The 144,179-nt window shown below is 36.6% G+C and overlaps 1 protein-coding gene across 5 annotated transcripts; it reads left to right on the forward strand.

The window, feature by feature from the left end:
- The first annotated feature begins 13,983 nt into the window (after positions 1-13,983).
- LOC128862553 (uncharacterized) lies at positions 13,984-118,114 on the forward strand. 5 transcript variants are annotated; one of them, XM_054101255.1, is made up of 8 exons: positions 13,984-15,336; positions 54,394-54,430; positions 97,507-97,595; positions 110,588-110,796; positions 110,888-111,362; positions 111,424-112,064; positions 116,142-116,930; positions 117,003-118,114. In XM_054101255.1, exons 1-8 carry the CDS (start codon positions 15,219-15,221, stop codon positions 117,876-117,878), a joined length of 3,234 nt encoding a protein of 1,077 aa, XP_053957230.1. In that variant the 5' UTR covers positions 13,984-15,218; the 3' UTR covers positions 117,879-118,114. The 5 variants fall into 5 exon arrangements, with proteins under 5 accessions (XP_053957230.1, XP_053957262.1, XP_053957253.1 ...); XM_054101287.1 differs by lacking the exons at positions 13,984-15,336; positions 54,394-54,430 and adding exons at positions 38,644-40,402; positions 40,491-40,684; XM_054101278.1 differs by lacking the exons at positions 13,984-15,336; positions 54,394-54,430 and adding exons at positions 38,644-40,070; positions 40,145-40,684.
- The last annotated feature ends 26,065 nt before the right edge of the window (positions 118,115-144,179 follow it).

Below are 144,179 nucleotides of genomic sequence, written 5' to 3' on the forward strand. Positions count from 1 at the left end.
GAATTGAAGCGCTGCTCGGAAAGTGCGTGGCCCATCGATGCAAACAAATGATAAGTGGAAGGCGCCAAGTCTGGTGAGTAAGCCGCATGCACCCGCGGGTCCCCGTCGTACGTCTCCACCAATTCCCGGGTCGCTCTTGTTCGATGTGGCGGTGCATTGTCACATTGTCAGTTCATGCGGCACCCATCTTCAGACCTTTAAAATCATGCCCATGTCTTTGAAACGTTTGGAAGTGGTTTTTTGGGTCACTCTTAACTGCTCTGCCATCATTTCTTGCGTTTGCTCATCCTCTTCATCCAATAATGCTTGCAATTCGGCGTCCTCAAACTTTTTCGGTGGTCGACCACGATCCTCGTTCTCCACGCTAAAATTACCACTTCGGTTTTTTCAAACCACCTGAAGCACTGTGCTCTACTTAGAGCATGTCCACCGTAAGCTTCTATAAGCATTTGATGAGCTTGAGAAGCGTTTTTCTTCAATTGATAACAGAAAATCAACGTTGTCCGCAAATCGTAGTTTGAAGGCACGGAATTCGACATTTTTAAGAGCGACAAAAATGCATTGTTGTATGAAACGTAACAAACAATGAACTGAATATTGGTGACAGATGACAGACGAAAAAACAAGACATTTGGGAAGGTTTAAAAATACCCCTAGCAACATATATTTCATAGGTATATACCTGGTAAGCTTTTTTATTTATCAAAAGTCTACAAATTTTAGTCTTAAATATCAAAAATATAGTTCTTGCCTCATCGACTGTGCTCCAAATTCAGCTTCATTGGAGAAAAGTTAAAAATTCCATAATCATTGAAATGATTATATTTTTGGACTTATGGATTTTTTGCGGATAACCCATACCGAGAAATACGTCCTTGGTTGATCTACAGCATATTGCTCTTGGAAAATATCTGAAAAAAAATTGGCTAAACTTTGATTTTTGTACTATTTCTTCTATTCTGAGCATGGGAACGTATACCATTAAGGATCCCGTATACCCGCTGAGATCCTAATGAGTTCCGGACTCAGCGAAGGAGTGTTGTCGAGGGCTGATATGTTACGGTATCCTAATTGCCGAGTACCTGATGTTAGTGTGTTTGATGGCACTTACCGGAGACTAGTAGAAATTGATATATCCTCAAGTATTTAGGATTACTTTCCCAGTTACCTGCACTAACTTCGTAGTAAACCATGTTAAGTACAGCCCCTCAAGCCTTAAGTACGGGACTTCGAGAAAGCTCATTGCAGCTTCCTTACATGCACGATGGGGCGATTCGGTTCCGGGGATCTTCCTTTAGTTTTAGTTTCACTTTTAAATTTTAGAATTGAGTGACTTATCTTACAAGCAGCTTATTGTGATCCAAACTTTAGTAATGACAGGGTTAGGATGAGTCAGGTAGCCATTGGTGATGAAACCCGGCTATTGGCGTGCCACTCGATGCGTGTAAATAAAGTCAGCAGTGGGTGGGGCGATCAACGAAAGCAGGAATGTCCAAGTCACGACCGCCGGCAAAGGTGATAATATTTTCACTATTTGCTGTATCATTCAACGCAAATATAATTTAGCTTGTCAGACAATGGCTAGATTGTTCTGTGTAGGTAGCAGCTGCAAGTCCGCATTAGGATCTGCATCACGACAACGCGCCGACTCACTTCTCATTCATTAAAGATTTTGTTGGAAAAAGGTAATTTGATACTACCACACCTACTCTGAAGCCTGTAGAGTTAAAGGTAGACTATGAACTTGTGAAGTTGTAGAATAAATTTGCTTACTATATTTGGCTTGAGTTTTAAAAACGAATTTTCGGAACTTATTTGTCGCATCGCGTATTTGGTACACCATCTTCGTGAAAGCGGAGGGGGGTGAAACACTAAGGATACTATATAGGGGCCAACCTCTCAAAATAATCATGACAACTTAGGACCCATTTCAATATTGGACAGTTAATCCAAGTTATCTTAATAATTAAACAAAATATTGATGAAAAATCAGGAGCCATTTGAATATTGATACATTAACCAGATTGTAATATAGTTATAACTCACTTGTATGTTAGAACTATGAAGTTAACCTTCCAAAAAAGGTTGACAATAAAATCATAGGAAATGTACATATTTGCCTAACAGATTTTTATAGAAAGAGTTTTTGTTCTACTTCGTCACTGGTTTGTTTTTCGTGCTGCTATATACTTATAAATCGCTGGGAACCAAAAGGTGTATACGTCGCTTAATGCCAACCAGGCTAACCTAACCTATATACCTATAAAATTGTTTGCAACTACTAAGCCGATAAATCAACCCACCCTAATGTGCATTTGCTTGCAAAGAGCAGCCACATGAAAAAACAACAGTCGTAGGTGAGTGACTCGAAGAAACACGTAAAAAAGCATGAATCGAAATGAAAAATAAGCACACAGACAATTCTTTTCGACCAACCTACTGACTGACTGACAGGCCCACAAGCCGACAAGCAGACAGCCAGACGGTCAGGGCATGTCAGTCAAGTGGGCTGATGTGTATATTAGAGAAATATTGAAATTGATAAAGAAAAGACACAGTTCGCGCGGATCAACGGTGACAGGTGATCAGTGACGGATTAGCAAAAAGGCCGAAAGGGTAATGTGCCTGATAGGCGGATGGTTTGAAAATTGCTCAATACTCGTACTTAGCAAATGTAAGCTTAGATCAACGCTTATTTATCACTCACCTCGCGCGGCTCTAGATGCACTGCGTCCCATGCACCATTCGACTAAGAGTTTGCTGATGAGAAAAATTCAATGCAGTAAAAACCAAAAAATACTACAATAACAACAACACCAACAAACAGCCTGCATGGCAAACTTATTTCAGTGTCTAACTAGCACCCAACTCGCAAGTCATGGTTTCGACACACAGCCAGGGGGTCGTTTGGCGTTGCTGTGGCAGGCCCGTGGTGGCCCCCACCGTTCGTTGACTATACAGCTCTAGTTGAGCTCGTGCGCGTAATGCCTGTATAGACGATGCCGCGGCAGCAAACACTAGACTGCCATCAACACTGCCTGTTTTACGTTTTCTCCTCGCCACGTCTGATTTGCCGCCACCGCTGTCAATACAAATCGATACGAATTAACGAATTCGTTCGCAATTTTCAATTTTCCAAACAAAATAGAGAAATAGCAGCGCACACACACATGTGAGTATGCTTGAAAAGCAAAAGCAAAAGCAAAAGCAAAGAAAAGCGGCAAAAGAAGAAGCAGTAGAAAAAGAAGAGACGGCGCGGCAAGCGACACAAAAGACGGCGATGGGCGCAATGGCAACGCTGTGCGGCGCTGAAGTAACGAGCGCTTTGCGCACCACCTCTAAATGCAAACGCCATTCAACAACACAACGGAGAGACAGTGTACCCGTCAGCGAGTGTGTTTATTGATGGCGGAGCTACTAGTGGCTGCCAATATCAGTGGTATCAGCTAAATCGATGGCGGCAGCAAAGGCGTTTACAGTGTTGATGTAGAATTTGATGATGCCGTCACCAACGTGGTGACGATGACAACAACAACAACAATAATACTAATACAATAATACTAACAACAGCAACATAAACACCAACGCCTCGGCTAAGACTACGGCAACTGTAACAGCAACAGCGACGGAGCGTTGCGGATTTTAGCTTAGCAGCCAACCGGGCAGTGGTGCTCTAAATACGCGAGTGACACGCGATGCAAACTGGAAAAATGCATTGATTAATTGCGAAAATTGTGTAGAATTTTTTTAGTGAAATGGCAAAGAATTGTGTAATAAGTTGGTTACCGTTGAAAAGCTCAAGTGGCGGAATGAAAATTTTTTGAAATTAATTGAAAGTTTTAGCGAAGAATTATATTAAAATTTGAGCATCAAAGTAACCGCGGAAAAAGTGGAATGCCTTAATGAATGAAAGTTAATTTCGATGATGTGGATCAAAGAATGGCTGCATGAAATACCAGACATTTAAAATACTAAAAAGTGAAGTGAAAATAAGTGTAAAATGGAAATTGAGGTGTAAAATGTGTATTGGAAAATACATGAAATAATTTATTGAAAATCAATGGCATGACATAAATTGAACAGAAAAGTGTGATGAAAGATATTGAAACTATTTATGAAAAAATTTAAAAGTGTATGAAAAAGTTTGTTTCAATTAAAATTTACAATCATCGAAAAATAAAAATTGCAGGTGATAATAAAGTATGAAAAATTAAAATCTATGAATCTTTGAATCAATCGTCACTAAGTGGAGATACATGTTAATAAATATATGTACTTATATAGGTATATACATATATGTACGTAAATATGTTAACAAGGTGTTTAAGAAATTTTGGGTTTTCTGTGAATACAAAATTCGAAATACACACAGATGGTAGGATGGTGTGTATGTATGTATGTAATATATATACTGATATTTTATTGCGGAAGTGATGTAAATTTAGTGGTCAAAGTGAGGAGGCACGTGCATGCGTATTAAATAAGCAAACATGCCAGTAAAATATTTTAAACATTTTGCTTAGAAGAAACTATTGAATTGTTTTACAGAAAGTTTCAAGTGCATACGTTTGTGCTCATATAATTAAGTTTCTTCAACTTTTTGCCGTATACGCAAAATTTTTAAATTCTTCGCGTTATTTTATTATAAAACACAGTTCATTGCATAACAAAAATCTTATAAAATAAAGTTCCAAATTTGATATAAAGTTGAGGAAAATTAAATAAATTACAAAAATGTATCATACAAATTTTTACTCAAAAATTTCAGAACTCTTTTGAGTATGCAGTTTTATAGCTCGTTTAATTTTGGTATAAGAAAGTGCAGTTTGAAGTCGCTCGGAAATATCGTTGATTTTTGAGAATTTTTTGACTTATGAAAATTCTCAAAAAATTTGCAATTTTCAAAAAAGTATCATACAAATTTGTAATACAAAGTTTCAGAAAACCGCTGATTACACAATATTATAGCCCATTTAATTTTGGGATAATAAAGTGTAAGTTTTAAGGCTCAAAAAACGTGTTGGGTTAGGTTAGGTTAGCCTGGTTGGCAATAAGCCACTTTTTTGGTCTTGGTCCCTTGCGATACCAGATGGAGTCCGACCTCTATGAATACCTAAAGTAGACATCATGTAGGATGTAAGCGCTTTTGGGGAATCTAAGTAGAGTTGGGAGATCCGCTTTTGAGACGTCCTCCAGACCCTCAAACAGTGGGGTTTCCAGACATTTTAGTCGCTTTTTTAATAATGCCGGACAAACGCACAGAAGGTGTTTTAAAGTTTCCTCAACATCCTCTGTGCATTTCCTGCATTTGTCCGTGTTAACAATCCCTATCTTGTACGCATGTGCAGCCAATGGATTATGACCTGTTAGCATACCTATGATAGTTCTGCAGTCCTTTCGCGAGAGCGTAAGTACGAATTGAGTCAGTTTTTTGTCGTTACTTCTAAAGATGACTTTTGCTGTTTTGCATGTGGTCAGATTAGTCCACCTAGCTTCCACTCGCCTTTCATGTAGTCGTCCATTTCATTGTATATTGTATTTAGCGGTTTTGGTATGTCGTTCACTTGCTCAAAAGGTAGTCCAACAGCACTTTTTGCTATCTCATCTACTATTTCGTTCCCCATAATGCCTTTGTGACCAGGTACCCAGTAGATATGCAGCCTACTGTTTGCGGCTAGCCTTTCTATGACCTCCCTGCTCCGTCAAACATTTTTGGACTTAATACTTAATACAATATGAGCTTATTGCTTTTATTGCTGCTTGACTGTCCACGTAGGTATATATTAATTGTTGAGTTCTTTCTTGTTCTAGTGTAGGCAAGCTCTGCGGTTTGGCCCACAGCAAAAACTTCCGCTTGGAAAATATTGCTGTGGTCTGGCAGCTTGATAGGCTGCCTTATTCCTAGATTTGAGCAGTAAATAACCGCTCCCACTCCATCTAAAGTTGTAGAGCCGTCTGTATAGATGTAAAAAGTTCTATGGCCAGGCTTCATGCCTTTTTGCCATCCTTCCTCTTCAATTTTAGTGCGAAACCTTCTCTCCCAATTAATGTACGGAGTCATGTAGTCCGTGCAACCTGAGCTCCACTTTCCTATTGAGCTGTGATCGAAGGATCTGCAGGTGAATACCCCCGCAACCACTAACCTCCTCGCGGATTTCGCCGTAAGATTTTCCGCCTAAAGATCAATAGGTGGCATGCTGAGAATCATTTCCAACGTCGCTATTGGAGTGGTTTTCATCGCCCCTGTTGTGCATAGAGCAGCGAGTCGTTGAATCATTTCCAGTGGCATTAAGTATGTCAGTTTTCTTGTCGCAGTCCACCATACTAAAGGCCCCATACAGAAATATCGGTCTAACTACTGTCGTGTAGCACTAATGCATTCTTTTACCATTACTGGCCTTTTTCACCCGCTCCTCAACATTGTGCTTTCACAGCAATTTGCTGTCCAATATTACTCCGAGGTACCTCGCATGATCTTTGAGAAATAGTTCGTTGCTGCCCTCCGTCAAGTTTCTTGAGCATTTCACTTGCTTCACATAACCATAATAGCGGCGATAGTACCCCACCTTGCGGAGTACCTCTGCATGCATATTTGGTGACGCTCGCATCGTTCGCGTTGATTTTTGACAAATGTTTTTGCTTATGATGTTGGGCATTTTCTTCTAAATATATAAAAGACCTTCAAATATATTGTATTTTTAGTCTAAATTTTTGAAATTGGTTAAATTTTTAAGAATTTTAATGGGTTTGAAACTTTGATTTATAAGAAAATGAATGAAAAAAGTTTGCATGAAACATACTGCGTTAAGTGCAAAAAGATGAAGTGGCTTAATTATGTGAGCACAAGTGTAAGTATTAAGTGTTTAATTCAAATAATGCAAAACTGGCAAGTAGTAAAAACAAAGAATATGGGAAGAATGATTCTTAGAGGATGCAGGCTTGAAAATGGTTAAAAGTGAAGGGAATGCAAGAAGTGAAGCGGTTAATGAAGGTTTTTAAGTTTTATAAAACTTTCTGCCACTGTAGACTATGTTCTGCAATTATGGTATGGATGAGCTTCTCATAAAAATCACCTGCTGTTCGCATGCGACATATCATCTCACATGGAGGAGAAGCTCAGTGAAACAACTAACCGCCGCTCATAAGTGAGCAGAGTTGCCAACACAACTCCAATATTTCTGAGCAGGATTGCCAACTTTTTTTAAATATAAAAATAGCACATGCCAATAATTTCATAACTAAAAAAACCAACTCCACTACAATCTTAACAGGGTTGCCACCTATTTTTCTTTTTACAAAAAATGGCATATGTGATAGCTTTTAAATATAAAAAAATCAGCTTTCACATTTGGTTTCTTAATATTCAGGTTCAAACGCATTGATTGGTAACCCTGTAACTTTTTCTTTCACAAATACTCACCAATTAAATGCATTTCCACAATATGGGTATCACTAAGGATGTTTAAAAATAATTTATTGCATTATAATTCTGTAAAGGGTTGCCACACTTTAAGACACAAATAAATGTTGTAAATTAGTTAGATAGTTAAGTGAAATAAGCCAAGAGTATTTCGATTCCTTTCGTGATAACTTTTTAACTGTTGTGTAATGCAAAATTTCAATCTGGATTTCCAATAAAAGGTTTTTAAGTTAGTTTTAACCCTTTGACTATATATAGTATCATATATATGTCAGGTGTAATTGCCATCTCACCAAATGCACATTTTTCGCATTTCTTCTAATATTATATGTAATTTGTCATATAGATTGAAATGGTTCATTCCTATTATCCAATAACGAAGCCATCGCCACTTTTTCCTGAAAATAAAAAGCGTTTTTCATTCGGCGTGATATGATTTCTTTTGAAAAAAAAAAAAAAATGTACTCCAATGACAGAGAAAACTCACATGATTTTTATTCAATGTGTAGCACAATCGGCACAATTAAGTCGTTCATCATCTTAATCGTCTTTCAAATACCACACACGGCTCCTATTGCACGAACGATTTGGGTGAGCCCAAGTTTTGCGCACTTTTTCTAATTTCTAATTTCACTAATTCGGGACATATGTCATGAATAGTGCGTTGAGTACTGGCTTCTAAGGCATGAGAAGAGTCTGATTTATTCACATAAACGAATGATTTCACATATCCTCACTGGAAGTAGTCCAGTGGTGTTAAATCACATCTGCTTGGAGGTCATTCTGTGCCACAGTTTCTTGAAACAATCGACACCTCAAACTTTTCCCACATTAATTCGATTTCTTCACGTGCTAAAAGACGTATAGCTCCGCCTTGTTGGAACAAAATGTGATCAAGATTTACTTCTTCCAATTTCGATCATAAATAGTTGGCTTTCATCGTTCTATATCACTCTTCACTTTCCAGTTTAATTTTGGAAGATGAATACACCGATGATTCCATGTGACCAAATACCATACCGAACAGTCAGTTTAGTAGAATCAAATTATCTGAGCCGACAGAGTGCAAGGTTATTACGACCATAAATAAATAGACAAAAGTGCAGGAAAAGTGGCAACCGAGAGAACGATTAAGTATTTGTATACTATTGTAAAATTGAGTGATTTGTAAAAGTAGTTGAATAAGTTGTAAACATTACCGAATATATTAGAAAACCAATCACATGAAATAACATGAAATATCTCCGAAGCGTCATGGAGAAACCATATCACGCTTAATGGAAAACCGACATTTTCTCGTTTTTCTCTTCAACGAGATTTTTTCTTTATGTCGACGGCTTGAACATTTACTGTGAGCCCTAATTGCTCAATTGTTCTACAGTCAGAGCTCAATAAGCTTCATAACTGAATCGCCTTTTCCTCCACCATCATAGCAATTACAACTCCAGCAACTCCAACGATTACTGCTTCCAGTGCTTCCTTTACAATACAGCTTGGTTCATTGCGTCGCTTCTCTTAGAATTTCTTCTTCTTCTTAATTGGTTCGATAACCTCTTACGCGATTTTGGCCGAGTTTAACAAAGCGCGCCAGTCGTTTCTTTCTCGTGCTAACCGGCACCAGTTGGACACACCAAGTGAAGCCAAGCCCTTCTCCACCTGATCTTTCCAACGCCCACGCTTCTGCGCCATACGTTAGGACGGGCATAATGAGAGCCTTGTAGAGTGTTAGTTAAATAAATATACGAAGTCTTTTACAACCTCGAAATTATAACTGTCAACAGTGACGTGGGTGCCGATACGCGAGTGCGCCGACTGTTTGTTTGAAGACAAGAGGTACTTCGTTTTGTCCTCGTTCACCACCAGACCCATTCGCTTTGCCTCTTTATCCAGTTTGGAGAAGGCAGAACTAACAGCGCGGTTGTTAAGGCCGATGATGCCAATATCATCGGCATACGCCAGCAATTGTACGCTCTTATAAAAAATTGTGCCTGAGCGATTAAGTTCTGCGGCTCGTACGATGCTCTCCAACATCAGGTTAAAGAAGTCACACGACAGCGAGTCACCCTGTCTGAAACCTCGTTTGGTATCAAACGGCTCGAAGAGGTCCTTCCCAATTCTGACGGCGCTGCTGGTGTTGAGCAACGTCATCTTACATAGCCGTATTAGTTTTGCGGGGATACCAAATTCAGACATCGTGGCATACAGAAAACTCCTTTCCGTACTGTCGAATGCAGTTTTGAAATCGACGAAAAGATGGTGTGTGTCAATTCTCCTTTCATGGGCGTATTGTGAATATTTGTTAGATGGTATTTGGTCGACTTCCCAGGTCTAAAGCCACACTGATAAGGTCCAATCAGTTGGTTGACGATGGGCTTCAGCTTTCTCCTAGAATTTACAAGGCGTAAATCTGCAACAACATCTCTTCTTGGCGGTCTTCCACGCTTTTTACTGCCCATAATAAGAGAGTTGAAGGTCTTTTTCGTAATCGATACTTCTCATGCAGCTAAAAACCATTCGTTATTATAAAAACCACAAAATCCACAAGTATGCAAGTTTTAGATTTTGAGCAAAATTTTTAAACTCCTATAAAATTTCTATTATATTAATATTTTACACTTTTTATTCAAATTTTTAAAAAAATTTTATGTATGCAGTTTTATGGGAAATTTCATTCTAATCAATTTATTTAGTATATAACGAATGCACGATATTTTTTATTTATTCGGAAAAAATTTCATGATACCATCAAGAAAACAATTTGTCAAAAACAATGAATTTTGAACCACTCCAAACTTGCGCTTTGTTATACTAAAATTTAATGGGCTGTAAAGCTGCGCACCCAAACTTTTTTGCTAAATTCTGATTAAACAATTTTGCAATTTTGTTGGAAATTTGTCGAATTTTTATCTTTTTTTTCTCTTTTACAGAGTTTTAAATTTGCGTTTATATGAAATTTGCCATAGAATGTACTATATTTTTATAAAAAAGTATTGAAGAAAAAAATTACGAAATCGTCAAAATTTGCCATTATTTAGTGGCATTTATAATTTCCCAACAAAAGTTACATACCTTAATAATTACGATAATTTTAGGGCTGTGTAATTGTTTGTGGTTGTATTTAACGGTACTTTTATATTTAAAATTCCAAGCAAAATTTATAAAATTTGTTACAAAGGCACAAAAGTACATATAAGCATGAATACGAGTAGGCACATGAATAAGTTTACATACATACATACATACATACAAATAGCATACTTAGCACTCAAATCTAAAATTCCATAAACTAGGAAAATCATAGCTTACTGACTCAAACACACTCACAGAAGTATGATAGTTAACGTGTGTAAGTTCAAAATGTAACTTCGGAAAATGTGGTTTTCAAGCAAAATTAAAAAAGAAATAACAAAAACTAAAACTGAACGTTCTAAGTAATTAACAAATTGTACCTTTTGTTAAATAACAGATTTTACAGAGTGCATGAAGAGCAAGAAAGTAATTAATAAGTAATAATAAAAATATACGAGTGTGATTGTGTACGAAGAAAATAAAAATTTTTACTCCAAATTAAACCGAAAGCATATTGCTTTAAAACTATTACATATGTATGTATGTATATTAGGGTGGCTTAAATTGCTTACCTACTTTTTTTCGGAGACTTAAATATTCTACTGGCAAATCCGAACAAAAAAGGCCAGGGAAGCATAGCTCTAAAATGAATTTCGCGCCTTCTGAGCTTAAATTTTAGTTATAAACCCCAACATTTTTTTGTTAAATTATTTTTTGGAATAAAATGTGTGCATGTATGCACATATGTAATTTTTGTGCATGGGAAATCCATTTGTGAAGTTTGTTTTGCTCGAAATGCCCCACTAGAGAGCGTAGGATTGAGGGTCCATTCAAGAGTATGAATATGAAGTATCTGTACCGGACTAAGCCTTTACACGTGTAAGAGAATGTTGTATACAAAATGGAGTCTTCAGCCAAAGTTATCCAATTGGTCCCACACAGCTATAATAAGACCGATAGTAATATATGCGGCACTAGTCTGGTGGCCGGCTATAGAAAAAAAAATGCAACCAAACTAAGCTAAACAATACACATCAGCATGTATCTTAACAACCACAGGAGCCTTTAGCATCAGCCCTACTGAAGCGCCTAATTGGGGGAAACCAGTTTAGACTGATCAAAAAATCGAGTTTTTTTTATTGCATAAATTGTTAGTATATCTACTCAAGAAAATGTTGTAAAAATTTTAAAGCGAAATTAACATTATTCCCGATTCTATGTTCACTTAAATGACCGCCCGTTGGTGCGGCACCGTAGCGCTTACGATGCGATGCTTTATTTCAAACGCGTTTTTCTCGAAACGCCTTTTTTCAACTGGTGGGAACTCTAGCTCAAAAAGTTATCGCCCAATCGTTATGAAACTTTTTCGGAGTATTTTTTATTCAATTATCATTCATATGAACCTAATTCTGAGATTATACTATCTCTAAAAATATTTTTTTTAAGCAAAATAGATAAAAAATATGGTATGAAAAAATGACATTGTGTTCAAGCGCTATAAAAACATGCAATTTTCAATATTATTTTATTATAATTAGGTTCATATTCTTAGGAAACATGTTGTTAAAAAAATAACAATTGTTGTTGATTACAGAGAAAAAATGCAACTTCAGAAATGCCCACCAGCAAGATATTCGGATGGTGATCGCCCATGGCCAGCAAGCTCTAACGTCACTATTCCCGGCGAAAATAGCTTGAAAAAATTTAAAAGTCGATTTAATAACATGAATAAAATACCCTCCAAGTTTAAGCAATTTCTGATTATTCCTTCCTTGTTCAAAAAATTCACGACAAAACACCCAAATTTCGGCCTCCTAAACTGGTTTCCCCCCTTAACGTGCTAAGACATCTGTTACCATTAGTACGGTGAGACTCAGAGATATAGGAAGCTGGACAACAAAACCGTGTGGTCACAGCAAGCTCATCCTACAGGAGGAAAGGGAAGGTGATTGGTAGATTCCATGTCGAAACCTACACTGACGGTTCTAAGATGAACTGTGGTATGAGAGCTGGCCTCTATTCAAAACCGCTCAACTTATCGAAATCGACTTCCTCACTACGCCAGCGTGTTTCCGGCAAAATTATTCGCAATGTATGCAAATCACTAAAACACTATAAAGAAATTGGTGGAAGAGTAGCCATATTTTCAGACAGTCAGGCGGCTATCAAGACCTTGGATTCCAATTCCATTTCATTCAACTTAGTTTCCCAGTGTAGAGCGGAACTAGAATTGCTGTCTCAAATTACTCTGATATCGGTTCCCCGACATAGGAATATAGAGGGTAATGAGATAGCACATGAGCTAGCAAGAAAAGATTCGGCACAAGATTTAGCAGAGGCGGTGGCAGTTGCTATCCCATTTAATACAATAAAAACATCCATTTCTTCACACTACTATGCTTTAGCCGAAAGAAGTTTGAAGCAATTAACTAGATGTACTACGACAAGGAAAACATAGCCGTCGTGCAACATCCAGTCGTTGAATTACCTGTTAGGATGCTCACGTTCAAATATTCTACGTATCACTGCAACCTTTACAGGTCACTGGAAGGTAGGGGGTAATGTAGCCATGCTTAACCTTCCTTTCAATCCCATCTGCAGAAGCTGTCAGGCGGAGGGGTGGAAGAAAGCCTTTTCAACTATTTATGCGAATGTCCAGGTTTAGCTAGCACAAGACTTCCCACTCTTTCTGTATTTGTGGGACGTCTTGATGTTGTTCCACAAGTGGAGAAACCTACAGTTTTAAGTCGACTCCGTATGGTAAGTCGTTTTTATGAGGAGCCTTTTCGTAGCAAAAATACCCTCGGAGGTTTGCCATTGCTTCCCGAGAGGCGACCGCTATTAGAAAAAAAGAGGTTGTTTGTAAAGTCGGTTTACTGACGATAGCTTAACGTGACAACGTCATAAGAAAATACTGATATAATGGTTGCACTTTTCAAAACAAAATTTTAATTTTATTTGTTTGATAGATATTTTGTATAGATATAGAGAAGGAGGTAAATGGAATCGCAATGGAATAGGTCAAGTTACATTTACACAAACGTGAAAAATGGCGAAATATTTATCAAATTCATGCAAGATATGTTCAATTTCGATTGTGCATCAGACGTTAATAAGTCAACAACACTAAGAGGCAACATCATAGATTTGACTTTTTCAAGACACATTACACACCGAAACACTCATCGTCCTATCCTCCATAGAGAAATGGTTCATTACCATGCACACAGGAAGAAGGCATATGCAAACATACAAATATGTGAATTTATATAAAAATGCGCATATACATACATATATATACTCACTCAAGTAGGAGAGAGCCAGAGGTCGAACGTTGCCGAATGCGGGGGCCGATTGTGCTCTTTGTTGTTCGTTCCGCGCTATCGCTTGCAGTTCAAGCAAGGTAACGGCGATTTTTTCGTGCGTGCAGCCGGCTAAATCGAAATATAAGACGTTAAAAATGTTTCTACGTATAATTTTGCTGTTTCATTACGAAAATTCAAAAGTAAAGGGTTTTTCTATAACAGGTGTTATTTTGAATGGGATTGCGCTATCGAGAGATGATTAACGATTATTTATGGCTGAAATTGGATGGTATTGATTTGGACAACGTTTATTTTCAACAGGACGACGTTACGTACCACACAAGCAACGAAACCATTGATCTTTTACGGGAAAAGTTTGCGGACCGTGTTATTTCTCGAAGAGGTGATCACAATTGGCCACCGAGATCTTGTGATTTAACACCTTGTGACTTTTTTCTTTGGGGCCACGTGAAAGTGAATATCTACGCCAACAGCCCAGGGTCAATTCAACACGTCAAATATGGAATTCGTGAGGCTATCGAGGACACAGGGCAGCCACTTTGCAATTCGGTTATGGACAATTTTATGAAAAGAATATTGTCCTGTAAACGTGATCGTGGTTGCCATTTGCCTGATGTTATTTTCCACTATTAACGGCATACCTTCCTCTTTGTAATTTTTTAATGGTATTTTTTATTTATTTTCTTAATCATTTGATTTAAAATAATGGAATGAATAGTTTTTGGTTATTTAAAAGTAGTAAACATTGGGTTCCTTCCTTCAAAATTTAAAAATAAGTAGGATTGAAATCAATACTTCAGCCATGCTTCCTGAACATTTTTGCTCAAAATTGGTTATATTTTCTAAGGAGAAATTTCCCCGCACTAATATACATACAAGTGCACATAAATATAAAAAAAATTCTTCAAAAAAGTTTAAAAACATGTAAAAAGAATTAATGAAAATTGTCAATAGAGGAAATCTACAAAGGAGCTAACTAAACAAAAAGTGCTGCTGCGACAACGCCAAGTGCGATTGATGATTTGATGCAGACGTGATGATGTGACGTGATGTGATGTGACGCGATGTGATGTGATGCGATGATGTGATGGCATAGTGCTTATAGTCATTCGTTTCGCACATTGCAAGCGAAACTTAAAGCTATTTAATAAAATTAACAAATTATAAAAAAGAAAAAAAAGAAAAATCATTAAAGAAATAAATTCAAGGGGCAGTTGAAAGTGTAACAAACAAAAAACAACAACAAAAAACGGCATAACGCCACAAAAGTACTTAAATATCTACATACCCACACCTACTTGTATATGTAAATGCCCACCTGAGTGCTATAACTAGCGGAGATATACGCTGCTGTGACAAGCAGACGACGCAACGCAGCAGTCAGACAGTGGCGAAAACGTGTCATGCATTGGCTCGATGGCAGCATTTCCCTGGATGAAAATTTAATTAGTGGACGCGTCAGCGGCGGCAGTAACGGTGAAAATAGCGACAGCAATCAAAGTAAAACATCGTTGAAAGCAAGTAGGTTGCGTTGCTAGCAGGGGCGGAGGGGTGGTGTGACATATGTATTTGCATTTATGGTGGGGATATACCTATATTTGAATAGACACGCGTGTGTACATATGTACATGCATACATACACACATATGTCACCACCCGTTGTGGGTCTCGTATTTCAATTTCGATTTCATTCGATTACACATACAACACAAACACACACATATATATTGTTTACATTGAGTTTTAAAAAATACTTACATATCTACACTCTCTTCCTACACACATTCACATACATTTTAACATCGATATACATATTTAGCTATGCAACAACAATACAAATTTCCAACGAAGCGAACTCTCAATCATTTGGACGTTAATTGTGCAGTGCTTTTTTAACAGAGATTCCATATGCTTACATACATTTGTATATATGTATGTATGTACGCATATAGAATATGCTGAATTAATTTATAGCATCGATTTACATTTATTTGCTCTGCTTGATAAGCTCACCATTTTAATATATTTGAGGCTACTTTGCCACTTATTTATTTATATTCAGGTCAACTATGCCAGTTGACATCTGACCAAGCGACAGGCGCGGAAAGGTGTCGCAATTATGAGTGAATTGCAAGAGTTGTTGACTTTAGGGCATATTTAATTTATAAAAAGTATCCCGATTAAGGTAGCTAATAAAATTTAAGACTTGATGCACTAATTGAATTTTTGCACTAAGCGGTCAACTCAAATTCATGCACGCAATCATGCAGTTTTTTATTTGTTATTATTAATCAACTAACAGGATGCTTACAGACTAAAATATATAATAAGCAATAAATAAAGGTGCTGTAAGAGGTCTCATTTTCAGCCTGTGCTAGCCATCTTGAGCTACTTAAAACCTTCGCTTCATCTGGAACGGTGTTTCATGGGTGTTTCTTTAAAAGCGAGTGAAACGAAAATGAAAAAAGATTTTTTATTTTTGTTTTCAGTATTTTATTTTTTGAGCCATTCTTAAAAGACAATCCTTTGGCCTAACGACGTTCATTCAAAAAGTTGTCAGCCTTCAAAAAATGGTCTTCCAAAAACAGGTATGTCGCTGGCGACACGGATTCCCGGTCTCACAGGTGTCTGAAATCAAAAATACAAAAAGGCACTTATTCAGTATAAATGCCCTTATCGTGTGAACTAAGACCTTAAAAAAAATAAAATTTGACAACAATGACATGAAATAGGTAAGCGCATCCTTCTATCCAACATTGAACTCTTTTGTAAATAAGCCAATTGGATCTCGCTGAATGTTGATGGGTTGATGTAGTTGATATATGTTTGAGTTGTGAGTCGATGCATGCCTCCACTCATCCATTCTCATTGCGCTGAATTCAAAGTTTCTCTGAAGTTTTGAGTGCCCTTTAATCTGAGCTAAGGCTAAAACCCATGCGTTTTTTGCGACTTGAGACTCAAACTGCAATAGCTCTGAGATAAATGCAAGAGAGCTGATCTGGCGTGAGACGCTGATTCGAAAAAAGGTAGCTCTTCGCATCCTCCTTAGTTGTCTATTCAGCGTAACTATTTCTAGAGTCGAAAATAAAACTTGAGTTACACAATATTTTATTTTTCTACCCTTTTCTGTTTTTTTCCGCACTCGCTCTTTTCATAAGTTAATTCTACATAAATAAGTACATACATTCACATATTTATGCATATTCCTTTATAGTTTTACAAAATCCATTAGAACGAAACCAAATATTTTTAATCGACCGGAATATCCAATCAAACGAATACCAACATCGCCATATATAATTAGAAATTGCATTAGTAGAGCGAACAACTGTTGCAAATTCAACGATTCAAAATCGAAACAGAAAGTTAAATATTTTCTGTTTTACCTATTTTTGCTTGAGTAAATTATTTCTTTCATTTATAAAGCATTTCAGTTTGCCTGCGATATGCGCTCGAGTATGAAAGGCAATTGTTTGGTAATTTAAAAACATTTCAAGTGCATATGTAATTGGAAATATATTCAATTTTCAACGAAATAAAACGATTCAACGATTCGATTTTTAAAAAGGGAAGGAAAGGAAAGCAACAAAAGGAAAGGAAAAATGAGTGCGTGTGCATAGACTTTTGAAGTAAAATGAGCACGTGAAGAGGCAAAAGTATACATTAGGGTAAGTCGATGTCCATACAAACAAGCAAAGAGTATGAGAAAAGCACTTTCATTTCAAAACATACGAGTATGTGAAGAGTATGTTGAAAGTAAAAAATCTGGATCAACCTAAAAATCCCCAAAATATTTTTTTTTAATTAACTTGACATTTGAATCACAATTTTTATAAATAGCTTGCATCCAGTCATGAATTTACTCCTTCGTTGGTCTTTTTTGTGTCTGATCTATGTAAATCCCACAGACCTCTTAAGAGTATACCAAGGTGAAAAAAAAAATTATTTTGGATCACCCTAAAAACCCTCAGAGGACTTTTTTCATAAATTTGCAAAATGATTTTTTTCCATAAATAATTTTCTTACGTCCAGTCGTAAATTTAATCCTAACCTGGTATTTTCTGATCTACCCAAACTCAATGAGTCTATTAAGGGTACGCCAGAATGAAAACAAAAATGAATAACCCTAAACCTTTAATATGATTTTATTCTCAAAAAATTTGGTATTTGGATCCCGATTTCTTTGAGGGGTATTATTACATGGCGGATACCAAATCCAGCGCACAACCAGATATCCTGGGTTGCTTCGCTTTCTCATATTAGCTCGCTCCCAAGCAAATGTTCGGAAGCCACTCAGAGGATACTTGGGCGAATCCCGAAAGTTTTGATCAGTTTGGACCATATGCAGAAGAATCCTCCTGGCCACGCCCAAGTGAATGGCGATCAAGTACTTTCCCAACTTATGTGGACTTCTACATATGGAACCATTCCCAACCCAGTGCCACTTAAAAAAAAATAAATAAATAATTGGCGCGTACACTTCTGTTAGGTGTTTGGCCGAGCTCGTCCTCCTATTTGTGGTGTGCGTCTTGTTGTTGTTCCACAAATGGAGGGACCTACTGTTTCAAGCCGACTCCGAGGTTTGCCATTGCCTACCGAGGGGCGACCGCTATTAGAAAAATGTTTTTATTAATTATGCTTTCACCGAGATTCGAACCAACGACCTCTCTGTGAATTCCGAATGGTAATCACGCACCAACCCATTCGGCCACTTCGGCCGCCACTTAGCTGATGCAAATAAACTCGTGAACCTTATTAGGCCACATTGAACCACACGTGACCGCTGACCACAAAAATTGCATGCTAATCACAACAAATAAACTTTCATATGTATATGTTTATGGGGTGATCAGATAAGAACGATAGGAAAAAACATTTAACCCTACTCATTTTGATTTTATTTTGAAGCTCAAGTGGATCTCTCGACTTCGTTGGTATTCTTTCAATCAACCAATCTGCGAATTATTCCGCCAATAACGTCTCGAATGTTGACCTTGAGCTCATCCAAAATGTTCGGCTTGTTAGCTTAGACTAAACATATGATGCATAAGAAGATCCAGAGAAAATAATCCAGGTGTGTCGTGACGGCCAATTTATGAACGCCGTCGTAAGTTGACCCAGTAGCCAAATTTCTGTTTCACAACTTTGAAGGTAGTGTCGCTTATATAGCATATTGTGCCCTTTGCTTGGGACCACTGTTTGAATATAGCGATGTTGTCGCGTTCTGGCCACAGAAAGTTGGTTAATATTCCTTTACACCGAGGATCATTCACGGTAACGAAAGAAATAAGCGCCTATGTTGCAGCCATGCCATAGACTGTGACTCCCTGCAGCCAATTTTTGAGGAAGTTTTGATGCCTGGTTGAACACTTCTGGATTGTGTTCGAGTCACTTGAGCAGACTAAAGAGCACTTAAAAAACAGTTAGCCATGCACACACAAAGGCTCTCCCGACCGCAAAAAAAGTTCTCCCCCGCCTTTTTCGATTGCTAATTTTAGCAGGTACAAAATAGATAATGTGAGAAGTCGTTTCGTTATGCTTAACAACTTGCTGAGTCTAGGGAATTGCATTATTTACTCTCAGACGTGGATATTTAGAACGACATACTAGTTTTTAGAATAATTTTTAGAATAGTATCCATTGAACAATTCGTTTTATAGATGTGAAACCTTTAATGAAAAAATTTGGATCCCGATGGTAGATTCACGATTTTATAAAGCAGTAATTTTTAAACGAGCTTGGCTCATTGATGATATTTATTAACTAAAAAAAATTGGAAAAAATTAATATTATATTAAAAAATATTTAAACTAAAATTTAATTTTTGTATAAGGAAAATATACTTAAAAATAAAAATTTTTAGAAAAAGATAAAATAAAATTAAAAAAAAAATTGGAAAAAATTAATTTGAAATTTTTTTCCGAATTTTGTTCTTTTAATTTCTAAAATTTAATTTTATTGTCTTGCAAAAGTCAGTTTTAGGTGTATTTTTCTTAAACTATAAAAAAATGGAAGATAATCGGCTTTAAAAAACTCCGTATCATACCGAGCGTTGAACTAATATTTAAGAAAAAGTGGACCTGACAGCAAACAATTTTTTTTAATAAGCTTCAGTTTTGGACATCATGTCACAAATTAATCAAAAATTACCTAAATAATAATGCCTTAGATTAACCAGAACGACTACCCCTATAATTACAAAGGGCAGAGCCCTAGAAAATTAAATTTTAATTTTTTCGATTTGCTCACAAAAGCGAGCATTTTTGCCTTCATAATGTAAAAGCTTTCAGAATGCAAACCTTCCAGTGCTGTTCTCAAAAAATTTTGACTCACAGCAACGTATGCTGAGTCGGACGCGCGACTAATGTGTTTTAAGTCTTTAGACTTAAATTAAAACACTAAATTTAATTTTTATTTTTCACGGTTTTATTCTTTAAACAAATTCAACCTTCTTGGTTGCTGTGAATCTACAGACTGACTTTTTACAATTTCCTTAATTCTAATAACACCTGTTTTGCGCTCACTTTATGCAGTACCTTATGCTTATTGAGAGCATAACTGCATTGAGCGAAAAACGTGTCGGTGTAATATTGCATGCTAAGCAAATCTTTTGGTGGGAACCTTTATTTGTGAAATCTTAGTATCTTAGCATTTAAATAGTTTGGTGTATGATTCCAATTTCATTAAATGTAAGACAATACTGTCACAACTAAAAAAGAGAAATAAATAGATAGGGTGGTGGAGTGATGGTACGTAACTCCTCCCCCCTTTGTCAAAAGATTCTCCTGGATCTTATGGTTTGTTATTTTTTAAGCCATATTTCTCTTTAATGGCTTCCAGTTCCACATCCTCAGATTTTTTTTCAATTTTATTGACAATCTTAATTTTATTATTATTTTTTCTTAAATACAATATCACAATAATTATAAGAAAGCTTACAAAAAAGAAAGTGCTTATTGCATAAGAAACATTTCTGTGATATTTTAACTCTTTTATTTCTTTAATATTTTCACAATTTTCCAATACAATTTTTTTGAAGTTAATTTCTTTTTCAAACGTGTTATTTTCGTTGTTTACTGGAATGTAATATTTCTCTTTTACAATTTCTATTTTATTTTGAAGAACGTACTCTTTTATTGTTATTTTACAGTTGTATACAGATATTAAATAATTTTTGTTAAGTGTGATTTTTCGGTCGTCACAATTTTGTAAAACAGTTTCATTTATTGCATTCTTAACAATTAAAGTTTCATCGTCCATAGCTAGGATCTCGAATTTGTTATTATACTTTAACATACAGTTTTGATAATATACACAGTTTTGAGTTTTTTTCAAATTTTTCAAATCTGTCTCTTCTTCATAAGAATATACGTTATTTACTATTTCGACAACATGTTCAATATCAGTATTTATTTCCATGAACTCTTTGTTGGGTATTGGCACTATAGGTTTTACATAGGTTTTAATAAAATTTGTTGGTATTTTAATGGCAATAATTAACTTAGATTTATCGTATTTCATTATACCTAATTTTAGTAATTTTAGCTTATAAAAATCAATATTGTAACGTTCTATTTCATTGGCCGTCAATATACTAAGGTGCAAAGTCTTATGCCTAGCCGCTGATATGTTATCTTGAATTTGATTAAGCCTATTTTCCAAGTATCTGATTTTTTGCATTTGGTCTAAGTATAGCAAATATCTTACAATTTCGCTGTTCCTGGTTTTAATTTCGTTAAAAGCTTCCTGGATTCTTTTTCTGTCTTCTTCTATATTATTTTTTAGTAGGTTTAAGGTGTCATTAAAGTGTAGGTTTATCTGAATTTGTTTATTAACTGTTTCAATAACGTTGTGATTATTTTCGTCCGTAACTTTTAAATGCTGTAAAATTTCTTGACGGTCATCGTCGTCCATTGTGCCAAATAGCCATTTATGAGTTGTCCCGACAATATTTAAAAGTCCTCTTTTTTGTTTAAAATTCACTGGCGAAGGTGTAATTGATTTAACTTTGTCTTTAAGTATTTCTATTTCTTTGAGTAATAAATCCTTATGGAGAATATCTAAATTTTTAATATTGGATTCTATTCGTGAAATTATTATATTTATTTCGGTTAAATCTATTAAATGTATTACGGTAATTGTTTCATTTATTACTTCCACTTCTCTTAATTTAATTTGAGTGTAACCTGTTTCTTCCAATATTTTGTTGACTTGCAATGTCCCTTGAGTCCCTGTTACCAATATCGCCATCACCAGTACGAATGTTGCCACCTGAAAATTTGTTTGGCCTTTTAATATTGGATGTATGAATATTTTGCAATTTCCTTTTTATAAATTTGGGTTCTTCTTTATGCCTCAAACTTTTGTAATTTTTTATAAATCCTTCCAGTCGATTCTCTGAATAGTTTTCCCGTTTTTGGTTTTGTTTATAAATTGTGGTTAACTTTGATCTTTCAATTCGATTTTTTATTAATTTGTGATCAACTTTGTAATTTTGAACTTCTTGTGGAGTAGTTTTTATTGTACTATGGAAAGAATTGTTATAAAATTTTATGGCCTTCTGCATTTGAGTTATAACTGGGAGTTTTTCCTCCAGGTTTAATATTCGAATGCGTTCTGTTAGAGTGTTATTAAGTCTCTCAATATCAGCATTTCCTGTATGACTGTTTGGTTTAGTTACGTGAAACTCAATTCCTTCCCTAGTTAAAAAATCTCTAACATTTTTGGAATTAAACTCATTGTCAAACACAAACTTTTCAATGGAACCCTTAATTGATAAAAATTCGTTTATTTTGCCAATAATAGTTTGATTATTCCTATTGGGTAGGTAAATAGCCACAGCATGTTTTGAAAATTTGTCAAGAAAAATTATAAAAGAGTGTTTACTATTAACATAAGTATCGACATGTACAATTTTATTAGTAGAAGTAGGAGTCTCGGTTAAATGGAATTTATTTTTAATTGGATTTCTATCATATTTTCCTCCAGAGCATATGCCACAGTTATTTATAATTTCATGTATTTTTATTTTTAATTGAGGATGATAAACCTTGTGCTTCATGCCCTCGTAAGTTACTAATATTCCAGAATGGCCAGTTTCGTACTTATGAAACAGAGATATTTGCAGAATGCCCAGTTTCGTACTTATGAAACAGAGATATTTGCTTTCTTAACTCGCTTTCATCCTGGATGTCCTGTGCTAAAAAGCTACATCTTACAAATGATAACCGTTCACTACTTAAGAAATTGTTAATTAAAATTTGCTGTAATTTGTTGTATTCATGGTCATTAATTTGGGAAAATATCGCCACTTTTCCTTTATCAAAATTTCTTCGGACTATATTAGTTACATTATCAGAGTCAATATCTTGTTTATCGATAAAGATTCTTTTGTTTTTGAAAATTTCCATGACCTCAACTTCCTTGTTATTTACTAAAATCAGTTGGTTTTTGAACCTATTTACTATGGTATCTGAAATAGAAATATGATCATTGCAATTCTCTGCCTGAGAATGTACGGTTTCAAGGGAATGGTTGGAATGAACTTCTAGAGATATATCAGATTGATTTGCTGCTTCTTCAGCATTTAGATTTTTTATTATAAAAGTTTCGTTAAGAGTGATTCCTAAATCATCAGAATCTAACGCGTTTATCTCACACTTTTCGCAATTAATGCGGCTGAGAAAGTCTGCTAATTTATTCTCTTTGCCAGCAATGTAATCAATTTTTGCGTCGTATTCCCCTAATTGAACTAGCCATCTCTGTAATCTCGGGCTTATATCTTTACCCGAGTTTTTGACTTGCAACCACTTTAGTGGTTGATGATCGGTTTGGAGATCAAATTCTCTTCCAAAAAGATAAGGTCTACAGTATTTGACTCCCCACACTATTGCCAATAGCTCTTTTTCAATGGTGGAATAATTTTATTCGTGATTATTTAGTGTTCGCGATGCGAATGAAACAGGATGACCATCTTGGGTCAAAACCGCACCAATAGCAAAATTGCTGGCATCAGTGATAAGCTTAAAGCGCTTATTAAAATTTGGATATTTTAAAATAGGCGGATTTGTTATTACATCCTTTAGTTTTTCAAAAGCTATAATATAATTTGGGTCTCTTATGTTGATTTTAGCATTTTTCTTTAAATATGCGATCATGGGGTAAGCTACTTTAGAATAGTCTTTTATAAATTTTCGGTAGAAACCTGTTATTCCTAAAAATGATTTAATCTGCTTTTGTGTTGTCGGAAGCTTCAATTTTTGAATTACTTCGACCTTAGCTGGATTTGGCTTAACACCTTTAGGTGTAAGTATATGACCTAAAAATTCGGTTTCCTTCTTTAAGAAGCTACATTTATTAATTTGAATTTTAAGTCCTGCTGTTTTCAAAGTTTGAAATATTTTTGTAATATTTTGTATATGTTCTGATAAAGAAGTACTGAATATTAAGATGTCGTGTAAATAGACACCACAAATTTTATTTATATACTGACGAAGGACTGAATTCATAAGTCGCTGGAAAGTCGAAGGGGCATTTTTAAGCCCAAATGGCATTCTTATGAATTCGTAATGGCCAAAAGGTGTAGAAAAGGCAGTTTTTTTTCTGTCATTTTCATCTACAACAATTTGATGAAAACCTTTGGCAAGATCAATAGAAGAGAAGTATTGAGCTTTGCCCAATTTATCAAGAATTCCCTCCATATTGGGAATTGGAAATTTATCATTAACAGTAATTTCATTTAGCTTCCGATAATCTACAACAATTCGCCATTTTTGGATGCCAGAATTGTCGATCTTCTTTGGCACTACCCATAAAGGACTATTATAAGGTGAATTGCTTTCCTTAATTATGTTTTGCTCTAACATTTCTTTGATTTGTTTCTTTATTTCTTCTTCGTGAATTTGGGGGTACCTATAAATTTTTGAATATACAGCTCTATCAGTTGATGTAATTATTTCATGTTTAATTTCATGGGTTGCAGAAAGCTTATCACCCTCTTTATAAAATAAATCCTTGAAACAGTGCAATAACTTCGTTATCAATTGGGTTTCTTCCGAATTTAGATGTCTCAGATTCAATTTTTCTAGGTCGCTGTGTTCAAGTGAGCAAATTTCTACACTATTGTATGGATTGTAATTTCTAAACGGTATATGTTTATCTAGTATAGTAATAAATTTATTCTCTACATCAATCTTAGCTTTAAGAGCGATGCGAAAATTTTGACCTATTATTGCTGAATAAATTTTGCTATGGAAATCAATAACCTTCCAAGAGAAGGTACCTGAGATATTAAATTCTCTAGGTATTGGGTTAACTAATTTGTGTGTCACTTGATTTATTCCGTTTATGGTTCTGTAAAAAAGGGGTGAATTGAGTTGTTGAGTGTGAAAAGTATTCCCAAGGACATTAGGTTTAATTATGCTTGTTACTGATCCGGTGTCTATGAGACATCTAATTTTACAATTTCCAATTGTTACTAATATTATGGGTAATTTTGTGGAGAAGCCGTCATATAAAAATTTACGTCCTCCTCTTCTTTTAAATTACCAATATCCATTGGCTCTGGTTCTTGTTGATACGCATTAGTTTGACGTTGTTGCCTACTATGATAAGATTTTCTAGTTTGAGAAGAATTTGGTTGATTGTACTGAAATAATTTACTGGAATTTAATTGCTGTGTTGAATTTCTGCTGTAATTTTCAACTGGAAAATTATTGATTAATCTGTATTGTGACCTGTGGTAAGGGTCTGAATTCTGCCAGTTGAAATTCCGGGTTTGAATGCTACTATTCGGTTTAAAGTTGCCATTTTGGAAGTTATTATTTGGCTTAGATTTTTGCCAATTTGTGTTTTGAAAACAATTATTAGTATTCCAATTATTGCTATGAAAACTATTACTTGGCTTTAATGATTGCCAATTGTTGTTTGTTTTTCGTTCACTTTGTATATTAACTCTATGGCTAAATGCAATGGCCCTTGTGTCATCTAATAGTTTCAATTTGGTATATTTTGTAATTATCTCATTCAAAGTCGCATAAATGAGCCCTAATTGGTCCGTCACTTTTTTCTAATAATATGTCTACCAGGTCCCTGTCTACATTTTCTGGTCGGTAGATACAAGGTTTTAATGGGTCAGACAATTATATATCATTAATATGAAATTTGGAATTTTCAAAAATATTAAATAGTTCTCTTAAATTTCTTACTTTTATTGTCCGGCATAAGTTGAAGACTTCTCCGTAGGTCGTCTTTGGGCTGCATTCTTGTTGAATTTTCCCCTTCATTTCCTCCCACGAAGCGCCGCTTTCTAGTTCTCTTACACGCCGGCCAGCATTGCCATGAATCTTCTCATCGGCCACAATTCTCAAACAAAACTGAATAAGGCTCAGATTTGTTCCGCATAACGTAAGATTTGATTCTACAGCATTGATAAAGGCCCTTGCGTTTTGATTTTCTGAAAGGGGCTTCAAGCGTCGAAATTGGTCGATGACATCCTTGGCGGTCATATTAAAATTAAACTCCTGTTGTTGGTGTTGTGTTTGTTGTTGTTGCTGTTGTGTTTGCTGTATTAACCGTTGCTGCTGCAGCTGTAACTCCGCTTCTTGTCTGCGGATGATCTCCAATAGTTCTTCCACGTCGTGTTGGTTCGCCATTATTAGACCTCTGTTTTGGTCAAAAATTTCACTTCGTTGCATTCACTTTCTTGTTCTTTAAATATTCCTTCGGGAATATCTCCAATGACTGCGCCACTAATGTGTTTTAAGTCTTTAGACTTAAATGAAAACACTAAATTTAATTTTTATTTTTCATTCTTAATTTTTTATTCTTTAAACAAATTCAACCTTCTTGGTTGCTGTGAATCTACAGACTGACTTTTTACAATTTCCTTAATTCTAATAACACCTGTTTTGCGCTCACTTTATGCAGTACCTTATGCTTATTGAGAGCATAACTGCATTGAGCGAAAAACGTGTCGGTGTAATATTGCATGCTAAGCAAATCTTTTGGTGGGAACCTTTATTTGTGAAATCTTAGTATCTTAGCATTTAAATAGTTTGGTGTATGATTCCAATTTCATTAAATGTAAGACAATACTGTCACAACTCAAAAAAGAGAAATAAATAGATAAGGTGGTGGAGTGATGGTACGTAACTCGCGCGCCGCTGTAAGCACTTTTTTTCGATTAAATGCTTGCCTTGATTCCAGTTCCTCCAACCAACTCTTAATAATATTGAATTCCCTATTTTTATGCTTTGATTTTTATTGTTGTTCTGTTCGTTTGATTTCCTGTGCAATTTGATATGTGCACACACAACACACACACAAATATGTATGTATGTATATATGTGTAATGCAATAAGAAATGTTGCCATTGATGTTTCATTTTGATTGCCTATATACAATTATAGCTATTGCTTGTATTACTTCTCCTCGTACGAGTATATTGCGCTTTATATTTATTTATAAAAGCGCTTTTTAAAATTGCTGCAGGCAATAATGGGTTTCAAGAATTTTGAAATCTTGTTTTACTTTTAAGGCGATACAAAATTTGCACACTCTTTTTATTTATTCCACAAGACCATTTTTCACACGCGCTTATTTTCCATGTATGTATGTGTAATTCGAATGTTTAGTGCGAATTGATGGTTGTTATGAGTTGAGCTGAGTGATTGGGGAAATTGTGAAAATGTGCAAACTTCGAATGGTTTGAATGATATGGAATTTGCGATTTATTATTTATTTTACGATTCTCAATTTTGGAACTCGTAGAGCTGAAATATTCATTTAAATTTATCAAGAAGTAAGCTTGAACTATGTTTTTTTTAGTTAATATGTTTTTTCCAAAATTTCGTACATTATAATTATTTATTTTCCCATCAGCAACCATCAACCAGAATAAACAGAATATACTTTCGCTGAAAAACACACCATGTCAGAAATCTGACGGCGTATTAACCCTAGAAAGCCATGGGACAACATCGAAAAAAGAAAGCCGTCCATCTTAGAAGCGCTTGATTTTCAAACGAGTCAGTTTTACCCTAGTATTGAATATTTATGTAAAAAATCTAATAATTTTATAGTTTTAAAAACAAAATGCAAGCTTATTATAAATTTGTGTATTATAAATATTTTTAAACAAAAATCACTTGAATTCTTATGAAAAATTAACAGTTTATAAGTTTACAAGCTTTTCGGGCGGGCGTAAAGTGGGAATTTTCTGACACATTTATTCAAAAATGGCTACAGGATCCAGTTTTTGACCACTTTTAATCAAATTATTCTTCAAATGCTCGTAAAAGATTTTCATAGAGGTTGTCCAGACCTGAATTAATTTTTGAAGTGAAACTTCTTAGGCGTCGATGGATGAGCGAGAATGGAGAGTAAAATTTCAAGGCCATGCAACGTTTTGAGCATTTTCGTTCCGTGAGAGAGAAAAAAGATATAACGTAGAGGAAAGGGAGAGAGGTAGCTATACCTTAAATACATCTTAGATACACTTTAGGCTATTCACGTCTCCCTTTTGTGCGGTCCATTGTCTTTTTCCCACTCCTACGCTAAGGTTCTTGTCTAAGTCACACGACGTTACTCGTATTGTAGGAGCAAGAGAGAACTATGTATACAAGGCGTTAGAATATAACGGAGAAAGAAAGAGAGTGACGCGTAAACGTACAGCACTAACGCCATATTACTATAGTAGAGCGAAAGAGAGCAACATATTGTTAGAAAAGGATAATTAGTATTCCGCATGCGCGTGCCTTGTTTTTGTAAATTTTGTTTATTTGTATTCTCAGCAAATGTTGTGAATTTATCTAGATGTATATTCTTTCTCTCTCTCTCTCTCTCATTCTCTCTCGGGTCTCTCCCTCTTTCTTTGTCTGCCTTGAAAGTTTCACTTCTGTTATGTGTACTACGCTACACGCACTTTTTTGCTATCTGGCATATCGCCCCGTCTCGAGGAGGCTTTATATCGTCAATAATAGCCCACAATACATATACAAAAAAGGAAGGTTCTTGGCTATAGCAGTCCATTGACGGTAATAATAATTCCAACTGCATTTCCGAATATTTTTTTATACCGTTTGCCACGGTTTCTTGAGCTCCTGAAGGAACTAGTGCGGTTTTAAGTTGATCCTTAGAAATGCACAAATTTTTCTTTAAATTGCTCTTAGCAGATTCGGTTTCTGCATTAAATTTTTGGAAAAGTAGTCCGTTACAGCATAGTTCTAAAGCCAATTTTGAGTATCCCAAACTCAAAGAAGCAATTTTCAGCTTTTCTGATAGTTTCTTTCGAAAGAATATATTTAATGCATGAAATAAGTTGTACTCTATAGATTTTAATTTTATATGATGATATGTTGATGAGCTTGAACTGGACGCCAATATCATTCAAACTTTTCTTCCTTCCTCTTGAAGTAGCTAAACATTTCTCCTCAAAATAAACTTATATTTATTGAAAGAACGGGTAAACATTTGAAGTATAGAAATATCAGCAACCTTCATATTTAAGAACTTTTCGAACAGAGAAAAAAATATATTACTCAAATTAACTGCCATATTTTTGAATCTCACTAACAACTCGTGAATGCTTGCCAAAAATATTAGGGGTTTTCAGGCAGAGCGCGGTAAGGCAGTTAAAGCTTTGTCATAGGCAAAATAGTTTAGATATCAAATACCAAACTGGAAAAAATCGAGTAGTTTCTTATAAGTACAGGTGTCGAGGAAACACAAGTCACGCTGCGAGCTATTTCTGGGATGAAAAAGCTCTTTATAAAATTCATTTGTCAAACTCAGGCGTCATAGAACTGTAGATGTAGGACAACACCCACAAATTAAAGTTGAATCTTGGAGAGGGAGTACTATAATGAATACTGCAAAGTTTATATAGTCACATACCCATGTTCGGAATACCAACAACACACACTTCTTTACACATTCTCTCCCTATCTCTCCTACTCAAGAATAATAGAAACAAGATTGCGTCCATCAGAGAGTGTGTGAATCCTTAAGTTTGGTGTTTGATTCTTTTTTTAAATTTAAAGCTACCGAAAATGTAAGTTAAAAAGGAAACTCTATTATTAAACAAAAGAAGGTTAAAAAAATCACTCTGAGAAGATTTTAGTGTTAATGAAAATTTTGATAATATCAAAGTGCAAATTTAATTTTTTGTTCCTTTTAAGGTTATGCAAGAATATTAAATCTTCTTTTCTAAACTCTTTTTAACATTGAAAACCTTTTTATACAGAAGAAACCACAACAAAATTTTTACCAAAAGAGTGCCTTATCTTGTTATATAACCTCAAATATAGCAAATAAGTCGTTCTCTTAAAAAAAGAGTTTCTCTTAAAAAAAAACTTTTAAATTAAATTGTAGATAACCATAACACATTTAGTCAAAAAAACAACGCACATTTTAAAGACAATTGGTCACGCATACAAAGTTCTTTAAGTAATTCAATAAAAATTTGGTCTTCTATTTTCTTTAAATGGGCATTTTAGATCGTTTTTATATCCAAAGCTAGGCAACACTGCAGTAGCGAGTGAGATACTTGACTGGTGGAAGGAGAAGATCATCAACAGCAACCACAATCGCGGGCAAAGCGACCAGATGTTAAAAAAAGGGAAGCTAAATTAAACTCAGTGAATTATTGAATTAATTTTTATAAAACTGTATATTTTACAAAATTTTAATTAATCACTCATTGTTTAATTCTCTGAGAGCAAAGCAACGGCACCAATATAGGCGCCATCTCATTATTCTTTCCATTATGTCTCCTACTTATATTCTCACATCTCTTCTTCAAGTTTCTTAATTTGCTCCCTTACTAACTGATCTTTTTTTAAATGACATTTTCAAACCAACCTATTTCTTTTGTTACATAACAACAACAACGTTTTACATTTTGACTCTCATTAAATTCTTAAGCTTATTTTGTTGCAAGATTATTAAAGCTATCTTCGAAAAGAACGGATTATTATATCATTGAGATCCATCCAGTTGCCATGACTTACCTTGTAAAGTCACTAAATTGCGAATTTGCTATATATTTCCATGACTTGCAACTTTATTTATAACTTTTTATTGTGCTGAGTTCTTCCTTTAAAGTCTAATGAATTAAATTGCCACCCAAGTAAACATTTCAGCCAAAACATTATTATCTGCAGGTTTTAGCATCAACGCAATAATATCTAAATTTCTCGAGTAATTTCCAAAATTGGCACACCTCACTACTTCCAGTTTATGTTTAGTCTAAATTTATTTCCATTTTCAATCGTTTTCCGACTATAATAAAATTTCGCCAAAATATCGATCGTTTCGATGATTCATTGCTTTTGCTGTACATAAATATTTCGGTACATTTAATTGCATTTTGCGCGCGGTTTTTATAAATATTTATAATAGAATTTAATATGCTAGTGTGCAAAGTAAATTTTGTTAGGAAGGCCTGCCTTTATTTTTATTTATTTAAACAATAAAATAGCGCAAATAAATCCATAAGAAATCTAAGTCTAAGCTAAAGCACCTGACCAGCTAAATATTTCTAGGTTCGCTAAATATTTTTGCTAGTTTGGAATGCTTGGAATTTCTGTCTTGAAATTTTAGTGAAAGCAGAGAAATGTCTTGAACTGCTCAAGAGCGAATCGATTAATGAGCCTCTTAAAGCGATCACCATTCTCGCTGACTGCCTGTTGACGGCTCTTAATTTGTTTTACTTTATTTATTTATTTACATTAGAAGGTATACGTATATACATAGGGGGAGATATAATTAAAGTATTTACTATGTTTTTATTTTGAGCCTCTTTGCCTTGATTTATTTCAATTTTGTTGCACCACTGCGCTCTGGTGTGGTGGCTTTGCAGGCGTCGCGAGTGTCTGAGTTACTTTGTGTTTCGGTCTGGTCGTAACGAAAATCGATTTTGATTTTTGACACATTAAAAATGCGTTTAAATATAAACATGGCACGGAAAAACGCTAAATGCGCTGTGCTGAAGAGTCGCGCATCAGAGCAAAGAACCAATTAGTTTTCAATGATAGCCACACTGTACAAAAATAGGGGATATAGTGCGAAGACAAGAATGATGGAATACTCGCACAAGAATGAGGGGAATTTCGGTCTGATGTGCGTTGTGAGAGAGAACTGTGTGGAAAGTGTCAAAATTGCTTACTCTTGTAAATAAAAATGAAAAGTTAGGTTAGGATACGCTGAAAATGGAGGTAGATTAAAAAGAGAATAAATGGAAAAAATCTCTCTCTCTCGCTATTGCAGTGTTGCCTAACTTTGGATATAAAAACGCACTAAAATGCCCATTTAAAAAAATTAAATACCAAATTTTTATTGAATTACTTAAAGAGCTTTGTATGCGTGAAAAATTGTCTTTAAAATGTGCGTTTTTTTTAATAAATGTGCTATGGATATGTACCATTTAATTTTTTAGCTTTTTTGTTAAAAGAAACTCTTTTGTTAAGGTAACGATTTTTTTGCTATATTTGAGGTTATGTAACAACTCTTTTTATAAAAATGTCATATTAAATTTGGACTTTGAAATGGTTAAATTTGATAAGATTCAACAAATTTTCATTAACACTAAAATCTTCTCAGAGTGACCTTTTTTAACCTTCTTTTGTTTAATAATATAGTTTTTTTAACTTACAGTTTCGGTAGCTTCGAATTAAAATAAAAAAGAAACAAACTCGAAACTTAAAAATTTTCGCATTTAGGATATAAAAAAGCACTAAATTTATTGTGGAGAGCGAAGGGTTGGCAACACTGCACAACTCGGCAAACGTGACGTCACGCACTCTTGATGGGCGCAATCTTGCTGCTATCATTCTTAAATAAAACTCATAAATTACGTCACAGATTTTATCAAATTCATTGAGGTCCAAGTAGTGGTAGCACAATATCGTCTGATTGATTATACTGGCTTACAATTAACTAATACTTTTTTTATCCAGGTAAGGTTAGGCTAAAATGGTTGTCTAAGAAGTAGGCACATTTGTACGAATAAATCGAGTTCATCCTTTGTGATACTATCGTGAAGGAAGTACGGTGGAGAAAGACCGATAGGACGAAAGGGGAGGGTGGAGAGAGGCAAGGGTAGGGTGGTTAGGAAAATGAGTTTAAAATATGTGGATTATGAACGATGACTGAGTTGCGGTTGTGTTAACTGCTTTATGCTGCTGATGAAGCTCATAAAATTTCTAATGTCAAGGTCTGATATATCAGCAGGCGTAGCAAAGAGGTAAGAGCCAAGGTACCTAAATCTAAGCACCGTGAGAGCGGGGCAGTTAAGGAGAAGGTGCTGAGATGATTCCACCTCATTCTCCATACAGCTGACGCAAAAATAACTCGAGCTAATTCCAACACACACCACGCGGATAGTGTTCTGTGAGAGTACCCACAAAGTTTGAGAGCTGAGATTTTGTTAACCTCAGAAGGTCGCTCAATCGCCCGCGATCCCTACGGGGCCAGAACGATTTCGCGACCTTATAAATTTGTGTACTTGGCCAACGTTCGCTGAGTTGGCGCGGTTTGTGTGGCCAGCTTATCCGCCTCACAATTTCCGCAATGTCGCTGTGACCCGGAACCCAGATGAGCCTTATATCAAAGAATTCGGATGCAATCGAAAGTGAAGCCAGGCATTCCCTGACCAGTTTCGAATGCTCCATCATTAACTCGAGGGCCCTAATTGCCGCTTGGCTATCGTAGTAAATATTTACTTTTTTGACAGTTAGTACGCATGTGAGTAGCCAAGCAGCTGCTTCTTTGATTGCAGCTACTTCTTCTTGGAAAACACTGCAGTGGTCCGGTTATTGAATTTGTGTCGTATGTGGAGCTCCTCGCAGAATATTCCTTCAGCTACCTTTCCCTTCACCTTCGATCCATCCGCGAAAAGGTTTACCAGGCCTTCTTTTCAATTGTAGCCTTCCGTTCACTCCTTACTTGATAAAATATGAGTGGAAAATGTTCCGGACTAGGGTGTACAGTGATCTGTCGACAGGGGGATGAACCCAAAGTGAGGTCGAGCCAAGAGCCCGAACCCCTCAGTCTGATTGCGGTACATGCAATGGCAATTCTACCTGCGATTTCTACTGGTACCACATTTATCATTTGGTTACCTAAGCACCAGACCATCCAATTCTGAGTCCAAGAATCCACATCCTTTTTTTCTGTCATGAGGGTTTCGAGAAATTATTGAGCAGTGAAACATCAGTTCAAAGTATTGTTCTAGTAAAGCGCTAAAAAAATTTGAAGGGGGTGTTTTTGAAACAAGACAACAAATTTTTTTTTGAAAAATAATGATCACAAAATAAATGAAAAAAAAAAAATAAATTTTACCTACCAAAGACATTTCACTTTGAAAAACTTTATACCCCACATGCAAATTCGAACGGCGTCAAATCGCAGTTCCAAGATGGCCAATAGACATCCCGGAGGCGGGGTGTGCAAAAAGATCGATTGGTACATGGGCAGTGTTTCATGTTATGTAGCCATGTTTCTGCTGAAAGATAGACCAAGTCTAAGTCTTCAACTTCTCGCAATATAAATCATTTACCATACCTCTCGTTCCCGTAGTGTTGCCCGAAGTGCTCCTAGAAGAAAAGTCGCCCAAAGATGTCACCGTTCCGAAAGCCGCACCAAAGAGTCATTATCAGAGGCTTCCTGACGATCAGATGCTGGTTTTTTGATACCCAGATGAGGCATTTTTGCTTACTAACATAGCCGCCGAGATGAAAATGCACCTGGACAGAAAATATGATTTTCACTTGTTTCAATAAACGCACTGTTTGGACTATAAAGCCCTGATTTTGTAAATAATTTTCCTTCCGCGGAGATATAATACTGACTTTCAATCGATAATACTTGAATCTGAAAGCTTTTTCACTTCTCGATCTTAAATTTGCAGGGTGACATATTTTTAAAACTTTCACTGCATTAGTCGGTTTTACAGCATTTTTCTACCAGCTTGAGAAGCCCATTGCTTACATATGTGCTTATGAGATAAAGTAAAATGAGACAACTTTTTTAATTTCAATACTAAGCTATTTTTTCAGTGTATGTGCAACAGCGCAACAAGCCGCAAAGATAGCGAGCGATATATTTTTAGATCCTTCTAACGGCTAAAATTTCTCTGAACTAACCTAAAACTAAATTGTTCAATAAAAAAATTCTTAGACACATAAAAAACGCATAAATATCAAAAACAAGCAGCCGGAAAAGAAGCAAGAAAAGAGATACTACAGCAATGCACATAAATTCAAACAAACTCGTACACACACTTGCATATTCTTAGATATGTATACATGAATGCAGAAGCAGAAAGAATATAATTAAACCAATGAATGTATGCCTATATGTGCGCCCCACAATTGTCCACAAGCCAGTGGCGACACCAGCAACAGCGAAGTTAGTAATGTGCAATGAGCAGCAACCAGCAAACATGCAATGCAAAAACAACAAACAGCATTCGTTTAGGCAACAGCAAAAAAACGCAGCAAGGTAAAATGCAGCAATCACTAGGCATTCAATATGCAAACAAAGAAAAAAAAAACAATAATTATTTACACTAATACTTGCGCGCAGATTTAGATACCCGCTAAAGCTTTGACGTTCACTGCTGCGTGCTCAGCTGGCGCTCACTACTTTGTTTAGTCGACGTCGCTGCTGTTGTTGGCGTTGCTGTTGGATCTGGTGCTGATGGCTACTCACCTACTAATACTTTTATTTGTGACTGTTTACGCTTTGTTGCTATAGTTGTTTTTATTATGGTTGCTCGTTTTTTTATTGGCCATTAAGGTGGGTTTAAAATGTGGAAAGCTTTAAGTTCCAACTAGCCCCTACAATACGTACCACAACACGTGATTGGAGAAATTTTTGTTTTGATTTAGTTTGGGTAAGCATAGTATTGTGCATAGGTGACTTCAGCTTCGTGTGTAGCCTTTAATTATTATAATATATAATTAGTTTGTTCAAAATTTTCATGGCCTTTGATATTCCTTTAGCAACCACTGCCAATCGGGAAGTCTGAGACTAATCTCTGCCATTTATCGTTGGATCTCCTTATATAACATTTACTCACATACTCGCAAATACTTGGCTAGTGCTGCTCTGCAGTTAAAGAGAATTATATGCAAAAGAGTAGCGAGCAACACAATTACAGATCAACAGATATAGAAATTGGATATCATTCACGGACATTTTTTATAACTGCTTTAGGTGCTTACTCCCACTTAATGGAGCACACAGCACTCATACACATAACGAAAATAAAGAAACAAATAATGGCTTTAGATACGAAGAACCTGACATATCACTGAACCCGTATTCGTTACCTACCCAACAGAGAATAGAGGAGAGCGTATGCTGATGGATTCAAGCAAATTTAAGTCGTTAACTCACTAAGGAAAGGAACTCACGAGTAGCTTCAAAGCAGAAGTGCTGGGTACACATATCCGGGGACTGAGTTTTTGAACTGAGAGAGTTGAAAAGTAAAACTAGAAGTTAGTAAATCCAAACTAGTCAATGATAAATAGTGGGCTTATTATTATTACATATTATTATTATTAACTCTTGTGTTGGTCGACGCAATCGATATATTTATGAACGACCTGATCGCTTGTGTCATTTCCTTTGCTTCTTGCAGTTAGTACTTTTGCGGTTGCACGTCACTACCTGAAATGAATAATTTTAAAATATTTTGCGATTGATGTCCAGTACAACTTGCACTCGTTCATTTATTTTGCCTACTTAGCTAGCCTATTATACAACCACAATTTCCACATGAGCACAAAAAACGCGTGTAACCTCACTTTTGCGAGAATGTAAAGGATATTCGGAATCAGGTGCTGAGTGGTTGTAGCAACTCGCTTACAGGTATTTTTCCAACAAATGTTTTCGTTCTATTCTCTGTGTGTTATCTGCCACGGTTGCATCAATCTAACCTGACTTTTAAGTTTTATGTACAAACACACTCTCTTCTTAATCCTCCTCATCCACAAAAAAGGTAAAGCATAGTTTCGTTAATTTTTCCACATCACTTCCTTTGTGGAGTTACGACTGATTATTTGGTTGCGTAGAGTGAATTTCAAGGTTCTCTTTTAACCTCCTTCTGCTTTGAATGACGTAGCCGCATTGTGGAATAATTTTGTATATTAGTACGAAACATTTGTTAAACTCGGCCAAAATCGCGTAAGCGGTAATCGCGCTAACCAAGGCTATATAGCTCTTCCAGAGATGTATTATTTTTGACCGCAATATAAGCGCTTCCCCAGTAACTCTAGCAGCGCTTTGAAATGGAAGCCTATATAACAAATTTTCATGCAAAAATTTTGCGTCGAATTAGACCACAGGCGTAGAAAATTCGTTAAAAGTTTTCATGGTATTTGTGGGCTACAGTTGAGTCAACAGCTGGATTAGTTCTATTGAAGATTAATGAGCATCAGCAACCGGTGATTTCTTGCCTTTTATTTGGGAAAAAATTTCGCATGAACGCCATTCAATATTTTTTGAAATAAACATATACATACATATACGTACAGTGGCGAGCATAAGGCAAAAAATTTGCTTGAGAAAATTTTCGGGTACACAATAATATGGCTCATGTGTTCAGCGTCTTGGTGCACTACAGGGGTGATGGGAACTATTGCACCGGCAGTGCTTGAAATAATACTCAACCTGATCACCGATTATCTGTCTCTGAAATTCAATTGGGTGGGGGAATTCGGAATAATAATAGAAGAAGAGGGGTGGAAAAGACGAATGTAACCTAGTCTCAATACTGTTAATATATTTACTGACGGCTGGAAACTTTTGGATGGAGTAGGGGCAGAGAGCTATTGCGCAGAGCTAGGCATCAGGCAGACGTTCAAGAACGCAGTTAACCAAGAGCGCAATTTACATGCCATTTGAATAAGAAAACAACATATTAAAACCCCTAAAGACGATCTGCAATGGCATCGTGGCGCATATGAAAGGCCGAATAGACAGGAGGTGAAACATTTTAGCCACTTGCAAAACCACGAAAATGATGTGTAAAAAGACTGCAGAATAATATGCCAGATTTGTAGCCATGTCTAGAAAAGAGGGCAGAACTATCGTACGTATACTGACAGGCCGCAATTTGCCAGCGGCACACGCATGCGAGATAGGAATTAGAAACACTGATAGCTGCAGATTTTTCATTGATCTGGAGAGAGGGAAACTTTAGAACACCTTCTATGTTCTTGCACTGCATTAGCTAGAACTCGAATGAAATGCTTAGGAGCTTCACAATATGAGAAGTTGGAATAAGTCTTTGGTAAGAGCTTCAGCGTTTACGTAGATTCGCTAAAGACGCAGACTTATTGCAAGATGTCTACTATAGTGGCCTCCATCTGGTACCACTAAGGACCATTAACTCTATGTGACGGCTTTCAGAGAGCCAGGCCAACCTAACCTAATCTAATATGGCTCATGCAATTTTTTAATTTTAAGCGACTTATTTTTTTTTAATATTTTGGGTTCATAATAATACTTTTCTGAGGGCTATTTGTAATTTATTCCAAGTAAAAATTATTTGCTTGTGCAGAATGCTCAAGATTGCTTGGAATAAAAAAATCGCAAAAGATCAACTCCATTTTATATAAATTACATGAAATTTTTTTAAATCAACGCGTGAAACTCTCACTTTATTAATTATATTAAATTTGAATGCGATACAAAACTCCATAATACAATTTATTCTAAAATATCAGATTGAAAATTTTGACGAAAATTGTTTTGTTTTCATAATATGGTTTTGGTTAAAGAACAAACAGAAATTGTATCTCGAAAGCAGAGTTTACTCAATTGTGCACACAACTGTATGTCTATGTTTGTCACTTCTGCGATTTGCACCCAAAAGCTACTGGCGATTTAATATAAATGTAGGGTATTCAGTGCTTTTATCAAATCAAAGCCAAATTTTTCACGCTTTGATATAAATTTATGTTGATTTCTGTGCCGCCAGATAGTTCAATGGAAACCCCAAGGCGAAACTACACAAACTTGTGAGCAGGCGGCAAAAGTAGGATACAGCTGTGCGCACATGACTTGAGTATGGCGCGACTAACAACAAATATTAGAAAACTATCAAAAACAAACACAGGAAACAGAAATGCAAGTTTTGTATGTACGTACAAGGTGGTGCAAAATTAATCATCCAATAGTGCTTTTGAATAACTTTTGAACTTAATAAAAAAAAATAGTTTTGAGTGACGGAAATTTCTATTTCGACCTTTACGCGCTCCAGTGCCTGTCTGTTTGTGTACTGCAGCTGTTTAATTTACAAAAAAATACATGTTACATAAATTAAGTTTGCGCCACCTTGCATATACACACACATGCAAGCCTTTATCAATAGGTGAGACTCAAAATCTCTGCAGTGTTCGGTGCAAGCCTACTTAAATTCTTGTGGCCAAATGTGTGGCCGTAAATTTCAACCGCTCCATATGCAAGCTTTTAACACACCTTGGCAGCAGCAACAACAACAGCCACGAAATCACAGTGCAAGTAACGATGACAACAACAATAGGCAAGTGCAAAATTAAGCAACGGAATGCCCTACAGATCAACACATATCAAGGAAATTTATTACCATTATCGCCGTTGTAAGCAGTGCATTTGTTTGTGTTCCATCACACTTTATGTTATTGTTGTTATAGTAGTCGAACAATAGTTTTTGGCTACCAAATAGCAGCGTTTGTGTCTACGACCACGCCTCCGTCGCAACGTTAACGCACTGCCTGCACACAGCGCGGCTGCCGTTGGCCGCTGCTCTGAGCGTCGTACGCCAACACTTCCGCCGCGGCTGGTGTAGTGGATGCGTGCTCGCTAGCGGCTGCCCGGCTGCCTGGCTGCAGTTGATAGTGGCGCTCGTTGGCGCTTACAATGGCCGCACACGCGTCCAAATTGACGCAAGAAACGATCGCTCGTACTTTCGCACCACCACTTGCCACACTGGCACGCACGCTCGCAGCGTTGGAGACGTTCTTCATAATTCGAGCGCGCATTCGTCTGTTGGCCACGGCGCGCTACTTTTTGCGCGTGTTACACTCGCGCCTTCGCACCTACTTAATTGGAACAGTTTTTGTTTTTCGTTTTTTGTTTTCTGGTACTTAATTTTCGTGACGCTCACTTTTGCATTGATTCGATTTGTTTGCTGCTCGTTTCATTGTTTTCAAAATGAAGTCTTATTTATGCTTGTGAAATGTTTGCGGAATTTTAAGCGCTTTTCGGTGAGTTATTAAAAACTAATTGAAGTAAACAAAGTGAAAATAATCGTTTTAATTTCACTACTCACTCAACATAGCCACGCGCCGTATGCTAATGCTTACGGCTGAACGCCTCGTGGCTTGTCAGCATCCCGCAGTCAGCGCGCGTCCAGCGAGCGTCACACTCACGCGGTTGCCTGTTCGTCTGTCGTATCTGGCTCACAGTCATTTTCGGTAAAAAAAGAAAAAAAAAAAGAAAAAACAAATATAAAAAACAAGCGCTTTAGTGTCGCGGAAAGGCAGGCAGATCAAAGGCGGCAGGCAAATTGTCATTTCGCTGCGAAATACTTAAACAAGTAAATAGATGCACACATACAAATGCAAACACGCACACATACACACACGAATGTACACATGTATGTATTAATAAATATATATTTTCAGTTAAAAAGTCTGCAACAAAAAGTGAAAGTGCCGGCGTAAGTGAGTGTGCAAGTGTGTAAAGTCGCCAGGCCGCGTGTGGTACACAAACACACACATACAAATATGTATGTATGTATACGAAACGTACAAATATAGACGTGAACGAACGAGTGCTTAAGAAAACCACTCCTTATGAGCTATTTTTACGACACGGAGTAAGTTGATGAAAAATATAGATATTTTAAATTGCAATTAACCAGCTGAGGCTAAAAGGTGCTTGGCCGACTTAGGTTGCTTGCAATTGTTGCTCCCAAGTTTGTTGTCCCTAAGTGATTGTTGTTATTATCTGTTATTTTAGATAGAGCAAAAAAGTGGGGAGAATGCACACTCACATTCACAGCCACACTGAAATAGAAATTATTTAAATAATTTTTTAACAATCGAACTTCTTGATAAGCTTTTTTTTTAACAGGGCGGTTCATACACAGTTGTGTTTTTGACGTATTTATATACAAAGTGGCGCGAAATTAGTCACCATATCAGAAAATGTATAATGTTTGTGAACTAAACAGCTGCAGCATAGAAACATACAAACATACAAGCAATGGAGTGCGCAAAGGTTAACATAAAGATTTCAGTCACTCAAAATTATTATTTTATTTTTTTCATTTAATAAAAAAGTTATTCAAAAACAAAATTAATTTTGTGCCACCTTGTAGATTGCTCTGACACTGACAGTTTTCCTCTGCTCGTTATATTGACTGTCAGGAAGTATCGCACAACCACGGAATGACATGAGTCGGTTTACGCTGAATCTAAGCGCTCGGTTGCCTAGACTGAGTGTTTATGGAAAAGAAAATTTGCATAGACAAAAACACCAAAACAAATGTGCACGTGATTTTCAAAAAGTTAATACCGTGAGCCACTTCTTCTTAGAATAACAATAATAATAATAGTAATAGTAATGATACGAAAATAATAGTAAAAGTTAAAACAGTCCGTCTAAAAATTGTGAAAATTTACAAAAAAAAAAGAAAAAAACAATTTTTCAAAAATTAAATGCTGAACTTTGATAATTAAGTGCACATTTTATAAAAAAAGTAAAATCTGAAGTGACTCCGGCTGGTTTTTTTCTCTTTGCTAAACGCAAATTACAGAATTCTAGTCGATAGACAATTTGAAAGATGTTTGAGACGAGAACTTAAGTGAATTCCGAAAAATGTGCTTGTAATGGTTTTGTTTTTGTTTATTACTCAATGGCAAATTTCGGAAGGGGCCCATTTGGAGTGAGATGCAATAAATTTGAATCACTAAAAATATTTCGTGCTTTATACACTAATTCTAGGGACTTTTCTGGCTGAGGTTATCAGAAAAGGCATTTTTACTTACATACTTAGCTGGCAACTACAACCGATGGTCAATCTTGGCCGTTGGTACCAAACTGTTGCGCCAATCGCCTCTGCATTATGCGGATTGACGCCAGTTAGAAACACCAAGAGCGGTCATATCGTGTCGACTTGTTTTTTTTTAACATAGATAAGGACGCCCTTTTTGATGAGTTCCACCAGTACATTTCGAAAAGAGCGCCTTCTTAGCTAGAGCGTAATTGTAAATTTGCTCAACGTGACCTAGCTAGCGCAGCCGCTGAATTTTAATGCACTACACTACGACGATATTGGCGCACAGCTCCATCTTATCCGGTATGTATCATTTACGGAAATCGGGCCATAGATCTTTCAAAGAATTTTTCCCTTAAAAGCTTGATAGATCGTTTTTTTCGTGCGTCGAGAGAGGGCGCTGCTTTTCAATTCCAATTGCTTACCCAGTCCAAAGTAGCACGTTGTTGCAGGTGTTAATGCTGGTTCCAAGTCGCTGAATACGCCGAACTCGTAATTGTCAATCGTAACTGCTGTCCAATACGCGTAAACTTTTTGGTTGTTGACACAAGGTACTTTGTCTTGCCCTCTTTTACCGCAAGACCCACTTCATGGTATTCTTTTACAAGACTGGAGAAAGTGGCATTGACTGCCCGCTGACTAATGCTAATAACGTCCATATCATCGGCGTAAGCGAGCAGCATGACACTTTTATAGAAAATAGTGCCGGAGATGTCGATGTTGACGGCGCGAATAATTTTCGCCATCATCAAATTGAAAAAGTCGCACCTGGCTCGATTTCAACAAATCCAGAACTGACGAGTTGTTGAGAAAATCCACGAGCAGACATATTCAGAATTACGTCAACAATAACCGGTCACTGGCCTTTGGGAGACCATGCCAGGAAGATGGGGTGGAAGAATCCAAGGAGACAGTCTTTCCCTATCTGTGAGAGTGCGCAAGTTTGGATGCTCTACAACATAGAATGCCGGGGAATCCTGGATGGTTAACTTGAAAGAAATTGCAGAAAAGAGAATTGACGTCATAGGCTGATTTATAGTTAAATCAAGATGGTTCGACTAATAAAACAAACAGTGGCTCTGCAAGTGGTGTATAAAAATGGAATCTTTTGTGCTAATTGGGTCTGGACTGTGTCGCTCAGACAACATCTACACCACCACCACCCTCACCATCATCCTTGAAATAATTTCTTTAATTGGTAAATATTTTACCGAAACTTCATTAATGGGTCGTAAAGTGCGTTGATGATTGCGAGGCAACATTAAGGTTGAATTCATTGTTGGTTAAATCCAATAAATTCAGATTATTTTGCACTTCAATTGGAATTGAGCTAAAAGCATATAATAATTAATACAATATTTGCATAATTTAATGAAGTTTCTTCAATAACTGTTTTCGTATCTTCAAAACAGCTCCTTTCATGAAATTTAAATGTCCCATTGACTCTCTGAGTACGTCGCCCTGGCAGACATTGTGACAGATCTATAGCCAGCATTAACAGCAGAAGATATTGGACGTCAACATAGCTCCCACTCCTCCCATGTAAACGTGCACACATCCGAGGACAAACCTTCGTATGTGTGCACAAGGATTAGAGCAAATTCGCCTCTAAATCGATAAAGAAGGATGATGACAGGCAGCCAGATAGGCAACTCTGTAGACAATCTGGTTAATGTGCTGTTGTGTATGAATGTCTGTGGCAGCCTTCCAGTACTCACATGTTGCCTTTATGTACCCAATCATAATACAATGCTCACATTGGCAACACCGTTAACGCTAGCTATAGCGTTGACAACGGCAATGGGATAAACATTGTCAACGCTTCTCGCACAAATGTATTTGGAATATTAGCATGTGTGCAAGTGTATGCGTGTATGTGTGTATGTATGCATGCAAAGCATGCATTAGTGAAGGGAATCTTGTTGACAATGTGCACATGGAGGCGTTAGTTGATTATTTGCTGGTAGGTACTTGATGATTTAATCGATAATCAGTCGAATGTGAATGTGTAAGAGTTAGATATTGAACATTTGCGTGTATGCAGCTCTAATTATATAATACGAACGATTACATATACATATGCGAGTACGTTAGAGGCTGACTGCCGCCTTTGGCGTAGGTTGGAGATCAAGGAAATACTCGGCATTTGTGCGGATATGGCAAAGGATGCGCGGCGGTGTGCCTAATTTTGCTGCTATCAGAAATGTCATTGAACATCCGCAGCGAAGCAAACAAAGGGTACTACATAACTACAACTACATATGTGTGTTTATGGTTGCCCTGTAGGGAAAAGCTGAATTAAAGAAATTCATGACTGGTTATGAACTAGTCTGATTTTGCTATTGGCGTGCCACGTTTATAAAAAGTGCGAATAGCGGTCGCCGTTAGCGGTTTTTAACGACTAAATTGAAATTGTGTTAGTGATAGAAGAAAAAACTAACCTTACTTCGTTGTTGCCTGATCAACGACAAATTGGACGAGTGTGCGAATAAATATGAAATGAGCGGGCTGAGTTTCCGGGGACGTGGCAGCCGAAGTTACTCTCACAATATTTCCTCGGATGGCCAAAACTGGTAATTTGATATCCTTAAATTCGTTAATTAATAAAAAACATCCTCCTTGGAAAAACGGCTTAAACTTTGTGGGTAGACCTCGGCTTCTGATTCGTAAAATTACTAATTCGAGTCGTCAAGTAGCGATTATTTTTTTTCTCCCAAAGTCAGTAAATTAATGTCTTCCGTCTGATTTGTATCAAAATAAAATTTTCATAATGCAACAAAACACATTTTTTTTCAAAACAATAAGATTGCGCTAACGAAGTGTGGAGTACTTTTGGGTGTGGGTGTACTTTTTGTAGGTAAAAGGTGAATGTTTTCAGCAGTGTCAAAGTTTACACTTCCTCAGGATGAGGTATGCGGGGAGAATCCTAAATATGTTGCAAGAGGACCCAGTTCATAGAAGCAATAAATTATCCGGCTCGAAGGACCTCACTAATGATGAACACAAATTCCAATTGGTTATTGTAGCGATGATGTTGGGGCAAAATTCCCAATTTAAAACTAGTTGTTTCACATTCACTCAATTTATTACAAAATATTCCCAATATACACATTTATTTCAAACAAAACCTACTTATTTCTTCTTACTACACAGAAAATTATAACGAATAACAGGAGTTGGAAAACATTAAAGTATTTTAAACGAATACTAAATTGGACTCTTACACAAACACTGCATTAAAAATGTATATCAAAGGAACTTATTGGAAAATTTTGACAATTTTTTTGCTTCGTATTGAATTATAATAATTTTTTCTCCAAAACGACCATAGAAATTTAAACTTTCAAAAACTTGAACCAATTTTGATCAAAATTTTAATTTTTTTAATCAAAATTTTTAAGAAAATTTCGGATATACAGTTTTATTGTCAAATAAATTTGGAAATACAAAAGTACAAGTTCCAAGTTTCTCAAAAATTTCATTGATTTTTGACAATTGGGCAAATTTCGAGCATTCGTTTGTGGAACAGAGATCGGCGAAGTTTACTCGTGCGAGCAGCGCACTCAACCCACGCATTCTTACGCTCTTAAAATCGGTTGTTGTTCGAACCATAGATGACTAGATGCGAAACTCTTTTTCTCGTGAGAGCGCTGAATAATGTACATTTTTTATAACATTTGTCAGTAGTGCCATACCGGAAGAAACTTTGATTAGGTATTTTTTAAACAAAAATTGGGAATTTTTAGTTTCCACATCGCTATTGAGGTTAGTATGTAGTGCGCGGTTGCCCAGTAGCCTTATATCACCCGTATACACCTACATATAATAAAAATGACCACAATCAGCATAAAATAGAAAAATAAGCTGAAAAATCAAAAATATTTAAATGGAATTATTCAAAATTGATATACAAGTGCTATATTATAATAATAAAGTAATGAACTCGAAAAAGTATAAATAAATACATAAAATATTGCAATTTTTTAATATAAGAATAAAACTAAAACAGATAAGCTTAAGTTTTTATTAATAGGACTATGAATAAGTTCGTGCGGTTTTTTTTCGAAATTTGAAACTTTATTGACGTAAAATGGTTACAAATTTAATATTCAAAATATTGTCCATCGCTTACTACTACTTTTTCCCATCTTTCTGGCAATTCACGGATTCCCTTTGTGAAAAATTCGGTCGGTTTTGCCGCAATCCACGAATCGATCCATTTTTTGACTTCATCGTAATTACGGAAGTGCTGGTCAGCCAGGCCATGTTGCATCGATCGGAAGAGATAGTAATCGGATGGCGCAAGGTCTGGACTATACGGCGGGTGGGGTAGGACATCCCATTTGAGCGTTTCTAAGTATGTTTTGACCACTTGTGCAACATGTGGCCGAGCATTGTCATGTTGCAAAATAACTTTGTCGTGTCTATCGGCGTATTGCGGCCGTTTTTCTCGCAGTGCTCGGCTCAAACGCATCAATTGTCGTCGGTAGACATCCCCCGTAATCGTTTCATTCGGTTTCAGTAGCTCATAATACACAACACCCAGCTGGTCCCACCAGATACACAGCATAACCTTCAGGCCATGAATATTCTGCGCCGACGTCGATGTTGAAGCATGGCCAGGGTATCCATACGTTGCCCGACGTTTTGGATTGTCGTAATGGACCCACTTTTCATCGCCAGTCACAATTCGATGCAAAAAACCCTTTCTTTTGTGCCGTTGAAGCAGTTGTTCGCATGCCATAAAACGGCGTTCAACGTCTCTTGGCTTCAATTCATACGGCACCCAATGGCCTACCTTTCGGATCATTCCCATGGCTTTTAAACGTTTGGAAATGGTTGATTGATCAACTCCCAAAGTTTTTGCAACCTCTTCTTGCGTTTGAGCCGGATCTTGATCGAGCAATTCCTCCAATTCGGTATCCATGAACTTTGGCGGCGCACCCTCGCGTTCTTCGTCTTCCAAGCCAAAATCACCACTTTTAAAGCGTGCAAACCACTTCTGGCACGTTCGCTCAGATAGAGCATGCTCACCATAAACTTCCACCAAGATACGATGACTTTCGGCTGCTTTTTTCTTCATATTAAAATAATGAAGAAGAATTCCCCGCAAAAACACATTATTTGGCACGAAATTCGACATTTTCAAGTGTGGTAAAAATATTGTTGTTTACGCTTCAAATAAAAAACTTATACTGACGTTTGTGCCTTACGACAGTAGCTCTCCAATGAATGTTTGGAAATGTGGATCGATGGAATAATAATCAAGTTACGCCATCTGTTGTAAAACCGCACGAACTTATTCATAGTCCTATTACCTAAAAATATGTTTGTAAAATATTTCAAACTCAAATTAAATTCCCTTACCTACGTTTTTTAACCATAAAATACCTTCATGTATACAAATTTACAGACATAAACCAACACACAGTTTTCAATAAAATTGCAAGTATGTAAAATGTATTTAGATATGCACTCAAGACGAATTTAAAGTAGAAGCCGAAAAGGATATAAAAAGCTTTGGAAAATTCCACAAACACCCTTCAAATTAAATTATTATGTTTTAACTAAATTAATTTTAAGACAAATAATTATAAACATTTCAATCGCGTAATTTCTCCACTAAGCAAAAACGTCAAACGAAGCGCTGCGTTTTCTGTGGCAGCCCGCCATTTCGCCTATCAGCTGTTCAAAATCCCATAATGTGTGAGTGCTGCCAAGTTTTGAAACGTCCTCATGGGTGCGTTCTCTCTCAAAATGAAGAGTTTCCCATCTTATTATCTATGGTTCGAACTCCAACGAAGCAACATAGGCGTTGATTACGCTGGTAATTTTTTATGCTACAGTGGACAAACTTCTTTATATGTATGAATAAAATGATTGAAAAAAAAATTTTATGATTGCAAATGTGTTTGTTGTTTTGCGGTGCCTTTGTGCCACACATCTATTACAGAAACACGTGAATATAATTCCAGTAGATACAATATTACAATATTTTTATATGTATTGTAGATATTTAGACAATTTTCAGGGTTTATTGAAAATAAAAATAAACTAACTAATAAACTCTTTTCTTTAATTTCGGGTACAGTTTTGAAGACATTAAAGGAACTCAGAATTGGATTGATATCTTTAATCGCCCCTTTACTAGTCATGTGAGCAAGTATGATTTCGAAATTCATGTAGAAATAATAATCCTACGAAGCGAGATACATTTTTATAACAGAAGCGATATAACTGAATTCTGAAGAAATTTAGATAACAATTTGTATCCTTAACTCAAAGATTTTCTTTTAAGATAATATAATTTTTTCTTTCCACGCACTTTTGCGAAAAAATTATTTCTGAATTTATTATTTCTATTAAAAAAATATACTTCTGACCAGAAACTGTTCCAAAAGTATAAATAGTAATATTGAAAAAAAAATATACTTCTGACCAGAAACTGTTCCAAAAGTATAAATAGTAATATTGAATTAATAACGTTTTGAAGGATATTGTTTTTTTTTCGTCAATTTAATTCCTTTTCAATGCAACATAAATTATATGAAGGAGTTCAATTTCTTTATTTTTTACAGAATCGATGCTTTTTATTTAATTATGCAAATATATAAATTATAATTTTGGGCGTATTTATATCATAGTGGAGTACAACCGTTCCATTTTTCATTGTTGGTGATTTTGGTCTTTAACTTTTACTCTTTTCCCCACTGTGCAGTTCGATTACTCTGTCAAGTCAACTTGCCGACTTCTGATGAAGAGAAAATGCCAACGACCTCAGAAAAAAAAATTGTCAATTCTTAATATGATTTTTGTGTTACTTGGAACTTGCTCCGTTTGTATGGTAAAATAAGGGGAGCCGTAATTCGGCATGCCCAAAATTTTTCTACAAATACTGATTAAAATGTGTGAAATTCTGACCAAATTTGTGTAATTTTTTTTTTAATTTTCAGTAGGTTTGAAACTTGGATTTATAAGGTTTTTGTAAAATAATGAACATACGAGAATTTTTATAGAAAAATTATAAAAATTAAGTAAGAAACAAATAAATTGTCAAAAATTCTTACTGCTACAGTTATTTTACGTAGTGTAGACCTCCCTTTCTGGCCTTTTCAAGGAAAGTTAAAGCAAAAAAAAAACACCAAATAGGTGCACCCTGGCTTAAACAGAAGTCAACAAAATTGGTGATTTTTTTTGTAAATATAATGTAATATTTCTACTTAGATTATAAGGTTAATTTCACACTTTTTTGCCAGGTTAATTATTGTGTACTTTAAAATTTAAAGTTAGGGTTAATGTTAAGTAAAATGAAGGTGGTGTGAATGAAGATTAGCAGGGCTAACTCACTGGCTTGACCAGCCTTCACCATATCTGAACCAAATGGCGGACTTTCATTGCCGAAGTTTCGCAAGTTTTCTCTATCAGGCAGTTAAGTAAATGAAAAGAGTTAAAGGGTACTTTAAAATTAGAAATAGTTTATTGGCTCGATAAGTAAAGATGAGAATTTCATCTATAGGGTGGGCCATGTAAAATTTGGTTTTTGAATCGGCTATAAAAACAACTAATCACTATTTTTTCAAACTTTCTTTAATTTTGAAGATTGAACATTGCCATTTATGAATGAAAAATAATATCGTTCAAATGACTGTCATGACTGGCTTTACAGTAGGCCATTCGATCAACCCAATTTTTAAGCACATTTTCGATTGTTTGGGCTCCAATTTCTTGAATGGCAACTTCGATTTCGTGTTTTAAAGCATCAATCGTCTCTGGATGGTTCGCATAGCATTTGTCCTTAACGACTACCCACAAAAAAAAGCCCAAGTGGCTTAAATCACAGCTCCGAGGCGGCCAATTGATATCGGAATTTCGGCTGATTATTCGGTTTTCAAAAACGGTAGCCAAAACTTCGAGTGTAACTTTGGCAGTGTGACAAGTTGCACCGTCCTGTTGAAACCAAATGTCGTCCATGCCATTCTCTTAAATTTTTGGAAACAACTCGTTGAGCATGTCACGGTAACGATCGCCATTTACTGTAACCGCGGCTCCTCGCTCATTTTCGAAAAAAAATGGCCCGATGATGCCGCCAGACCAAAAACCGCACCAAACAGTGACTCGTTGAGGATGCATTTGCTTCCCTACAGTGACGTGTGGATTTTCTGAGCCCAAATCCGACAATTTGGTTATTGACGTAGCCACCGATGTGAAAATCAGAAAAGAAGAAGAATACTCACCACTTTGGAAATAGGTTTTCAATATTTCCCAATTTTGTTCAAGCGTATAGCATCCCATTTCGTAAATGTCAAACCTTTAAGTAAATTATAAACACATTTGACATGTCATTTGTGTTACCATTCTCAAAACAATAGGTGGTTCAAAAAGCAAACGCTATATGGCCCACCTTGTACATGTATTATTTATCAAGGAATACATAAAGAAAGAAAAAGTAGAAACACAAAAAAATAAAAATAAAAAAATTTAAATTAATCGAGCCTAGCAGCCGTCCACCTCTTCAACTTCCACGCAAAAAGGGAATTCGGCGACTATCGGATCTCCTCTGTCGAATTTAGTAGTAAACCTGAACTTTAAAACATATTAATTTTTTCTAGGGTGGCGGGGTTATTTCTAAACTCACTAGCAGCAAAACAATTTGGCTCTAGCGAATTTTCCAGCTGGGTATACGAAAATATGCGAACGAGTATGTCAATGTGTGTGTGAATTTTAATATAGATATTTTGTTGTAGCTGTAATACTTTTTTCTTTCTACATTATTTTATATTTTAAAGTGTAAGCATTTCAGTTGATTAAATAATATATAAAAAATCGTGAAAGTTGTGATCGGATCAAATGATTTTGGTATCTGACAAAAGGCCGTTTTCTCAATGCCTGGTTATCGTTGCCTATAACACAAGGCTCGTTAATCAGCTGAGAGCTTTAAATGACAATTTTACTGTTAGCAAATTATCAAATATTAATAAATCGTTTTTGTGCGACATTAAAGAGACACTCCTTTCTGTAGGCTGATTTTGGAAAAGCTTTCAACTTCTGCTCCAAATTTCTCTTTTATTGCCGAAAAGAATTAGAGCAGGAAAAGTTATAAGATAGCATGTCGGCTGATTAGCAAATAGTCGCACACATAACGAGAGTTCTTAGCCAATGCATTAGCGTAAAGAAGATACCTTTTGCAATGAATATTTTCTCTGAACCACCTCTCAACACTTGCATACTTTTTCAACAACAAGCAACATTTACTAAGGTACGAATTTGTGAAGAAGTGTTTCTAAATTAATATAATTCATACACAGCTTTTATAATTTTATTGTATTTGAACATTTAAATTTTGAAGTCTGTAAAATTTTTTTAAAATTTGTTTAAGTTAACGTTATTTTCACCCACTAACAAACGTCTGATTTGCTTTTAAGATTTTCTGTCTACCTTTTTATATGTAGTGGAAGTTCGGATAGTTGCCTAAACTGCTGTCGAAAAAAATATATCAAAACAATCTTCTTGTATTTTTCTTCTGACACTACCCAACAAAAAATGAAAAAATCGAGCTTATTTTTTGAAGGGAAACTTCTTTGGCGTCGATGGAGGAGCGAGAATGGAGTGTAAAATTCCAAGGCCATGCAACGTTTTGGGCATTTTCGTTTCGCGAGAGAGAAAAAAGATATACCGTAGAGGATAAGGAGAGAGAGAGCTATACCTTATATATATCTTAAATACACTTTAGGCTTTTTTCCTGAGTTTTTACTTTTGGTTGCTAATTTGCAGTGAGAAATAACACTGCCTACTTTTTGGCGCTTGTTTGTTGGTGCAAACTTGTAGGAAATATACATATTTTTGGTGCCTACTTTTTGGCGTTATATTTCCTTGGTGCCTAGTGTTTGGAGCGTTTTTTGGTCTCAATTTTTTGGCGTGTTTTTTTGGTGCCTACATTTTGGCGCTTATTTCCGTTTCCTGGCAAGTGCTTGTGCGTACTATAAAGTGCAAGTAAAGTACAAGTGCTTGTGCGGGTGATAAAAGCTCGGAGTAGTGCGCGTTGTTGCCACGGTTTGTGTCCGGCGTTTACCTACACCGGTCAACCCTTCTCCGTTTTTTGTAAATTTTGTCTATTTGTATTCTCTGCAAATGTTGTGAATTTATTTACACATATATTCTTTCTCTCTCTCTCTCTCTTTCTCTTCGGGTCTCTTCTTCTTTCTTTGTCTGCCTTGAAAGTTTGACTTCTGTTATGTGTACTACGCTACATACACTTTTTTCTTTAAGAAGTTGGATCTTCAAACTGTAAAATTCAAAGAAACAATATTTTCAAGAATTAAAAAAAAAAATGAATTTTTCAGAAGGCAGCCGGGTAAGTTTTTTCGATATCGTTCCCTGCACTGCCACTATATTTTCCTTCAGGAGTTCGATTTTTAATACTACGAAAGTAAAAAAAAACAATATTTTGAGGAATTAAACAAAATTAATTTTCTCAGGAAGCAGCCGGGTCAATTTTTTTCGACCTCGTTCCTACATAATTTGGAAAAACTCCACAAGAGCATAGCACTTAAATCAAGATTTAATTTTTCGAATATAATATTATAGTAGGAAAAGATGGTTCCTATGTGGAATATAGGGGAAAAAGAGAATAGATGTGAATATCAACACCATCGAACGACGACTGAAGGAGGCGAACATATCCTACCCTCACACATCATCAAAACCACTGCTCTCTGAAAAACACACTGAGAAACAATAAAACAAGAAAAGGGCGTCACAGTATTGGACTGGCCTACCCAGTCCTCAGACACCAACCCCATTGAAAATGTGTGGAGAACTATGAAAACGCATCTTGTCGGAAAGCCAGTCCATGATTTCAAGCAACTCGTTCGTCAAGTTCGCAAAATCTAGTCCTCTTTGTCGACGAGCTACCCAGAACAGCTGGTTCAAAGCATTCCGAGAAGATGCCAGCTATACTCGACAACGTTGAAGACTACACGCCTTATTGAGCAAATGCATCTAGTAGGTTTTTAAATACTTTTATGTTAAAAAATTTAAATATATATCTTTTATATTTCATGAATAATCGCGGTTTTTTTACTGACGCAGACTGTATATATTCTTGGCCTTCACCCAGGAAAATTTTATGAATTTACCCGAACTGCTTGAAAATTGCTGCTTGTTCTTTGAGGATTAATAGCTAAAATTAAAAATAAGTGGGCTAGAAATCTAATGGGAGTTTTGTGTCCCTGGTTATTTTGTTCAGAATTGCCAGTAGAATACTGCAGTTGCCGAAACAAAATAGAGAAAGAATTCAACCCGCTCTAATGTTCATGCATATGAAAAAATAATCTACAAAAATATTTTCCAGTATTAAATTGCGCTTATATTTTATAAGATCCATAATTTTTACTTGTTTTGCCATTTTTGGAGTTCTTTGCCGTTTTGAGATATATGGAAAATTTGTTTACACCAAAGATTTGTCAACTTCGGTTTTGTTACGCTGAATTAAAAATGCCTTAGGGGTAACAACTAAGTACTTGTATTATGAAAAGAAAAAGCATAGGGCATAAAGTGAATTTATTGAAAGACTCGCATTTTTCTCTAGCGACGAATTAATTTGTTCTTCTCATAGGGACGACTGTGAGCCGTCTCGTTATGACGAAAGTTGGTTTTAGTAGGCCTACTTTTGACTAAAATATGAAATCTGTTTTAGAGCTTAAGTTTAATTTTAATTAAAATATGTTTTAATTTACAACTATAATTACGTGTGAAAAAATTTTAATTACAAAAAAATTACTTTTTCGTACTATTATCAAAAAATACTGCATCACTCATACATACACATATTGCTGTAGTCGTGTAGAAAATTCTACATACTTTACAACTCAAGAATATGACCAAAAAATAAAAAATAGAAAATTCAAATACAAACTAAATATCCATTTTAAAATTCGATGACCGCTGCATCCTCGAACGCACAAGGCAAAGCTGCATGTCTCAATGAATGAGTAATAAATTGTAAAGTCGATGCTAAAAGTTCACAAGCGTAAATCAACAAAATGAAAACACACACACACACACATACATGCACAACTTAAAATAAATAAACAATTTAAGTATTTGTAAACAATTCTCTAAAAACAAAAAAAAAAACAACAAAAGAAAGGATTTTATAAAATTTGTGCTTATGTTCAATTTTTTTCTTCTAAATCTTTCTCTTTCATCCAAATGCTGCACCATTTGCCATACTCATTCTAATATTTATTTGGATTTACTATTCTTATTTATTTATGTCCCATCTCTTTCAAACCAATTCCAATCGTCCATTCTATATAAATGATATTTATACCGTTCGTTTGTTCGTTCGTTTGGTTATTTGTTTCCTTTTTGCGTACTGTTGTTCTTCGTTTCTGTTTTTGTTTTTGTTTTTTTTTCTCGTTTCTTTTCAATTTTCTTTTTCTTCTTTTGGTTGCCATTGGTTTCTTCCCATTTTGTTTTTATTCGCACTTTTTGTGGGGGAACCTAACGCAACAATATGCTACGAGAACGAAGACGCCTCGCCCATTACAAGCTCAGCAGCAGGTAACTTATCAATGTACAATACTATTTAATACAATATTTATTTTATATTTTTAGCCATAAATGTTTGCAATTTTTTATATTTTTTACAAATGTCTGTAAATATTTATTTAGCAGTTACATACACACATAAATAGATGGATACACTCGAACGTGCCACTGTGTAGATACAATAAAATCTAAGATATGGTAAGAATGGTAAACACAAATCGCCCACGCTTACAAATCGTAATGCACCTGCCCACAGGTATACAGGCATACATTTCTACGTTTTGTGTAGGAAATTTCAGCAATATTTGCCTCGTGAAATCTGTAAACATTCGAAATGCCACGAATACAAATCGACAGCATTGCCTATATACAGCGAACAGTGGCTCAAACGCTTAATCGTATATACTTCATTTTTTTTCAAAAACATTATGCTGTTAATTATATTTATGGTCTACTAAATTTAATCACTTTAAAAAAATGATATAATAATGAATGTTTGTACACTGGTAAATAAAAATAAACAAATTCGGGGAATTCATGCGACACCAGTTATTTCACCTTGATCAAAAGGTTCACAGAATATATTCAGGAAATTCAAAACACATGGAGGTTTATTCCTCAAAAGTGATTTTATCGCCTTCAAATTAATTCCTATCAACTGCGATGCATTAATGCCGGTGTTTGATCCAGCACTCGAAATATTTCTGGAACTCACTTCTCAGCATAGCCGTCAGAGCCTTCTTCGATTTTTCCACTACTTCCTTTCGGCTGTTAAAACGTGTTTCCCAAACAGAAAAAAATTACATCAAGCCATATCAGGTGAGTTCGATGGCTGTTTGATATTATTCGTTTCGAGTGGTTTTCCCAAAAATTCTTTTTTTTTTGCCGAATAGCTCACGTCAACGTCTTCAATTTGACCCTGCAACGATAAGTGCATGACGAATTCATACTTAGAAACCTCAAAAACGTATATAAAACTTTTTCGGTGAATTTTCTAGATTTGTCATTGAAAAAAAAAATTTTTTTTCAGTTTTTGCGTAGTTAGGGGACGTTTTTACCTTTTAAGGGGGCTGAAAATTCGCGTACTTTTCGGGATGTATTACCGTTGAGTACAACTATAATACAAAAGTGCCAAACCGAATTTAAGTACATAAAATTTTTAATTTTTAAAGAGTTTCTGAATTTTTCATAAAGATACCCCTTTTGAAGGATGTTTGATATAATTAAAAAAAGAATTCGGGCCTAAAAAATTTCTTTCCAAATCATTTATGAACATTTTAAGAAAAAAATATTAAAATTGGCTAAAAATTGGATCCTGCATCTATTTTCTCTATCTCTTCTCTTTCTATCTCCACAGTGCGCTTGCATGTAATTTGACACTGAATGCATAGCTAAGGATATATATATTTATAGACTTCTAAAATATGGTAAAATATAACTAAATCATTACTTCTTGTACTTATTCTACAAGTATTATTTTAAGGTATTATATACGGCCTCGGTAGTCTAGCGTAGTGCACTAGCCTGCCATCCCAGAGGTTGTGTGCTCGAACCCCACGTAAAGCACGGTCCTCGCACTTTTCCAAATTTACCTACTTTCCCTGTTTCTAAAACAAAAAACCTCATTCTTCAAACCCAAAAACTTATCCTTTCCATCCTTACTCCCGCGCAATAGTCAGCGCATTATTTGCATTGTGGCTGCTAAAACAAGCAAAAACAAAGAAAAGCATACAGTTACACAATGCATCAGTGGCGCCAGCAAGAGGAAGCGGGCAATCGGGGTTTTAGCGCAGACACACCACTTTAGCGAAGTCCTCAACCATCTGTGCGATCCTTCTGCCAGAAAAATGTGACACACAGATGACGCTCCAAGCAGTAAGAAGGCGTTGTTTCTAAGCACCGACAGGTGGGCATTCCCACTACTTAGGACTGATAGCGTCACGCTAATCACCTACCCTGTCAAAAATCAAATAGATTAACGAGACCAACGCAAGAAAAGTCTTGTCGAGGTGAGTGAGCAAGGAAACAAAAAAAAAATACTGATGAAAGCAGATACTCGTATAGCAGGAAAGTGTTATGCTGCAGAAAGCTCAATATATTGCATTTGAGTCGAATAATGAAAAGCTATTGTGGAGCATGGAGGTGTTTCTGCGTAGGCTCAACTACAATTGTCTGATCTCACTATAATCGAGCATATTTTGGAGAAATTGTGCAGAAATCTAAGTAATAAAGCTTTTCGAAAAAAACCCAACTCAAGGTAGCATTGAAAACTGAATGATACCATACTTCAACAGATATAGGTATGTATGTACGTAAAAGCTTGGTAGAATCTATGCCAAGATATTTGAATGTTGCAATAAAGGCCAAAGAATTAGCCACTGGACATTGATAAGGGAGATTTTGAAATTTTTTAAGGACATACAATTTTGTACGATTATTCGTTTGTAGCACAACTTCATGGTTTTCTTATTTCTATTTCCCAGCACAAAAATGTTGAATGCAAATATTAATTAGCTTACAGTTCTGAAATTCTGTTTTTATGTTGGGCAGAGAGTATTGTACGATTAAGTGTTTCAATCACTGTATACATAAGTATTTTTCCCTATATACTTACGTTATATTACAATACATATACTTACATTTCTTACTTAGTAAAACCCTTACTTTGTTTTAATGTTTAAAAATGCTTTTAAATCTTTTGATATCTGAATTGATATCAAAGTAGGCATATTTACGTAAGTATTTTCAAGTATGTGTTTAAATATAACTTCAAAAAGTATCCAAATATGTAAATAAAACGAGAATTGATAAATTTTTATTCTTTTCCAAGTAAAATGCACAGCATACAGCAACCAATGAATACATAAGTACATACACGCGTACAAGGTGTGTTTCAAAAGTAATTTGTAAAAAGTAAAGTAAACTCCTCCTCCTATTTGTGGTGTGCGTCTTGGTGTTGTTGCAAAAATGGAGGGATCTACAGTTTTAAGCCGACTTCGAACGGCAGATTTTTTTATGAGAAGCGTTTTCATGGCAGAAACACACTCGGACGGTTGCCATTGCCTGCCGAGAGGTGACCGCTATTAGAAAAAACTTTTTCTTCATTTTGTTGTTTTACCGAGATTCGAACCCACGTTCTCTCTGGATTCCGCATGGTACTCACGCACCAACCCATTCGGCTTCTGTGGCCGCCATGATCACCAAATTAACTGGAATTTTTATTGCTCCCAAAACATAAAATACCCAAAAAGAGTGAGATTTGTCATAATTGTGGGGCTAAGGTTCGCATCGTTTGAAGAGCTATTTCCATTATTACTTTACATATTAGTTTTTCCTTTACCTCCTAGTATATGGCGTCGGAACGGTTTTTGGCCAGAAGTGGTTCCAGAATTAGCCGATAATTGGCGTCAACACTTCTGTTAGGTGTTTGGCCGAGCTTCTTCTCTAATCCAAAAGCCCTTTTTCATTTTTTCCACTTGTCTGGATCTTTTCATTCTCCTTTCCTCTACTCAGGGGGCATAATAACGGACGAATTTTGATTATTTGTCCAAATGAACCCCTCGTAAGGGCAACCATTTATCCTAACCTAACCAGGTACACAGGACGTAGAATCCTTTTCGGTTTTTGAAAATTCTTAAAACACACGTTAATTTAAATTATAACGTTTCAATTTGATTTATTTTGAAACAAATAATTATAAATATTTAAATCGCGATATTTTTTCATTAACGAAAAAACGAACTGTTTTTGTCAATTATTTTTGGTGCCGTGCCTCTGGCAGTCCGGCATTTCGACTATTAGCTATTCATCAGCCCAGGGAGTGGCAATGCTGCCAAGTATTGAAGCGAGATACTGGTTGCGCTCTCATACAAACCGCTGCAATGACCCTGGTTACGTCAGCCAATCAGCTGTTTCTTTGAAATTCACTGAGAGCCGGGTGATAGTCTGCTAATGGCCACAACTTCTGAATTATTTGCACCATGTTTTGTTTCTTGTAAAAAATCGCAAGTTCCATTCAAGGCCACTCAACTTACTTACTTACTTACTTACGCATATATGTAGTATATATACACCGGCGAACAGAATAATAAAGATTCCCTATAATACAAAATGCCCCGCAAGTGGTATATAGACCTCTAGTTTTGCTCTTGTTACATTTAATATGAGAAAGTTGATGGTGCTGCTTTATATTGTTTTATCAGTTATGGAAAATTTTCAAAAATTCGAGCAGTAGAGCTACTCTTAAAGTTGTATTCAATCACTTATGAATAAAATATCCTAAAATTCGTCAAAAAAAGTGAAAAAGTTAAAATAAAGAAATATATATATAAGGATCATACAAAATGCGGCGTGCGCATTGCTATTATAAAGCTCTAAAAGCTGTTTCAAGAGCTTTGTATTCGAATTTTTAAAAAGTTTCTCGCGGATTAAACTTTACTCTAAAAGCTCCTTGCCTGAAAAGCATAGCAAGATCAGAGTCTCCTGATGTGTAAATTTGTACGATGGCGCTTTTAAAGCTTTCAGGCTATTTTTATAAACTGAAGCTAAATGTGTGTGATAAAAAGTCAGCACACGAGTAGCAGCGCCTAAAGGCAAACAATTGAAAATGAATAACGCACAGTTCGTTAGTTCCATGAATTTTGTATTGTAAAAAATAATTTTTAAGTGGCCATTCTGCTGCATGAATGTGTGTAATGATGGCAGCATGCCTTCGCAAAAGTTGCATCCATAAAGAAGAATTATAAAGAAAAATAAAAATGTATTTACAAAACAACAAATTATATATTTCCATTAGCCAAGAACTGACAGCTTGCAGGAGATTTATTTCCACATTGATGAGTGAGCGTGCCGAGTATTAATGCCACAATTCAAGCGTAAATAGCTTATAATCTCCTTTGTGACGCTTTTACTAGCGGCTATTATTACTTAAAATCCCTCAGAAAGTGGCCAGAATAAATAAAAAGAAGACATGGCAATTGAGCAAATAATAATTGAATTACACACACACACACACAGATATAAATGCGAATAAACAGTTGTAACTGTAAATATAAATACCTTGTATAAAAAAATATTTAGCTCTTTAATGCTGTTGGATTTGGCAACATTTCCTGTGGTAATTTATCACTTCTGTCACCGGCACGTCAAAAATTTAAACGGTTGGAAATTAACAAAAAAAGTAAGCGCATATATATAAGCTTGTATGTATATATCTCTGTATGTATTGCTATCATTTACATGAGTGCAACGTGTGGAAAAATGGATGTTTATGATTATTTGGCAATTTCCCTGTAAAAATTTAACAATTGCCAAATTTGCGCTATTTGGAGGACAAGTGAACAATTATGGTAATGGTTTCGGGTACAATTATAACTGCAGTTTTAGAAATGCGGTCATTCATGGCGAATGGCAGGGGGATTTGTTGCTAAAATGTTGATGGATACACTCGCTTTCATTGTTGCTGATTTGCTGTTATTGCCGAAATAATATGCAATCGATTATTTAGAATTCTTTCGGCGCGTATCAGTCACACCCGGGCGTATGAGTGATTTTATGGTACAAAAACGTTAGTTATTGGGAAGCGACAGAACATCACTTTTTCAGGCCGAATGCGAAGCGAACCGAATGTCGGACAATTTTTGCTAATGTTTGACTGCAATCGAAACGAGGGGAAAATTGCTAAGCATACCAAAGATATGTAAGGATGTAAAAAAACATCAGCTTTTTGATTAAAAAGGGAAGTTTTTCAAATTATTCCCAATTCTCATTATAAAATATTCAGAAATAAGAAAAGAAAGTTGAGACCTGTTTCGATTAATTTTTAGAAAATTTGCGTAAAACATTTCGAAGACTATGCAAGAATATCACTATTTTAAGAATATCACTGGTGAGAGATTAGCATGTGGGTTAAAAAATGTTCCATCTCTTTAGAATTTTGATTCGAAATGGCCAAATAATGCATTTTAGGTTAGAAATGAGCATACATAGTGTGTATAAATTTTCAAGAACATTTGATTTGAACTTTTTAGTCATTGTGACCGACTTATTTCATACCAATCAGTGTATGTACAATAGTTTTACAGCTTTAAGGTAAGACTTGCTCCTACTTTTGCTACTATAATCAGTTCATTCACATCAATGCCGAAAAATACCGAAATTGTGCTTTTGGTAGATATGATAACAAATAGGTATTTGTTGTTGGGTGCAAGTTTCATATACCAAAATCTGACGTTGCCTACTAACCCCTTGCTGGTGAAAAAACTTTGATGCGCAGTGTAATTATTTTAAATGAATAATTAGGTTTTGTAAAGCAAACACAATAACTTATAAGCAGTTATGCCGCGCAGATGGCAGCTGATATCCTGAGTAGGTGGCAGAACTGACCTGGAATCCGAAAAACTGCTCGCTAGTCACACCAGTTTTCGGAGCAAATAGGTACTTTGAAGCCGCTTTTTTAATAGATAATGTTGCCTTTACTGTGAGTATTCGAGAATGCTAGAAAAACTAAAAGTTTCAACAATTTTTGAACATAAATAAAAAATATAAAACTAAAAAATTCGGTCACTACAAAGAATGAACCGAACTTTTGCGGCCGCAGCTGAAATTCGGTCAATCTCTAGCAAATAAATTTTACTGCAATAGTATTCTTTTCGCAGGTAAGTCTATTTGCTCAAAATTTTTCTGAATTTCTAATTGCAAAATACTCAAGTTTTCTTATTGAATATTTTAAGTTAATTGCTTAGCAGGTGATTGCGTTTTGAGCTTAATTGCCTTATTTGTACTGGCTTCATTCTTTCTTTTCGAACATGCATATTTACGTAAAAAAAATTTAAATGCACAACCCAGATTTCAAGCATTTATAGTGCGTATTTTGGTCAGTAATGCAGAGGTAGGCTGATCAGATTTGAATAGAAAATACTTGTGGTTGTTGCTTACAAGTTTTATCACCGTCAGCTGAGTGTCATGACAAAAACCTGACCCATTGATATTTTGCTATTTTAAATGCTAATCGGACTTTCAATATTGAAACTGAAATTTCAGCTTAATTTAAAAATTTAGCATAGCTTCGTGTGCTTTCATCTTTGAAGAAGACTTTGCAAAAATTTTATATATTCATATCTTAGTGTATAATTATCTGCAGAGCCTTTTGGCTTGATTTTTTTCTGGAGAAGGGAACGGCGAACTCTTTAACGCAACTTACCTTCGGTGGCTTGCGTAACAAATATATAAATCCACAACCTCTGAGTTATTCACCGGAAGGAAGTTCATCACTATGCCCGTTCCAAGTTAAAGTTTAAAAATGGGAGGCTTACAGTTTTATGCCACCTCCGAACGGCAAATTTTTTAATTAAGATCCTATGAGAGCATCTTCATGATAGCAGTACACTCGGGGGGTTGCCATAGAACAAGAAATTTCTATCATTTCATATTTCACGTCCATGTGTCCATATTGGGATTCCAAGCTGAATACTACCGAATGTTAGTAATGCACCAGCCCTTTCGACTAAGGGGGTTTTATAGGGGCCCCAACGTTATATAGATAATTTATTTTTTAATGTAGTAGAGGACTTCTTCTACTGAAATCTACAATTAAAAATGCAGAACTTTTTACTCTACAATACCTATATTGGAATAAGAAAATGGCGCAGTAAAGTTTTCTTGGCAAACAAAGCCCATACTTTAAATTATCTCCATGAATTTTGTCATATTTTATGACGTAGAAGTATGGAAATAATAAAATCTGATGCTTTGCACGCTGGTCGGTTCTACGATACCGGAACGAGGCGGATTTATATCAGCCTGAGGACAGTTAAGTCAGCAGAATTTCCTAAATATTTATAGAAAAAGTTTACGATGTTACAATAGTAACAACAACATCTGATGCGGCTATCTTCTTTGGAGTATTTGAGCAAAAGATTCTGCTAAAGTTATTTTTGCGAAGTGGGCTTAAAATGGATTGCATATTTGCCTCGTACATTTGAGAATCCCGGAACATTCCATTTCATTCATATTTCGATATATTTAGTCAATGATATAACCGGTGTATTTTACAAACTATCGGAGATACGCTTCCCGGTATACGGACCTTTGAAATCCTTCGAATAGCGGCACAAAAATGCTTGATTACTGTAAATATTTATATGATTCTGGAACGTGAAATGAACGAACACAACTCCAAGATCAAAAAAATCGTTTAATGAAATAAGTTGATGATTAAAGCATAAATAAATTGATTATATAGCACGATTGCCGAGCCTCGATAGAACTAGAAATAGACAAGTGGCCACAATTCATGATATTAAACAATACTTTATTCGTGCGATTCAAATTGGCAAGATTAATTAAGTTTCGTTGCAAGAGATGAATACTGGCCTCACAAGTAATATTACAAAACTACCGCAAATAATCTGAATAGAGTAGAGAATTCAAGTTATTGAAACAGGAACGGATGCCATTAATAAAAAAAATAAATAAAATTCGAGCCAGAATACTGCTTCGCGGAACTACTAGGGCGCTAAAAAAGAGCACGACTTGCAATTTTCTATTTCACCAAATTGCAATTCGTGCAAAAGATAAGAGTTTAGCCAAATCAAAAACAAAAAAAAAAAGGAGTGCATTCGAGTTAATGCAATAATAGGAATGTGTCCGAAAGAAATTCCGAAAATTAGATTTAGTAGTAAGATACTACTACACCCCGGAATTTATTATTAAAGTATCGCTTGTTGGCAAGTTTTGACTTATTTAGTTCTTAGTTCCAAATATTTTTTGTACAAAAATATCGCAGATTCTATAAAAAAAACCACATTAATTCAAGTTTTAACACAAGTTTTGATTATTTATTTTTAAATTTGAAGAATTTTTTTTAATATATACAATAGCTCAGGTAGGTAGGTAGGCAAGAGTACCCCAGGTACACTTCAAGTAGCACGTACGTGCCGTTTTGGTATCATAATGTGGACCACTACCTATGAAAAGATTTAGGGAAGAGAAAAACCGTCTACAGCCATCCAGTGCTTTTGATGTAGTGGAGGAGAGAAAAGGGATCTAGGCTGGAGAATTTCATCAAGTCATCCCCAAAGGTCAAAAGTCTAAGGAATCTCAAGCGCCTAGCCGCCAGAGCCGGACATTTGCAGAGAAAGTGTTCCACAGTCTCTTTTTCTGCAGGATCCCCACAGCTCCTGCAATAGGGGTTTTACGGAATTCCAAGCTTCTTGGTATGAGTGCCGATCATCCAGTGACCAGTGATCACCCCAATGAGTTTGGAAATTGAATCGCAGGGGATTCCCATCACCTTAAGTGTTCTGTTTCTATCGTATTGAGGTCATAATGTTTTCGAAATAGCACACAATGAGATAGGCCTCCATCTGTCTTGCGCTTTTTTTAGAAAGAAATTGTGCAGTTTCCCTTTAACAACGGACAAAGGGACACTGATGTCTGCGAGGGGGACAGCTGAAACCGGTTCTGTCGACCCCTTCCTGGCAAGCTCGTCGCCAATTTCATTTCCCCCTATATTCCTTTGCCCAGGAACCCAGATAAGGGAGATGTTTCCCGCTCGATCGAGATGTTTGAGTTCCTCCTTACAGGAGTACACCAGAAGAGATCTGCAATACGGCGACGACAGGGCCTTGATCGCAGCTTGACTATCTGAAAAAATATTAATGTCTCCCTCCCAACGGCGATCCCAAAGCATTTTCCATGCCTGCAGGATCGTGAAAACCTCTGCTTGAAAAACGCTGCTTGTTTCCGGAAGTTTAAAGGAGACCGAAATACGGGCTGATTTAGAGTAAACCTCCGTTCCCACTCCAGATTCCATCTTGGATCCGTCAGTGAAAACAGAGGTACCTATATCGGTGCCGACTCTCGCCTCTTTCCAATCTTGCATGCTCGGAAAGATAGTCGTAGCACACCCCGTAAAACACAGTTTGTGGATGGAGAGTTCAGTGCGATGAACATAGAAGATGCTTCAAGATGCTACTATGTCCTACAGGAAGTTGTCTCCAAAGGCCAATCTCCTTCAACTTAATAGCACCTTGAGCAGCAATGGACTTAACCTGCAGATCCACAGGAAGTAAGTGCAGAATAACCTTGAGCGCAGCAGCGGGACATGTTCTACAAGAATCAGTGATGCCCACACCTGCAGTTCTCTGCACTCTCTCTAGTTTAGTGGTGTTGTAGCCCTTCTGAAGAGCTACCCACCAAACTAGGCAACCGTATGTCAAAATTGGCAGAACAACTAAGTTGTACATCCAAAGTACGACACGTGGCCTGAGACCTCATTTTTTGCCGAACATAGATTTACAGGCGCAGAAGCCTATAGTGGCCTTCCTATGTCGATTTTCTATGTGCAGCTTCCAGTGGAGCTTGGTGTCAAATATTACACCAAGATACTTGACTTCCGATGAGAGAGTAAGACACTGGTTGTTTAGTCTTGGAAGTCTAGAAGATGGAAGCTTCTATTTTCTGGTGAATAGCCTCAACTCCGTTTAGTCAGAGTTGACTCTGAGACGCAACTGGCAGCCCATCTACTGAGTGTAGCCAGTGCACCTTCCAAAATTTCAGCCATTACTGATGGGAAGGGTCCTGAGACCATTAGGACCAAGTCATCGGCAATATATAGCTCATTCTATAATAAAAACTTTAATGATTTATATTTAAAACTTTGTACGATATTTATAAGAATTTAGGAAAATTTTCAAAATTTCAAAATTTTATTCAGACAAAAAAAAATTGGTTATCAATTTTATAGTCCATTAGATTTTAATATAACAAAGAGCAACTTTAAAGTTGCTCAAAATTTTCGCTGGTTTGTAGTAATTTTCTTCGAAACGATGTTTTGTATTTTCTATGTATAAAAAACAATACCAAGCATTCGTTACAAAATGTGCTTGCATCCCAATTTTTTGTGCGAATAAGTACTTTTTCTAATTTCCTATTCCCACATAAAGCCACCAGCGTAATCCAGCGTAGGTGTAAGTGTTTTTCTATATTAACATAGCGCATCGATGCAATTTGAAATCGAATATATTTTTCATTTAACTGCATATTTGGAGAAAATAAAAACAGTTATATAATACTGCTTTTTTAAGTTGCAATTTGTCGCTTTTTAATTTAAAGTCAATTTGAGCCGTTTTTTTGGTGCGCTTGTACAAGGTGTTGGAAAATTAATCACCCTATAGGAAGATTTTTAATTATTACGTCATTTATATTTGACACTCTGCTGCACAGGCAAACAATGGAGCGCATAAAAATAATAAATCAAAAAATGAGTCTCAAAATCTCAAAGTTTTTTTTTTTCATTTAATAAAAAAGTTATTCAAAACAATAAATGGATGATTCATTTTGGGCCACCTTGCATGTATATGTACCCAATGGAGTGCGCAAAGGTCGAAACAAAGATTTCCGTCACTCTGAACAACTTTTTTTATAAAAGTTATTCTAAAATAAAACTGAATAATTAATTTTGCGCCACCTTGTATGCATGTGAACATAACCTCAGATAAATGTACTTTTTGTATTTTTAATACAGGTTTTTTTCGCATACATAACCATTGTTTTTTACCTTTTTTTCTAATTGTACTTAGCCCCACAGCAGTCAATAACGCATATTGCGCAATTATCTCTCCCCTCGATGCATAATTGAATTTTAATGCGATTACAAAAGTCCATAAAATCTGCCGTTCAAAGTAAAAGTTGCAAAAAGCTGGTATTTTAAATATGTGAAAAATTGTATTACTAGTGTGAATTCGTTATACTTAAAATGGGGTCAAGCATTGGCGGAGTGGGTGTGTATTTTAATGAACAGCCTACTTTGTATTTACGATCACATACGTACAAGTACAAGCTTACATATATAGGTAGGTATAGCATAAAATCCCTGCAGTGAAAAACCGAACTACTCATCAAACATTGCAGTTTATGTACTGATATTTAATGGAGGAAGTCATACTAGTTCGCGAGTGGTTAGAATTGTACTAGTTGCAAAATAATTAAAATTATTAAACTGAGGTGTGGGCAAATCAAATAGTTTTCCATTGAAAAAGAATGGCTCAAGTGTTGGGCATGCACGTAATAAGAGTTCTTCTTCTTTATTTGCTATTTGTAAGTGATTAGAAAATTTACAAATAATATAATATTAAAACTTTCTTTTTTTATGCTAATTTTGAACTATATTGGAAAATAATTCGCGGTGTCTAGCTACTTCCAAGAGCTTACTCATATTTTGTATACCGGTCCACTGTTCCTCAACCAAGAAAACTGCTTTCGAGCTTGCCCTGCAATATGAGTTCTAGCAGTTTATATTTGGCAGAATATGACCCAGATGCGATGTTTTTCTACGTTTGACACACCTGAGTAGTTGTCTGTCACCGTGAACTCTTCGCAGCACTTTTTCATTAGAAACGTGTTTGACCCAAGGCATTTTGAGTAATCTCCCGAGAAGCCACATTTCAAATACCTCAAGTCTGTTCATGTGTGACAATTTTATGGACCATATATCCATGGCATATAGCTGAAATGACCATACATACCATTTTATGAAGCGTATTTTTAGTTGCTGATTGAAATCGCGACAATTTAGGGCTTTGCCATATTTAATAAATGTGGACCTTACCAATTCAATGCGAGATCTTTTTTTGGTGATTCATCCCATGAGCACACCTCCAAGGTATCTCAATTTATTTACTCTTTCTACAGGAGTGGATTTTGATTTTGATTTTGAGGCCGTATAGTTAACTGTAAACTGTCAAAATTTATGTTCATTAACATCATCAAAACGCAAGCTATTTAGATCGCCCGCATCCCTTAAAAGTAGTAAATGAGTTCTGCTATCTCGGCAGCATTATTACAAAGCGGATCAGCTGTAGATATTCGCAATCGCATATCAGAATGACGTTCTGCCTTTGGTTTGCTGGATAAAATCTGGAGATCGGCGCATATATCCAAATGTACGAACTTGCGGATTTTCGACGCCAAAGTAAAATCGATGGTGCTATATGGTTGTGGGACGTGGAACCTGAACACGTACGAAAAACGTTACAAAGCTTTTTGAAACGTTTTCTGCGCAAAATTAAGCGGATATTCTAGCCTAAAACCATAAGTAACACTGAGCAATGGGTAAGCACTAAACAAGTTCCCATCCTCCTCGAAGTAGGACGTCGCAAATACAATTCGTAAACCCCTGGACGCCATCACAAGAGCTGCATTAGATTGAATTTCCCAAAGGGTTTGCAGACGCGGGAGATCTACTTTGATACCTCAATGCTTTCTGATGCTTCTTGGAGTATTCTTTCAGAGTGCATTAACTGGTAAAGCACTGACGCAGAGGCACACAAATGACATTTCATAGATCAACGGCATGTTGAAAAAAGATAGAAGATGAACTACTTCAGCTGATCAGCGATAGTAGGATTGATTAGAGGGATGTTGCGTAGATACCATATTAAACTTATACACATACATACATACATGCTTATAATGAAGTCAAACCGTTTTTCATGAGTAATAACTGTATTTGCGCAAAAGTAAATGTATTATATAATATGAGTCAAGTGTTTTCCAAGGCTTAAGGGGATTTTTTCACCACTATGGATTTTAAGTCTGGACATATTTTGTATAAATTTAATACTATGAAATCAATAATGGTTACATATTCTAGTATGAAATAATTTTTTTAGAAAAATTTTGCTGGAATTATAAATATTCTATACAAATAGGTAAGTCGGTAAGGCGATTAAATTACAATAAAAAAATATATAAATTTAGCGACTTAACTTTTTTTATAAGAAGTATAGTGGAGTGAATAGAAAGTAAATTGGACAAACCATTTTTTGATTACTGATACCAAACTAATAAAATTAAGACTGCTACACCTCACGAAAAAGTTGTAATATCAAATAAATTTCTTATATTTTTATTATCAGTTTAGGGCTAACAATTTATGTTTTTAATATTTAAACTTTTTATGATGAATGTTTTAAAAATATTCAAAAGTAAGTACAAATTTCACGCAACTTAAATGAATTATTAAGAAGAGTAAAATCTATAGAACGAAAAAAGGATAAGACCAGTGCTATTATAAAGGGGGGTTAAGTTTCGAGGGCCGGTGTTGATTTTGAATACAATACAATTTTTTTTAGGGAAATATCCCTCTTTGATTATAATTCATATTTTTATGATTATTTTTGTATTTTTTTATAATATTTTGATAAATTTTTGTCCATCCGCATTAATCGCACTTCTAAGGACTTTAGCGCTATCAAATTGTCTTCAATTTTTGAAAACCGATTGAGAAAGCATTGCCATCCACGTTACATATTTGGTTGTATTAGGATGAAGGCTGCAGGCAGGCCATTCTAAAAATTATATTTTTTTCCCTGCCAAAAACTCTTTAGTTGCCCTTTATGAAGTTATACGTCTTCATGTGATAAAGAACTTTCTTGAACTCCAAATTCTACAAAGATTCTTCTTGGTTGAACTAAAAAAGTCAGGTGATCTGGGGGACTAGTCGATGTCGCCTGTTTTTGACACTAAACGTGCCGGGAATTTTCGTTGCAGAAATTCAATTGTTGCATTCGCAGTGTGGCATGGCGCACCGATTTGTTGAAACCAGTAACCTTCTAAACCTTTCTCACGCATTTGCGGGCAGAAATAACGAGTCAACATCCATCGATATCGGTTTCCATCGACCGTTTCGTTTTCTCGGTAAAAATATGACTCAATGATGGTGTTGGCACAAATGCCGGACCAAACAGTTACTTTCCGGTCATGCAATGGAGTTTCATGAATCTCGTGTGGATTCTCAGTTCCCAAATGCGGCAGAGAGGTTATTCACGCTGCCAGAGAGGTTAAAATGTGCCTCGTCAGTCATTAAAATTTGCTTCCAAAAATTGGGTTCAGTGTCAACCATTCGATCGACTGTTTGGCCGTATTGCAAGCGACGTATTGGTCTGTCGGCAATATTCTTTGTGTCAATTGCACTTTATACGGAAACAAATTTAAACCATCCTTTAAAATGCGCCGTATTCTGGTTCCACTGACGCCTAAATGCTGAGCGCGACGACGATATGACATTGTTGGCTCCTGGGCAACGCTTTCCCTCACTGCTTCAACAAGTTCAATGGAACGTCTTGGTTGTTGATGAACGGTATGTTAACGATCTCCAACTGTCCCGTGCTCAAAAAAATTCGACATCAAACGGCGAATAGTATTGTCAGACGGTGCCTGATTTGCGGTTTGTGACGTGTGGTTAACTGAGGTTCAGGTATTCGTTTTACATAAGACTAGAATCCGCTTGCGAAACTTGTTGCTCACGGGTTAGTGACTTTCAAATTAAGAGTGTGCTCCATTTCAGCAGGGCTATTTTATTTACTTATAGTTAAATGTTCGATTTCCCAAATATCAGTAGCGCTAAGTTTTGGTTTTCTACCACTTGGAGCATACGTACTTTTCTTTCAAATGGAAGTAATGCGAAACCACAGTTTTTAAGACCCCGTTCTCCATATTAACATGTATCCCAGCTCAAAATCAGACAAAGTTTTTTCACGCGGCATATTTTTATTTCTAAACCAAAACAACCACACAAAAAATATAGGAATGGGATATTGAGCGCTTTATGATCGCAGTAATGATACAATATAATAATTTTAACTTGTAAGTTATCAATTGTACACTTTTAAATAAAAAGCAAATGCAATATTTGGTCTTATAATTTTTTCGTTTTGAGCAGAACAAAATACCAACAATGCATCCGGAATAATTTCCGTTATGAGATACCGTTTTAAACATACATTCAACGAAATGATATGGGGACATTTTTCTATTATTTTTAGTAGATATCCTCACAGTCATCTTGGTCTTATAATTTTTCACGGTGTATCAAATTCAGGTATGGGGTTGCCACTGATTAAAATGAGGTAGAAGTAATACGGCATAAGGCGGAATACAATATACGTCATTTGCCTGATGTTATTTTCCACTATTAACGGCGTACCTTCCTCTTTATAATGAAATAAACATCCGATCATTTATATTAAAAAATAGCATTTTTCTTTGAATATCAAAATAACACCTCTCATTGGAAAACCCTTTATAATAAAGCTATTTGTGAAAGCCTTAATTTGCACACATTTTTTAAAAAGGGTTGTCATCTATCTCAAAATGAAGTGAGTAAGTAAGTAAATAGTTGATTTTGAATTTTGTTATTTTAACGTATTTTTCTAAAAATTATATTTTTTTCCCTGCCAAAAACTCTTTAGTTGCCCTTTATGAAGTTATACGTCTTCATGTGATAAAGAACTTTCTTGAACTCCAAATTCTACAAAGATTCTTCTTGGTTGAACTAAAAAAGTCAGGTGATCTGGGGGACTAGTCGATGTCGCCTGTTTTTGACACTAAACGTGCCGGGAATTTTCGTTGCAGAAATTCAATTGTTGCATTCGCAGTGTGGCATGGCGCACCGATTTGTTGAAACCAGTAACCTTCTAAACCTTTCTCACGCATTTGCGGGCAGAAATAACGAGTCAACATCCATCGATATCGGTTTCCATCGACCGTTTCGTTTTCTCGGTAAAAATATGACTCAATGATGGTGTTGGCACAAATGCCGGACCAAACAGTTACTTTCCGGTCATGCAATGGAGTTTCATGAATCTCGTGTGGATTCTCAGTTCCCAAATGCGGCAGAGAGGTTATTCACGCTGCCAGAGAGGTTAAAATGTGCCTCGTCAGTCATTAAAATTTGCTTCCAAAAATTGGGTTCAGTGTCAACCATTCGATCGACTGTTTGGCCGTATTGCAAGCGACGTATTGGTCTGTCGGCAATATTCTTTGTGTCAATTGCACTTTATACGGAAACAAATTTAAACCATCCTTTAAAATGCGCCGTATTCTGGTTCCACTGACGCCTAAATGCTGAGCGCGACGACGATATGACATTGTTGGCTCCTGGGCAACGCTTTCCCTCACTGCTTCAACAAGTTCAATGGAACGTCTTGGTTGTTGATGAACGGTATGTTAACGATCTCCAACTGTCCCGTGCTCAAAAAAATTCGACATCAAACGGCGAATAGTATTGTCAGACGGTGCCTGATTTGCGGTTTGTGACGTGTGGTTAACTGAGGTTCAGGTATTCGTTTTACATAAGACTAGAATCCGCTTGCGAAACTTGTTGCTCACGGGTTAGTGACTTTCAAATTAAGAGTGTGCTCCATTTCAGCAGGGCTATTTTATTTACTTATAGTTAAATGTTCGATTTCCCAAATATCAGTAGCGCTAAGTTTTGGTTTTCTACCACTTGGAGCATACGTACTTTTCTTTCAAATGGAAGTAATGCGAAACCACAGTTTTTAAGACCCCGTTCTCCATATTAACATGTATCCCAGCTCAAAATCAGACAAAGTTTTTTCACGCGGCATATTTTTATTTCTAAACCAAAACAACCACACAAAAAATATAGGAATGGGATATTGAGCGCTTTATGATCGCAGTAATGATACAATATAATAATTTTAACTTGTAAGTTATCAATTGTACACTTTTAAATAAAAAGCAAATGCAATATTTGGTCTTATAATTTTTTCGTTTTGAGCAGAACAAAATACCAACAATGCATCCGGAATAATTTCCGTTATGAGATACCGTTTTAAACATACATTCAACGAAATGATATGGGGACATTTTTCTATTATTTTTAGTAGATATCCTCACAGTCATCTTGGTCTTATAATTTTTCACGGTGTATCAAATTCAGGTATGGGGTTGCCACTGATTAAAATGAGGTAGAAGTAATACGGCATAAGGCGGAATACAATATACGTCATTTGCCTGATGTTATTTTCCACTATTAACGGCGTACCTTCCTCTTTATAATGAAATAAACATCCGATCATTTATATTAAAAAATAGCATTTTTCTTTGAATATCAAAATAACACCTCTCATTGGAAAACCCTTTATAATAAAGCTATTTGTGAAAGCCTTAATTTGCACACATTTTTTAAAAAGGGTTGTCATCTATCTCAAAATGAAGTGAGTAAGTAAGTAAATAGTTGATTTTGAATTTTGTTATTTTAACGTATTTTTTGAACACGGTTGCCACCTATCTAAAAATTTACTAAGTAAGTACATAATTGATTTTGAATTTTGTAAATTTCGACCAGATGATTTAGTAGAAATTCTTAAATGTCTACAAACACCAGCTAATTTATTTGTTAATATTAAATAAATAATTTATTGCAATGCAAGCATACATCGAAAGTTATGTAGCAACTGTTTCATTTGAGCCCCATTTTAACTAGAGTTGCCACCTTCTTAATATTTTTTATAATTATTTCTAAATAATTTTTTATTTGATCTGCACAAATTACAAAATTTACTTTAAACGGGAAGACTTTTAAGCTAAGCATATATTTAATTAGGGCTGCCACCTACATAAAAATTTATACAAACAATATATGAGTTTCAATGACGCTGTTTAAAAATAGTTCAATTTGGAAAATTTAGCATAGAGCGAAAGCTGATTGGGAATGTTTTAATTTGTGAAACAGTTTTGTAGGGTTACCATGTTTTTACTAAAGCAATTTATTAATTATTTTCAGTTTAATCAATATAAATTTAAACGAAAAGTTTAATTTAAATAAAGTTAAAAAAATCTTTAATGTATTGTGTTTCCAATAGGGCTGCCACCTATTCAAAAAATTAAATAAATAAAACACATATTTGAATGCATTTATGTATAACAAAAGAGTTTATTGGAAATATTATTAATTGGGAAAAATGTTGAGTAGAGTTGCCACTTTTTTAATAAAACGTTTTTTTTTCTTGAAGTTTAATTTACCCAAAACTTCTAAATTAAGCTCAACGGCACATGGTTTGCAGTAAAACAAAATTATAAACAATGTCAAAGAAAAAAATGTAAGCATTAAGTCATAGGTGCAGAAATTCTGATTACCAATTCGATTGAAATTTACAATCATCATCAAGCAACCAGACATCTTGTAGAGCGGTGCAGCTTTGATGGGGCCATCTCTTGATTTTCATGTGAATATATCGCATGCTTCAGAGTCAGTGAACCAGATAATCTCTATATTTGCACAGACATTGGCCCAAAGAAAATTATTCTATTCCCAAAATTATTGGGGGAGAAAAACCACATTAAAGATGAGTTTTATCTAATCGCGTTTTTTATATAACCACTAATAAATAAAGTTTAGGTGTCTAAAATATTTTTCACGCTACTGTGTAGTATTTAGACAGGTGCTTTTTTTTAATTTTTCTAAATTCAGTGATATAAAGCTGGGGCACCACGTAATGCCCGGAAATTTGTTAAAATTATTATTTCGAGATTATAAGTTACGCAAAATGCGTTACATTAAGTTCAGTTGTGTGCTCTTTTATCAAAAGCTCATTTAGTGAGGCCCAAGAGAAGATTTCCCTAGAACCACTTACACAAGTAGGTTCTTGCTCAAACCTCTGCCAAAACTGTCCATCTCCTCGAAAAATATGATTGGTTGCCAAAAAATCTATACAACATTCTTTGATGAACGGATCATCCGGATACTCAGTACTATTAGATCTTAGCACTTCCTCATTTCTGCAGCATTGACATATATCGTTGTGAAAATATGTAGTCAGCAGTTCATTCTTTCGTTAGACTTTCTGTTTAGAGAGCTTCAATATTCTTGATTTGGCTCCCAGCGACTGGCTGTTCGCAGACCTAAAAAATGCCCGCCGGTAAGAAATTTCTCTCGAATGAAGATAACAATGTCAGCCTGGAAATCTAACGTAAAATCTTTCTTGCCAACAAGTGCTACTTTGGACTAAGTAGGCAACTAAGCAGTAAAGTCCTCTCTCGACGAACGAAACTGACTAACTCTACAAGGCTCTCATCATCCGCCCTAACATATGGCGCATCCGATGAAGCGACGCTTGGAGTGCTTGAGAGAATGATTCTGCCCAAGATTTTTTGACCTTTGCACGTTGGCAACGGCGAATATCGCAGGCGATGGAACGATGAGCTGTATGAGCTTTACGATGACATAGACATAGCGCAAAGAATAAAGATCCAGCGGCTACGTTGGCTGGGTTATGTCGTCCGAATGGATACAAACGCTCCGGCTCTGAAAGTATTTGATGCGGTACCAGCAGGTGGTAGCAGAAGAAGAGGAAGACCTCCTTGGCGTTGGAAAGATCAGGTGGAGAAGGACTTGGATTCACTTGGTGTGTCCAACTGGCGCCGGTGTTTTTTTATTTTGTTTTTTCGGGACAACTAGCAAGTGCAGCACTCAGACATTAATTAAGTCCATTGTACTACACTTGGATTCCATTTTAATTTTCTTTAAATCTATCCGATCTCCGAAGAAATCTGAGTAGATCTTGTGGTGCCAAGGAGCCAAGATGGTCGCTTCTTAACACATCAGTGCCAAAGACCTCAAACCTGATTTGAGCGAAGGCGGGGCAGACACATAGGAAGTGGTCCGCCGTCTCATCCTCCTCTTCACAGGCTGGGCAGAGTACACTGTCTGAGATGCCCAACCTTTCCATGTGCTTTGCCCACAGAAAGTGGCCCGTCATCAGTCCAACCAGCCGTCTGCACTCCCCTCTGCTTAGTGACAGAAGGGTTTGCGACAGTCGATCGGACATGACAGGTAACATAAGTTTAGTCCATCTGCAGCCTCTCTCAGCCTGCCAAGCTCGCTTGTGGGTGGTAGTTACCCATTTGCTAACCGTGGCTGTGATGGCCGCAGGAGGGAGTGGCAAAACGGGCTCTAGGCCAAAGAAGTTGGCCTCAGAGCCCATCTTAGCTAAGGAGTCAGAGGTCTCGATACCCGCGATACCGACATAGTTCAGCCTGGATTTACAGGACTTGACTACCCTTGATGTGGTTGGAGGGCTGTCTAACGCCATAAGCGCAGCTTGGCTGTCGCTGCAGACACATACAGATCTGCCTCTCCATCGTTTTTCCACAACAAAGTTCATCGCTTCTTGAACTGCATACACAGATGCATGCATTTCAAGAGCAAAGTAAAGTTTTGTCCCGCTGGATTCCACGTAGACCCCAGAGCCGGAGCCATGCTCGGTCCTGGAGCCATCCGTAAAAATGCGAAAACAGTGTTTGCCGGGCTCATTTTCTGAGTCTTCCCACAGCTGAGCCTCTGGTAGCACTACACTGTATCTCTTTTCAAGTACGACTCTTGATGGCATGGAGTCAAGGGGCATGGAGAGAATCGTTGGATCGACGTCCATGCCTTCTTTGTGTTCCAATGCCGGACAGGGGCCGTACCAGTTCCCATTGTGTTTCAGTCTGGAGATGGCCTTCAAGGCCTCTCCTTGGATGAAAGCATCAAGTGGTGGTAAACCAATCAGAGCATCTAATGCCGGGTCTGAAGTAGTCGGAAAAGCTCCGGTGCAACAGATTGCCACAGTGCATTGTAGTCTCGATAAGGTCCTCCTGACTCCCACTAGAGAGAGTCTACTCATCCAGACCACTGATGCATAGGTGATAATGGGTCTCATCATAGCCGTGTAGATCCATAGGACCTTGCTAGGAGAGAGACCCCACGTTTTCCCAAAGACACCTTTGCACTGCCAGAAAGCTGTCAGTGCTTTGGATGCCTTTGTTTCAACGTGTGATTTCCATAGGAGCTTACTATCGAGGATTACTCCAAGATATTTAATTTCCTTGGATAGCTGGATTGAGACTCCTCTTAGCTTTGGCAGAACGAATCCATCAAGCTTCCTCCTTCTGGTAAAGAGGACAATACCAGTCTTGGCGGGATTTGCCGATAGCCCATTCGCACAGCACTAAGTGTCAATTCGATCCAGAGTTTTCTGTACTTTCCTGCAGATGTTCATAAGCGAAGAGCCTGTTACCAAACAAGCAACATCGTCCGCATATGCTTGTGCGTAAACTCCCGAATCGTTTAAGGTGGTGAGCAGAGGATCGATTACCATACACCAGAGCAATGGAGATAGAACACCGCCTTGGGGGCAGCCTCTATTACCCCAGATGACACCAGCAGATCTTCCTCTGCTCGCACCGAAACGATTCTTTGGGCCAGCATCGAACGAAACCAATTTACTAGCACCCGGTCTACGCCGTGCCTACTAGCAGAGCTACACATACTGTCAAAAGTGGCATTATCAAACGCCCCCTCTATGTCTAAAAAGATACCCATAGCGTAGTCCCTCCTGTCGATGGCAGCTAGGTTTTGCAGTGCCGACTCGCAGGATTTTCCACTCTGATAGGCATGCTGAAATGGAGACAGAGGGTGAGCCTTCAGCGACTTCTGACGTATGCGCAATTCCACGCTTTGTTAAATTCGGCCAAAATTGCGTAAGCGGTTATCGCGCTAATTAAGAAGAAGAAGAAGAGATTATCGCTGAAACTGAGTTCTATTTTGAGGCAAAACCATAATACCACATAAGTGGTATTGAAATCTTAGAGCGGCGCTGGAACGATTGCGTTTTTCTTGATGGAAATTACATTGATGAATGAAGCTAATTTTGAACAAAGAAAATAAAACGTTTTTTCTTTGTTAGGCCTTTGGTTTTTCAGCCCATGTGTTAAGTGGTGCTTTTATTTTTTTTTTTTGCTTTTTTTTTTTTTTCTTGGTCACTCCACTCGGGAGCATAGGGCCTCAACAAGACTTGTCTTGTTTTGGTTATATTTGATTTCTGGCAGGGTAGGTGATTTGCCTGACGCTACCAGGGATTCGAACCCAAAACCTCTGGGATGGCTGGGAGGCTAGGGCACTTATGCTGGATTACCGAGGCCAGTGCTTTTGTAATATACGATATTACATTTTGTCTTTGAACTTCAACATAGCATAAAATTAGATTTCCCCGATACAAATGAATTCTTTGACACGTTTTTTTTTTTTTTTTTCTGCTTGCTAATGAGGTAAAGCTCTCTTACGGCGCTTGTGGCAGCAGTCGCTTCTCTATTTGCGCGACATCAAGCAACTGTTTGCCAAGCACTGCCAAACTTCCCGCCAATTTCCTCAGGTCATTGTGAGCACAGAATGACGTTATTGTGATTTGTTGCTAGTTTAAAGTAAAGCTGCTGCTTTGGATTTCTTGCAAATGTTTGGTTGGTGATAATTTCATATCAAACTTCTCATTTTATTAAGCATCTTGTTAAGGCTTTGGCAGGCAAATACAATTTTTTGGGACGAAAATCTATTAGGTAACTCCCCGCTCATTAGCACTACGCTCAATTAAATAGCTCAATAAATTTGTGTTGCTCATAATTCGTCAATTTTTTGAGCAATTTTAAGAATTTTCATATACCTATTCATTAACACGTACATGCATAAATATGAGCGTGTACCATATTTTGCGTCCACAAATCGTTTCCGTCTTCGCTCTTTGCCATTCCAACCACACACACACACACCCATACACACACGCACAACATTTTGATTTGAACTATGGATTTTGGTAGAATTTAAAATTTGTTAATATTTACTATTTAGTGGTAAAGGCAAAGAGATCGACGTAACGAAATTAATATGTTTTTCAGCTTTGCGGCAACGGCTCCCCGTTGGCTGTTTGTATAGGAAAAGGTGGTGGTGGCGGCGGCTGCGGCGGCGTTTGCGGTAGCAGTCTCGCTGGTCAAAAATTATACCGCACAACTGTCAGTTTTCAAAACTGTCAGTTGGCGGCAATACAACATTAGCGGACAGTGTGCGTTGCTGGGCCTTTCGGTTGGTTGCTTGGCGCTATTGATTTCAGTTGTCATGACAACTAGATTGAAAAATTAGTATTTCGGACGCAGACGTGGACGCGCATAACGCCTGTAGCTATGAAAAAGTGGCGGTAGAAATACGAATTCACAAATGCGTGATTCTGTGGCAAAATAGTTCCAACTTACAGGCAAATATTTGCAATTTGTGAACTAACAAATTTTAAGGCTCAATAAATTTGTGTAATGTGATTAGAGGGGAAAAGCGGTAAATGATGCTTTGGAAAAAAAAATTACATATAAAAAAATATTAAAAGAAGTTTCTTAAAATAAATTGATTGAAAAAATGTATGAAAAAAATGTATTAAAAAAATTATTTAAAAAAATTCTATAAAAATATGAAAAAGTTATAGGTATGTGCCTTAAAATTGGTGATTTAGTTGCATTAAATCACTGACTGGCTTATGCAGTTTCTGCTAGTATTCAAAATAGAATTATTTAAAATTCCACATCAATCCAAATACAAAAAAGTGAAATAGGTTCCATTAACACCGAAAATATTTAATGAAAAGTTCGAAAAATCGACGTCAGCAATATGGAAATTCCGAACGCAAAGGTGGCGGCAGCAAGCGTGAAAAAGGATCAAAGTATGAGCATCATTTTTTCGTTTTTTTGTTTGTGTAAATAAACGAAGAATGAAATTCGAATTAATTAAAAGATGAAATAAATATATAATATTTCGAATTTGTGTATAAAACAAATAAATACAATTTTTTCAATGAACACTAATGCTATGAGGCTTAGCTGGAAATATTGCAATTTAGTTTTATTCATTTTCATAGCAAACAAAAGTGTTTATTTGTTCATTTATCATTGCCTTTAGGCAATATTTCCAGCCATACATACATACATACAGGAGTATACAAATGTGCTTATACTACTCCTATGGTTTTTGAATCATTTCATAACATCTTTGTGGTTGGCTTGCTCTTGAACTCAGCACATTTTTCTTTTTATATTTAAAATTTTTTTTTTGTTTTCTTTCGATGAAATGAAACAATGTTAAGTGGTTGTGTTGTTGGCGTGGTTCACATGGCCATTAGCATATAAAAATATACTCATCAAAAACACATGCACATATACAGATTTCTACATTCATAAAAAATGTATGCGCCACTCTTCAAACAATCTACAGAAATTCATTAAAGCGGTCTACCCAATAGGGAACTTAGCCAATTCTAAATTGATTGTGTTTCAATCAATTCCCACAGATTGATTGATTCGTTTCCAAAAGTTTACAGAATTTTTGTTTTTAAACTATGGCGCGATAGAATTTGCCAGCCTTGTGTTTGAATAAAAAAATGGCGCAAAAAAACTCATAATAGTTTTGATTCCAGAAATCGTTAAGAAATGTAATTTTTCAAAGGTATATCGTTGTTAAAAGCAATAAATTTAATTTTTTATGTATCGAAAATGATATTTGATAAGTGGTTGCCACTAAAATTGATCTGAATTTCGACTCGTCTTAGGGCATTTCAAAAATCTTTGTGAATTATGAATTTCGACATGTCTTAGGGCATTTTAAAAAAATTTTGTGAATTATGCATTTTGACATGTCTGAGGGCATTTAAAAAAATGTTGGCCAAATCACACGATCGGAGCAGACAGCACACCATAGTTGAATTTTTTGTGAGAAACTGATACCTCGCGCAGAAGGCGATGTCTGTCGGTTTTGGGCAACCTACAGAAAAGCGAAGATACACCTCACTGCGAAATTTTTCACTTACGAACTACTCCGTAAAAATATTGTAGCAAAGTTTCAGCATTCCATCCTCCTCCTCATTCTTTCAGCTGCTACAGTAGTCGAAATGAGGTACTTACAATCTTTGGGCGAGTCAACCTATAAGACAGTGAACTGTTATCAAAGCAACTAACAGAGAGAGGTTTTTCCTTGACCGATTAAGTACCACCTTTGAGCGCCTGACGTCCCATTTTGGCCAAACTCTATTTGTAGCGTTACGTATCAGACTATTAACCCATCTCGTGTTGGCAGAAGTGGCGATGCTGTTTTTACCATGAAGTTTGTAGGTTTAGAGGTGTTTACCTAGAATTTCCATGCCAAAAGGGAGGCGAGTGGTAGTGCCCCCTCTCGTTAATTTGTCTGCCTTACAATTCCCTGGTATGTCACTATGCCCTGGAACCCCTATCATATAGATGTGGAACTATTCCACCATCTGGAGTTAAGTGACCATCCTACCAAGAGATTTAATCGCCGAGTAAATATAGACTTCTCTAGAGATAGTCACATTACTGCTTAGTTCGACAGATACCTCATTCTTGGCTAGAATTGCAGCCTGAAAAAGGCCACAGTTGCCAGTTCCAAACGGCAGATCATTTTTATGAGGAGTTTTTCATGGCGAAAATACACTCGACGATTTATCATTGCCTGCCAAGAGGCGACCGCTATTAGAATCAAATTTTTCTATCACTTTGTGCTTTTTGTCAGAGGTTCCAAGCCTAGGCACATCAGTGATTAAATTGAGGAAGTACTTCATCCATAAATTTTACAATCCAAATTTATTTCGTCCGAAAAGTCAGATAAATTGGTCCAGTGCTTATGGATCTAAGTGCAGGGAATGTTGTTTTGACTAATCGAATGCAGTAGCGGTGCATAAATCTGGTCTGATAACTTCTTACATCCATACAATATTACCTGCCGGTAGCTCCGTCAAAAAAAAAAATAAATTTCCTTATCGTAGTATGAAGCAATTCGGCATGGCAAGATCACAAGTGGATGAAGAACTATTTTACATGAAAAAATATTTCCTTTTCTCTATTAAGACCCAAAAGTGAATTGAAAAGTTTGCTGCAATTTTTCGCCAATCAATTTCGAAAATTAACTAGCTTTCGAAAAGGCTAGTTCCTTTAGTCTGAACTGCAATTAACAGAAAGCAAATCAATTTTGAAAATTTCTTGCAACCTTTCGGTTTTATAAGTCTGAACTGCAATTAACAGAAAACAAATTAATTCGGAAATTTAGTCTTAATTTACAAATATTGCTTCTGGGCAGTTTGGTATTTTCATTCAAAGCACTCTCCTTCTCTCGTCAGGCAATACCTTTCGTGCTCAAATAACTCAAAGCTGGCCAAACAAGGCCAATACAAATGTGGCCTTTCTGCTTTCACACTATGTTGACATGCTACCACTAGCACTATAACATTCTTCCTCCTCGGCTGATTTCCACCATGGAACAGCGTTAGCATTTCTTCAAGGTGAAGCCGCGCTTATGTCTATTGACACAACAGGTTCCTGCGTACAGGTTCTACTCCTGTTGTCCTATGGAGGCTTTACACCATAAATAGTATCCACTCCTCCCACTGCGTTTATAAGCGGTTGTAGAGGAAATAAAATACCCGATAGTCCGATACTTACAAATTATTTTCTTGTCTTCTGTTTCTTACTGTATAGAGTGTTTGACTCAAGCGTCTGTGTCTGCCGTCGATTTGTCTGAAACAGTTCATCACCACTGCCAAGCTGCTATTTACAAAATTAAAAAAAAAAAACTTATGTTTTTTGCAAAAATATCGAGTTATGTCATAACTAAAATAAGTACTAATGCGTCAAGCGAAATACGAGTATGTCCAAAAGAACTTCAATAAAAAATAATCTGGCTGCCACTTACTTAATTATTAAACTAGATGACTCCATCTAATTACCTTTCAAGTATGCAATAATCTTAAGCAAGGCTTGGATGAGATGGATGTGTATTCACATGGGAAAATACGCTGTCAGCTTAAATAACTATCCTTGTTCAAAAGGACCTTCCAATATTATACTATTGCAGTATTAGCTGCCTTAAGATGCTTCTTTGGTGGATTGAGGGTGACAAGAAATTAGTTCAGATTGATGCGAAGTTTCTAAGGATTTTAACCCATTAAAGGAAGGGAATCTTAATGAAAGTATGCTAGATAACGCGGCGATTGCTCCGCCTTCTTTTTTAATCTAGAGCGGGTGATATTTTGTGTGTGTCATAAAGAATTTTGACTTAAAAAAGTTTATTTAAAAAAAAAAAATTACAAGAAATATTAAAAAAGAACGAAACGCCAATTACAAAAATGTTATAAATTACCTATTTATGCGAAGAATCTAGTATTTTTTATGAGTGTGATAATGTTGATAACAATCGCCACGGTGAAGAGGTGCATTGCAAAACTCGTATTTGAGGCAAGTGAACTTTATTCTACAGCTACAGTCGAGATAAATCGTGATACTATGAGTCCCGCCTGTAAAGTGTTAAGTCCAAGCAAAATCTTATTCGAAGCCCTATGTGGAAAAGGGAGAAAATGGGAATGATGGTGATGATGATGATGAAAACTTTTTCAATAGAAGCAGTTTTGTGCTTGCCTGAGATGCCTACAAAGTGAATTGTTAGCATGACGCGCTAATAGAATTAGTGTAGCTCCTCGCGCACTTTTCAGCTGCATTACCTTCATAAACTTCAGAAAATCTCACTATACAAGACCCCGTCAGATGTAACGCACGCGCCACAATATTTTTATTGCTCCCGTATTATTAACGGTTTTTTATTGATATACAACATAATGTATGAATTACAACAGTCGGAAAACAGTCACTGAATTCAATAAAGATATTACCCAACAAACACGACAAAAGAAACCCATAAAATAGAATATTTAATTGATAATTTTTATGCGATAATGTCAGGTTGGCTAGGTGAATAAACCACATCGGATTATGTGGGTGCTAATATTATTATTATAACTATTATTTACTTATTTCTTTATTTAATATCATGACCAGTTTAAGACATCTTGTCATCATTTGGGTGTTTGGCCGACAGACAAACTTCTGATTTGGGTTCAGTAGTGTCGAGTTTCCGGTTTTATGTGCATAAGGTTTAAATCAATTCAGAACTGTTTTTTATCCCCATCTTAGTTACCACTTCAAACAACTTTTTAATCTACCTGTGACTATGTAACAGGAAAAAGTTGGATGCTATGTTTATAATGGAATTTTGAAGAGTATTTGTGCCAAAGCAGTAACTTTAGCCTAGTAGTGAGATTATGCGTGACTACTTTTTGGGCAGGGCCCAGATTCGAAATTCACTGTGGACATGAAACAAAAAATGAAAAAAATTGTTTTTTTCTAATAGCAGCTACCCCTCGGCAGGCAATGGCAAACCGCCGTGTGTATTCCTGCCATGTAAGAGCTTACCATAAAAAACCATTTGCTAATCGGAGGCGACATAAAATTGGCGTAACTGTGAAGTCTCTCTACGAGTATTTGTGAGAAACCATGAAGACGTACACCGCAAATAGCAGAAGGAGCTGAGCTTCATACCAAATAAGGGCGTATACGCCAATTATATAAATATACTCGTTTTTTGTTGGGACAACTAGCAAATACTGCACTCAGGCAACATTAAGTCCATTGTCCTGCACTCGGGTTCCCTTTTTAATTTTCCTTGAATCCAGCCAAGCTCCGAAGAAATCTGAGCAGATCTTCTGGTGTCAAGGAGCCAAGGTGGTTGCTTTTTAACCATAAGTGCTAAAAAGCTCAAGTCTGATTTAAGCGAAAGCCGGGCAGACTCACAGAAAGTGGTCCGCCGTCTTATGCTCCTTTCCACTGTCCACTGGGCAGAGTGTACTGTCTGATATGCCTACCTTTGCCATGTGCTTCGCTTATAGAAAGTGGCCCGTCATTAGTCCAGCCACCTGCCTACAGTCTCTTCTGCTGCGACAGTCGGTGGGACATGACAGGTACCATCAGTTTTGTCCATATGCAGCCTCACTCAGCCTGCCAAGCTCGCTTGTGGGTTGTAGTAACCCATTTGCTAAGCGTGGCTTTGATGGCTGCAGAAGAGAGTGTCAGAAGGGGTCACTTATATAATATATTATTGTAGTTTTAGTATTAGCTGAGCGGAACTAAGATAAATTTTCCTTTTAGAACTACAAGGCACTTTAAGCTCCTCAAGTTCACCCTGGCAAACAAATTATGAACATAATGATTATTTTCGATGTTTATTTTCGAATTTTAATAAATATTCATATAATTCGATATTACTCCGTGCGACGGCAAAAGTTATTCAGAAAAAATCTCATATGCATCGGAAGCTGTAGATTTTACATAGTTATGGTTCCTACTCTGGTTTTTGGATTTTCTCATCAATTTAACTTTTTAAAGTACGAATAAAATTTTCAATAAATCGTTTTAAATATTTATACTCAATCTATGGTATTGATATGAACATCAAACGAAAGAAAAAACATTCTGCTATTACAAACACATTGTTATTGACTTTTCAACTTCAATTTTCTCATTGCTTTATAGAAACGTAAAAAATTAGTTGAGATTTTCCTCCAAAAAGTAAATTATAAACAATGAATACTATAAAAACCTATATTGGTTTTGCCGAAAAATAAAAACACATTTTTTTCAATAGCTGTATTTATTTTCTTTTCTTTGATATCCACATTAATATCATGGAGTTGGTATAAAAAACGATAAAGTGATTTAAAAACTAATTTGCTGAGCAAATGAAAAACTGAGTATACGAATAATGTATTGTATAAGTATATAAAAGCTACAACTTCAGCTGGATATGACATTTTTTCTGGATAACAAACAAACAAAAAAACAGATTTTTGTCGCACGGTGTTATAGACTTCCTCTTGTATTCTATACATTTATTTATTTATTAATCAACAAACAGGATGCTTACAGGCCAAAAGAGACTAATGGATACAAATAGTGAGCTTATGATACGAGCGTCATAAGTAACTTCTTAAAAGTATACTTAGAATAAGAAAAATCAAAGCCCGAGGAATAAAACTAAGCATTAAATTGAGCTGGCATCTAAAAGGAGCAGTCATCCCATAAACAGATTTAACAAAAAAGTGTTCATTACAATGGAAAATGCGTGAGCGAACATTAATATGAATTTTCCTAAGCAGATACGGACAATCTATTGAGCCCATACTATTATCAAAGACAAAACACGTCGACAACCGGACACGCCTAAACTCTAAAAAAATGAGATTTATTAATAAGCAATAAGCGCAATAGGACGAAATGGAATCAATGAATTTCATCGAGCGCAAAGCGAACCGCACAAAAGCTCTCAGATCAGAATTTCATAGACCGCATGAAATTGTCTCTAAAGGACTACCACGTATTCTAATCTGGACCGAGCTAAGCACGAGTACATCGGTTTGAGAGTGTAAGGATCAAAAAATGAAGAACTACTTCGACGAGTTAGGGCCAACATTGCAACCGATTTAGAAAGAATACAGTTTATGTGGGTGGTGAAGCTGAGCTTGGGAACAAAATAAATACCCATATTTATTGAGAATGACAACTGATGTGTATTCTGTAACTGTGGTGCTTAGTTGAGACTGCTACTGTTCACTGAGCAATAGCCTGTCGGCTTCCCTGCTGATCTCTATTATGATCCTTTGAGGGCAAGTGAGTTGCACATTGAACAAATATTAATCTTTATATAAGAGGTGGCGCAAAATTAATCACCCTATCGGAAAGTTTATAATTTTTGGAAATGGCGTAATACGTAGGTCATATTTGACATTTTTGAACTACCTGGTAGACAGCTGCAGTATACCAACAGGCCAGTAAAAGTATCATCATTTATGTTTTATTTAATAAAAAAGTTGTTTAAAAACAAAATTGGATGATTAATTTAGGTCCCCGTTTATATTATGTTCTACATATGAATAGTCAAAAAAACCCTGAAAATCTGCAAAAGTATTTGGATATAAAAAAATTTAAATGTAATTCGAATGTGAAATTTCTCACAGGCCACCCGCATACATACGAACATACATATACATATACGAGTATGTGCTTACACGTATTGTAGAAACGAATATTTGAAATAGAATAATAAATATGAATTTTTTCAAGGGCTTTATAAATAGTCACAAGCAAAAAAATTTATGCGCCTATTCGAAATAATGTTGAGTTGAAAATTAAAATTTTATTTATTCCATTCACTGTTGGCGAGTTTTAGATATGCTGATTTAAGTTTCTTACGTCCTCTTTAAAACTTTGTGGTCCGCCGCCACTTATGAATACAAATAAATATATATATATTTTAAATGCTTTTGAAACCGAAGTGTTTTTTTTTGAAAATTTATATTATTGTTATTTTCCTCAATAATTCTTCATTCAGCTGCTGTAGCCAGTTGACTAATTCTAATTGATTTAATCTGTTAATACCATCAATTTGTCTACTAATCCAATCTTTCATCAGTTTTTAAAGTATGAAATGACTTCTCAAAAGATGAGGTTTTTATTATAACATCAGATGTAAAAAAAATAAAAATTAAACACATAGTAGTCATGATTCTTTAAGGTGGTTTTAAAATTAATAAAAAAGATGTTTAAAGTAATTATTAATTAATAATATATTTTCCTTCATTATTTACATTGCCGTCCCAACGTTTAGGCAAATTTTTAAAAGGTGATAATCAGGTGCTCCCATCCGAGCTCGTTCATCTTGCCTAATGCTTGCCTTGCGGTAAGAGCTCTTGCGTTGTCGTGGTGAAACAAAACTTTGCGTCTATTCACTAAAGACGGTCGATTTTTGTTAAGTGCCTCATTCAGGTTTGATAGCTGATGGGAATAATTTTCAGCAGTTATCGTCTGGTTTCGTTCCAGAAGTTCATAATAAACATTACCGGCCATATCCCAGCAAATAGACAGGAGAATTTTCTTGGAGTGAAGGCCATCTCTAGGGGTCGGTTCTGGTGTTTCATCTTTATCTAACCATTGGTGTTTGCGAACAGAACCCATTTTTCATCACCAATAACGATATAGTTAAAAAAACTTTCATTTTCAAGCCGTTGCAGCAGCTGAGAACACACATTCACTCTCTGCTGAAGGTTGGCGACGGAAAGTCTATGCGGAACCCATTTTCCCAGCTGAACCAGGTGCTTGTGAACTGTTCCATGCAATGAATTTAACCTCAGTTGTCACATCGACTGTCAAATTTGGCTCAGCTTCTTCGAGTTCGAGAGAGGCGTCGGAGTTAAGGGCTTCAGGACGACCAGCGCGGGTCCACGTCGCAGTTACCACTTCGGAGTTTCGAAAACCATTTTTGCGCAGTCCTTACACTCACGGTATCCTCTCCGTGAACAGTGTTTATTTCTGCAGCAGCAGTTGTTACATTTCTACCACTTTTATAAAAAAAAATACGAAATATGCCTCTTATACGCGTTCGAAGATTCCATTTTATTTTTTAACACCACGTGCTTCTATCCGCTTTTAAAATCACTTGTTGAATGCACAATATATCAAAGAAAATATAAATAGTTCCGTTATATTCCGCGAATAATTTTTTGTATGTTAAAATCGTACAAAAGTGAAATGATGGGTAAAATACGCACGAACATATGGACTGACCAATAATTTAGTTAAATTTGTTTCTGATAATTAAAAGCAAACAATAAACAAGTAGTTTTAAGAAATTTTAAAATAAGAATAAGAAATTATCAAATAATAAAATTTGGAAAGTTCAAAATAACGTAAATTTAAAAAAGAACCACAAATAGTTATCTTGAATTTTTTCATTATTTTCCGTTAAAGAAAAATGGTCTTAAATTTCCTTCCTACCTTCCTAATTTAAATATTAGGAAAATTTGCTCAGTCGCTCATATCAACACAAAAATGTTTAGCCAAAAACTGAGAACAACCAAAAAAGTGAAAGTAAATATTTCTATTAGAACATATTTAATTTATGTAGTCTGTGGGAAAACCAAACACTATTTTAGTTATGAACCATTTCTCGTACCACTTCGTTAAGGAAACTTAAAGTATAGAGTAAAGTTACGTTAAATTAAGTTAAGTGAATAACAACTATCTTAGACTATAAGTTTTAATTTTATCGGGGCATACAACTTAGTTCCGGAAAATAAAGGAGGAAGCGTCTGAAATCAAGTCTGGAGTAAAGTCCACGTATACGAGTACAAATTTATTTATGGCAATGCTCGATTAACCATTGAAAGCATAGTTTTCTTCATATGTTTATTTCAACGCGTTTATATTAAAGGGTTCATATCAGACTAATGCAGAATACAGACTAAAAAGACTTCTAGTATTTGAATAAAAGTAGATGGATTCGCGTCAATGGGTCTACAATACTTGAATGAACAAAAAAGCGTGATACACGGGACGTTGATGGAGTTGCTCAATCCGTTCGTGTAGGTCAAACAGCTGTACATTGAGCGTTTAATGAATAATTTACCGAAATCCTGAAAAACGGACATATAACTCCGGATGAGTACTACGATTGACAAGTCCACTTTGATATAATTGGATTTCATATATCGATTAATGTGTAAATACTCAGTATCTCGAAGAACACGTTTCATATTCTTTAAGGATTACTATACCTATTTGTGAACTTGAATAGTTTAGATATGATCTCCTTGGAAATTTCGATTATATATACGCTAACAGATCGTGAGGGTTAAGAGATAGTTGGCTAGTGATAATCTGGGAGCAAATCTGAATTTTTTCAAATTATGCAGTACCTCGAAGTTTTCGAGTGATCCCTTTAAGAGAATAAAATTTAGCAATATTTAAATATGAGAGCTAGGATAGTTATGGTTAAAGCGGTTGTCTTGTGTGGCACAATTACTCTTCAAAACATTGTATTGATAAAGCTTAAATATTTTGTCACATCCCTCCAATTCTGTTGGGAAAATAACCATTTTTTGGTATTTTCACCATCTTTAAGAAACTAATATAATTTTGTGCTTTTTGCATTACTAAGTTTATACAATGAATATTTATTTACATGCCTATGGATATTATCCTGCTCTTAGCTGTAGGCAACATATTTGTAAATCAATTCAATATTCAGATTTTTTGTAATTACTGGAAAATGGCTTATAAAAGATTGATTTTCTTGGTTTGAATCTGGTGTCGATGAAATTCTGTGACTCATTAGTTACAAACAGTGCTTGTTTCTTTTTAGTGGCCTTGATTAGAATAAATCACATTCTAAGGCTTATGTTTTGTTTTACAAAAGACAAGCCGGAAGACTCATGGGCTGGAAACTGAACGACAAACAGTTGGTGTTTCTCATTATGTGTCCAAGATAAGCTGTCTTGCGCCGTTTTATTATTTGTAGAAGTTCACGGTTTCGATTAACTGGTCGCCGAACCTCTAAGTTACAAACCAGGTCGTTCCACGGAATTTTCAAAACTCCCCTAAAAATCCAAATTTTGAGGCCACTTTGAGTGTTTAACATTCCATGCTATAAAAGAGTAGAAACCACACATAAAATTTCACAAAATGAACTTTAAGATTCATATGGAAGTCATGGCAGCTTAAGATCTTTCTAAACTTACAGGATGTGGATCTAGCCATTTCTGATCTAGTTCTTACTTCGGCTGACGTGTCCCAAATTTCATTAAGCCAACATCCAAGGTATTTGATATTTGAAACTTTTTCTATCCGGACATTGTGAACCATCAGGGTATGATTAGCGTTTGCGCCTGCTTGCCGTAATTTTTGCTGTGATGAACAACTTTATTTATTGTCGTTTGCAAATCATTCAAGTTGTCTGCTAATAGTAATTATTTATAACCACTCCATTAACAGTTATGTCTTCATGTGAATCCCAAAGAGGTTCTTGAAACACTTTCTCAGCATAGATGTTGAAAGGGAGAGGTTGTCTAACGCCTTTAAGAATGAGGATTTCTTGCGTTTTTCCGTTCTCAACATTAATTTCGGTCATCTGGTTCCAATAAAGACTCCTTAAGCATCACAACTCTTGTGAGTCAATATCGAGTGGTGCCGAAAGCTTTTTCAATAGTCTAGAAAACGCATGAATACAACAACACTTCACCAGTTCTCATACCATTTCTAAAATCATATTGCGTAAGGCCCACAGCTTATGCTCATTTTTTATGAATTCTGTTGTGGATTATTTTTATAAAGAATTTTAGTGAGTGATTCATTAGACTTATAAGCCTATATTCCTCACACTTTTTTGAGTTGGCTTTTTTTGTTAATGTAATTAAAACAGATTTTAGCCAATCCTGTGGAAGCTGCCAGGTATCATAAATGTGATATGAAATGCGCAGAAGTACCTGTAAACCTTCTTCATCAATTAGTTTTAAAATTTCTGCAGGAATTTCGTCAAGGCCAGTTGGTCTGCTAACCTTTGAAGAACAAATAGCTTTTCCTATTTCGTTGTTGTTGTTGTTTTAACAGTAATAGAAGCTCAGTGTAGGGTATATGACCGGTCGTCTTCGTCTGGCTCATCTAAAGGTAGGCCCTGTAATCATGCTTTTTCGACGGGTTGGGTCCAGAGGGAGAGGGGGGTTAGATGAGTAGGTTTTAGGGGGCATATGAAGAAGTGGTTAGTGTCGTGCGGAGTATCTTCACATGCCGGACATGTGTTTGGTATGTCGGGGACAATTCTGCATAAGTAGGAGATTAACCTGCTACAGTATCCAGAACGTAGTTGTGCCAGTGTTACGCGTGTCTCACGGGGAAGCTGGAGCTCTTCATCTGCAATAGGTGGTGGTTGGTCTCCGATTATGGCATTCACAGGGCGGGAGCTTAAGAAAGTGGTGACGGTCTCCCGGTGAATGTCGTTTATTAACTGCCTGAATAGTGTCTGGTCGAGTAGATTTCTGTCAGTTTTGCCCCGGATCTCGTCGGCATAGTTTAAAAGGTGTCTGCTGATGCACCTAGGAGGCGGCTCTGGCTCAAGCAGGTGTCTGCAAGGGTAAAACCTGCCTTAGCACACCAGCCGGAATTGTTTGCTGAGCAGTTTATTGTGCTCCATTACAGGGAGCATTTGTGCCTCGTTGTGAAGGTGTTGAATAGGGGACATCAGGAGGCAACCGGTCGCTGCACGTATTTTTGTATGTTTGTGGCTTTATCCACTGCGTGTCACTAGTTCCAGGCGCAGCATAGTTTAGAATCGGCCGACCAATTGCCTTAAATGTCGATAGCAACACTTCTTTGTCTTTGCCCCAAGTGCTGCCGGCAAGCGACTTGAGAACCTTGTTGCGATTTTGGACCTTAGTGGCAATTGCGGTTGTATGCGCTGAAGAGGAGAGCAAACAGTCAAAGGTAACACCCAAAATTTTGGGATTGTTTACCGTCGCAATTGGTGTGTCATTGACTTTTATCCTGAGGGACAGTTTGACCTCCTTTGTGCAGGTGGTGAAGAGGGTCGCCGTGGATTTAGCGGGGGAAAGTTGGAGATTCTTCGCAGTGAAAAAGCGAGAAAGGTCTGTGAGGTAGCTGTTCACTTTGGAGCACAGACCATCGATGTCATTGACCGACGCCATTATCGTGCAGTCAGCGTATGAGACCAGGGAGACTCCCTCTGGTGGTTGGGGGAGCTTCGAAGAAGTTGAACAGCAAGGGTGAAAGGACACCACCCTGTGGTACACCTTGCTTAATCTTCCACCGCTCAGGTAGTTTGCGGACCACCTCTTCAGCCCTGGCGGGAGTGTCGACTGATAAATATTATCTAGTAGCGTGGAATGGCTGACTGTATCGAAAGCTTTCTTGAGGTCCAACGCTACTAGGACAGTCCTCTCGCAGTGGCGGTTTGGGTTAAGCTCGCGGTTTATCCGGGCGTTTATGGCGGTGAGTGCAGTGGTGGTGCTATGCACTCGTCGGAAAACTAGCCCTGTCTAGTGAACAGTTTTCTATTCGTCTAATGGTATGGTGTAGCCGGTGACATCATTTAATAGGTTAAAAGGTGGTCAATTGCTACTGAATATTTACGGACATTCCGTTTCCATAGAACTTTCTTCTCATTTGTTTCTCATTTTTTTCATTAAATAGCAAAGGGCCTTCGTTTTATGGTATACGCCGTAAGTTCTTTTGAGCATTTTGTGAAGCTGTTAAATGAAACATAATTTATTAGCCTTCGTCTATTTTTCATAGTCTGTAAGAAATACTCCATTCCTCGATTATTATTAGTTAAAAAAAAAAAATAATAAACAATTTTAGGCTTATGTATATAAGAAAACTGTCACTCTCATACATTCATATTGGTGTTTCTCTGCACTTCTTGGTGGTCCCCCTGTATTCGCCCATTTAGCACTATTTTTCCATTTTTTATGTTCGCATACATATAAATTATGCCGTTAAGCCATTTAATAGTGGCAGTTGGCAATTAATTGGACAGAGGGGCTAGCAAATATACAAATACTTTTAATGCTTTTACTTCCGCCCCTCTAGCGCTCGCTTCCAATCATCTGACTGACCAAACGTACATTACCGCTCCAGATGAAAGTGCCAGCGAATGGTGTTCGACGCATGTTTCTTAGGCTTTCAACGATCGATCGTCGCTATTTAATGCTAATGCGTAGCACATTTTCCTATTCTCCCAAATACCTTTGGCATCTGAACATCTTTTTTTATGATTTTATTTATTCTAGACAAATGTTTTGTTTGCATATATTTCCACGTTTTTTTTTTGCCAAACGCACGCAGATCCACCTAACCAAATCTAAAGCGTTGGCAAATTAAATGTTGATGATAATTATTGGCGGCAACAGTAACAACAACAGCAAGTAAATAACAACAAAGGTGGCGGAAGACACCAATAACAAATGGGGAGCAACAACAACAAACACATTGGCAAGAAAAAATCAACTAATCTTCAATTTGAGACTGGTCAGCTTATTTAGTCTACTTACAGAATCCGCTGGAGCACGGTTGATTTCGTTGTTTTTTAGCTATTCTTTCAATTCGTCTAAAAATTGGCAGCATTATACGAATGCTGATCCATTAGACTTTACAGGGATTAATTTGGAATAAAAAAAAGATAAACGTGGTTTTGAAAAAGAACAAAAGCGAAGAAGAAAATAAATATAGAGTGGAAAATTTTGTGTGCGGGGATGATGCTGATCCGAAATAGTCAATGGGACTATTTTAAGAATAAAAGGCAAACAGTTTAAAGAGCTATAATTAAAAGCACTGTAATTAAAAACGAAGTTGAAATTAGTGATTGTGATGAAGAATAACGAAAAGAGGACGCTCATCGCAGGGAAAAACTCGTATAAAAGATGCAGGAATATTTTTTACTAATACCCGTAAATTGGTGGCTAAATAACTAAACCCGCATCTTTGATAGCCTTAACGATCTGTGTAACTATACGAAGCAATATTTTTAGGATAGAAAAAGTTGGATTCAAAATTTCGATTCCTTGCTTTAACCTGAGTATTACTTACACAAAGCTCTGTGCCATGCATTTATTCACGGAATCGCGCACCGCTAGGCATTGCTTTTATTGGTTTCTAGTATAACCTCTGGACTTCTTTTCAAAAAGATAGCTTGCTTAAGATTATATATACGATTTTTACATCACTAATTTTAAATTTCTTAGAAAACACCGAAGCTTTGACCAGCCAAGGCCTGCTGCATGATTCGACACAACCAGCAACTCCCAGGTGAAATGTTTGTTGAATACCGTCTGTGGGATATGAGCTGCTATTTGGGTGTTTCCAAATTTGTGTTGATAATGCCGCGCTGATTTTTGACAATTTTTGCGTTAACGGTATAAGTTGTTTTCTTCCATATAAAAAATGTCGAGCATGCGTTATTTGGAGCTATTTGTGGAACAACATCAAGACGCACGCCACAAAGAGGAGGAGTAGTTCGGCTGAACACATAACAGAAGTGTTCGCGCCATTTATTAGTCTTTTATTGGTTATATGGAGAAAATGCGCACGACTGAATCAAAAACAAAAAAAAAATAATAAATGCTAAAAAGCAACAAGGTTCTCGAGCCACCTCAGACTATAAAGTCCAAGTTCAACAGGCTGTAAAATTGCATACCCGACGTTTCTTTAAAAATTCTGTTGTTGTCAAAAATTGTGAAATCTGATGGAAATTGTTGAATGTTTTTTAATTAACTATGAAGTTTCAAACTTATATTTAAACGATTTTTGTAGGAAAAAATGGTTTAAATAAAATGAGAACAAAAGAAGAAAAAACAATAAAAAATAAAAAAGGCCAAAAATCAACACGATTTTTAGCCACTTCAAACTTACGCTTCATTATATATTGTAAAATATCAATGGACTATAAAACTACGTACTCAAATTCTACTTAAAATTCCAGAAACAGTGAAATTTTATGAAAATTTGTTGATTTGTTTTCCTAAATTACACAAAGTTTGTAACTTGGGATTATATAGTTTTTGTAGGGGAATGAACTATATTTTCAAAATTATTAAAATTAAATAAGAAATAAATAAATTGTCAAAAGTTGTCAATAAGTCCGTGGTCACAGTGTCTATTTCATACACCCAATAATACACAAGGCCAGGCACATATGCGGTACAGCAAAAATAATTTCATCATTTATTTTACCGGAAGTTTTATATGTACATTATTCGAAAATATCATTTCTAAAGTCAGCTTGAGCACCGACTTAGTTTGGGACGTTGCTGTGGCGAAACAACCGTTGAATTAACTCTTCAGCCCTTCAGTAGGGTGCAGACATCGGTCGCCGTGTAAGCCAATGATAGGCTGAGGGAATATGCTATTTCTATGGTGAAACATGTGAATAAGTAATTAGTATCGTCCGAGGTACTTCATATGCTGGACATATTTATTTTGGGGAAATCAATACATTATTTTCTCGGTAGATGGCTGTAGAGATCGATATCTCGTAAAGTATCGATCAAGCAATTCAAAGTTTATGCTCGTTGTCAAGGCGACATTTCACACTAAAAAATTCTTTCGCTGTTTTTTGTTTCTTTCATTCAGTTACGAGTTACAGGGTGTTAACAATGGAAGTCAACAAAGGGAAAAATCAATTCGGTACCTTTTAGAGTTTTTCTTTGATAAAGGCGAAAATGCAAACCAGGCCGCTGAAATTGTGCATGGTATTTTGGTGTCGATAGTGCAACAGTTAATTACTTGCAATTTTGGTTTCGTCGATTCCGTTTATTTGTTAAAGTTAAAGAAAATGTTGATAAAATCACAGAAATAATCGAAGTTGACCGGCATGTTAGTAGTCGTAGCACCGCCCAGTAGCTAAATATTGATCGTAATGGATGAAACTAATAATGTCTATTATGTCGGGGTTCATTCTGGTGAGGTAGGAGTTAAACATGCTATAATTTCCAGCACGTAGTTGAGCCAAAATTGCGCGGGTGTAATGAGGCAGCTGAAGTTCTTCGTCTGCGATTGGTGATGATTCGATGAGGGCATTCGCGAGTGGGGAGTTTAGGAAGGAGACAAGAGACTCCCAGCGAATGTCGTTCAATGCCTGTGAATATTTATATACTGTGCCACTTTCATTATCTTTAGTCCCAATTTCGGTATTTCCTCTAATGTTGGTCAGCATTTCTCGTAACAAATACAGCGCCAACATCTTATCTGGTGGTGTTGTGGTATTTCGCGTAGTGATCCAGTTGCAAACAAACTTGCATGTCCAAATACTCATACCAATTAAAAATATGTGCACTTGTGCTCACATAATGAAGTTACTTTAACTTTTTACATCATTCGAACTATTTTTCGTCCAATTTTTTTATAAAAATATCTTTTTGGAGGTCATCCGCGTTTTCTACTGCCCATCATATAAGAGTTGAAGGTCTTGTTCTTTTAAAAAAATATTATTTAGTGTATAATAAAAATCTAGGAAATCAAAGTTCCAGGGTGTGTACAAAATTCACCAAATTGCCCGAATTCTCCAAATTTCAAAAAATTACCACCAAAAATTTTTAATTGTTTAATCAGAATGAAAACTTCTGGTTGTGCAGCTCTATAGCCCATCCAACCTTATTACAATAAAATGTAAGTTTGAAGTCATACAAAATTGCGCTATTCTATAGCATTTTCTTGCTTATAATATTCAGCACTTTCCTCCATACAAAATACTTCCAAACATGCGCGTTATATCGATTGGATGAACTATCATACTTACAATGGTTAAAGTTTCAATAAAGTTGTCTCATTCGCTTAACTCTTTTCTGAACTTATTATGGGTCGTTTAGATGCACAACTTTGTTTCCACTGTTTTGTGCCTCCAAAACTTCGTTAACTTTCAGCAATTTTTTTCTTGACGGTGTAAGGCTTTCTCTTAGTATACTGAAACTACTAAGCAGCGACCTAGGCCTCAACGCGCATCAATTCAGGATGTGTTAAAAATGCAGGAGGTCGCTATCGAGTATCGTAAAACATTCTTTGTTGGGTCCCCGGCCGCTCTGGAGTGGAGGGAAATGAAAGTGCGGATGAGTGTGCAAGGAAAAGTTACGAACTTGACTCTCGTGAGTGGTAGCAGACAATAGTATTGATTTGGGCGTAATCTAGGAAACCAATAAAAAAGGTTTCTGACTACAAACTTTCGGACCTCCATAGCGCTCTGGCTAAAACTGAATATGAAAAGGACAAAATGTTTGTTTGGATTGAACAGATCAACTACCAACGTTCTCATCAGTGTTATACAGGGTGGACCATATAGCGTTTGCTTTTTAAACCACCTATTTTTTTGGGATTGGTAACACAAATGACATGTCAAATGTGTTCATAATTTACTTAAAGGTTTGACATTTACGAAATGGGACGCTATATGCCAATGTATTTTGCAGGAGTTGGAGAGATGAAAAAGAAACTGAGTCGGTACAACACCTCCTCTGTGAATGATATTGAATCTTCTTTTATATTGGATAAAAAAAAATATAAAGTTTATACTCGATACTTTTTATGGGAGAAAAGGCCTAAGGCCAACTAGCAAAAAAAATTGTCAAAAAGCACTGGTATTTTGTAGACTTTTGAAACTTACTCTTTCAGACTATGGAACTGCATATCCAGAAAAATTCTAGAAGTTTTCATTAAAAGTTGAAAGCTTTGATGAAATTTTGAAAATTATTGACAAAAAAAAATTTTTTTTTAAGTTTGAAACTTTGCATTAAATGACTTTTTTCAAAGCGAACTGTATAAAAAAAATGTGGTGTATTTATAATTGTGCAATGGGGTGTATATGAGAAGAAATCACACGGACACGAATTAATAGTGGCTACTGTTATTACTAATTTTTTTTTATTAAAAGCTAGTTAGTCACAGAAAAAAACGGGAAATGTTGATGAGCTTTTAAAATCAAATTTAAAGTTTCGGGTGTAAAATTCTTCATCGCCACTTTCATCTTCATTTAGTATGAAAAATCCTTCGTATGTGGCCGAAAAGGACAATTTGGAATGGCTACTCTTCGTAAGCGAGTTTGGTTGTTGTGTTTAACATTCTTGACCACACATTTAAAAATACAAAAAATAAATATATATATTTTATATTGTATATATTACATTATTGAAGAAACCAATATTGCACCTGACTTAAGTACTTACTTTACTAATATCGTACTCTCGAATACCCACTTACAGATTGGATCGAAAGTCATCACGTGGCATGATCTATGAGAATGAGGAACTGAGGCTGCGTACCATCAACATAAATGCTGAGGTTGAACGAGGTAAATATGTTCGCTATACATGTATATATGTATGAAGCTATGTAATACAAAAAATGGTAAACTACAGTCAGCGTCCATATTAGTGTGCACCTGCCGAAACTATTTTTTGGAAAATAGCTACGCACAGATTTGCCAAGTGGTTAGTCTTAGCATATTCTATTAATGTTAGGTAGAAAACTTAATTATTTATGAGTAATTTTTTCATAAAAAATGGCTTAAAAAGAAAACAACAGGTAGAAAAATGTGCCTATGAGTATAAAGCTGTAATCAAATAAGAAACAAAGATGAAAGGCAATAAACATAAAAATGTCAGCCACTTGGTCTGCTCAATGTCATAGTGGCCATTCAAAAGTAGTTTATGACTAGTAAAGGGTTCTCCATTATGGGTGGATTGAGGCGTATATGGGATAAATACTGTTGAGTGTGAGTTATTAACTAATATAATATTATTCACTGTTTTTGAAAGTTCCATGTATACCATACGACCATATATTCACAAAACGCCGAGTCTTGGAAAAGGCCCATGAAATGAGAATCGATAAACACAACTTTTTGTCTATTTCGAAACCGCATTATACACCATGAAAAGGAATTGTGTATGTGCGATGTCTAAATTTGGTATCCCCGCATAACTAATCCGGCTAGGCAAGATGGCGGTGAGCTATACCAGCAGCGTTAACAAAGTTGGAAAGGACTGCTCCGAGCCCTTTGATACTAAACGAGTTTTCAGACAGGTTGACTCGCTGTTGTGTGACTTCTTTAATCTGATGTTGGAGATGATCGTACGAGCCGCAGAACTTAATCGCTCAGGCACAATTTTTTATAAGAGCGTACAATTGTTGGCGTAAGCCGACCTTAACAACCGCGCTGTTAGTTCTGCTTTTTCCAAATTGCATAAAGAAGCAAAACGAATGGATCTGGTGGTGAACGAGAACGAGAAAACGAAGTACCTCCTGTCATCAAACAAACACTCGGGGGATTCGCTTATCGGCACCCACGTCACTGTTGACAGTTATAATTTTGAGGTTATAAAAGACTTCGTGTATTTAGGAACCAGCATTAACACCGATAACAATGTCAGCCTTGAAATCCAAAGTAGAATATCTCTTGCCAACAAGTGCTACTTTGGACTAAGTAGGCAACTGAGCAGTAAAGTCCTCTATCGACGAACAAAACTAACACTCTACAATACTCTCATCATGCCCGTCCTAACGTATGGCGCAGAAGCTTGGACGATGACAACATCCGATGAAGCGACGCTTGGAGTGTTTGAGAGAAAGATTCTGTGCAAGATTTTTTGACCTTTGCACGTTGGCAACGGCGAATATCGCAGACGATGGAACGATGAGCTGTATGAGCTTTACGACGACATAGACATAGCGCAGCGAATAAAGATCCAGCGGCTCCGTCGGCTGGGTCATGTTATCCGAATGGTTACAAGCGCTCCGGCTCTGAAAGTATTCGATGCGATACAAACGGATGGTAGAATAGGAAGATCTCCTCTGCGTTGGAAATATCAGGTGGAGAAGGGCTTGGCTTCACTTGGTGTGTTCTACTGGCCCCGAAACGACTGACATGATCGGCCAAAATCGTTTAAGCGATTTGGGTGACTCCTGCCATTAAACTTCAGAAACTCTCTAAGAAAAAGTCCCACGATCTCAGTAGATAGTTCGAGAAAAGATATCCTAATCGATCGTGTAGAATATCCATCGTATGTAGCACAGTCTTACTGAAACCACCTTCATTTGGGCGACAAAGGTAGGTTAACATTGATATGGTCCGTTCGCTGTAGATGGGATGGCTTTGTCAGTGCAATTTTCGAATCATGGCTTTTCGAGTGCAACTCATTCAATAAGGGGGACATAAAGGGACACAAGGCACATTGACGCCACCATAGCGTGTCAACAACGACCCATCCCTATTGGAAAGCCCTTTATAATAATGAAATTTGTGCTTAGAGTAGTGTTTTGCACCTTGAGCGTCTAGACAACAGCGGCCAGATGTGCGAATGTCGTTAAATGTGTATTTGCGGAGTGGTGGAACGGCAAAAAAGGCAAAAAAAAAAAATAAAGATAAATTTAAAAAAAGAGATAGTAAAAATGAATAGAATATTTGTTTACAATCGCATAACCTATTCGTGTTCAAAATGAAATAATTAATTGTATTGCGCGTTTTGGGCGAACGCACGCCAGCTGATATAGCAAAGACAAAAAAAAATAATAGTGAAAAATGTAAACAAACCGCAAAATGGAATATATGTACAAAATTTAGTTTAATTTTTTTCTCGAACTTTATTATTTTCTTGCCATTTTCCTTGACTTTCCGTGCTTTAATTCAGTAGATGAGAATCGCACATCGAAAATGTCACTCTTTGCATGCGCTCCCGACCTTATAAATTATGTGCGATCACTCTCTCTCTCTCTCTCTTTCCCACTCTCCCTCTTTCTCTTTCTCCCTTTTACACTCTCTATCGCTCTGTCTCTGCCATTTATTCACTCTATCAGAGATTTTCCATCTCAACACCAGATCTCTTCAGTTTACCGGTTTCGCTCACCGCCTGGCATTCTCTCACACTCCCTGTTAGAAAAGCTTTTTAGGTCCTGCACTCGAGCAAAAACTACGCGCCCTCTCGCACTTCCTTCCTCTCGCCATCTCTACTCGCTCCACTCATTCACATGGCAAACGAAGCATTTGTTTTGTCTGCTTTTGAGACAGATTTTCGGTTTTCTGTTTATCTTTCGCGTATTGTCAGTCCAATAATTGGCGTCAACGTTTTTGAAAATTTTTAATTTCGGCAGTGTGTAAATACTCACTCATAGCTACGTAACATACGCATACATGCAAATGTCTTATAAATGCAATATATAAAAGATTATGAATTTTTGTGATTTTGCTGAAATTTGTGAAATTTTTGAAAATCTGCAAAATGTCCAACCAGTCAGTGTTGACTTTTTAAATATGCTCGAACGAACGAACAAGCAAGCGCTAGCGGGCACGTGTGTTGTATACTCATATCCATATATACATACATATTTTACTTAAGTATATTCAATTTCACATATTTCAACAGCCGATCGATCGACAGTTCATTATATACAATTTTTATTGACGTTTAAGCAAGAAATGCCTTTTTGGTCAGCGTATACACATATACATACAAGTGTATACATATGTACAGGCATTTTTTTTGTAAAATTTCCAATTTTCACATAATTAACGAAAAGTGTGTGTGTATAAGTGTAGTGCTTGTGTTTTGTAAATGATTTGTGAAAATTAGTTTCGAAAACGAGACGCTAATGTTGTTATTTATTTTGTGGTTGTACGTCTATGTAGAACAAGTTGTTGCTGCTGTTGTTGTTGCCAGTTGAAATTAATGTACTATATGCTTTTACATTTCGTGAAGCATTAATTCATGTCACCTTTTTATTTCAATATTTACGTATTTACATATGTAAAAATGTATAAAGGGTCGTCCAAATGCAAGTTTAAAAGTGAAAAAGAAAAAAAAAATAAACGAAAATTATATTGTTTCATAGATCAATTGACATTATGAAATAAATAATATATTTCACCTATTTACGTAATAGAATTTCATGCCTACATGAGCCAATTCTGGACGCCTCAGGAAAAGATATCCTTCTTTTTTTACGCGATTGCAATCAGTCCTTGGTTCAGGTCTAGGATTAGAAATGCCGCCAGTTACTTCTTTTCTTTACACGGTTGAGACTGTTATTTATAGCATTTGCAGACAAGTCCCTCTGAACTTCGTTTTTTCGTTCTCGTTCCCTGTCGAGGTCAAATTGCATTTGTGCAGTGATGACAGAAATCAGGACTAGACGACAGAGGATACAAATCAGATATTAGAAAACGGGCACTAGATGATAGAGGACAGATAACAAATTACAAAAATGAGATGTAAAAGATCCGATAAGAGTGGCTATATGGATATCAGAGGCTTGATCACTGGAGACCAGTTCTCAGAAATCAGGGACTAGGGACTAATAAGAACAGATACCAGTGAGACAAAGGGGAGAGGAAAAAGATCATAAAAGACATCTAAAACTAGAGAACGCAGGATGGAGATCAGGATGGATCAGGAGGGAACCTCCGTTTGTGATAGATCAAGATGATTATCCCACTTAGTACGCTAAAGATGTATTGCCTGGATAAGCTTAATGCTACTGGACTCAAGTTTGCAATCGCCACTCTGTAGCGCTCATCCTCGTTAAGTGAAAGTTAGCTTTCAACAGCATTTTAGAAACAAAAGAACCACTGATGCTTCAATCTCACACTTTCCCTTTTGTCTTTTCACAATCACGTTTTTTCTCCGTAAAGTCTCGTGGCGTTAATTATTCTCGTTATAAAAGATGAATAACGGCTTCTAGATAGTTCAAGCTGTTCTAAGCAACTAACTGAGCAGCAATAAGGAAGATCGTTAGCTCGATAGCTGAGGAAAGTGGAGCGTAAGCAAAAACCTACATAGATGCGATCTTTGTTCAAATTTTCATTACATTTTGAGATCGATGCCGAGTAGATACTTTTGGATAGAGTTTTACACACGCAATCATAGCAGCCATATTCTCGTCGATGCTACGGGGGCCATGTTATTGCGCACTGACAAGTTAGTCTCATGAACTTTTGTTTGAACTTGCGGAGAGAGGACGCTTCGTTTGTGTTGTTACTTTTTTTGTTTAAGTAGATCAATAATTATATCATAAAAATATGTATATTAAAGTGCCTTGCGATTCAATTCGTTCTGGAGAAATATTTTTGACTGTAATTAAATATATGTATTAACAATATCTTCAGTGAATAATGAAACAAATTTGACGCTATTTGGTAGGTAGAAATGATATATAATTGAATTGAACTGCTACTAGGTTTTTCTTATACAGTCCAATTTCCAAATCAAGAAATATATACATACAAGATGGGGCTACGTGCCACGAAACCATTGCTCTTTTATGGGAAAAGTTTCCAGCCGTGTTATCTCTCGAAGAGGTGATCACAATTGACCACTGATATCTTGTGATTTAACACCTTCTGACTTTTTTCTTCGGGGCCACGTGAAAGCGAAGGTCTACGCCAACAGGCCAGGGTCGATTCAAGACCTCAAAGATGGAATTCGTGAGGCTATCGATAGGGCAGCCACTTTGCAATTCGGTTATGGAAAATTTCATGAAAAGGATATTGTCCTGTAAACGTGGTCGTGGTGGTCATTTGATTGATGTTGTTTTCCACTATTTACATTTTTAATGAGCTAATATTTTTTTTTTCAATATTTCTTGCAGTTTATCAGCATCATTTATATTTAGTATACAATTTTATATGAAAAGTGTTTTTTCTTATACAAATATTTTTATAAATATTTTTTTTTAATAAATTTCTTTTACCAGATAATTTTTTCTGAAAAAATATTTTTTTCGGTTATCAGCATCCTTCATAGTTTTTATAAAATTTTATATGAAAAGTATTTTTTCTTACAGAAATACTTTTATAAATATTTTTTTCTAATAATTTTGCTTTACCGTATAATTTTTTTTATTATTTATTTACTTTATAAAATTATATAAAAAAATCTTTTTGTATTAATTATTAATTTTTCTTTGAGTAATAACTTCTTTCGGAAACATTTTTTTGTTTTTGCTATCTGCATCATTTATATTTTTTATAAAATTTTATATGAAAAATTGTTTTTTAGTAAAATACTCTTTTTTATTAAGATATCTTTTTTTATAGATATTTGCTTTTTGCCCAATAACTTTTTTTTCTAAAAAAATATTTGGTTTTTTGGATATTTTATAAAATATGTGTGACGAAAATTTTTTTTTATTAAAATATTTGCTATAACCAGATTTCTTAATAATTTTTTTCGGAAAAAATATGTTTCTTGGTTGTCAGCATTATTTATTTTTTTAATTTGATATTAATTTTTTTTTATTAAAATGCCCTTTTTATTAAAATTTTTTTTGCCTAATCATTTTTTCGGAAAAAATATTTGTTTTGTTTAAGTTATCAGCATCATTTATATTTTATACAATACAATATGAAATAAGATACGAAGAAGGTTTTTTATAGAATTATTTTTATTACTAAAATATTTGTTTGTAACCATTTTACCAACTAATTTTTTTCTGGGTATCAGCATCATTTATATTTTATATAATACTAGAAATGAAAAGTTTCTTTTTGTTAAATTCTTGTTTTTGTAAAGTATGTTTTTTACTCAGTGCTTTTTTTCTGAAAAAAATTTTTTTTATGAAATTTTATATGAAAATGTTTTTTATGCACCCGCTGTTTTTTAAAAAAAGGTTTTTTTAACCTTTTTCCCTAATAATTTTTTTCTGTAAAAATATGATTTGTGGTTCAGGATCAGCTATATTTTTTATAAAATTTTCTATAAAATTTTTTTTATTAAAATATTTGTTAAAAAAAATATTTCGTTTTGCCCAACGTTATCGTTATGTTTTTTTGTGTTTTAGTTATGAGCATTACTTTACTTTTTTATAAATTTATTTTATTATTATTTATAATTTATTTTATATATGTGAACATATTTTTTTATTAAAATACTTTCGTTTTTATTAAAATACTCTTTCTTAACAATTTTTCCTAATAATTTGTTAGAAAAAATATGTTTTTTGGTTATCAGCATGACTTACATTTTTTATAAAATTAAAAAAAAACATTTTGTTTTATTAAAATACTTTTTATTAAAATATTTTTTTTTGCCAACAATTTCTCCTTTCTTCCGAAAAAAAAAATTTTTTTTATTATCAAGATCATGTAGAACTTTAGGTTAGTAATTCACAACTAGTAGAGGGATGCAATAGCCACGGCAATCTAATAAAGGTAAAATATAAAGTCTCAAGAAACTTGGTATTTCATTGACTACTTATAGAAAGATTGAGTCAAGCATTTTAGTAGCAAATTGCCGATAGCGTTGCAATACAAAACCAAGCTGATATTTTGACCACCCTCTGTGGAGGTGCATAAGCGTGTACAGGTATTTACATACATACGACTACGAGTATGAATTGTTTAAGGACACTCTCGTCATGCGCTGATTAATGTAGTGTAATATATTTACTGTGGAGGTCGTCAAACTGTCGTCAATTGTAATAATATTTGAGAAAATTATGTCAGCACTTTAAAAATGTAGTAAAGAGTAAAAGAAGAAATCGAAATATAGACTAATAAACACTTGAGGAAAAAAATAATAAATTGTTTCTGTTGTTGTTTTTAAGTGATGATACGCAATCGTTATATTAGAATTAGGGCCCTAACAAAAATACTCATACGTACTCAGTCTTTCCAGTTCAATTGGCAATTTCTTTTAAAATGCATTCGAAAGTTAGTCATACCATCTTTATTAGAAAGTATGAAGAAATATTTTGCATTTTCTATGAACTGCGGCTAGTGTGAGTAACACTCAAAGTGAAATTGCGAATTGATCTAGGCAACTGAGAATGCATACCTTCTTTTAGGCCTTATGGGTCGGTGATATCAGTCAAATATTCATACCTGCGTCAGGGCGCAAAAGTGAAGATAAAGAGAACATCAATTAGTACTGCTTTGATTTCGATTTGATAATCATTGGAGAAGGCAGAAAAGTAGGAAGGAGGGAAGGCAGGATCATAAATGTATTTCCATAGTATTTTAATGATAATTTGAATAGCCAATTTGAAGTACCATAAAAGCTCTGTGGCTACTCAACCCATTGCCTTATGAATCGATCGACGATTGACTGCTAATGAAGCCTTTTGGAAATGTCAGTCAAAGTTAGCAATGAATTTTCGACAATTATCAAAATTCTTGCTGAGAGTGACCGCCCATTGAACGCTTTTTGTCCATGAAAAATGTGTTTTCTTTGTGCTTTACAACGATGTGCAATTCTTCCAAACCTGTGATGCATGACCGTGCGTAATAATGAAATTGTTGTTGTGGTTTTTCGCATGCATAGATGATTTCATTGAATTTATGAATGCACATTGCACAACCTTCTGATTTGTGGCTACCAAGGCGAATGTGTTGTTTTGATAAATTTTTTGTTTTATTGTAAATTAGAAATTTATATACAGTAGCGGTCGCTGAAATCTGGGCACCCTGTTAGAATGTGTACACTTTGTTGCGGACACCTGAGGGCCTGAAAAATTTGTCTGCTTATGAAAGGTATGCGTTTATGGGAGGCGTCCGCTTATGAGAGAAGTGTAAAAAAAGTAAATAATATGTTATGGGAGCGTTAAGGTGTCATGGGAGGGTTGTCCACTCAAGAGAAAACAACTAATAAAAATTCTTAAAGATTTGTGGTGTGTACTAAAAAAGTGTCCTCATATGCGAGGTATCCGGTTAGTAGGGGTGTCCGCTTTGTTATTCATAAATTTTCACTTAGAAAAAATCAGATGTTCACATTATACGATATTCCTGTAGGAATTTTCATAAAAGAAACATCTCCCATCCCAACTCTTGTTTTTCTATACATTGTTGGATATTTGCATACGTCTAATACACTAAAAAAATCATACAAATCTTATTGTGTTTTTCCGCACCTGAATTCAATGTCAAAATTCATTTAAAGGCTGCCTCAGCTATTTTAATATACATCTCCAAAAGAAACAAAAAAAAAAAATGGAGCATTTGATGGAAATTGTAATTTATTTATTAAACGAGTTTTTAAAGTTGTTAATGGCCATTAGAGTATTTTAAAAAAAATATTTTTGTTGCACGGAAGTAGAAATTAGTTTAAGGAAAATTATAACCTTATACAATTTAACTTCAGCACTAATTTACGAGGGGTGTAGTTTTTGTGAGGTAAAGTACACGTTTTTGTTTTCCCACATTTGCTTATTTTTTCACACATTTTTCACGATTTACTAATCGCACACTCAAATTATTACAGAAAAAGGTACGTGTAGTGCAAATAAATAAAGAAAAATAAGACTAATATCTTAATTATAATTAATAATTATTAGTGAATCTATTATTATTATTATTATTATTTAATTTTTTACTGTTATTATAAGTTCAATTGCTACCAACAAGTGTTCGTATGTCAGTTTCAGCAATTGTAGTTTAAGGGGTTACATGGGTTTCGTCGGGTAAAAAAGGCCTATTTAAATTTTTTTTTATTTTCTGAAATTTTCAAAAAAAATTTAAACTCCTCCATTGTGATGTCATTTCCGGTGACCCCTCGAAAAAAGGTGCGTCGGCGTTGTCAGCATAACTTCTGCCAGGATCATCTAAACTAAAAAAAAAAAAAATATTGTAAGTGTTTTAGTTAAGACCATAAACTCGTGCTTGAACGAAGGAAACAAAAAAAATAAAAATTGGAATTTTGGCAGACATTTTTCGAAAAAAATGAAAATTTTTGTTAAATTTACTTGATATTTTGTTTATTTTTTTAAATAGTTGTAATTGAAAAAAAAACCTTCGTCCAAGCACGAGTAAATTGTATCTCGAATACTTGTGTAAAAATTCATCAAGATCGGTTGAGTAGTTTTCGAGAAAATTTGACAACCAACTTTGAAAACACGGTTCCAAGAAAAAACTTTTGAGTAACAATAGAGTGGAAAAAAATGTTTTTTGTAACTTACAATGAATCGTCGATTCCTGGGCCATAAAGTAAAGATCCTGCAGCAGTTGCAATGTCCAGGGCATTATTTTGCTCCTGTCGATGACGGATTCTGTCTTTGCGAGTCTCGCTCGCAGATTTTTTTCGGCTGCGCACACACTGTTTTCATCCGAAATTCGGGCATATTCGTGGGAGTTTCGGCATAATTTTAAATCCATACCGTGCATAATCAATAATAAAGCTGATTTTCCTTCATTGAAGATACAAGCAGCGACCAATGCCGCAATATTAATAATCTTTGAACCAGCATTGTTTATCAACTTCACAAATGACACTAGATAACCACAAATAATACCACGTTTTTAATAAATTATGTTATAGATACTTGGGATAACCTCAAATGAACCTCGTCCTTCAAGAAGTAATCACCAAATAAAATATTTTAACTGATTTTCCTTAGGAAGTGAAAGTAATATACAACAATGACAGACACACCTTACAAAGGCTGAATCTCTGAAACTATTATTCGGATCGACTTGAAAATTTAGGATAATATTCTTGAGACGTTGTAGAAATTAATAAGCCAAAAAAATCGTTTTTTTGAACCCACGAAACCCATGTAACCCCGTAAGCAGTGAATATTTATCTTCTACTGGAAGATTTTAATTTTATTTATTTATTTTCATTTTCATTAATAATCAGAAAATTTCAAAATTTTGATGCCAAAATAAATTCAAAATTACATATAAAATAAGTAATGTAATAAAATAATATCTGACAACGCTTGAACATTTTTTCCGACAGTTGGTGGGCGAATTTCTCTACTTTGTGAAATATTTGTTGCATCAATTGCGAGAGAAGAACAGCTAGATTCTATGGATTTTGAGTTCATTTGATAATAAAGTATCTTTCAAAAGTGAGGCCTGGAGATCAGTAGTAAATAATTCCTAGAGGGTACTTTCTTTTTATGTCATGTTTGACGTTTTACAAGTAGAAAAATGTACAAGAAAGACTAACGGGTTCAATTATTCAAACTTATTATGAAAATGGTCGACCGACATATCGCAAAATTCGTGAATCTGTTTTAGGAAATAATCATCCGAATGACTCGACAATTCAAAGGTTGGTGAACAAATTTCAAAACACTGGTTGGGAATAGAAAGCGGACTGGCGGACCAAACACTGGAAGTTCTGTTCGCTGCTGTAGCGAAAAGTGTTACTGAGCAATCTATTGATTGTTTTTGGGAATGTTTTTTAGCGGCACAGCTTTTAAGTTTTTCGTGCAATACAGATTTTTGAAGTGAAACTTTTTAGGCGTCGATGAACGAGCGAGAATGGAGAGTAAAATTTCAAGGCCATGCAAAGCTTTGGGCATTTTCGTTCCGCGAGAGACAAAAAAGATGTAACGTAGAGGAAAAGGAGAGAGAGAGAGCTATACCTTATATATATCTTAGATACACTTTAGGCTATTTTTCCTGAGTTTTTCCTTGTGGTTGCTAATTTCTAGTGAGAAATAACACTGCCTACTTGTTGGCACTTGTTTGTTGGTGCAAACTTGTAGAAAATATACATATTTTTGGTTCCTACTTTTTGGCGTTATATTTCCTTGGTGCCTAGTGTGCCAATTTTTTTTGGGTTTTTTGGTGCCTACTTTTTGGCGCTTATTTCCGTTTACTGGCTAGTGCTTGTGCGTACTATAAAGTGCTATCCATTCCGGCGTTGGATTTATTGGTATTGCCTTGCGGTAATTTGTGCCGTTGCTACGGTCCTGGAATCGCTGCGTTTGTGCGGGTGATCAACGCTCGGAGTAGTGCGCGTTGTTGTCACGGTTTGCGTCCGTCGTTTACCTACACCGGTTCTCCATTTTTGTGAATTTTGTCTATTTGTATTCTCTTCAAATGTTGTGAATTTAGTTAGATATATATTCTTTCTCTCTCTCTCTCCCTCTTTCTTTTTCTGCTTTGAAAGTTTCACTTTTGTTATGTGTACTACGCTACCCGTACTTTTTATTTTTTTGTAATATTCGTATTGAATGTTCTGATTTTTTGATTTCTGCCTTTTTTCGATAAATCTTTTCTTCGTGTAGTAGGAATTACCGGGTGGCTAAATTTTTTTTCTAGTGTTTGTACTTATTGTATTTCCTGTTTTTTATTTTTATTTAATTTTTTTATTTTAATGTTTTTTTGTTTTTTTTTTATTTCAAGAATTTCTTGCCTTCATGCCATAAATTTTTAATTTTTGTAATTTTCTAATTTCTTGATGTTTTTTAGAAAAATATTTTCAGCGGACCTGTTTTTAAGTCTTTAACTACTGGGTGACTAAATAAAGGTCTTTGCAATGCAGTTTTTGCTTCTTGTTTGAAGATTTAGTTTTCTCGCCACAGCTACATTGATATTTGCGTCGTCAGTTCTTTTTTAAATCCTATGTCTCAAAATACCAGTCTTATATAAATTTCCGCTCCGATATCATCTCTTACGATGCGAGCCCTTTTAACGACTGGCAAAACGCACTCAAGACAGCCACCACCTTGGTTCACAGCAACGATAGCTAATGCAGAATTCTCAAACCTTCCATTCGTATTTTCACATTACAGAAATAAATCCAGTTAACTCTAGAATAGACTGTAGTTTACCTCTTAGGCACAACGATTGCGGTATTTCTGCAATATTTCATGCTTAAAGCGGTGCTTTAGAAGTATCTAAAGTTCTTGTCTTAAATAGGAGAATGTGCAAGGGTGATACGCATCACGACCATAAGGTCTACTGCGCTCTCAATCGTTTACAATATTTCATCCTAATCCAATTCCCTTATGGATTCTAAAATTTGAATTGCTTCAGCCATAACTTACAGCTGTTGTTTAGGAAGTTTAGTGCATATATTTTTTTTATGTAATACCAAAAATGTTTTGTTTTGACTTCCAGTGAAATTTCAGCAAATTCACACGGTCTAGAAGCTATTTTTAACAAATTTACATTTATTGCTGCAAATTAACGCATTCATAAAACAAACTGCCTTTGAGCCAAATATAAATACAACAATCATCCCGACCAATACCCGTACGTACATATATTAAGCGCCAAAAAGCATCTGGCACTGGAAGCATTCATTGTTGATTTTTGCACAGAACTTACATACATAGACACATACACACATACATATCTATATTATCTTTGGTTGATATGTGTAGCGGGTTTTTTCTATGGATCACAACACATCGTCAAAAATAACATGAATGGCATGGCGGGAGACGGCTAATGGAGGCTAATGAAACACTTTTCTCTAGATTTTATTTTATTTATTTATTTTTTTCTTTGTGTCAAAGAAAAACATAGAAAATTAATGTGAAAGTGATTGCACACCCAATTAAAAAATTAATATCAGCTTTTGATTGATTTCTCTTTCAACTACCTGTCACTTTCAGGGCAATCCGATATCAAACGCTTGCGTAGAGAGAATGAACAGTTACGTCGTGAGATCTGGACATTGCGCGACGAATGCGACCGCTTAAATAAGCGCTTCAAGGCGAAATTGCTGGAGCACGATCATGGGGGATGCAATGCGCGGCATAGCGGTTGTAGCGGCGGTGGGCGCGGCAGTGGCCACGTTTGTGACAGTAACTGCAACAGTGATGTAAGTGAATACAGAAAAAAGTGAAAGGAATTTATTAAGTTTTTGTCCTCTATCTTTTTCTTTTCTCTCGTTTTTTTCCTCTCCCACTCAGGACTCAGATTCCTGTGATACCTGCAAGGGCAACGATGATCAGTGCAGCGATGAATGCTGCACCGGTGGCAGCTGCCCACAATTGGCTACAAAACAGCCTATTATTGAATTTGCACCTGCCACACCGTCAACCCCAACATCACGTACAGATATGCCAAACCTGGCTGTCAATTGTGTGGGATCTGCGTCCGAGAGTACGCCAAATTTACATCAAGCATTCGATCATTTATCCGTCGTCTCTGAGGAGACGATGAGCAATGCTGAGCTGCATACACAAGTGCCCCATAATGAGATGTTGCACATTTGCATGCCCGAAAGTAGCGGTTCGCAGATGACACTACCTAGCCTGGTCGGGCCGCTGACGCCATTGACGCCCATCGAGCACGTTGCAAATCAGTTGAATGATCTACAAGCAGTTGTGCCGCCACTATCTTATTTTGAGAATGTTTTACAGGATCATATGGGCTCCAATATAGGTGAGTAACCACAGCATAAGGGATATTTGTTTTTCAAATACTTTGTTTTGTTACTTCACAGGGAATGCAGCCAACGCAAGCTCTCCCACTTCGAGATTAATGCGCCACACAAATGGTTGGGATTATAAGCTGCAATCGCCCTTCGCACATCGCAAAATTTCGGGTGACAACTCGCAGCCAGCCTTACAGATTGCGTCGCTTTCACCGAATACTGGCCAACAACAGCGTCAGGTGTCTTCTCAGCTATTGACCACATTTGTGCCTACGATGGTGGCGTCGACGTCTTGTAACGGGGGCTCAGCAAATGAAACAGGTCTCACAGTAACAGCGCCCAGTGTGATGAGTCAAGCAAATAACCCTGCCATAGAGACGGTCGCGATCACCACCACGCCAGTGAATGCGCCGCCGACCTTGAATAGTCCAAAGCATTTCTTTGCGCCACTAAAGCCGCGTCTGAAAATTAACACAGCCTTGGCCAATAAGTCGCTGAATGCCACAAATTCGTCGGGTGTGCCAGTCATAAATACAATAGCAACAACACCGGCAGCCGATCCGGAAATAAGTGGGTGTCAAAATTGTGAACCACCCGATCTTTATGTGCACAATGCCTTGGCTGCCCCCTATCAGCGTCAGGCTTTGATCGCGACGAGCGCGGCCAATGCGGTGCCCCCGCCAGTGCCACAACGCGGTAGCTCTTCTCAAGTAAGTCCACAACTACGCGCTTGTGCGCATTACCAACACCAACATATGCAAGAACGGCAGCAGCAGGAGCAGCATATCCATCAACATCTGCATCCGCACCAGTACTCGCACCAGCACCAGCAGCAGCACCAGCGGCCACTGCAACAGCCACACACTCAACTGCAGTCATCTCCAGTGCTGCAGCAGTCAATCGTCACTATCACAGTGACTGTAGACGATGCTGATGAGGTCGCCGCCGGTGCTGATGCTATTGCCGCCTGCAGTGACGGTGCGGCTGTTGCTGCCAATGCCGCATCTAACGCTTCTACAACGGCATTAATTAACTCGCCATATTCGCTGAAAGCATCGCTTCATGGCGCAGCAACCTTGCAAGCTCTGCTATCGCCCGCCGCAATGCCGGCGGTTTTCGTTGCACAGCCTAACACTGTAATAACCAAATTAAGTGAGCCAATTTATGCTACCGCACAAAAGCGCTGTAAAAGCCTAATAACTGCACCGGCCCTCACCAAACCGCTGATGGCAGTGACTATCAATCCCACCCAACGTCTAACACCAACACCAACAACATCAAACAAGAGTAGTGCGGTAGCAACGCCAATGCACTCACCGTTACCAGCGCCTACGCCAACAGCGGCATTAAAAGCAAAGCTTGTGGATAGTCAGAGTCAGGTGAGGGGTCCAAAGGGCCGCTCTTCCAAATCTGCTTTGAGTGTTGATTGTTGTTGGTAGTGGGTAGCAAAAAAAAAATCACATTGAGTAGCCCCTAATTACTTATATGTTATTGTTGGATGTTTATTTAATGTACGTTCAGGTTATCCCTTTACCGATTTTATTTCTTTTATATAACCAGTTATGTATTGCCTAATTTGAAATATAGTTGATATATATGTTTGCGTATCCTCCTACTAAAATCAATTCCACTGTGCATTAGTGAAAATAATTTTTATATATGAGGGTTGCTATTTATATACCTCGCTTCGGACACTTTGAGTGTTGTCCGGTGCCATTTTACAATTCCATTGAAAAATTTTAAGTATTTTTAGAGTATCTTGATGTGTGAACCATATTAGTGTAGCTTACTGTGACTTTAAAAATTCATCCTGGGGAAAAAATGGAAATAAATGGGGAACATTGTTGTTGTTATGTGGCGCTTCAACCGTGTGTCGGCTTTGGATGAATCAAAAATAGCGCGCCAGCTGTTTCTGCTCTGCGCTCGCTAGTGCCGTTTGCATGTGGTCCTTCCAAAGGAGATGCGGTTTTCCTCTATTCGCCTTGCTGGAGTGGCCATGGCCAAGCCAGCATAGCCATTGTATGTTTATACACTGTTCCACAGTACGTGGTACTCCTTACTAACAGAAAAATCTTACGTAGAATTTTTCTCTCGAAGGCTCCCAAAACTTTCTAATGTGCTGTTGACATAATCCATGCTTCTACGCTATATAGGAGGACGTAAAGAGCGTTTTTTGGTCCTTCGAGAGAGACAAAGCTCTACTTCTCAATTGCCTACTGTTGAGAAGTGCTATTCTCCGTTGGCAAGAGCTATTCTCCATTTGATCTCCAGGCTAACGTCACTTCTGGTCGCCTGGTAGACAAAATCCTTCACAACTTCGAACTGTTGGTAACATATGGACATATTGTGCAAGACGTGAAGACAGGTACTTTATTTTGGCCTGCCCTCGTTCCCCGCAAAACATTTTCGTGCGATTATTCCCCACAATTTTTCACGACGGCATTGAGTTAGCATCAGCTCAGTCACTGATGAATTCCGGGAAGGTCGTCTAAGATTCTTGCGCTTTAGTATCATGAGCATTAATAAGATTTCGCATGATCACCTTGAGCTAAAAAGTTTGTGTTCGTGTTGGATGCCAAACAATTTAATAAACGCCTGGAAACGCGACTGTAAAACGGGTACTTTGAGAATCAGTTCAAACGAATGCAAAAGACTGTTTATCATGGAGAATATTCTGAAAAACAATACACCCATTTTAACCGCCAATGCTCATCTTTTTATTGTTAGGTCAGAAATGCAAATAGCAACCCTCGTAAAGATATTTAATTTTATTTATATATATAAGTAAATAAGTCACAAATTTCAAAAGACACCCGTCGCATTTTTTTTTAATTTTAAAAGATTTTTTTGCTTACTTGGGTCTGTTGATAAGTCGCTGAAAATAGTTCGTTTTACTCCTCAACATAGTCTTCCTTAGGTTTGATATAAGGTAGTAGATCCCGCGTTTTCAAGTTAAGCTATTGATTTTTGTAAACTCTAACAGCTAAAATAACATTTGTGGTGTGTCAGAAATTCAGTTTTTGGTTACGATTTTCCCTTTGCCTTCATCTTATGTTTCTTAAAATTTTCTATGCTCTCCAAATAATAAAATTTCCGTGTACTCTCCAAACGACATCTACCTTAGTGGTGACCTCTTCATGTGAAACAAGTCTCTTACCAGCGCGCCATCTCTTTATTTTTGGAAACTTGAATGAGTTGGATGAAAAGAAACGATTTGTATTCTAATTCGAGCAGTCCTTGGCGACTTCGGACTTGTGCGCCAGTGTGCTTGGAAGTAGGGAACTTCGTCTTTTTCATTTGTAGTTGTTTTTTCAGCTCGGTTAGGATCGCTCAATCATCATCTTGTCATTTATCCCGCTAATGAAAAGTGAAAGAAACTGCGTGTATAGAAAAAAAATAATAGCAATTACCTTGCTGGTCGATGGTCTGCTTCGACTTTGATCAACTACGAGAATCCACGTATTGCCTTCGGTTACGAAATGGCGCTTAAACTCTTGCGGCTCTAAATTGTAATATTTTAGTTTGATTCCACTGTAAAACAAAGTCCAGAGAAATATAATAATATAATTCAGTCAGGAAAGTATGATGAAGGGGGTGTGTCAATTTTTACTACTATCGGTTTTTTTAGTACATTTAACCCATTATATCTTCTTCTTCTTGATTAGTGCGATGATCGCTTACGCGATTTCATCCGATTTTAACAAAGCGCGCCAGTCGTTCATTTCTGGTGCTAACCGACGCCAGTTGGATACATCAAGTGAAGTCAAGTCCTTCGCGACCTGATCTTTCTAACGCACAGTAGGCTTTCCTCTCCTCTACTACCACGAGCTCGCACCGAATCGAACACTTTGAGAGCCGGAGTGTTTGCATCCATTCGGACGACATGATTCAACCAATAAAGCCGCTGGATCTTAATACTTAATATATTTTCTTTAAATGCGTTTTTTCCATTTTCTTCCTCGCTGCGTGTCACATTAAGTTGCTGAGCCGCGTAAAGTGGTTGTATGAGTATACTTTAGATGTAACGGTCTTGAGATTTTGCGGGATGTTTCATCTTAAAAAAGAAACTAAAAGTAGCCTTCAGGTATCTCTTTTCGAATTCATAGAAAGAGCTTCTTAGTTTTTAATGTGACTCGAGAGAAAAAATATGCCATACATAGGCAAACAATCGTTTAGAAACTCTGTGAGATTTGAAGGGTGAAGACCAATCCTAAATGAAGATTTAAACGCCTTTCTCGACACAAATTTTGTGTTTTGGTGAAGTGCGATACTAGTTCAAAACTGCCCAAAATTTGTTTGACCATTAGAGATATTTAGATAAAGAACTAATTTTTTCACTGAAAAAATACTTTGGAGCACATATTTTTGCCTCTTGTTACCCTCTAAAGCTTTGCCGGCCTGAGTATTCGCGTGTAGCACAAAGAGGACATCTGATGATTGACTCGATTTTCACTTCGCTTGCCATTATCATCATTCGGCGCTACAGCTTGGCTTGCAAACGTTTGTAAGCAAACATTTTTTTAATTCGGATTCAGCTCCTCATAGGGCTTACAAATGAATTTCGAATATGAAATTTTTGTTGAATACTTCGCCGTAACTGGACAATTACGAATGTGAAAAACGTCAACACTTTTACGTTTTTAAACTACTAAACAGCACTAGAGCTTTCAAAATTAATAAAAAATAACTCACCCAGTAGAATTATCTGGTAAAGGAAACGCCATAGCTGTATTATAGTAACGATACTCAAAGAAATCTATTAAATCTTATCTTGTGTTTCTCCTCAGACGGAGTCCGTCAACCTAGAAACCATCCTCAATGACATCCAATCCATTTCCGAGGACATTTTGGCAATTCAGCTGGACAAGCGAAAGGGAAATGAGAATGACATCAGCAAGCCGCTGGAGCAAGGTGACAAAAACAAGAAGCCATATCGCTCTGAAATGAATTTAACACTCCAATACGATGGCACAAAACAAGCTGCCACCACTAGTAACACCAACAAGACTGCTGCCGCAACTCAAACATTACTCAGCAGTAGCGGCGGTAACAATGGACGTTGTACGCGTTCACTGGAACGCGAACATACCGATAGTCCGTCGCCCCATATACCCGATGCAATGGTGCCCTTCCCAGACAAACGTACCTATATCGGATTTGATCAGATAAACAATGATGCGAGAATCGCGCTGCCGCCTACGAGCGTTGCAAATATGCCGCGACCGCCACTGCCACCTATGCCAGGAGCAGCAAATAAAGCACAGCCCTCAACACCACCTGCGCGCGTTTTTCCAGCGGCGCTAAACATACGCAGCGCGGGTATGGCGCGCGCTACACCTGTATCGATACCGCAGCTACCTAAAGAAGAGTTAGCGGCGGCTGCGGGCTTACAGACTGCTACGCCGGTGGGGGCAGGGCTTACGCCCAATAAGAGCCAATTGTATACGGTGATAGCGAGCGCGGCAGCAAAGCGTGCACAATACCGTAATGCTATGGCGCATTCGCTCGACGTGGACTTGGACGCCGCCACTGCAGCAACGGGGAATGATGCAAATACTGCTGATGCGGCGAGTGAGGTGAGTATACCTACATATTTGTATGAATAAAATGTGAGCATGTAAAAAATTCGCATATTTTATTAATTTCAGGCCCTGAGCAGTGAAGCAGCGCGACGAAAAGCACGACGCGTTTCAATCGCTTGCGGCGATTCAAGTACGCCAGAGTCTCCTGACCCGGTGACAAATCCACACTTAGTTCGATCTCAAGCACAAATAAATTTAAGTGACGTGCAAGAGGGCGTTGCAACTAACGCCACGACCACCAATTCCAATACAACGACAACAACAACAACGAACACGAAGCATTCATCTATCGGCAGCTGCACAGATCTGCCATCTGCGTTGGCTAATCCAGCGCTGAGGAACCTCAAGCAGACCAGCCACAGCACACCCAATTCACCACATTCCGCGCGTCGGCGCAGCAACAGCAACACCATGAGCCCAAATAACGGTGTTGCTGACGGCGCATATCCTCCCCAATCGTTGTCAGCCAATACGTCGCCACGGCACACGGCCAACGTGCACCATCATCACACCAATAGCAGTTGTAGCAATATTGTTGTGGCGCATCAACGCAAATCCAGCCAAGACTCGACACGTGGCAATCCGGCAGAGGTGTCTGCTGTTGAGGCTATTACGGGTCGCTCACGTTGTTCTCGTCGCCACTCGGACGGCACGGTGGCGAGTAATGCGCAACGCGTCAGCGGCACGTCCGGCCACCATCACCACCATCATCATCACCATCACCAGCACAGCGCGTCGGTGCTGAGCAACAATCTGCATCACAGCCATCATTCGCATCAGGACAGCACCTCTTACTCGGAGCACGGGTCGAATAGTTCGGCCTCGTCGCGGGAGTCGTCGACTTCGTTCAGCGTGCGTTCGAATCGGCGGAAAATCTCCATTAGTTCGCACACAGGCGGCAAAATACCGTGGTGCGGGTGTTGGGGCAACGGTTGCTTGTAGGCTAGGTAAGCGTAGTGGTGTGTGTGGAATGGGGTTTCGAATTGTAAAATATGTAGAACGGCGAAGTGAATGTATGTAGTACTAATACTTATAAATACATATTTATATTATTGTATATTTTAGATTTATTATTGTATAATCGCTTTGTTATAAAAATAGTAATTCTAATGTATTTTATTATGTTAAAAATTAGATTATAGGGCATTTGTTTGAATGTAGAATACTCGTACAATTGAAATACATAAATAAAAAGCAAATTAAAATATGAATATAATAAAAGAATTTATGTTACGAACAGCCGCTGTACAGTTATTTAAGCTTAAATTGAACGCGTGAAATTTGGGATATCTAAAAGAGTTACAAGCAGCCAGTTTGCTACTAGCCCACAAACAACATTCCTTTCGCATCTTTCTGGACACCAAGTCTTTCGTAGCCGAAGAACCAGGTTCACACAATTCTTTAGTCTTTTGTTTTGATTAAGGATCATGGTGATAGACCCAACTCTCATCCGTTGTGATGAATCGGTGCACAAAATCTATTAGGTGGACAACTAAGTAATTGCAGATTTCACTCATAATTGGCATAACGTCAGACAGAATGTGGATCAAATACTCAAAATCGTGGACTACAGTTTTGCAGTTGTGAATGAATTTAAGTATCTAAGCTAAATAAGGAGTAACAATTAAACATTACAACAAAATTTCTGCAGAAATTGATTACAGAAACAGATAGCAGAAGCTGTTGATCTTTGAAAGGAGAGTACTGCGAAAAATCATTCATAAATATGTCATAAAGGCGATAGACGGAAGCGCTACAATCATGAACTCCAAAAACTGTACGCAATTCAGAAAGTACAGGGAAATGTTTAATTTAAACGAACCGCGCTCTTGGGAACCGGCCTTTTGTTTTATTATGCTGGTGGGACTGTAAGACACACATCTGTCACTTTTTAGCGCCATCGGATCACTAGTGTCTGCCTGGCCGGCCAGAAATGTGGGCAAACAATTCTTGGATTTTGCAAGATGATAATGCGCCATCACACCGAGCCTAAATTGTGCTGGATTACTTGACCAAACACCAAGTAAATACCATCGTGCAAGCACCGGATTCACCTGATATGGCCCCGTGCGACTTCTTTTTGTTTCCCAAGTTGAAGTTACCATTTCGTGGAAGGAGATTTCAGTCGATGGAGGAGATTAAAGAGAATGCGATGAAGGAGCTGAAGGTCATCCCTTCGTCGGCCTACCAGGAGTGCATGGAGGGTGGGTTAAACCTTGGGACATGTGTGATGCTTCATATTTTGAAGGAGATAAAATAAATTTGCTTGAAATTTAATTCTGTCTTGTACATTCACGGTACTTTCAAATCCTAGGTAATATTATTATGGGCTAATATCAATCACTCATCCCAACAAATACTTTTTGGAAAGTGCTTAGAAGAAAGGCTCACCCGCCACTCAGATGGATTGATGTTGTAGATGAAGGCGTAGACACGTAACCGGACCAATGGTAGGCAATGCTGCAGAAGCTGAATACCCGGCCAGGGTTGTTCATCCAACAATGGTTAGTTTTTTTTTTTAATTTTGTTTTAATTTTTTCAGCATTTACTTATAGTGCAAATTTTGAATTTGTAACCTGAAAGGAGTGTCATTTAATTTTAAGAAAAAATGTATTCTGCATACATTTTTAATTTACTAGACCAGTCTGATAGTCTTATGCTATGGTGCTAAATCGTGGACGATAATTGAAGCAGATAAAGCAAAACTGCAAATCTTCGAACAAAAAATACTTAGAAAATTTTGTTGAGCAATCAAAGATTACGGCGAGTGGCGTTTAAGGTGGAACGACGGGATAGACCTGCTTATAAATGGCGAAAATGCTATACGTTTTAACAAAGCGCAGCTGTTAAGCTGGCTGGGTCATATAACAAGAAGCAAGAGGAAGACCGCGAATAAGATGGACCGACGAACTAGAGGAAGACATCAATAAACTTGGGATAAGGAATTGCAGAAAAGTCGCAGGCGATCGAGATGTAATGGAGGTCTCTCGTGCAACAGGCCAAAGCTCACAAAGAGCTGTAGTGCCAAAAGATGATGATAATGATATATTTTAAGATGAAATAAAATATTTTGAAACATTGAAATGGAGTCGAATGGATGTTTGATTTTACCTTGTAACTGGTCCAGAACTGGTTATTTTAGGAACATATTGGACTAAAATTTGTTTAATTAGATGGTAAACAGGCATTTTAATTGGTATTTTGCTGATGCAAAACCGGTTAATTGACATTCCGTAGGACACCGCCGTGTTAAAAATACCACTTACTGATATAGAAAAAAGATAGAACACGAACTGGTTGACCTGAAAGTGAGCTGGTTGAGCTGAACCGTGAATTGGTAGTATACCAGTTCACACCTAGTATTTTCCCTTCAAGGTAGTATTTTCGCATATAAAACTTAAAGCGATGAAGCAGTGAGACTATTCCTAACTTTCACTCGTACACACATACTCACATTCACACACACATGTACATAAATATTTTAGTAGCAATAAACTTTGCACATAAAATAAATTGAATAGTTGGGAAGTGCGTGTGTGTGTACTTAGGTGCATATGCATATGGATCTGTTTATGTACAGTTGCAAGTCAAATATATATATTTGCATGCCCGTGGTTTGCATACACAATAAATGGCAATAACGGTAAATAAACATACTCATAAGTAATAATAATTGCAGCAGTAATTAAAAATAAACAAGTAAGCAAACTGCATACAAATGGCAAGAGATAAACGCACACATTACGTAATAACGCATAAGTTAATATTTATAGAAACATAAGCATACACATACACATACAAGCATTATATGCTAAGATGTGTTTAATAATAAAATAAACACTAAATATCTTAGAACGAACAGGCAATTTGCATATTATTTCAGAGGTCAAATTTATGTTAATACATACCAACAAATGTCTATTCGCATGAATCTATTAATTAGTAGTATTTAGAATACGAGTGCGGGTATTGTTGCATTCCACATTCTAAAGGCAATTTCATAAGTGTTTGCCAAGGCATTGCAAAAATTAATTTTTTAATTTCCATTTTGTGTGCTAAAGTTTTTCTTAACTAATCATGCATCCCATTAGATTCTAAAAAGAAATATAAATGTAATAAACATGTTAAATATATTTAAATAATTTTATAAAAAAAGAATAAGGTATTCTGGTCTAGATGCCTTAATTTTAGATATTTTTAAAACTAAGATAAAATAAAAAATACTTTTACTATTCATTTTTTTATGGTTTTTATTAATATTTTTTATTAATATTGTTAATTGAATTCAAACAAGCCTTCGACAGTGTTAAAAAAGATAAGATCCAGCACATATTGCTTATTCTTTGAATTCCTGGGAATAGGAATGACTTAAAAGAAGTTTTCTTAAAAATTAACTAAATTGCGAACGATATTGTTCTTTTTGTAAACGAGGGCAAAACCAAATATCTGTTGAAATCGAGGCGGCCGGCATAGATGCCAAATTTCCATGTGGGAGCCTATACTTTTGAAGCAGTGCAGCATTTTAAGTACCTAGGAGTTATGTTCGCATGCAGCGGTGATTCAACTTCCGCCGTCAGGGACCGCCAACAAAGCGTATTACGCCCACCTTAACTTGTTCAAGTCCCGACTTTTGTCTAAAGCTACAAAGTTCACTATGTACAATACCCTTATTCGGCCCATCCTAACATATGGTTGTGAAGTATGGACTCTTAAGGTTGATGATTGCTCAGATTGCTCGCATGGAAAGAACAATTTTAAGAAAGATCTTGGGCCCAATAAGAATGGATGATGGTACCTATAGAGTCCGTTTAAACTCTGAACTGAACGATCTAACTCAGAACGAGATAGCTGTACGTTTTGTTAAAGCGCAGCGCATAAGATGGCTAGGTCATGTGATCCGTATGCCTGTTGACTGTACCGTGAAGAAAGCCTTGACAGGAAAGCTAATGGGCGTGAAGGCCAAAGGCAGACCGAGGAACCGTTGGATAGACGTAGGGGAACACGATCTCAAGAAGCTGGGAATACGTAACTACGAAACAGCAGCTCAAGATAGACCGCTTTGGAGAAGCTTTGACGCCCCCCGCGTTGTAACGCTATGGAAGAAGAAAAAGAAGAAGATATTAATATTGGAAAAGCATAAAAAAAATAAATAAAAAAACAAAAAATAAAAAAAAAATTGTGGAATTACAGGCCGGCGGAGTGCGGCTACATAAAAAACAGTGCTCCATGGTTGAGATGATTCCAACCCTTGTAGGGATCTAAAACAAACAAGTTAAAAAAATTATTCATAAGTTAGGATGTCGCTATCGGATTACGCCAAATCAAAGAAAAAAAATTCACAAAATGGCGTCAACTTGGAAAAAAGAGGTTGTCTGTAAAGTCGGTTTACTGACGATAGTTTAACGTGATAACGTCATAAGAAAATACTGATTGAATGGTTGCATTTTCAAAAGAAAATTTTAATTTTACTTGTTTGATAGATATTTTGTATGGATATAGAGAATGAGTTAACATTAACATAACATAATATACTTTAACATAACATAACATAACATAACATAACATAACACAACACAACACAACACAACACAACACAACATAACATAACATAACATAACATAACATAACATAACATAACATAACATAACATAACATAACATAACATAACATAACATAACATAACATAACATAACATAACATAACATAACATAACATAACATAACATAACATAACATAACATAACATAACATAACATAACATAACATAACATAACATAACATAACATAACATAACATAACATAACATAACATAACATAACATAACATAACATAACATAACATAACATAACATAACATAACATAACATAACATAACATAACATAACATAACATAACATAACATAACATAACATAACATAACATAACATAACATAACATAACATAACATAACATAACATAACATAACATAACATAACATAACATAACATAACATAACATAACATAACATAACATAACATAACATAACATAACATAACATAACATAACATAACATAACATAACATAACATAACATAACATTACATTACATAACATAACATAACATAACATAACAAATTACCCCGTATTAAAGCACTTATCAACAGCTTTGATTTGATACCCATATTGTACATACACAACCAAAGGTTACCCGGGTCCACGTTTTGACCTATATCTCGAGACCCCAGTCACGGAGCGGCATGAAAAATACTCTGTACTAAAGCATTCACCAACAGCTTCAATTTGATATCCATATTGTACAAACACATTCTAGGGTCCACGTTTTGGTCTCTATCTCGAGACCCTAGTCACGGAGCAGCATGAAAAATACTCTGGACTAAAGCATTCACCAACAGCTTCCATTTGATACCAATATTGTATATACACATCCGAAGGTTACCCGGGTCCACGTTTTGACCTATATCTCGAGCCCTATTTCCAAAATAAAATATAATCCATGTTACTCGTGGATGATGTAGCTTTCGAATGGTGAAAGAATTTTTAAAATCGGTCCAGTAGTTTTTTCATTACAAAAAAACAAAGTTTTCCTCTTTATAATATTAGTATAGACAACATATCTTATAAGGTATATGGTAAATATTACCATACATTTTTTCCTTCATATATAATAAAAAAATTAATAATTATAACATTAAAACAACAGGTATTATTAACAAACATGGTTTTATTTTAAATTCTTCAAGTGAATCAAATTAATAATAATCAATAAGAAGGCATATGCAAATACAAATGCGTGAATTTATATATGTACATATGCGCATATATGTACATACATATATACGCTCACTTAAGTAGGAGAGAGCAAGATGTCGAACGTTGCCGTCCGTTTGCTTTGTTTGCTTTGTCGTTCGTTCCGCCCTTTCGCTTGCAGTTCATTCAATGCAATGAGCAAGGTAACGGCAATGAGCAAGGTAACACTAATATGAGCAAGGTAACACTAATGAGCAAGGTAACACTAATATGAGCAAGGTAACACTAATGAGCAAGGCAACTACATATGAGCAAGGTAACGACACATTTTTTCGTGCGTGCAGCCTGTTAAATCGAATTATAAGACGTTATCACGTCAAAAAATTTTTTTTAAGCTATTTTGTACCTTTTCAAATTTTTTAAAAATACTTCAAACTTAAATTTTCATAATCCGTGGCAGGCGCGATCGACAGATGTATAATAAAAAATTCTTCTTATCTAACTTCAAAGTGATCGGTCAAGTAGAACTTGAAATATCATGGCGACCATCTCAAGAAAAGTAGTTTTGAGAAAATCGCGTTCATTGTGCGTTTCGCTCTACTCGGCCGGCTTAAACGCCATGTCACAAAATCCGCTGTATCTGCGAAAATAATTCGAATTTTGAAAAATCCGTTGAAAGGAATATTCTTGAAGGTCTAAACTTTGCAAATATGTAAACTTTGAAAATATGTAAAAAAAATCTATTTTTTTCAAAAATTCTATACCAGAATACTACCTTAAGCAAAAATTATTGCAATAAAAATAAAAATGCCAGCTACTCCGTCGTACATGCAGATAATGGCGCTACTCTCTCAACTGTTAAGTAGCGTTCCAGAGTGTTGTAAGTGAGGTCATTCATAGAAAAAGTTGATGCTTGATTTAAAAAATAAAAAATAAAAATTACGAGAATTTCCTCATAATACCTCAAATTTATAAATTCCAAAACATTTTTGGCGACCGCCGAAGCCGAATGGGTTGGTGCGGGACTACCATTCGGCAGTGCATGACTCGTGCCTATGCACGGCCATGAAACACCAACAAACGCTGGCAATGGAAAGCCACCGAGTGTATTTAAAAGTAAAAAACAAAAACAAGTGTAAACTGGTTTTAATAAAAGTCATAGCACATTTGAGGAGTTGCTGTGGTAGTAGTTCTATTTTTCCCATGACTGTTATTTCCTCTTTCCTATGTGGAAGTAAAGTATGGTCAGTATTTCTCGCTTATAAGAACTAGAAAATGCCTTCTGTATAAAAAATGTTTATCTTCCCACCTATAGCACTGAAATTTAGTTTAGCACTAATCACTACAAATAAATTATGCTTGTTAATATTGAGCAGTATTACTTTCGCCTCACACAAGAGCATTCAGTCGAAAATTACAGGCTTTTTTTAAAAAAGCCATAAAAACTCTCTTTTAAAAGCTAAGGACAGCCACTGAAAAAGTAATAACACAGAGTCACAATCACTCAATTTTTGGGAAAGGGGCATATTGGTGCGGTCGGTCAGGTGAAAAGAAGAGGAAGAGCATCGCGACGAGCTCTAGAGGCGAGCAACGATGCCTTTGCTCGTACACACAAAAAGAATGCGACACGATGCAAGTGCGTGGCCAATTTCTATTTGCCTAAGCACTGGTACGTTAAACGTATGTATTTGTTAGGGAATTTACCAAAGACTTTTATTTAAACAAAAAAATAATTATATCAATAAGTTAATCAATTTATATTCGCCGTTGCTCTGTACAATCTCTTCCCACCTCTCGACTAATTTGCGGATGCCATTCCGCCAGAAATCGCCTAGTTTGGTGTCAAAGAAGTTGTTGAACCAGTTTTTAAGGGCATCTTTGCTATCGAAGGTAACGCGCTTAATATGATTTGACAGGCAGCGGAGACTATGGTTATCGGTCGGTGCGAGGATCGGAGAATACGGCGGATGGTGAAGGACCTTCCATTCGAGCTCTTGGAGTGCGACTTTGTCGACTTGTGCAACATGGGCCTGGCGTTGTCGTGAAAGAGTATGGTTTGACCATGTCGATCAGGTCTTTTCAGTCATGGCGTTCCTTTCGAGCATTTCCCGCCCCACCAAACACATATAATCATGATCTTCTTTGGATGAAGAAGTCAAATTCAGAAGGCCTTCCGCTGCGGGATGTGCCAACGATGTCAAAGTCGCGTCTTTTGAACTTTGCAAACCATATTCGTGCTATAGACTCGCCTATGTCACTTTCTCCATACACGTCGCAAATGTAAAATAAATAAAATAAAGAAATAAATAAATCGATGCAAAGCAAAGAAGAGCAGGTATCGAAAATGTTGACTTTTAGCTCCTGGGTAATCCCTTTCTAAGCCTAAAAACTAACAAAAAATTAAATAACTCAAAAACACAATTTACATGGTTTTGAAGAGCAGAAAGAGTTCTGTCGAAAGAATACAGCCAAACAGCAAAGAAATCGTTGTAAAATAAAAAAAAAAATCCAAAAACTCTATGAACTTATTCCCGAACCCAATAAGGGCATATATATTATTTATATATTACTTACATGAAATTTTCCGTCCCCCGGTAGATATTCCAAATATTGAATTTACGAAATCAAAATACTTTCAAAGGCGTAGAAGCAGCAGCATGCGCAGCGCGATGGCCGCTAAGCATTGCAAAATGTTCTTTAATACAACAAAAATTATTTCTTTCATAAACGCAAGCGCATATTTCTCAAAACATCGCTCGATCATTCATAAAACGAGCCCACCACATCTTTTCTCATGCGCCTGAGCTGTCAATAAGCCTATTTTTTGAGGAAGCCAAAAATATTTGATGAACCGTAAATTTTTGTCATGGCAAGTGCCCGCATCTTCGTATACACGAGTACATATGTATGTGAATATGTAAATATGTCTTCTTCAATACTCGATTGTTTTAGCTGCTGTGTGTCAAGTGTGCGTGGAGTTATACACTAATGATGTAAAAGAAGTCGCCGTTAGCTTAAAATAAGTTTACGCCTTCGACATTTTGCTCTCTTCATTATTACCATCATCATAGCCTCAGAGTTCGTGGAGAACCATTGCTTCAACTATAATTCATCTCCACGTCACTCGGTGATCAGCTTTTCGTTTGATATCAGATATGCCCATAGCTCCAAAGTCGCCTTCAATGCCATCTCTCCGTCGTTTCGACCGGCCTCTTCTTCTGTCGCATTGTGGATTTGTTTCGAAGATATTTTTTAGTGTTCTATCGTTGTTCACTCGTAAAATGTGCCCATACCATCGAGTCCTTTCCGAAATAAAGATGTATTTGGATTGTTGAAATGCTTCAGAAAAAAATTGTAACCCTAATTTAGACTTAAGAGGGGCGAAATCGCTTCCTCGCAAATTCTCCCGGCGTACAGCCCCGAGGGCTGAAGTTCCCAGTGGCAGCAAAATGTCGAAATCGACTAGTAGGGTAGAACACAAGAGGGACCCTGATGGGAAGTCGTAACCAACTTCCAGCAAGACCTTGGGGGTCACAAGCGGGAACCCGCTTATGGTAGGTAGGGGACTGCAGGCGGAACTGTCTGCGTTTCCTATATAGTGGCACTGGATGGGGTGGCCTGTACCAGTAAGGGGTCTTGCCTCAAATTTCCGGTGGCTTCGTGGTTGTCTATTCGGGGATCCCCTGTCAAGCTTAAACGGCAGGCAGAGCAAAGCTAATGGTGTTTCTCCGACCTTCGTCTCGCTACTAAAATCCTGGAGCGCTACGGCTACATTTGCTTGAGTGGGTCAGGAAGGTTCTGCGTGGGCGGAAGAAGGCAGAGGAAAGGGAGTGAGTGCGCCACAAGTGGATTCGGGGGTAAAGAGGCAACGTTCCTAGAAGGAGGATGTTTCCCTCGAAAGAGACCCAGGACTGATGCCGGTCTGCTCAAATCATTTAGCGAAGTCGGTAAACAGGCAGGCTACATCACTCTTGGAGTCATGGACAGCGGTAGGGAGGACGGCGCCATTTTCAGGGAGGAATGGAAGAGAGTAGCGTCCGCCATCTCAGCCGTCTTCATGAGGGTAGTAGGGGAAAACCCTGGACCCCCCCTTGCTGTGAGCGTGCCGGATGGCACTATGGCACTTTTAAACGAAACATTTACGCCGACGAACGGTCGGCTACTACTTACAGGGCGGCAGAGGCCTTGGTGGAAGAGGTATGGAAGGGAGGTAAACTGAAGGCGGTGGACAAAAAGAATCTACCTATGCGTCCGCGAGCTCCCTTCCGAACCCTCTACTTCAAAGGAAATGCAGGAAATCCACCGGTACTGCAACCCGAAACTCCCCACGCACAATTGGAAGGTGGTTAATGTGGAGAGAGCTGTGGGGTCTTATCGGCAAGCGCTGATTCTGCTGAATGCGGAGTCTTTTGGACCTCTCGCTGAAACAAAGGGAGTTATCAGCTATGGCTTCGAAAAGGTAGTCCTTGAGGTCTACCTAAGTGATGCCAGAGCGGATGCCTCTGCACATTCGGAAGTGCTGGAGGAAGAAGGGCCCACAGTTGAGGAAGCTCCTGTGGACATGGAGATAGACTCCGTCACGTCGGAGGTTGGCAGTGCTGGTGACGCCCTCTCACGACCAGGGTTCGTCATAGACATCAGGCCATTCTTCGACAGGGCGGAGGAGGAGAGGCTTCTGGACTCTGATAATCTTCAGCACTCTAAGGCGGCGTCCGCCAATCTACTGCTACACCTTGAACCAGGTCGTGTAAGGTCGCGAAGTCCTTCTGGCCACGTTTGGAGGGATATTCTGAGGATGACAAAATGTCATCTCTCAAATTTCGTGGGCATCCTCACGGGGCACTATCCGCGGGGTATACATTGCGTGAGACTCGAAATTACTTCGAGTTCTTTTTGCGTCAGCTGTATGGAGGATGAGGTGGAATCATCTCTGCACCTGCTCCTTAGCTGCCCAGCTCTCGCGGGACTAAGAATCAAGCATCTTAGTTCTTACTTCTTTTCTGGGCCTGCTGATATAGCAGGTCTTGATAACAAAGGTCTGATGAACTTCATCAGCAGCATAAAGAGGCTAACCCAACCGCAATTTAGTCACCGTCCTATCGTTTTTTCCTTCACCTCTTTTTCCCCTCTTGCAATGGTATCACAAAGGATGAACCAAACTTCTTTCGTCTAAGTGGGCCCATTCTCTGGGCAACCATTACTACCTAACCTAACCTAGACTTAATTTCATCGAAAATGTAAAAGCTACGAAAAACCAAAAAAAAAAAAAACAGAAACCCGAATATGAAACAGTCTAGTTAACTATGGAACAAATTTATATCAAAATTCATTCATTTTTGCCCACTGTTTATATTGAGCGGATACGCTTTGTGTTTACGAGCAAAGCCATCATCGGTCGCCTATATTACTCGACAGAATGATTTGCGTATCCCCTTATTTTTATACTTCCTATGTATGTAGTATACTCTTTATGTAAAAAGGAGACGAACAGTCTATTTGAGTTGAAATGGGTTGTCAGTACTCGCAACCCACATACAAAATAAGTTTCCTCCGAGATTGTGACTTTAGGTTATTACTTACTCAATGGTTAAATTAGCATTATCATTAACTATATTAATTATTAACTGCGCAACTAAGTTCTCGCTGTTTTTTTTTATGAAAATACAACTTTATTCTGAAAAAATTCCTACTACTTTTTCCCATCTTTCGGATAGATCCCGTATACCGTCGCGGTAAAACTCTTTGAGGCTATCCACGGATCAAGCCATTTTTTGATGACTTCATATGAATTTAACTGTTGGTCGGCTAGACCATGTGCCATCGATCGGAACAGGTGATAATCGGACGGCGCAATATCTGGGGAATATGGCGGGTGGGGTAGGATTTCCCATTTCAGTGTTTCCAAAAAGGTTTTAACGCATCAATTGAAGTCGATACCGATCCCCAGTGATGGTTTCGCTTGGTTTTAACAGTTCATAATAAATAACACCAACTTGGTCCCACCAAATACATAGCATAACCTTCGCAGCGTGGATATTCAGCCGAGGGGACGACGTAGAAGCATGATTTTCATTTCTTTGATTTTCATTTCCTTTCATCACCCGTCACGATGCGATGAAGAAAAGCCTTCCTTTTTTGCTTTTTTGCCGCTGGAGCAGTTGTTCACAGGCGAAAACACGACGTTCAACATCTCTTGGTTTTAACTTATAATGAACCCAAGTGCCCTGATTCTGAATGAATACCAAAGTATGCAGCTGCTTGGAAATGGATTGGCGGGTAACTGCTAATACTGTAGCAAGCTTTTCTTGTGTTTGACATGGATCCTCATTGATCAATGCCTCCAATTCAGCGTCGTCGAAGGTTTTTGGCCTTCCTTCACGCGGACGGCCGTCAAAATTAAAATCACCATCTTTGAAACGACGGAAACAATATCGGCACTTCCCGCAAATGAAGATTATTCGGCCCAAAATCAGACATTTTCACAAAACCAAAAGTATGTGATACCAAAACAAAATCACTAACTAAATCACTAATCAGTTTGTTGTTGTGAGAATGGTAACACAAATGACATGGCAAATGTGTTCATAATTTACTTAAAGGTTTGTCATTTGGGACGAAATGGGACGCTATACGCTTGAACAAAATTGGGAATATTGAAAACCTATTTCCAAAGTGGTGAGTCTTCTTCTTCTTTTCTGATTTTCACATAGGTGGCTACGTCAATAAGCAAAATTGTCGGATATGGGGCTCAGAAAATCCACACGTTACTGTAGAGAAGCAAATGCATCCACAACGAGTCACTGTTTGGTGCGGTTTTTGGTCTGGTGGCATCACCGTGCCATTTTTTTTCGAAAATGAGCGAGGAGCCGCGGTTACAGTAAATAGCGAGCGTTACGGTGACTTGCTCAACGAGTTGTTTCCAAAAACTGAAGAGGATGACATGGACGACATTTGGTTTCAACAGGACGGTGTAACTTATCACACTGCCAAAGTTACACTCGAAGTTTTGGCTACCGTTTTTGAAAACCGAATAATCAGCCGAAACTCCGATATCAATTGGCCGTCTCGACGCTGTGATTTAAGCCCCTTGGGCTATTTCTTGTGGGGAGCCGTTAAGGACAAATGCTATGCAAGCCATCCAGAGACGATTGATGCTTTAAAACACGAAATCAAAGTTGCCATTCATGAAGTTGGAGCCCAAACAATCGAAAATGTGCTTAAAAATTGGGTTGATCGAATGGCCTACTGTAAAGCCAGTCGTGGCAGTCATTTGAATGGTCTTATTTTTTATACATAAATGACAATGTTCAATCTTCAAAATAAAAAAAAAATTTGAAAAAATATTGATTAGGTTTTTTTATAGCCGATTCAAAAAGCAAAGTTTACATGGCCCACCCTGTATCATTACAAACATTGGGCGTTCACCCACATTTCATTATAATCTGTCTTACTTATCCGCTAAAGTGAAATAAAAACAATTTTCAACAAACTTAGAATTACAAAAAGCTGAAAAAATAGATTTTTTAATAATTTTTTCAAATTCATAGCTTTCATCCATTATTTTGAGATTATGTATTTTTTTTTTACTTATTTATTTTGTTTTTTTTTTTAATTTTGTTTTTAATTTTTGTACTTATTTTAATTTTTTGTATTTTTTAAATTTAAAATTTTGTTAACAATTCAATAAAATCTGTTAAGGCTACTAGTTTCTGCACCCATCTGCATTACTCGAAATGTGCCAAGCCTGGTAATCGGAAGACATTTGGCTTTCTCTACGAAATGCGATAATTAATGATCGAATCTTCACAAGCAAAGTAAAATATGGGTTAGGAGGAGTGACTTTATTTTATACGCACAGATTTAAAACTCGAATAAGAGTTTTCCTGTCAAATATTTCTGTGTATAAAAATATTCAAGCACTCTTCTCCACTCCGCAGAATAAACTGAAAAAAGTAGTCAAAGAAATATTAGTAATCTCACAACTTTATTTAATAGTCGCATAAGATGGTTGCAAGCTCAGTAGTGTAATCGGTCGTTTTTATTCGCATCATGTGGGTAATAAATCTAAAATGTGACAGGGAAAGCAGAGGAAGGACTGGCAAGGAAATCAGTTGTCGACTAAAAGACATATCCATTCATGCCGAGGCATCTTGCAAAGTTCATTTGCTCAAGAAACTTACCACAATTGGTGCAACAAGAAGTGTTTGCGAAGGATGTGGGCGAACTCAAGCGCATACAAATATACTCCTATTTACATACATACATACATTAGGCAATGCACGAAGCATGCAATGATGTTATTAGAAGAAAAGCGAAAATATTTGTCGCCAGCAACGTGCTGGCACATGTAACGGTCCAGAGCGACGTGAGACCGTAGTGCAAGAATGCGACAGTAATGTGTGGTAAGTTCACGAGACTATGCGAGTGCCATTAAGGAAGTGCGGCAAGGCAAACGGTTGAGAATTTCGTGTGTCATGCCGGCAATGCAACGGGAAATTCACTTGACATAAGGGCACACACACACATGGATATATGCTTATAATTGCAATAAAAAAAAAAAAATGATAATGCGCGGTGAGCTTCCGAAAAGATGGACCATGCAGTGTTAAGCACTAGGGTGCGCTTATTGTGCACAAATTTTAATATTTTAAAGGCCCCAGTAATCCACAGACCCTGTTATCCAATGCAATGTCTCTTTAGCTCCTTTCCGGAGAAATATGTATTGCGCTATTGCGGCTGAAAAAATAAAAAATGAAAACTTTAAATTACCCAGAGATTCAAAGATCCTAATATCTAATGAAGTTTCCCACTTACTCTTCTCAGGCGAAATGTGATTGACGCAAAGAAAATTGATTCAGCCTTTTTATCTTTTACATTTTTCAATTCATTTGGTATTATCGTGGGATGATAGGACTAACCTTCAACGGGGAAAATATTGTATAAGTCTGGCCAATATCAGACCGTTAACCGGCTCTCAGTGGATTTGACAGAGTCAGCTTATAAGCTATCGAAACATGGAATGCGTTTACAAAAAACTGAGCTCGTGTTGGTGATGTGCGAAAAAAATTAGTATGTGAATACGTATGAAACGGCCTTCGGAAGCCGAAGTTGCTCGCACAGTTTTTTTTACCGCTATAGCTAGTGCGCAAACCTGGTAAACCTATCATTCTTGCTGTTATGCAATGCATCACTGTTTTCCGTTTAGGGTGGTCTACTAGATGGTCTAGTTCAATGACCCATGGGCCTTAGCTCACTGAGCGCTTTCAGAGCCGGAGCGTTTGTGTCCCATCGGACGCCATAACCCAGCCAACGTAGCCGCTGGATCTATATTCGCTGCGCTATGTCTATGTCACCGTAAAGCTTATACAGCTCGTCGGTCCCTCGCCTACGCTACCCATCGTTGCTAGAATCTTTCTCTCAAGCACTCCAAGGGACGCCTCAACGGATGTTGTCATTGTCCAAACTTTTGCGCCATACGATAGAGGGTGGTTCCGTGTGTAGCAGCACACGCAAGTGGGAATAGATCCTGATTTCTATTGTCATTTTGAATGTTCAGTTAATTGTTGACAGCTGCTTTGCTTGCACGTGTTTCGGCTCGTCTTCGATTTTTACCTATTCAAAAAGATGGATAAAAGAACCTGTATCAAATTTTGTGTGAAAAACGAAACTGAGTGCGCGAATGCGTTCCGAATGTTGACTGTGAAGCTACTTTGGACCAAAGCAACTTTTAGCGGTAGTTAAAAATGTTCTCAGAAGGCCGAGAAGATGTGAACGACGAAAAGCGTGCCGGACGCCCGAGCACTTCAACAATAGACGAAAAATTGATGAAGTGAGGAAAATGGTATTGGCCAATCGTCGAATCATCGTTAGAGAAGTTGCTGAGGACCTAGACAAATCGATTGGCTCGTGCCATTCGATTTTTTTTCAATGATTTGGTCATGAGACGGGTAGCCGCAAAATTGGTATCAAAACTGCTCAATTTCGACCAAAATGTTGGACTCTGTCCGCGATGACCCAAATATGCTCCAGAGGGTCATAACTGGTGACGAATCGTGGGTTTATGGTTATGACGTCGAAACCAAAGCTCAATCATCTCAATGGAACCTGCCGCACAAACCAAGACCGAAAAAAACGCGCCAAGTTCGATCGAATGTAAAAGTTATGTTTACCATTTTCTTCTATTGCAGGGGCGTTGTGCATCGTGAGCTCTTGTCATAGGGTAAAACGGTCAGTAAGGAATATTACCTGCAAGTTATGTGCAGTTTGCGCGGAGCAATCCGCCATCCGCCAGAAACGCCCGGATTTGTGGAAGAACACAAATTGCCTCTAGCATCACGATAACGCCCCTGCTCACACATCGCTGCTTGTGCGCTACTTTTTGGCCAAAAACAACACACTAATGATGCCACACACACCATATTCCCAAGATCTGGCCCCCTGTAACTTTTTCTTGACAGTTTTATTCCAAAACTGAAGACGCCCATGAAAGGATGACGCTACGCAACGATTGACGAGATAAAGACTGCATCGAAAGAGGAGCTGAACAAGAAAAAAAAAAGATTTTTTGAAGAGCTTCGAAGATTGGAAAAAACGTTGGCACAAGTGCATAATATCTCATGGGGATTACTTTGAAGGGGACAAAATAGATATTAATGAATAAATAAATAATTTTTGAAAAAACATATAATTCTCTATACTTTTTTAACACTCCTCGTATTATAAACTTTTCTTGCCATACTCAGGGTTACTATCAGTTAATAACCGGGTCCACACAATATGTTACGGGATATAAGTGCAACTATGTTTTTGTCCTAATTACATAGATGCTCAGAGCAATGAAGCCATCATTTACACAAAGGCACACTTAAACGCGGAGAAATAGAAAAAGAAGAATAAGAAAAACAGAACTCGATAAGTAACAGCAAAATGCAGTATTTGGCTCCATTAGATTGCCTCACCCTACTATGCGCGGTGTAGCGGCCAGTGGAATGTGAAAATGATGTGGTCGAGTTGTTAAATGAAGCTGCAAGCAATTGACGCTGCAGTTTAAGATTTTAGCGAATGTTTAGAGTTATATGCCATTTAGAGAATATATGAACCTCCAGAATTTACAGAATTTATAAAATGTATAATATCTATAGCACACACCGTGGGAATTTGAACGCATACAATTACAAAGTTGAAGGGGCTTTCGTGTAGAAACTATAATTTGGCTGAGTGAGGAGTTTAGTTATTGGAGTGGCCACCATAAGTTTACCCGCGAACTACTAGAATAGCTTATTCATTTCCAGAAGATATATGAAGATAAAAGGTTTTTAGGCTGATTAACTTCTCTGGGTCCTAACACTAAAATATCAATCAACATGTGTGTCTATTCTCGGGGCGAAAGTCTCGAGATCAAATCGGTCATGCCAAGCATTCGTTATAGCTAAAGAGAAAATACACTAAACCGACAGCAAAACAAAAAATTCAAAAATGCACACGAGGTTTATGACACTCGAAACTTGCATTTTACTGAATTAAAATTCGATTGGCTACAAAACTGTTTTCTCGAATTTTTATTCAAAAATTATATTAAAAAAAACTTGAAATTTGGAAGACAATTGATTCAACTTTTTTTCAAGTTTGCAAATTCTCAAATTTGAACAATGGATTTATTGGGCCTTCTGTAATAGATTGAATTAAATTTTCACACAAAAAAAAATTGATTAAACAAGAAACAAATAAATTGTCAAAACTTGCCAATAAGTCCCTATTCTACTCTTCTTTGACACAGTCTATATACTTATACACTTATTTTTTTTTTAAATATATCAAAGGCCTATATCTCTTGCTAAATGCTAGAATGGTTCACTTCCATCGTAAAACACAACATCCTTCGTGGTCTAGTCGCCCATGGGTTGCTGTTCGGAAATGCGCAACGCCGCCAAACAAAAAAATTCTAAAAAATCAACGAGAATTTCTGAGCTACTTCAAAGTTGTATAAAATTTAATGGGCTATAAAACTATGAACCAAATTTTTTTTTTATAAATTCTGATGAGAAGTTTTGGGATTTTTCAAATTTTTATAAATGTCTACATGCCGTGAAACTTCTATTTATATGCTATTTTTAGTATATTTTTATAAAAAATGAATGAAAAACTAAAAAATGTATTAAAAACTGGGAAAATATGGCTATTATATTATTTTTTTAAATGTTTTATAAATATATTAAAAATTTTGAAAATTTGAAGAAATTCGTCGAATTTATATAAGTTTTTTATCAAATTTGAAACTTTGGCTTTTATGATATTTGTTGTAAAATGAGATTAATTTAAACAAAAATTAATGAAAAGTAAAAAAAAGTTTTAAAAACTAGGAAAATATGGCGATTATATTATTATTTTGAATGCTTTATAAATAAATTCAAAATTTTGAACATTTTTTCTAAGTTTTATAAATTTTGTGAAAATTTTAAAACTTTGGTTTTTCACTATATTTGTTGTGAAAGAGATACATTTTTATAAAAAAATGAATATTAAAAAAAAAAAAGTCAAAACTAGGAAAATATGCCGATTAAAATTTATTATTTGTTTAAGCTGTAATGAAATATTTTTATATAAATCTTGCACCGCCTCGGTAGTCTAGCGTAAGTGCACTAGCCTGCCATCGCAGAGGTTGTGGGTTCGAATCCCACGTAAAGTACGGTCCTCGCATTTTTCCAAACTAACCAACTTTCCTAGTTTCTATAAAAAAAAAAAATATAATAATTCCACAACCCCAACAACCTTATCCTTCTTTATCCTTCAGCGCATTACTTGCACGCGTGCGCGAAATCTGAGATTGGGAAACTGCGGCTTTACTGGCAAAATAAAGTTACCTTACATAAATACTGCCCACTTCATTGCCCAGTTTTCCTTCAATATTTAATATCTAATTCTAAAATTTCACACGCTCATATATAGGTTCCTTGTATGTGAGGGTTAATCACTCGTTGTAACTATTTTATAAAGCCCTGCTTACCTTGTAGCACACACTTTACTATAAGGATGGATTTATTTACTATGTGGATGTTCCCCACTGGAAAGGGTAAATATTAATTTCCTGATTAATATTATTTACCTGAAGCTGAAGAAAACATAAACGCGCAGCCCACTCTACTTGCTCTCTATATACTCACTTTATTTGCTCTAGTTGCGCTGCTTCCGGTTTACCCATTTCACCCATGTTACCACTTCATCATAAAGCTACACTGTATACATTTCAATTCTATTAAATTTACTTGGCACTGCATAAGCGCCTAACAATTTCATTTCATTTGTAATCAACAAAAGTGTCTCGGAATGAAGTAATCGCACAAAAAAAATCGTACTACCGGAGCACTCATACGCCGTGTGTGCCCATCAACGCCACTTGTACTGACAGCACATACTTCGGCATTTCAGCTGTGACGTACGCAACATATGCGTTTATATTTATTACGCAAGGCGTTCGACTGTCCAACCATACAAATACACCTCCTTGCATTTGTTACGCACACATGCGCACAGTGCTTTCTTGCTGGTGCAAGTAGCTAAGCAATTTCCACAAAGCATTCACGCACACAGTTCTAGGAGTTGCCTCAGTTGTTGTTGTATGCATACTTTGGTCATGCGCTGAATACTTGGCCCAGTGGCGTTGAGGTTAACCGGCAGTGCCACGGTCGTTGGTCGAGATGGTCTCTGGACTCTGGGCCGCTTACTCGCTGCCGTCGTTGTGCCGTTTATGTCTTAACCGGCCTGACCGGCCATTTGCAATAGTGGCACAACTCAAGTGGCGGTTACCAAATATCATTAACTGCCATTGCTGATGCTGTAGCGGTGACGGCTGGCGCTGATAGCATCGTTGATACTGTTTATATTAGACGCCACTGCTATTACTTTCTATGTTGTTATTGCTGTATACAGCCACTGCTGTTATTGGTGCTGTTGTTGTTGTTATGTCTGCCATGCGAAACTGCTGTTGCGTGCTGTTTGTTTGTAAAACGCACATTACAATGGGTTGCAATGAGGACACGGCTTGCTTGCTTGTGAGTGCGAATGTAGAAAGACAATTTTACATATGCGCGTATGTATGTGTTTGCATACATGCATATATGCATACACGCAAGTGTACAAACAACAGCCACATTTTATCCACAAGGTCACATTATGAGGCCATGTTAAGCATTCTGGACATTTAATTAATTACTTAGTTTTGATTGAGTTCCTGGTGTGAGTGCAATTGCGACTTTATATACTGGATATACATAAACACAGAGTAAACACATCCATAAACATACACTCACACACATAGAAAGCGTATACTTAAGCCCAAGAATAACTGATGAAAGGATGTAGAAGTGCTTACTTTTAGACTGCGCGTTGCATGCAACACCTGCTTCTGAAACGTGAAAGCATTGAATAATTACTCCAAATGGATTTGTTAATCTCCAAATGTTCTTGAATACATACAGACATAGGTACATTCCTGTATACACAGGCATATAGTGTAAATTTACTGAGAATTCACTGTGTAAATTAAACAACCGTAATATTATATTTACATATATATGCACCTATGTTTGGATGTGTGTGTGTGTGCAAATATATTGCAGTACAGTATCGTAATGTTGGTGTATGTGCGCAAATTGAGACTTACGCTTAGCAGCACAGGCAGGAGGACACTCACATAAAATACTTGTATAATTTCATTTTCACCATTAAAGCCATTAATGCTAATAAATCACCTGGCTAGGACTTAATATCAGTGCAAATAATTAAAACCAACTATGAGACAAAGTTCTAGTGTACCTCAGGAAAACATTTAATAGAGTTACAATGCGAATAGGGTTAAAATATTTCTCTAAAATATGGGAAAAAGTCGTTTTAAGAAGAAAATTAAAATCACCCACAATGCCACACTTGAGATTAAGCGGAGAGGAGCTCTTACCAACAGTTGCTACCCCAAACTCGGTATGCCATTAAAACGCATTCACGCAGGCCGCTCCCTCGACGAATGAAAGCGACTCGTCACCATATATCGTTAGGAATATAATTTTTTTTAATTTTTACGATCCCAGAATTTCCGGGATATGCTTATAACAATTACGGGATCCTGAGACAAGTTTTGGAATTTACAAGTTCATTATTTTGGCATCCTGATCATCAGCTATAGTGAAATTGTGCGAGTAACTTTGTCTGCTACGTCACCGGGGACTCGGCAGCAGAATTCTGCCCATTCCTTTCACGCGCACTCATACACTCGTCTAATAAGTCGTTGTTCAGCCATGAGCGTATGCTGTGTTGATGTTTTTCCATACATCATCAACACAATTTCAGTCTTTTTCATAAACAAACCACTGTCACCTCGGTTACGTCACCCAATCAGCTGATTAGTTCAAAATCGCTGAGAGCCGGTTAACGGTCTGATCTTCGTCACATCTCTAAAAATCTTTTCCCAATGGGTTTTCACCACTAAATTTGGTGAATTTTTGTGACGTGATTAAAACTTCAAATTTAACGAGAGAAAGGGGCATAAATTTCTGAATAGTATAAAAGTATTTGAGAGAACTCGCAAGATACATACACTTGTTGACAATTAGTGCAACTTTTAACTACTTTTATTTTATTTAACATTTTTATATATATTATTTTGTTTTTTTTTATAAATATAGCACATTGAAGATCAAATATCATATAAATTATATTTTCAAAATGTATAAAAAGTTTTGATGAATTCAGAAAATTTTCATTTAAAATTTGCACCTTTTAACCTGAATTTTTATAAAAGTTTCGATTATGCATTGAGTTTTAGTGTAAGAAAAAGCAAATTCAAAGCAGATAAAGAGCGCGTTGATTTGAATTTTTTGTGTGTGTCTACTCTTGCGGTTTTTTTTTTTTTCAAACAACAAGTGCAATTTACAGACGTTATTTTTTAATTTTTTTTTGCAAACTATTTCGCGTATTTTCTTCCACAAGAATCTCATATTGAGTAAAATGTTGAAAGCCGTCAGAAAAAAAAACTATTAAACACGTGTTTTAGCCACTTAACACTTGTTCCTGATTTACTAAAATCTCTTAAGCCCTTTTCTTAAAACTCGACATAAAAAGAGTTCAAAATTTAAAAGGAATGTCTGAAATTTTTCTGAATTTTTTACGAAGTTTGAAAATTTTATGTACACATTTGGTTTTGAAACAACAAAAACATAAAAATCCGAACCCGAAAAACATTGTAGATAAACAAAAATCATCGTGTACTCAGTTAAGCTCGGCACTGTCAATTGCACTAATCATGCATATATCGGGTGTTTTTTTAGCTGCATGAGAACTATTGATATCGATAACTGTGGTTTGACAGCTGAGATTGGCACATTGTATTAACATTTCTGTTCAGTGAAGTTTGGCAAGTCTCATGAATCGTCTAACGCCAGAACAACGCCTCCAAATTGTGGGCATTTATTTCACTGCGTTACAAAAACGAACTTTTTTTCTGTCCTATGAACCAAATATACTTTTTCGGAAAGGGGAGAAAAAATAAAAATACAGTGTATCGGCGATTTTCATGTACACGTCAGAATTTTTTATTTATTTATAAAATATAGAGCTCGTAATCCGCCTGTGTGCAAAACTTTGGATCAATTTTTAACCCTTTTTCCGTGATCCAATCGCGCTGAATTTCTGCAGGCAGACTCGTGGAAATGTTTTTATTATGTAAAATTAAAAAAAAAATTTTATCAATTTTCAGATTTTCTTGAATTTTTTTCTAAATTTTGGGCATAACTTGAAGGGACTCCAAATTTTTAAACAACTTATTAACCTTTAATTTATTGTTTCATACAACACACTCTGTGCCGTTTGTGTGTTTGTTACAGTTCCGGAAGCTCCGATCATCTGACAGTAGCGCTACTAGGAGACGTATACTTTGACAATTGTTTTAAGTTCTGTATATTTCATCTTACGAAAAATGCAGTGCCCGACTCGAAATAACTTTTGTAACGTTTGTGGCTTATTCGCACCAAGTAAAAATTTTAAAAATATTACGGAAACAGTGGTTGATTCGTTATAGAAAATATTCAAGACTGCTTATGTTCCTTACTTGTGGTATACTCCGGAAGTCGTGTGCGACTATTGCTATAGAAATTTATGCAAGTTTACTGATGGAAGGTCAACAATAAAGTACTCTGTGCCAACAATTTGGCTACCACGTACGGAGCACTGCAGTGAACTGTGCTACTTTTGCGTAACTTTTACTCAAACTAAAGGGTACCAATACTTTCGCCGCAACAAAATTCGCTACGCTAATGTAGAATCGGTTATCCCAGGGGTACTGTACTCACCAGAAGAACGTATAGCGGCTTCAATGGAGATTTTTGATGATGTTCCCGAATTAAGGGTTGGAGAACCAACAGTAGCACCAACAATGCTATCAACATTTCTTGGATCGAATGCAAGATGCGGGGAACCAGAAGTATCGGAATTTGTACCAACACCCAGTGAACTTGGGACTGCAGTGCCGCATTTAGTAACTCAAGCCGACTTCACTGACCTTGTACGAGAAGGAAATTTGTCAGAGAGAATAGCCGAACTCTTTGCATCACGCTTTAATCAGTGGAATATAGTGGCGGCTGATTTTAAAATAACAGCCGCTCGTGATCGACGTAGCAGTATTCCATATGACGAATTTTTTAAATTGCACGAAGATCGGGGAAAAAACCTTGCTTATTGTTGTGATATTGATTCGATGTTTGAAAAAAGTGGTTACCCTCATATTTCAGAGGAGAGCGACTTTTCATCGATGCATCGGTCAACAGCCTTAAAGTAGTGCTGCTTCATATCGGTAACAAACATCCAGCTGTCCCGATCGCATATGCCACCAACCTCAAAGAAACATACGAAGGCATGGAATTAATATTACAGATGATAAACTACCAAGAGCATAATTGGAAAATATGCTGCGATCTAAAAGTGGTCGGACTACTCATGGGTGTTAAGCGTGGATTTCCAACCCACCAGTGCTTTTTGTGTACATGGGAAGGTCGCAAAAGGGATCAGCATTACACTGAATTTGAGTGGAAGCCGCGAACATGCTACAAAGTAGGCGTAGAAAGTATAGAAAATCTACCATTAGTGCAGCCATCTCAAATCATTTTGCCATCACTACACATTAAGCACGGTATCGTATCAAATTTTGTTAAAAAACTGGATCGTGAGGGCGAGGCGATTGCAAGTTTGCGCAATATTTTTCCGAAACTGAACGGCGCAAAGATTCATGCAGGTATTTTTTTTACGAAGGCTTTTAGTAACTTTATTTTTTTAATGATGTGTATAATTTATTGTAAGGTCTTTCTTTAGATTGTTTCCCTGGTGATTTAGGAGCTTGTAGCAATGAACATGGCGAAAGCTTCCATCAGGACATTGCGGCTTTTGAAAAGCCCTTTAAAGGACAAGACATTACGCATATGCTTTGCGAATACTGTTGGTCTATTTGTCGCGATACTGACACAAATGCTTACAAACGCAAAAATAAAAGGCCTAAGTTTCTTTAAAAGCATTACAATTTTTAATGTAACAATTTTTAATTTTAATATAATAAAATTAATAAAAAAAATCGTGGAAACATGTCAGTGAAACATTGTCAGTGGCAACACCTAGGTGAAAAGTCTAGAAATGTGATACACTATCTGTGTGGCCAATTTCATTCAAATCCGTTGTGTGGCTATACAGATATGCATACAAGAATTGCTCGTTTAAAGTTATAAATTACAAAAAAAAAAATTGTGACGTGTACATGAAAATCGCCGATACACGTGTATTTTTATTTTTTATCCCCTTTCCGAAAAAGTATATTTGGTTCATACGACAGAATGTGTGTAACGCGGTGTTTTGAAAAAAAAGAAGTCTGTTCGCAAAGTTCATATAGAACTGACGCCATCAGTGCTTCTTATTTCTTTCGAATTGGTCGGCTTCGAGTTATTGGGCCAAGCCAATTGACTTTTTGTTTCCAAAAATGTATCAGCTAAACACCTACGACACTTGGTTCCAACACAACGCCATCGAGAGCTAAGCAATCGATTTATTCCAATATTTAAAGCACAATTGATGTCATACGACCAGCTTTATTGGAAACAGTTGCCAAAATTTGGCTGGTTGGAGAAAGCATATAATTCGTAGTGTGGCGCATATATGTCGGACTTCTAATTCAAAAAATAAATGCCATGATTTAGCAGAGTGTTACAAAAAAACCGTTCCAATTTTCCATTTTCTCCGTTTTATGTTTCATAAAATCATTTTAAGCTTTCAAGCTCTTAAAACTACTCCCGAAATATTAGTTTGGGGGAAAAGAAATGCATTTTTTTAGCGTAACATTTTTGCGCAAATGGTTTAAAATTGTTTCATGATCGATCTTTAGCTCTTGGGCGATGCTACGACTACTAAAATCGATTATTTCTGTGATTTTATCCACATTTTCTTTAACTTCAGGAATGCCATAAACACCATTCACAATTTAAGTGGTCTGGATAGCATTTCGCCTTTATCAAAGAAAAATTCTAAAATTAACCGATTTGAATTTTCCCTTTGTTGACGTCCATTGTTAACTCCCTGTAACTCGTAACTGAATAGAACAAACAAAAAACAAAAAAATAATTTTTTAGTGTTCTTGTGTGTTCGATATTTTGCGAGATATCGATCACTACAGCCATCTACCGAGAAAATAATGTATTTATTTTTCCCCAAACAATATTTAATGGCTTTTTATTCTTTGCTCGTTCCTATAGCAATAATGACTTTAGCTTCAAAAATGTGTGAACGTAGTTACATTCGGTCCTTAAGGTCGTAGTCTGGTCAAATACTCATTTTTTATAGATACTTTTGAGGAATTTTTTTTCTAAGAAAATAAAATGCGATCGTTTTGATTTTAAAACTTACAACTTACTCGTATTAACATTATTGCAGTAGCAAACATTTTCTGTTTTTGAGAAATACTGTTCGAAATTTTTATTGCGGTTTCGGTAATACGTTACGTTAGTACCTGATTCCAAATGACCGCGTTCCTGTAGACGTGAAGCTAGGAGTTCTGATTTTTCTTTCGATAAGTTGAGATCACGACATAAATCGTTTAATGCTCTCTGATTAATTGGCTCTGCCTTCTGACTCGATGTGCTTGGGGAACTGCTGACATTCGAAATCGAAGCTGTTATTTCTTGAGAACTGAGGGACTCTGCTTTTGGTGCTGATGGTTCACGTTTTGAATATTGGGTAGAATAAGGTGCGGTTTTTGTCTGTGATGATACGCCGGGATACGTAGCTTTGCTTTAATAGGATTCCTCCACTCAAATGGCTTACCAAAAGATAAGTATGACCGTGAGCCTTTGGTAAATTCGTTCAAAAGTGCAGAACATGTAGCGCAGACAGAGTTTGGAGTCCACGTTTTCTCCATATTTTTTATTCGAGTAAGTTCTGCTCTAGTGCAAGGCGCAATCTAACCGCCCGACCTCCTGA

The sequence above is a fragment of the Anastrepha ludens genome, chromosome 2 (genome assembly GCF_028408465.1).
Source record: "Anastrepha ludens isolate Willacy chromosome 2, idAnaLude1.1, whole genome shotgun sequence".
Taxonomy (NCBI): domain Eukaryota; kingdom Metazoa; phylum Arthropoda; class Insecta; order Diptera; family Tephritidae; genus Anastrepha; species Anastrepha ludens.

What these genes read in the sequence shown, in the direction of transcription:
- LOC128862553 (XM_054101255.1), top strand. Translation starts at nt 15,219, where the DNA reads ATGCATTGGCTCGATGGCAGCATTTCCCTGGATGAAAATTTAATTAGT. An exon ending in AAATGCTGAGGTTGAACGAG is followed by an intron (nt 97,596 to 110,587) that starts GTAAATATGTTC and finishes TGTCACTTTCAG; the next exon opens with GGCAATCCGATATCAAACGC. An exon ending in AACGCGGTAGCTCTTCTCAA is followed by an intron (nt 112,065 to 116,141) that starts GTAAGTCCACAA and finishes GTTTCTCCTCAG; the next exon opens with ACGGAGTCCGTCAACCTAGA.